Source organism: Monodelphis domestica, chromosome 4 (genome assembly GCF_027887165.1).
Source record: "Monodelphis domestica isolate mMonDom1 chromosome 4, mMonDom1.pri, whole genome shotgun sequence".
Classification (NCBI taxonomy): Eukaryota; Metazoa; Chordata; class Mammalia; order Didelphimorphia; family Didelphidae; genus Monodelphis; species Monodelphis domestica.
The window spans coordinates 104,432,844-104,577,022 of record NC_077230.1 but is presented as its reverse complement, the minus strand read 5'-3'; the positions used below and the strand labels follow the sequence as shown (position 1 = coordinate 104,577,022).

Genomic DNA, 144,179 nt, shown 5'->3' with positions numbered 1-144,179 from the left:
AATCCTATTTGTGGGCATGGCGGTTTCCCCCAAATGCACTGCATTTATGAAGCGCCAGTCTGAGAGGTGAATTGGCAAACACCGTTTCCACCTTTCTCCCCAAAGCCCAACAAAGCCAGGTGTTGACAATTCATTGTCAGGCAGCAAATCTGAGCACTAGGAGGTTAAGTGCTTTGCCAGAAGCCGGGGCCCTGTTGTCTCTCTTCATTACTTCACCATTTTCTTCTATTAAATATTGCCCTTTCCTGTCAAAAATGAAGCATGTAGCCACATGATTCTCTCATTTGGAGGCAGACCTAATTTGGTACATTTTAAAGTGGAACTACAGGAAGGGGAAATGTCCATTCTTCTTCTCTCCCAAGAGCAAAGAGAGGGCAGCATGTGTTTACCTCCATTTTTTTCCTTTATCTTTTTTTCTTTATCTTCAAGAAACAAATAAGACATGCTTCAGAGAAAACAGCTTCTAAGCCTCAGCAGTGTTATCAGATGGCCTGCCAGTCACCGAGGTGTCCACGGAAATGCATTTTCACAAGTCCTTGGAGGAACTCAGTTCCTTATAATCAAACATGTCTAATGGGGCACGGCCGTAAATAGAACTGGACTTCTGAGTGGACGGCAAACCTTCCAGCTGGTTAAGGCAGAAGTGATAGTAGAACCAAGAAAATGCTGGCCTGGACTCCCCAAAGTGAAGTCTGATCTTGGGGGTCTCTCCAAAAATCCTTTTCTTTTTCGCTTGTATTGATTAGAAGGCAAAGGCTGGTTCTGACCTCTGATGCTTTTCCAACTTTGGGGTTTCAGATGAGATCATATTTTCTTTCTAAGAAGGCACTGATTCTCTCCCCTTTTCCTACTCTTATGCCTTTAATTTCTTTCTCTTCTCTTATTACTGAATGAGAGAAAATTAATTGTGCTCTTCTTCGGATGAGCATTCTGCTGGCATCCCCAATTAAGAATGGAATGTGTAGACCAGACAGTTTTAGTTTCAAGGACTGGATTATTTGCTCAGTAGATTTAGGAGGCAGGCTTGGTGAGTTGGGTCCCCTTAGGATCCAAGGCCAGCCCAGCTGTCTCTTTATCTCTTCTTACTCATGAAAATTCAGGGGGATACTTTTAACCTTCTATGATTTCATACTATACATACCTAGCTTTTTTTTTTTTCTGATTGGGATAGACTCTGTGCCTATATTGTAAATCCTGGCTCCTAGACAAAGGGAATTGGACAGAGGAGGGAGGGGAGAAGTCTCATGCCAGGAACCTATATAATGTTTGTATTTGTGTCCAGGCATTGCATTTCTTTTTCATGAAAAAGAATAAACTTCTGTCTTTGCTAACTCCAGATTTTTAATTTACCTAAGGTGGTTGCTCATTTTTATCCCACTCATTACTATTGTTAGTATTTCCTAAACTACAAAAAAAAAATAGTTTGGAGAGTGGGCATTCATGCTTTACTTCTGTATTTACTGGAAGATATTCTAGTACATCTCCATTACATTTTATGCTTGCCTTTGGTTTTTTTTTTTTAAACCCTTACCTTCCGTCTTGGAGTCAATACTGTGTATTGGCTCCAAGGCAGAAGAGTGGTAAGGGCTAGGCAATGGGGGTCAAGTGACTTGCCCAGGGTCACACAGCTGGGAAGTGGCTGAAGCCAGATTTGAACCTAGGACCTCCCATCTCTAGGACTGGTTCTCAATCCACTGTGCTACCCAGCTGCCCCCTCCTTTGGTTTTTAATAGGCATTTTTTAAATCTAAAGAAAGACCCCTCTATGCCTATACTTCATAGGGATTTTAGCATTAAAGAGTATTGTACGTTGTCAAAGGCTTTTTCTACATCTATAAGATGATTATGCATTTTTAGATGTTTTAGTTTTTAATATGTTTGATAATATTGATTTCCTGTTGTTGAGCTATCTTTGTATCCTTGGGGTAAATTCCAACTTAATCAGAACAAGTGATTTCTTGGAGCAAATCATGGTAGTCTATTTGACAAGATTTTGTTTAAAATGTTTAAGTCAATACTCATTAATATTAGCCTATAGTTTTCTTTTTTGTATTTTAGCTTTCCCTAGTTTATGTTTTAAGACTATATTTGTCTGATGAAAGGATTTGGTCAGGTTGCTTTCTCAATTTTTGAGTATTATTTGTGAAGAATGAGTAATAATAGTTTTCTCAAAATTTGATAGAATTTACTTGTGAATCCGTCAGGACTAAGAGTTTTTTCTTTGATAGTTCCCTTACATCTAGAGTACCTCCTTTTCTGAGATAGGATTATTTAAAGTGTCTGTCTGATCTCCTGATAGTTTGATTATTTTATTTTTTAAAGCTACTCTCTTTTGTGTTCACAGTTTAGATAATATGTAACAGTGTATTATATATTCTGATTATTCTTTTTATTTCTTCTATTTTAAAGTGATTTTGCCTCCTCATTTATTATTTTATTGATTTGATTTCCTGCTCTCTTCTTTTTAGTCAGATTATCTTTTTTTTTTTTTGCTTGTTTAAACCCTTACCTTCTGTCTTGGAGTCACTACTGTGTATTGGCCCCAAGACAGAAGAACAGTAAGGGCTAGGCAATGGGGGTTAAGTGACTTGCCCAGAGTCACACAGCTGGGAAGTGTTTGAGACCAGATTTGAACTTAGGACCTCCTGTCTCTAGGTCTGACTCTCAATCCACTGAGTCACCCAGCTTCCCCTTTAGTCAGATTATCTAAGGGTTTATCAATTTTTCCAATGACTCTTTTCCCTTCACTCTTGATTTCTTCCTCTTCTGTTATTCCTTTCCCTTTGGGGTACCCCCATTTTTCTCTCCTTTTATATAGCTTTAGAATTCTTTCCTCCTTTCCCCCCCATTCTTGTCTAGTCAAGTAGATTCCTCCTTCTTTTCCTCCCCTTCAATTTGTCCAGATCATTAGATTAAAAAAAATAATTGAATTTTCCCCCTTTATTAAAAATTTTTACATTTAATTTTTATTTTATTTTTTCTCAATTCTGCATATACAAAATTTTTAATATTAGTTTTTTAAAATGATGAATGCCACATTTTTTCCCTCCCTCTCTTTCCCAACCTTGAGAAGGCAAGCAATTTGATATAGATTATATATGTTCAGGTAAGCAAAACATTCATTTGTTTAAAAAATTCCACTTTTGTGCCTCTTTAAAAAAATTTTTTTTTACTTTCATCATTATCCATCCTCTTTTTATCTTCTCTAGACCCTTATTCTCTGATTCATGATATCTACAATTAGCTAGTCTCTTTTCTCTGTATTCCTCATAGAATCAAAGCTTCTAAACATATCCACTTTAGGTACTTCTCTCTAGGCAATTTCAGTCACTGCTCTGTAGAGTATTGACCATAGATTTCTCTTTTCCATTGTGCCTAGCTCTCAGAAGAATACCAATTTTTGAAGATGTCAGTAAGGATACTGCTCATGGTAGAGGCCCTCCCCTATCATGTCCCTGATTATATGAACTGCCTCTGATTTATATCCTCCCCTGGCTGCCTCCTCATCCTCCCATCTCTTTAACTTGTCTCAAAATGTCTTCCTTAAGTCCATGTTCTTCCAGCTCTTATATACCAGTTGCCTCCAAGAATTAAAATCACCTCCTTTCCTCTAAAGGTAGTATAAGTAGATTTTTCAAGCACCAAATTACCCAGGCTACATCCAGAACAATGTCTCTATCTTCCTTCACAAACCATCTTTTCTTCCATAGTAGGAACATTTATCCATAGAACCATATTCCACCTTATTCAAGCTAGGACTCTTTCCTTTCACCGCTTTTTTAGTGTATCCCCACTCTTTCTCATCCTTTCCTGTTTAGGCTCTTCTCTTTCTTAGAACACAGGGATTACCCTTCATTCATTGTTAGTTACCCTTGATTTGACCCTTCTGCATCACTCCTTTCAATTTTTCTGATTCCCTTCCTATTTTCATTTACTCTTCTATGTTCTAATCTAGGATTCAAGAATAAGTCATTTCTTCAGTTCTGTTTTTCTTCATAAAAATGTTTGAAATTTCTCTTTATTATTGAATATCCATTTTTTTCCATGTATAGGTAAGCTCAGATTTGTGGTTAAATCACCTGAGGTATATATCCTGAGCTCCATTGCTCTTTAGAACACATTGTTCCATTCTTTCCTACATTTTCTGGAGGGTTCAGAATAATCTTGTTATTCAAATTTTCTTTTCTTCGTATTTAAAGGTTTTTCTCTGGATGACTTGCAGATCTTGTTTCTGAATTGAATTATTAAATGTAATGACTACATATCCCAGTGTTCAAAGCCTTTACTTTTTTTCCTTCTGGAGGAGATCTGTGATTTTTTTTCAATGGGTATTTTATTTTCTACTCTCAGGAGAAACTGAGCAGTTCTTTCCTTCATTAGGGTGTTAAGGATTTTTTGTCTTGCCTTGTTCTTCTGGAAGACCTATGGTCCTTAGGTTTTATTTATAAATGCTGTCTTAGAGGCCAGTATTATTGGTTTGTATAATAAGTGTATTTTCTTGCAATGTTTTTTTTTTGCTTCTCTTCTCCTAGATTGTTCATTACTTGTACATATTTTCATTCTCAATCTATTGATCTATGTTTGATGACACTTCTCATCAAGTTTTTTTCCCTATTCTGCCCATTATTTGTACTCATTTTTGGCCCCCAAAACAACTAAAGCTAAAACTTTGTTTGATTTTAAGGCTGAAGCTTGCACTGTATCTCACTCCACAGTGAGGTTATCAGTGGAATCCTCCTTCTTTTGGCTACATCTTTTGACTTTGGTAAGAATGTGAAGGCTGGAGACAAGTTTTTTGTTTTATCTATAAACAAGAATTCTCTTAGGTAATGCTGGGAAACACCAAAGCCTGTGGGGAAAAGTGCACATCCCCTGTGCAGCCATTCTAAATGTTGTATAGTTACTTTTGTTATCTGGAAGACCCTCCTCTTATTTTGATTGAGGTCTTATTGTGGGGGCTTGAGATGAACCCCCTGAGTTTGGGAAGGGTACCCTTTGCAAAAATGAAAGACTTCATCACTTAGCTTAGAAATAAAAAGAGAAATTTATTAATTTGGAATTCATGTTGAATTTGGCTGGGAGGACAGTCTAGATGGAAAGCTGCCTCCTAGAGGACATCAATTCTGGGGTCTTTATACTCTTTACAAAAGACCATATATGACTTAAGGAGGGTATGCACCCAGGCACGGGGGTGGTGGGTGGTGGGGTGTTGGTCATCTGACCTGGGTCAGCCTGAAGACATGGGGGTGACTCTCATAGTTTAGGGGACAGATAGATGTCTTAGATACAACCTGAGGGTATCAAAGCATAACCTGGAGGTGTATCTCTGTGTCCATCTTGAAATCTAAAGGACCATCCAAGGGGGATAATTCTCTCAAGGGTCTTTCTTATCATTAGCCTTTGAAGTCCAGACCAACCCTTTCTTTAGCTTTAACAAGATTGCAAGGAAGCAAAGGAATTATCCTGCTTAAAGTTTGGCCTGGAACACTTCTATAATTTAGGGCTATGAGGTAAACCTAGGGTCCCACATCAATCTGAGTCCTTCTATCAGAGAGGCTCCGGAAAAGAATATCATGAAAAGCACAAATTGATGGAGAAGGCAGGAAGTCAGCCCCTTTTTCCTGGAACCAGGTACTCAGGAGGGTGCACGGTCTGGCTCAGGGCTTGTTCAGCCAGCTTGTGAAGGAGGTAGCTGACCAGATGGCTGATCCTTTTTTTCTTTCTTTCTCTCTTTCTTTGGTCCACTTTTTGCTATTTAATAATTATAAAATTCTGATACAGTTTCCAGAGAATTTAAATTATAACAAAGTCCATCAAATTGATAGAACTATTTTGACCAAGTCCCTACATATATAATCACAGAATTAGTAAAAGTCTCAGATTATATTGCCCAGACTTCAACTGGATAGAAATCTCTGTGATAACTTCAGTAAATGATACATGCTTGAATACTTTTATCTATTTATTTTTTCAGTTACATGTAGAAACAATTTTTGACAGTTGTTTTCTGGCATTTTAAGATTTAGATTTTCTCCCTCCCACCTCTTCACCCCCTCCCTGCTGTGGTGCTAAAGGGGGTCTCTAAAGTGACTTTCTTCTCCCTTCCACCCCTTAGGTTCCATGACCTTGAGTAAGAGACCTGGGTCTTTGGCATTTGGTTTATTCTTTTCCTTTTTAGGTGCAAAAAATGGAGCCTTTGATCTAGGTTCAGGGATATAAGCCATGGGCGTCTGAAAGTTTAGGAATTCAGGACAGACATTATAGCCAGCCCAGAAGTGATGCTCCCTAGAATCAGGGCGCCAGACCAGCAAAAGTCAGTCACTGAATCCTCTGGACTTGAACTTGTGGGGATTACTATTATATAGGAACTAAGTTAAATTATAAACATAATCTCCCACATCCCTTTCTAGAAACCAAGGTAATGTAGGGGGAGATTATGGCCTGAAGTGTGAGGGAAATAGCTATCTCCATCTATCTATCTGTCTGTCTTATAAATAAATGTGCTTGTTTAGCTATGTTTCTGAAGGGTCCCTTTTAGAGTTATTCTGATGTGTAGATAGAGCTGGGGTGCTAGTCATTAGACTCCTAAAAATGAATGGAAAACAGTTGGTGGGGCTTCAGTTGATGGCAAAGAAAAGAGAATTCCACTACCCCAACCAAAAAGAGAATTCCCAGTTCCCTCAGGGTACCACAGAAGTCTAAAGGGACATAAAATGCCATAGACCTGGCCCTGAGAATGGGGAGCAAGAACAACCTGTTTCCCCTTCATAGAATGGCAGAGCTTGGATTCGAACCTGTGTTTTCTGACTCAAATCCAGTGTTCTTTCTACTATACTTTCTAGTTTTCAACTCAGCCTTTATCCTTGACCTTCTGGACATTTCACTGTGCTCCTCTCACTCTTATCCCCCTCTCATTCGGAGCCCTGGAGCCTGCTCCTTGGGGCACATGTCCCCCTAGGTGAACTTTTGTTTCATCTTTCCTGGAACAAGACCTACTTGTCACTTCCTGGCTGTACTAGAGACTTCCTCCTTCCTTGGCAGGTCCCCTTTACGCATTATCTTTCCCCATTAGAATGCAACCTTCTTGAGTAGAGACTGTCTTGTAGGCTGGTATACGCCTCTCAGCTCCTGGCACAGAGCCTGGTGTAGTGTAAACTTGTGGTAAATGCACTCTGATCCTCTGTCTCTGTCTCTGTCTGTCTGTCTATCACACAAACATGCTAGAGGGCCTTCCATAGAATCATAGAACATTATAGCTGGAAGGGATCTAAGAGAACATGCTCTCCTTTCACAGCTAAGAAAACTGAGATCCAAAATGAATCAAATCTCACTCTGTGGATGGTCTCTCCTCTGCCATCAATGAAAGTAATGAAGACTTGTACAGACTGCATGGGATATGTGTCAGGTAATAGAAATACTAGAAAACATTCCTACAGTGGATAGAGCACTGGGCCTGGCATCAGGAAGTCCAGAGTTCAAATCTGGCCTCAGATACTAAAGCTGTGTGACCATGGCCAAGTCTCAAACCCTTTTGGCCTCAATTTCCTGCTCTTTAAAGTGAACTGGAGAAGGAAATGACAAAGTACTCCAGGATCTTTGCCCATAAACCCCAGTCAGTTGACTGAAACAACTGAACAATTTCATTCCTCCCTTTCTGGTTTTATTATACTTTACTCCCTGCCATGTACTCTTTGAACCAGTGACACTGGCCTCTTTTCTGAAACATGAACAAGACCATCTTTTAGTTCTAGGCATTTTCTCTGACTGCTTCCCATTTTTGGAACACTCTCCCTTCTCATCTCTCCCTATTGCCTTCCCTGGTTTCCTTTAAGTTCCAACTAAAATTCTATCTCTTTTTAAAAAAACCCTTTCATTCTGTCTTAGAATTACTACTGTGTATTAGGTCTAAGGCAGAACAAGGGCTAGGCAATGGGGATTAAGTGACTTACCCAGGGTCTCACAGGAAGTGTCTGAGGACAGATTTGAACCCAGGAACTCCTGGGTTCTCTGGGCCTGGCTCTCAATCCACTGAGCCACCCAGTTGCCCCCTTAAAGTCTATCATCTACAGGCAGCCTTCTGAACCCTTCTTAGTTTTAGTGTCTTCCTTCTCTAAATTATTTCCTATTTATCCTGTCTACCTCTTGGTTCATGTTTATATTCTTATCTTTCCCATTAAATTGTGAGCTCCTTCAGGGCAGTACCTGTCTTTTGCCTCTTTTTGTATTCCTAAGTTAGGACATTGCCTAGCACCATAGTAAGTGCTTATTAAATGTTTATAGACTGTATAATTAACTGGATGAGAGAAGGCCCTTTAAGGATTGAGCACGGGGCTGGCTTGAGCCAATGGAGGAGTTCTGGAGGTGAGAGGAAATCCCCTCAAAATGATCCTGATCCATTGACCACCTGAAATTCTACCATCAGAGTTTCATCCCTTTAGCTTGAAGCTTTGAATGAAAACAAATTTCTAAAAAAGGAGGCTCAAACTTTGCTATCCGCCATTTATATCTTTGCATGAATAAAAATTCTAAAAGCTGAATCCTGAGGAAGCAAGGAAGAGACATGGCTCTTGCTCTCTGGGAGTGTATTAGCTAATAAAATAGGCAGAACATAATAGACCTTTATGAAGGTGAAGAGGTTAGAGCCCTAGGTGCATGGAGAAACCAAGCTTGGGAGCTACTGGAGAGAAATGGTTACAGAAACATGGTTCTTGCTTATAATCAAACAGAGCAGAAAGAATGGAGGTATCTGAAATCATGTGGGGATCCCTAACAAAATAATGTGTTCAATGAACACAGTTGAGGTCTGACTGTTTAATAGATGAGAATGTCCAGAATACCAGGCTGACATTTTCAATTTAAATCCAATCAATCAGTTCAAATAAAAATGGATTCAGTTCAACTCAACAAGCATCATCAACTGGCCACTTTCTACAAGGTGCTGAGATAGACATTGGAGATACAAAATCTAAAAATGAATTAAGGCCTTTCCTGGAGGACCTTGCATTCTACTGTATCCTGGGTCAGGGATGAGGAGATGCTCACAAAATGAAGTTTGTGTGTTTGGCATTGCTCGACTCCCTTTCAGGACACAACCTGTCTCCCTCTGGAGCTCTGTGCTATCTTTTTCAGCCTCACCATCCAATGCTGTACATGCTTCCCTACTTGCCATTTAGATGCCACACCCCACCATATTCCAGACCTCATTATCAGACCTCCCTCCCTTCTCAGATAAGTCTCCTCTTAGAGACTTTGTTCAATAGCAGGGGGCTGATAAAAATAATTTGAAATAACATATCAATGACCCCAAATGACTCAATTTGTTCCCTAACCCCAGCTAACAAAATACATTTTTAAAAGTAACCTTTAGTCACCTAGAAGAATGAGTGATGGAGGAGAGCTAGGTGGGCCAGTGGATTGAGAGCCAGACCTAAAGATAAGAGGTCCTGGGTTCAAATTTGGCTCAGACATCTCCTAGCTGGGTGACTCTGAGTAAGTCATGTAACCCCAATTGATTAACTCTTACCACTCTTTTGCTTTGGAACTAATATTTAGCATCTATTCTAAGACATAAAATAAGGTTGTTTTTTTTTTTAAAGAGAGTGATGGTGGAATTTTAGGCATGGTGTAATGATGATGGTTGGTTGATTGTTTCAGATTGGAATGAGGATTGGATCTTTATAGCACCCTTCTGCCACCTTTAGTTCATATTAGCAACAGCCTCAGTTTTCCCTGATTTCTTTCTTTTCACCTGCTTATTGCTCATTGGCCTAGTTCATGCACAGAAGCACAACCACCCCATGCCAGTTTTTAATAAACAGCCTCGCTGGGTAAATATGTAAGATGATGAACCCACCTTCAGAACACAGCACCCACTGGGGAGTTAGCATTCACTGCAGAAATCAAAGGCTAGCAAGGGAAAACAATAGAGTGATAAGAAAAGATAAGTTAAAAAGGTTTCTGTTCTCTCCTTTGGCTTTCCCAATTTACTCTACCCTTCCCTCTCTGAACACATCCAGACTTTAAGCTATGGACATAAAGCCTCTGTTGCCCAGAGATTATTATTATTATTATTTTTTTTTTTTTGGTGAGTGTTGGGGGAAGATGGAATGGAGGGCCATTAATTTGGGTTCTGTTCAGCATCTCCAGGTGTTTTATGTAGCCAGCAGATGGATGATATTGTTGAACTCCCCCCCTGGGATATTTTTGTTCTATGTAAGTCTCCAGGAAGGGTCAGTACTTCAACCACTATCAATCCCTCAGGAAAAGTACTACAGCAAGCCTGAAAAGAAAAAGCTTATAAAAAATAACATCGAAGAAGACCAGAATATAAGATCACTGAAAGACTCCTCTCTCAACGTGTTTATATATGTTAAAGTCCACTGAGGAAATGTCAGTGATGTACACAGTCATTTCTTGTATCTGACTTGTCCTTTGCTGATCGTTATTCACCACTCCCTACCTTTGTCTCTGTCTCCCAGCCCTGAAGAGTGGGCTTCTTTTATGGCTGCTTTCTCTTCTCTCTTCTTTCCTTTCTTCCTTTCTCTCCTCTTTCTGCCTTGAGAACTTCATCTGTTCATCAGTTAACATTTATATGTAAATCTGTATGTCCAACTTGTTCATTCTGAATTGCCAACAGCCTGCTGGACATCTTCACTTGTATGTACTGTGGACTTAATTCAGAATAACTAAAAAGAAACTCATTATCTTCCCTTAAAATGTGTCCTTCTAAATTCCTCTGTTTCTGTTCAGGGCACCACCACATTCCTATTCTTATTCTTAGTCACATTGTTGCCTCTTGTTCATGCCCTTTAGTCAGTCAGCTGACAAGATCTGCCAATTCTACCTCCACACTATCTTTTAGATTTCTCTCAACTCACACAGTCACCATCAGTGTTCCAGCACATGCTTCCATTCTTCTGGAACACCATAATAGCCTCCTACTTGATCTTCCTGCTTGCAGTCTTCTCCAATCTGTCCTCTAAACAATTACCAAACCAATAGTCCTAAATGCAATTTATTCCCTTGCTTAAGATTCTTCAGGGGCTCCCTGTGTGTCTAGGAGAAAATAAAAAAAATATCCACCCTAACACTTAAAATTCTCAGTAATTTGGCTACCATTTACCTTTCCACCTTATTTCACATTACTCCTCTCTCCAGACTTTATATTCTAATTAAACTGTGGATTGGTTCACCTGGTCCAACTGAGACTGAGAATTCCCTCTCCTGCCTCTATACCTTCTCTTTGTTCAGCTCCAAAGCTGAACACTTTCCTTCCATATCTCTGTCTCTTTGAATCCTTATTGTTTTTAAGGCTTAATTCTGGTGCTACAGACTATGACTGTTCTTTTCAGTCAACAATACTTTCTTCCTTCCCAAATGATCATATATTTTACTTATCAGTTTTACTTATCAGTTCTCAGCCAAAGAAATAAAAACTATTAATAAGCACATGAAAAAGTGTTATACATCTCTTATAATCAGAGAGATGCAAATCAAAATAACTCTGAGTTATCACCTCACACCTAGCAGATTGGCTAACATGACAGCTATGGAAAGTAGTGAATGTTGGAGGGGATGTGGCAAAGTAGGGACACTAATTCATTGCTGGTGGAGTTGTAATTGATCCAGCCATTCTGGGGGGCAATTTGGAACTATGCCCAAAGGGCGATTAAAGACTGCCCTTTGATCCAGCCACAGCACTGCTGGGCTTGTACCCCAAAGAGATAATAAGGAAAAAGACTTGTACAAGAATATTTATAGCTGCACTCTTTGTGGTGGCCAAAAATTGGAAAATGAGGGGATGCCCTTCAATTGGGGAATGGCTGAACAAATTGTGGTATATGTTGGTGATGGAATACTATTGTGCTCAAAGGAATAATAAGGTGGAGGAATTCCATGGAGACTGGAACAACCTCCAGGAAGTGATGCAGAGCGAAAGGAGCAGAACCAGGAAAACATTGTACACAGAGACTGATACATTGTGGTACAATCAAAGGTAATGAACTTCTCCATTAGTGGCAATGCAGTGTCCCTGAACAATCTGCAGAGATCTAAAAAACACTATCCACAAGCAGAAGATAAACTGTGGGAGTAAAAACACTGATGAAAAGCAACTGCTTGACTACAGGGGTGGAGGGGATATGACTGAGGAGAGACTCTAAATGAACACTCTAATGCAAATACCAACAACACGGAAATGGGTTTGAATCAAGAACACATGTGATACCCAGTGGAATTGCATGTGGGCTGTGGGAGGGTGGAGAGGGAAGAAAAAGAAAATGATCTTTGTTTCCAATGAACAATGTTTGGAAATGACCAAATAAAAATAAAAAAAAAACAAACCAAAAAAAAACCAAATAAGCATTTGCCCACTCAAGTTTAAAACAACAACCTCCCTCTCCACTCCAAATCCAGGGATTTAAATTAAATCGGTTTTATTCAGTGGAAAGAACACCAGCTAGTACTGGAAGGCCTTAGTCCAAACAGTCCTTTGGATGCTTATGACCTTGGGTAATTCTTTTAACCAGTTTGAACCTCACTTTCTGCATCTATAAAAGGAAGGGTTGGACTAGATTTGGCCTCTGAGGTCCATTCCTGTTTTAGATCTAAGTATTACATTTCATATTATTTTACTCGATACAAACAACAGGTCTTTGGAATATAGAGGATAGGTTCATTGATTCATAGTGTAAAAATGGAGATTTTGAACCCCAGACTTCAATCCCCAGAAGTTCTTGGTATTTCCCAGAATTCCCTATAATCTCACCTGAGTCCCCAGGTTGGCAGATCACAATTGGTATTTAACTGGCAGTAACACCTCCCAGGCTCTCTTCTCTTCTCTTCCATTGCAATGATGTAGCAAGTAAGCTAAGTGCGGGGATTTAAATGGGCTAATCAGCCATGGGCATGTGGTTATTATTTTGTATATTCTTTATTCCTTGATTTCTAATAATCCTTAATAAACCTTACAAAATATAATATTTTTATTAGTAGAAATATAATTTAATTGTTACAATAGCTAGAATGTGGTTCCTAGAACTGAATAGAGTACTCCAAATGAGGTCTGATGGGGGAAATATACAGCAGGATTATATTACAATAGTAATAATAATAATTAACAACAATTTAAACTAGCATTTAAATAGAACTTTAAGGTTTGCAAGCTTGGTTAGACATTGAAGAAGCCAATGCATCTTGAACCATTACCATTTGCCTTGATTTTTATCTTGTCATTATGAAAGACAACAGTCAACCAACATTTATTATTTAATTGATCTCCACTTTGACTTTGTGAATTAGGTATACCCTTCACCCATTTCCCTCTAACTGGATAATTCCTCTCAGAACCTCTCAGGCCATGGAAACCTTTATTCTTCTCTGGATTACACTTTGGACTTTCTCTGCCCACCTCCACCCTTTCCCTTTAATGTGTTTGTTGTCTTTACCCTTTAGACTATAAGCCTTTTGAGGGTTGAGACTCTCATTTTCTGTTTGTATTTGTATTCCAAGTATTTATCACAGTGCTTGACACACTGTCAGCAATTAATAAATACTTGTTGACTGAGGCTGGGAGGTTAAGGGATTTGTCTAGGCTGAGCAAGATCATCTTGACATCAAGGCCAGAACTCTATCCATTATACCATCTAGTATCCTTCTGAATTCAAACCCTTTCTTAATTCAGCTTAATGTAGTCTATTGTTTCTCTTAACAAAGACCAGAAATCTAAATCCCTGTCTAAGACATGATCTTTGTGACCAGCTTTTCACTTCACAAATCAACTTTTCTGAAGACTTTACTTCCAGTTAGTATCAATGACAAAAGACATCGAAGGTTTTCAAATTCTTAATCATGTTTTCTAGTTTCCTTGTGGAGTTATATTTTCCCTACTCATGAACCCTCAGGAGTAGGTAGTCATCTTTAATTCTGACAAATCTCAGGAGGCTCCCTGTCACATTCCAGATATATGTTCCAGGAAAAATAGCAGTCTTCCATTCTTATTCTTATCAGTTCACAGATGACAGCCTCAGTCTTTAAGGTAGAAGCTTCCAATGATATATTATGAGAATCGGTATAATTGAACTTTGAAACAACTCTTTGTGATATTAAGGGCAAATGGTATTGTACTGATTTGACAAGTTAAGAAACTGAGGCTTAGAAAATGCTCCAAATTACATATGAAATTAATGACAGAGCAAGAATTAGTCCAAAACACAGGGAAAATAATTTACAAATAAATAAGAAGAGATTCCATGATGAAGCTTTAAGAATCAAATAGCTATTTTATTGTATCCATTTTCATTAGAAAAAGCAACATGCCATGCAGTTCATTTCTTCTTCTTCCATTAATCTAATATTTAGCTTCTCTCCTCAAGATAAGTGAAACAATTTGACTGATAGCACAGCTATCCATAATATAATTTATTTCTTTGTAGTTCTTGATACTTCCCCCAGGCCATTACTATTGCTCCATCTTCAGTTTTCTCCCTTACCAGTTTTGACTCTTTAGTTAACCAGTTCCACTCTTTTACAGTTTTTTACTCCTGAATCCTGTTATCCTGCTCATTTGTTGTTGACTTTGACAGACCTTATTCTTAGGTTGCTCCCACTATGTCCTCCTCTACTCCTACTTACTGGCTGTTAAATGGAGCTTGAGAAAATTGCATTGAATAATGTAACTGCTCTAGGACTATGTTGCGTAATAGAAAGAACTTGGACTGGGTGTCAATAGGACCACAGTTCAAAACCTGTTTCAGGTATTTACTAGTAGTGTGACCATGTCAAGTCATTTAATTCTTATGTCTCATTTTTTTCATCTGTAAAATGATAGGGGTTGGATTAGATGGCTTCTTTTTTCAAGCTCTACAACTATTATCTGATGACTATTATCAATTTATGTGATCTAATTTCAGCTGAGTCCTCATTGTGGCAAGGTAACTCTTTTGTTATTGTTTGGTTATTTTTGTCATGTCTGACTCTTTGTGACCTCACTTGGTGTTTTCTTGGCAAAGATACTGCAGTGGTTTGCCATTTCTTTCTCTAGCTCATTTTACAGAAGAGGAAACTGAGGTAGACAGGCTTAAGTAACTTGCCCAGATTCACATAGTTTGTAAGTACCAGGAGCCATATTTAAACTCAGGAAGATGAGCCAAGTTGACAGATGGGCCCAGAGCTCTATCCATTGTGCCACCTAGTTGCCTTCTTAATTGATTCTCTAACTCCCCAAAGTAGCTATTACAAATCTCCTCAAGCCTTCTACACCACCCTTTCTTTCCCCAGATGCTCACGACTAAGGGCTTGTACTCATACTTTACTCAGAAAACAGAGGCCATTTGCAATGAGCTTCTTCTTCTATTATTCTTTCAATCTCATAACATCTTGATATTACCTTCCATTCTCTCTTCCTTTACTCTAGTCTCTGATGAGGTGGCTCTTTCCCTTGTCAATCCCTCTCTATATCCCTTTGATTCTATGCCTTACTGTCTTCTCCAGCAGATATTTTCTCAATAATCTCATTTCCTTTTCTAATTCTTTGCCTGTCTAGTTACTTGTTCTTTCCTTTCTGCCTATAAACATATCCACTTCCCTCATCCCCCCATCCCATTAATAGGCATGCTTGAGTGAGGGTTTTCAAATGGAATAAGAGGTTACATTTTATACTAAATTCACACAATTGATGGGGTCCCTGAGAGATGTAGTGACCTCTTGGTATCCTTTTGCCTCTCCACTGTCTCTCTTGGCAATATCATCAGTTGATATAAGCTTATCATATATATGTTTATGATTCCTAGATCTATATATCTATCTAGCCATAGTCTTTCTCCTGAGTTCTACTCTCACATCTTGAACAGCCTGCTGGACATTTTGAGATGTTCTACAGACATCTTGGAATAAAAATCTCTGGAATAGAACTCAATATTCTTCTCCTCAAGCCTGTCTGTCTTCCAAATTTCCCTACTTTTGTTGAGTGCACCACCGTCCTTCTAGTTCAGTGTCATCCTTGGTTCCACATTCTCAATCACCCCACATATTAAATCACTTGCCAGATCCTGTAATTTCTACTTCCACAGCTTTTTTTACTCTATGTTCCCTTCTCTCTACTCACACAGATAGCACCCTAATTCAGGTTCTTATATATATTTTTTAATTTAAAAATTTTGGTAATTTACTTTTTAGAATAGTTTTATATGTTTACATGATTCTTTTTCTTTTCCTCTCCTCTTCCCTCCCCCCCTCCCAGAGCTGACAAGCAATTCCACTGGGTTGTACAAATGTTGTCACTTGATATCTATTTCCATATTCATTTTTGCTATAGAGCGATCTTTTAAAGCCTAAACCTTAAATCACCCCCCCCCTATATACATGTGATAAGTGATGTCATATGTTTTGCTTTTGAATTTCTACTCCCATAGTTCTTTCTCTAATATAGTTAGCATTCTTTCCCATAAGTGCTTCAGGGGTGTCCTGGCTTGTTGTATTGCTACAAGTAGCAAAGTCCATTACATTGGATTGTTCCACAATGTTTTACTTTCTGTGAACAATGTTCTTCTGGTTCTGTTCATTTTACTTTGCATAAGTTCATTGACGTTCTACCAGTTAATATGGTAAGCCTCCAGATTATCAATCCTTACAGCACAATAGTATTCCATCACCAACATATACCACAAATTGTTCAGCCATTCCCCAATTGATGGGCATCCCCTCGTTTTCCAATTTTTGGCCACCACAAAGAGTTCAGCTATGAATATTCTTGTACATATCTTTTCCCTTATATCTTTGAGGTACAAACCCAGCAGTGATATTGCTGGATCAAAGGGTATGCATTCTTTTAAACCCTTTGTGCACAATTCTAAATTGCCTTCCAGAGTGGTTGGATTAATTCATAGCTCCACCAGCAATGCATTGGTGTACTGATTTTGCACATCCCCTCCAGCATTCATTACTTTCCTTTCCTGTCATATTGGCCAAACTGATAGGTGTGAGGTGGTACCTCAGTGTTGTTTTGATTTGCATTTCTCTACTTATGAGAGATTTAGAACATTTTTTCACGTGCTTATTGATAGTTTTGATTTCTTTATCTGAAAATTGCCCATTTATATTCCTTGACCATTTGTCAATTGGGGAATGGCTTGATTTTTTGTACAATTGACTTTGTTCCTTATACATTTGAGAAATGAGATCTTTGTCAGAGGTTTTTGTTATAAAAATTTCCCCCAATTTGTTGCTCAGGTTCTTATTACCTCTCATTTAACATTTGCAATAGCCTCTTTATTAGTCTTCTTACCTCAATTCTCTCTACTCTAATCTGTCCTCTAGACATCTGTCAAAATGACTTTCTAAAGTCCCAGTCTGACCATGTCTACCCCCTCCTCAATAAACTCCTGTGACTATATAGCATCCAGGATCAAATATTACATTTTAAGTATACTTTACTTCCCTTTGTACACATTATAATCTGGCCAGACTGGCCTTATTATTTCTCATACTCTTGTGCTCCATCTCCAGTCTCTATGAAAAAAATTTTTTTTTTTGTATTTGCCGTCTTCCATGTTTAGAACGCATTACCTTCTTACCCTTTCCTCTTTGAATCCCTGCTTTCTTTCAAGGCTTAGTTCAAGTGCTACTCTCTGCATAAAACCTTTTCTTGGCTCCTTACCCCTTCCTACTAGAGTCATCTTTTGCAAATTATCTTGCATTCATTTTGTAAATATTTAAAAACTCTAACTGTATATTTGCATGCTGTCTCTTCTGTCTAAATTAAAAATCCTCAAATGCAGGCACTTTTACTTTTGTCTTTGTAGCTTTGGTGCTTAGCACAGAGCCTTAGACAAAATAGATACTTAATAAATTCTTGTTGATTGGTTGATTTGTCATGGCCAACATATGACAGATAGTGTAGGTCTTTCACTGCCCTCCTTATTTTGGCCTTAGGGTTTACCTTCTCTATCTTGGAAGTATAGGATCATAAATCCTTAAATGTATCTCTTGTTCTATGGATAAATGGGAACTGTGGGCTAGGTTTATAGAAGCTTCCTTGCCCTTTGAACCAAAGGAATTTAAGTACTAGTGAGAAAGAAAAGGAAGATTAGGGAAAGTGGGTTCAAGTTTCAGAGAGTAGCTAGAGTTTTAAGGTTAAGAAACATTTCCTAACAATTAGAACATTTCAAAAGTGGCTGATCTTTAGAGGAAATGGGCTCCTCTTTATTGGAACTATTCAAAAAGAGACTGGGTTGGCATCTTATTGATGATGTTGCTGGTGGAATTCTTGATCCTACGCCAGTTGTACTAGATTGCCTCTGGAGTTGCTACCAGTGCTGAGATTTTGTAATTCGAAGGCAGATAGTTTGTGAACAAGGAAGAAGTTGGTAAATGCAACTTATTTAGACTTGAAAGAGTTCATTGACAAGCCTTAACTGCCAACTGCATTAGGGATATTGAATTAATAGCAATTTAAATATTTTAGGTAAATTTAAAGGTGTTAGATCATAAGAAGCTACTTAGACAAGCTTAGACTTTTGAGTACATCCCTTTTGGTCATGTCCATTAACATTACATTTCTTGGTACATTATTAGATTTATAACTCTAAGCTAAAATGGAAGATATTGATAAGGTTTGACCTCATATAACAATTTTCATGTAAAAATGGACACCCAGTATCACAAAAGGCCAAACTATCTTGGATAAGAGAGAATATAGGCAAGGAGGTATGTTCTCCCATTTTCCTCAAATGAACCACTCAGTTGTAGAAAGCTATTCTGATGCCAAATAAAAGGACTGCCACACTGCTATGGGTACCTAGGGACCGTAGATAAAATGCTATTCTCCAAACCAAAGCTATGTACAAGTTAGAAGGATAACTGGCCATTCAGGCAATAAACAGATTGTTAATTGAATGAGCAAAATATATATGGTAATTGCATTTAAAGTCACTAAATTCATCGTGTAGATTATGGAACATAAACCATTATATTTAATAATAATAAAAGGTAATATCCCTTCATCCACATTTAGATTGCCTTTTTGAAAGAGTATGCAGTTTGAGTGATAGAAACAATTTACTTCTCATTAACCTAATTAAACATTCTTTCTCTGTGGAAAGGCCCCACTATTCTTGATTCACATTAAACCTGTTTGAATAACCAGAGTGAATCCCAAGTATAGCCATAAGAGGTAGTCACTCATATGGTATTTGAAGAATGTCCAAAGGCTCTCTCCATATCCAAATATCCCACACCTATTAACCTCCCACAATGCTTGAAAGTTCATCATTAGAATCACTTCTTTAAGAGATAATGAAAGACTCTATTAAAAAGAGATTCCTGGGAAGGGACAAGACATAATTAGTCTTGGGGGTTGAGAGACATGTGAGTAAACTTTTTAGATCTTAAATATGATTTGCTTTGTTTTTGGAGCCTTCACAATATTTTCTAATTAGCAAAAACAATAACAGGTTGTGAAAGGGATTTTATATTAGTAAATTTTAGAGTAATAAAATGTTGAGTAGATTATGCACTCAGAAATAAGGAAAAAAAAAGAACTAGAAGTTCCATGTCTGGGAAATATGGATAAGACATGTAACCAAAGGGAGCAAGACTAAACTTCAAAGAATTCAATAGACAGGGGCAGCTGGGTGGCTTAGTGAGAGTCAAGGCTAGGGATGGGAGGTCCTAGGTTCAAATATGACCTCAGACTCTTCCCAGCTGTGTGACCCTGGGCAAGTCACTTAACCCCCATTGCCTAGCCCTTACCTCTCTTCTGCCTTGGAGCCAATACACAGTATTGACTCCAAAACGGAAAGTAAGGGTTTAAAAAAAAAGAATTCAATAGACAAGTGTTCAAGTAAAACTGTCAAAGGGATAAGAGCAAGATGCATGGTATTGCCTTGTCTTCTGAGCTTTCAGCATTTGAGTTTTTGGGGAGAGAAGAAAGGTTGGGACTTTAAACTGGGTGAGATTAGTGTGCAAGATACTTGTAGAAAAGCCTTAAATAGTACTACTCAGATACTTCAATACAGGAGGATTAGCAGGAAAATATTTGAACTCAATTAAAAGATGTCTCTGAAGGAGTTTCTAGAACCCAGGTATAGAACAACTAGGTGGTTCAATAGAGAGAGATCCAGGGTTAGAGGTGGAAAGTCTTGGGTTCAAATATGACTTCAGACACTTCCTAGCTATGTGTCCCTGTGCTAGTCACTTAACCCCAAATATCTATCTTTTATGCTTTTCTGTCTTGGAAATGACATTTAGAATTGATTCCAAGACAAAAGATAAGGGTAAATAATAAGAATAATTCAAGTATAGCTACATAATAAGTTATAATAGTTGATCTTTATAGAAAGAACCCTTTGGTATTCATGTCTTATTTTTTTAAATCTCTTATTCCAGATGGTATTTCTATATTAATTATATTAACAATGCTTAAATTACACAAATGCTTTAATAAAGGCATTTATTTTTATAGATTCATATTCATCTTTGGTCATATATCAGGAGATTTTTATAATTTGATTTGTACTCCATTGTTTATAACATAATAGACAGAGTGCTGGACTTGGAGAAAAGACTTGGGTTAAAATTCTACCCCTGAGAGTTACTAGTGTTACTAGTTACTAGTGAGCACAGACAAGTCCTTTAAATTCCATGAACTTCACTTTCCTCATCTAAAAGATGATGATAAGAATGCTGTGGTATCTACCTGAGAGGGTTGTTGTGAGATTGAGATAACATCTATTTAAAATTCTTTGGAAAATTTAAAGTTTTATATTATTTCACAATGTCTATTATTGTCATTATCATTGCTGTAATGAAACATTTCCACCATCTTGTAGCGGTTATTTGAAACAGAGGCAATAACCACAGAGATAATCTTATGAATTCATGATCTCATCAATGCAGGTATTTCCTTCCTTATTGTAGACTATACACAATCTATGACTATGTATTAATTGTACAATTGATAGAGCTATAATTTATCAATGCCATCTCATCCCATATAAATCTTATCATCTTTTCTTATATCCTCTACAGAGGATCCATCGAATTTACTAGAAGATTTCCTCCATGTCTTTATACTTTGTGGGTACCATGAAGCTTTTGCGTTTTCATCCATTATCTTCCATACTTGCCACAAGATGATATATTTCATTTTGACTTTTATTTTTTTGGAAAATCATAGATCTAAGGATGGGGGGGTGGTACAGCTAGAAGGTACAGTGGATAGAGTACTGGGCCTGGTGTCAGAAAGACTCAGTTTCCTGAATTCAAATCTGACTTGAGATACTAGCTATATGTGACCCTAGGCAAGTCACTTAGCCCTCTTTGCCTCAGTTTCCTCATTTGTAAAGTGAGCTGGAGAAGGAACTAGCAAACTTACCCAGGATCTTTGTCACGAGAACCCCAAATTAGGTCACAAAGAATTGGACATGGCTGAAATGACTGAAATTATCTGAGGAGGCCCTATATTGTAAACAACTTAACTGGAGAAGGATACCTACTTAGTTAAATTAATAAGCATTTATTAAGTACTTTCTATGTGCTAGGTCCTGTGCTCAGTGATACAATACAAGCAAAAAAGAGACCCTACCTTCAAGGAGTTTATATTCTAATGGTGGAAGATAATACACAAAAGGAAGCAAAAAAGGGAGAGGAGACTTTGTACTATAGTACAAAGTCACAGAGGGATGGATGAGAGATTTCAGAAAGAACCTGGGAGAGGCATGTGACATGGCCTGCATAGATGACTTTTTAAATGGAGATACTGGGAGCATCCATCCAATCAGAGGGAGAAGCTGTAGGGGAAGAATGTACTTCCAATGTAGTGCTAGAGTAGGCTTCTAGGGTTCAGAGGTATCTGGGAGATGGTAGAGAGAATCCAAAGACCAGCCTAGATAAAAAAGAGAATGAATTACTAACCTAGTTAATTTGACTTTATTTCAGTCACACAAATGCCACTGTTATGCTCCACTGTAGACAGACTAATGACTGAATTGACATGGTGCAATGATGAGATCAATGGTTGATTCAGCAGTCTTTTTTTTCCTTTATTTTTAACAGTCTTTGAAAATTCTTTTTGAATTCCAAATTCTCTCTCTCCCTCCTGCCCTTCCATCACCCACTGAGAAGGCAGGCAATACAATATCAATTATACATGTAAAATCTTGAAAAACCTATTTCCATATTACAAAAAACAAGAAAAAAAAGAAAATAATACAGTACTTCAATTGGTACTCAGAATTCATCAGTTCTTTCTCTGGAGATGAATAGCATTTTTTCATCATGAGTCCTTCTCTTGGATCATTGTGTTGATTAGAATAGCTACATCTTTTATAATTGTTCAGCATAATAATATTTCTGTTACAGTGCACAGTGATTTTCTGATTCTCCTCACTTCATTTTGCATCAGTTCATATAGGTCTTCCCATGTTTTTCTGAAACCATCCCCCCTACACCATGATAGTAGTCCATCATATATGCCACAACCTGTTCAGCCATTCCCTGATTGATGGGTATTCCTTCAATTTCCAATTCTTTGCTACCACAAAGAGTTGCTATTAATATTTTTAAATATATAATTTCCCTTTTTATTTGCTCTTTTTGGATATAGAGCAGTATAGTGGTATTAATGAGTCAAAGGATATGTATAGTTTTTAAGCCCTTTGGACAAAGTTCCATATTCTCCAGGATGATTGGGCCAGTTCACAGGGGTCTTTCAAAAAGCTGTATCATAATCCAATTTTGTTTTCAGGATGCTTAGTCAGATTCTCCTAAGGAAGATTCAGAAATTATGGACCAGGAACCAGGATCATGAAAATCCAGACAGAGGGAAGCAGTTGCAAATGTCTTTCTTGGTTCCTTTCCTATTAATGTTTTCCTTTTCCCTTAGCTTTGGGAAAGCTACTGTACCATCACCCCTTCAATCAAGGGAGTTCTTATTCTAGGTTTTCTCTCATGCTTCTCCCTCTTCTCCTTAGCAACAGAGCCGACAGAGGGAAGTATAATCAATACAGGTGATTCTAGTCATTCTTTGTATTCCTGAGGGACTCAAATGGAACTCGTTTATTTCTCAACCTCCCCCTAGCCCCATTCTTTTTTTAAGCTTCATCTAGCTTTATTTAGGAAAGTCATCTTAAGTCATTTTCTGAATTGTTGGGAGAGGGGGAAGGAGGATGACAGAAAAAGAAAGGGAGGAAGAGGTACTAAAATGGGGCATAAAGAAACACTGAAATAAAAGTTAACCTATTTCACAGTTTTGCTGAGGGCCAGTTCTGCTTTCTATTATCATTGAATACCTGCATCTTCAACCAGCCAAACCTTTAACAGGTTGAAGAATGCTTTAATCTGTCAGTTTGATTGAGTGGTGGTTTGGGGACAAAATCAAAGCAAGTTTATAGAAGGTGTTTGATGAAGTCAGCTAAAATGCTTTGCAGAATTCTTGCTGTAAGTTTGGAAATCTTTTAATAAATATATATGGTCAATCAAAAGAAATTCCTTCATTGGCTGTGTATATCTGTATCTATCTGTGTCTGTGTGGGCTATGTATATCTGTATCTATCTGTATCTGTGTGTCTGCCTAAATCCATCATCTTTCTATCATTGATCCTATGGAATCACAGATGGCCATTGTATTGATTGGAGTAGTAACAGTGGTCCTCTGCTCTCTCTTCACTCTAGTCCTCCCCACTGCCCCTCCTTCCCTACCTTCTGAAGTACAAGTCCATTGTATTTCACTCCTCCAAGGTTCTCTGGTTTCCTCAAGAGAATCTAGTCTTTGTCACTGACTCAAGGCCCCACTGATTGTGTCCCCCCAATATTAGAGAGACCAAGAATCTTAGTTCTATTGAACCACTTAGCAGTCAGATTAGTTAAGCAGATTAGCAAAAAAAAAATTACTTCAAAGAGATAGCAAGAACAATCCATGAATTTTAAACCGATTCCACCCTAATCAGACCGTACTTTAGAAGATCTGATTTAGCTATTTCCTGATCAATAACAATAGAGATACTTGGACTAACCGAATTAGGTCTTGGAAACTCTACATTTCTTCACCCTTCTTAGTTTTACAAGATTAGGAAGGTCTGCATCAAACTCAAGATTTAATTATCTGAGGAAATGGCCTTCAACAGACATGTGCAAAAAAAACCAGACAGACCCTTGGGCTGTCCTAAGTCAAGCAAAGCGATCATTGGTATAGATGAGATGCAGGAAAGTGATGTAAAACCGTCCATATAAGGCACGTCACTTCCTCTCTCTTGCTCTTTCCCTCGAGAGGCAACTCTGGCTGGCAGTGTGTTAGGTGTTCCGACATCTTGGAATGGTGGCAGTTATTTTGTCTGGGTTTGCTGGTGAGTTTTGCCCTTGAGCTGATTCAGGTTGGGGCATCTTAGCTGAGCCCCTTTGGAGGTCAGGCTGATATTTTCCTCCTTCACACTCAAACCCTTACTTTCTAGATCTCCTAATCTTCCCACCCAGTACTAGCCCCTTCCTTCTTAATCTCCTCCACTATATCAATGAAATCACCATAAACTTCAAGCTGAGTTTGGGTGTTTCATTAGGATTTTATAAACAAAATTCTTGGCGACCAAATATAATTATTACATTCAGTCTCAACCATAATTTTAACCTTTACAAAACCTATAAACATCCATTCTCTAATACTTAGGGGTGGGTGGGTGGGAGTATAGTTTATCTTATATCAATTCAGATATAAGGGATGGTAGGGGATTTGGCTGATAGTTGATCTATGTTCCTAATATCATCAAATTCCAAGTTCAATGGCCACTCCTTTATCCTCTAACCCCTATATGGGCCTATTCGCGGCAACCTAGCTTCTTGGCTAGACTGGCAGCAACATCTGGCCTGGAATCTTGGTTCCAAAGTTGCTATGATTTGAACTCCTAGAACCAGGGACTTCATTCCCTGTACCTGGAACTGAAAAGGGCAAACAAAAACAAACAAAAACCCTAAATTCATTTTTCAGGACCACAGAGCCATGCGGGAAGGGGAAGGTGACCCTTTCCTTTACCCAACTTTAACACACTGTGTTTTTTGCTTAAGACCCTCACACTTGAACACCACTGGAAAGATACAGGCAGTTCTGACTACCTAGTTAATGGAAAGAAGTTATTCACACCCAGCTGGAAGGGCAATGCAGAATATCATCTGCCAGAAGTAGGTTCCTGCCATCTCCCACATGAATGCCTCTATCTTACATGATCTAGACATGTGGCAAAAGACCTGTTATATAGTTTTACAGCTTCCAAAGTTGTTTGTTTTCACAGGATTGATGTAGAAATTGTTCCTCTGATTTTAGTAATTTCATTCTTCATCAGGTTAAGGAAGATTTTGAAATTGTTCATCTTCACAGTATTGATTTATGTTATAGTATAAATTACTCTTTTGGGTCTATTCACTTCACCCTGCATTAGTTCATAAAATCTTTTCATGTCTTTTTGAAATTATGTTCCCTCATTCTACTTACAGGGAGCCAAGATGGAGGAGTAACTAGAGAGCAGTGCAGTTTTACCATGAAAATCCTCTCTGACCAAGAGTAAAATATTGCCACAAAATGAATATAGGAGTGAAGGAATCAACAAAGAGACAGAGAGAAACAACCTCAAAAGAGGAGAAACCCAAAGGTAGGCAGAGACCATCTGGGGAACTGAGGTGAGAGGAGAGCGGAGCTAGCAGGAGGCATAGCAGTGAGTGAAGAGCGAGCCAAAAGCAACCCCCCCCCCCAACTGCCCCACACATCTTCTATCACAAGTTCCAAGTTTAAGCTCTGTCTAGTGGGCAAACCCTGAGATTTTTCTGGGGCAAGTAGTGGTCCAAGTCAACTCATACCCCTTGAAATTTCAAACCTGTGGATAAGTATGGAGTCCCAGTCCAGGGCAATCTGGACTGAAGGGGTCTGATCCATGTGGGCCCAGAGCAAAGCTGGGAATCCCAGTCTGGGTTTTTGATGAGGACATAATCCATGGTTTGGGGTGAGGACATAGTTCTTAGGGGGAGCTTCCCCGGGATCTCTTTGTCCAAAACTAAGGGCAGAGCTCCAGGCCAGGGCAATCAAGGTTGTGCCTGATTGAATCAAGAACACACCTTGAGATAAAAATAAATTAAGCCTAAGCCTGGGGCTAGAATTTGATAAGCACCTGACCTAATCAAGTGCAGACTGATATCAGAAGTTTACACCCAAGCCTGAGGAAAGTTTTTAAGCTATCAGTATCTCAAGGGTCAATTGAATCAGTATGGAGAGGGGACTATCAGAGATCTCAGTCCTCAGACCATCTGGTAAACTAGTAACAACCCAGAAAATAAGCCAAAAATAGCATCAAGGAAGAAGTGAAGTTTAAGAAGGTACACCAACTTCCCAGAAAACAGAGTCTATCTATAATTAAGTGGGAAAAATGAGTAAACAACCAAAAAAGCACTTAACTCTTTAAAGACTTATTATGGAAACAAAGAGCAAGATGCAGACACAGAAGGGAACAGAGAAAGCAAAGAAAACACACCCAAAGTCCAAAAGAAAAATATGGGTTGGATACAGATTCTAGAAGACCTCAAAAAAGACTTCAAAAATCAATTATAAGAGGTAGAGGCAAAGTGATACAAGAAGAAATGAAAGTAATGCAAGAAGAAATGAAAGTGATGTAAAAAGAAATGGGCCAATTGAAAAAGGAGAATCAAAAACTGACAGAGGAAAACTGGGCCTTAAAAATCAGAATTGACCATCTAGAAACTAATGATTTCATGAGAAATCAAGAAACAATAAAGCAAAATCAAAGGAACAAAAAAACAGAGGAAAGCATGAAATATCTTATTGAAAGAACAATTGACCTAGAAAATCAATCTAGGAGAGACAATCTGAGAATTATTGGACTACCTGAAAGCCATGATGATGAAAAAAACTTGGATATAATATTACAAGAATTTATTAAAGAAAACTGCTGATAGATCCTTGAACAAGAAAATAAAATTGAAATTGAAAGAATTCACAGATTGTCTCTAGAAAGAAATCCTCAACCAACAACTTCCAGGAATGTAATAGCTAAATTCACACCTTCTAATTTTCAAGCAGATTTTTTTAAAGCTGATACTGGACTCCTAGTTTAGAAGTCTGTTACTAAAGGTTTTTCACAGGGAGGGTAGTTAGTTCCAAATCAGTAGATTTAAAGTCAGTTTTGGGAAATGAGCTTGTTTTTCCCCCCCCTCTTTCTCTTGACCCAAAACACCAAGGAGAAGTATTTTTTCTCTCATATGTAAATACGCTATTGTTTTCCCTCAAAGTTTTGCATCTTTCTGTTTACTCTTTAAACAAATCCCATTCAGCCTCTTTCAGGGAAAATGATATTGCAAAGCATGCTTGAAACTCTGAAACAACAGTTTGAGCTGGTAGAGCAAAAATGTACAGTTTGGATCTGCTTAATTCCTACTCTGTGACTTTTTATTTTCATTGGAGATTTCCCACTTTATTTCCTTCTCCTCAAGAATATGCCACAAGCTAGCCTGCTTAAACTATAAACCAGTCTGAAATATTTTGAAAAAGTTCTCAAAGTCTTAAATGCTCTCAACATGCAAAAAAGAGATTCTGCCCTGTGCTTCTATGAGGAAATTCAAACCTCTGACAAACAAAATCTAAATGGCTAATAAATATTGGGGGAGGGGAAGGAAATATTAAGAGATCTGGAAGTTTATTGCTAACTATTTTGAGTTTATTCTCCTCCTGTACTATACAAGTCTATTGGCATTGCTAAAAAAGGATTTTGCCTGCACCTTCTTATTTGTTTATATTATTGTATTTACTGAATTTAAATTTTTAAAAATTTATCTGTATTAATCTAGTCAATACCTTTCTGTAATACTGAATCATTTTAAGCTACTATGTTTTGCATATATTTATCTTTAATTTGTACCTTTACCTTTGCTGAAGAACAAAAATATCACTGTATAAGCCCATGAACATCTTACCTAAAACCCTTGTCACTAGATCCATTGAAGATCACAGGCTGCCTTTGTTCATTGTCACATAGATGATGATGGATGGATTTCAACAAAACTGGTTAAATTGTGTGCAACCTTTAGAGAATTTAATAAGTTAAGAATTTAATTGTAACTTTAAGGGGTCTTCAGAAATAATTTTATATAACTAGTGGTTTCTGAATGGATAATATTTTATATTTATATTATAAAGAATGTTGCTTTAATGGTAGAGAAACAAAGAAATGTTCTTACCAAGGTGTTTATATGTAGCAGGAAGCTGAAAAAAAAGAGCTCTTGCAAAACTCTTCATTTTAATTTGCTTCCACAAGAACAATCTAGATTTCTTAATGGTGTTCTAGACCCAAATAAGTTTTACTTTGTTTAAAATTATATTTACCAAGGTTGAAAGAGTTGCTACATCTGTAAAAATTGTGACAAATATTCATCAGTTCATAGATTTTTTTATTTCATACAGCAACTTATGTGAAATATGATAATGGGTTTGTTTTCTATTGTAATTAACTGGGCTATTGTGAATTTTGGGGACTTTGGTACTTCTTTGAATGTGCATTATCTACTGTGTTACTGTTTTATTCTGAAAATCATTTGTACTCACACATGGCTGACACAGTGTGTCACTGATTTTATGCTTTATATTTTTGATTTTTTAAACTTTTTTTAAACTTTGATTTTTATTGCATGTGCAACATAGTACATAATTTTCATTTTTTCTCTCCTTTTTGTATTTGAAGGACAGGTCAACAGTATTGAGAAGATTTTTCTTTATTTTTTTTGCAGTAATATAAGTTTTAAATACATTTGTTTTAATATTAATACATGCCCAAAAAGCTTTAGACTATAAAAATGATGCCATAGATTGTTAAAAAAAACTTTATGGGACTTTGCTTAATGATTCTGTCTGATTCCAGGAAAAGAGAATACAAAAAGAGCCATTGCACAGTGCCAAAGAAGCACAAAGCTAAAGTGCATAGTGCCAATCAAGCACAAGGTCAAAGAGACCAACCAATCCCAATGGGATTGATGAAAATTTTGAGCCAAGACAAGAGGACTTGAACTTATTTGGGGTTTGAGGTTGTGGCTGTTTAACATATGTTAAAGGCAGGTCTTCCTTGTTCCACATTCTACCAAGAATCTCAAATTTGGCTCCTACCTGGCTCCTTATATATAATCCAGTCCCTTTTCTGTCTTTCATGGTGTGGCAAACTTTCTATAGTCCTGAATACTGATTGTGCAGTGCATAATTGCTTAAATTATTTAAATTGAACCCTGATTCGAGGACCTATTATATATTTATTTTTCCTTTACTTAGATTTTTTAAGAATAAGACTTTTACATTTTGTGTTTCATCCACAAGTTACTTTTCTCTTTTATTTGAATTTTTCCATGTTTTTGATTTTCTTTTACAAATTGATTCATATATCTCATAACTCAGCTGTGCATCCCTGAGTTCCTTGTGTTTGCTATTATTCACCTCAGGGGGGCCAAGCTATTGTTGTGAACTTTGATTTAAATTTGAGCAATTTTAGGATAAGAAACTTGATACCTCCCAGAATCCAGAATGTGCCATGAAGATAGATGCCTGCAGAGACCACATGCTGCACCAGAAGATCCAGAGTGAACTTTGGATGTGAATTGAACTATGGGGGGGGGGGGTGTTGAAATGCTTTTGTTTTGAATGTATACTCTTATGCTAAAAGGGACTGCCGCAAAATTGGCTTTTTGTCAACCTAGTAATCATTGATTTTGTTCTCTTTTCCTTTTATCCACAAATTATTGAAATATTTAAGTTGTTTATGTTTCCATGATCCTTTTGGGGAAACTGGTTTCTCAATAGGATCACAAGTGGATATATATAAATGGAGATTTTGAGCCTTTGGACTTCATCCCCCAGAAGTCCCTTAGTATTTCCCAAAATTCCATTTTCCTGTGTCTCTACATTTTGCGTAATTGTATTTAAGTGGCTGTAACTCCTCCCTCTTCCTCTTTCTGGACCTGCGACCTGGCTGAATTCAGGCAGTTCTTTTGCCCTAGTTAATATTAATACAACTTTTAAAATATAATATGTGGTTATTGATTATTAATTTAAAAACCAAAGTATATATACAAGGATTGATCATATACTAGGGCATAGAAATATTGCAAACAAATGAAGAAAAGCAGAAATAATAAATGCTACTTTTTCAGATCATAATGCAGTAAAAATGATAATTAACAAGGGTCCAGTTAATTGGAAACTAAATAATCTAATTCTTCAAAACAGGTGGGTAAAAGAAGAAACCATAGAAAAAATTACAGACTTCATTAAAGAGAATGACAGTGAGGAGACATCATATCAAAACCCATGGTATGCAGCCAAAGCAGCACTCAGGGGAAAATTTATACTGCTGAGTGTCTATACCAAGAAAATATAGAAGGCAGAAATCAATGAATTAGGCTTGCAATTAAAAAATTAGAAAAATAACAAATTAAAAATCCCCAGATAAAAACAAAATTGGAAATACTAAAAATTAAATGAGAAATTAGTCAAATGTAATGTAAAAGAACTATTGTATTAATCGATAAGACTAGGAGCTGGTACTTTGAAAAAACAAATAAAATAGACAAAATACTAGTTAATCTAATAAAAAAGAAAGAAGAGAATCAAATTAAAAGTATCAAAGGTGAAAAGGATGATCTCACCTCTAATGAAGAGGAAATTAAGATAATTATTAAGAATTACTTTGCTCAATTATATGGCAATAAATATGACAATCTAGGTGAAATGGATGAAGATTTAGAAAAATATAAATTGCCTAGATTAACAAAAGAGGACATAGAATACTTAACTAATCCCATCTCAGAAAAAGAAATTGAACAAGCCATCAAAGAACTCCCTAAGAAAAAATTCCCAGGGTCTGATGGATTCACAAGTGAATTCTACCAGATATTTAAAGAACAACTAATCCCAGAACTATACAAATTGTTTGACAAAATAATCAATGAAGGAGCTTCACCAAACTCCTTTTATGACACAAATGTGTTACTGATTCCAAAGCCAGACAGATCAAAACCGGAGGAAATTACAGACCAATCTCCTTAATGAACATAGATGCAAAAATCCTAAATAGAATACTAGCTAAAAGACACCAGCAAGTTATCATGAGGATTATTCAATATGATCAGTGGTATTTATACCAGGAATGCAAGGATGGTTTAAAATTAGAAAAACCATCAATATAATTGACCATATCAACAAACCAAACGAAACCAACAGAAATCACATGATTATTTCAATAGATGCAGAAAAAGCCTTTGACAAAATATAATATTCATTCCCATTGAAAACACTAGAAAGTATAAGAATAGAAGGACCATTCCTCAAAATAATAAACAGTATATGTTTAAAACCTTCAGCAAGTATCATCTGCAATGGGAACAAGTTAGAACCCTTCCCAATAAGATCAGGAGTGAAGCAAGGATGCCCATTATCACCTCTATTATTTAATATTGTTCTGGAAACCCTAGCAATAGCAATTAGAGAAGAAAAAGAAATTGAAGGGATTAAAATAGGCATTGAGGAAACTAAACTATCGCTCTTTGCACATGATATAATGGTCTACTTAAAGAACCCCAGAAAATCAACTAAAAGATTAGTAGAAATAATTAGCAACTTCAGCAAAATTGCACAGTACAAGATAAACCCACATAAATTATCAACATTTCTATATATTTCCAACATAATTCAGCAGCAGGAATTAGAAAGAGAAACTCCATTTAAAATCACTCTAGACAATATAAAATATTTAAAAATATTTAGAAATCTATCTGCCAGGACAAAAACAGGAATTATATGAACTCAACTACAAAACATTTTTCACACAATTAAAACTAGATTGAAACAAATGAAAAAACATCAATTGCTCCTGGGTAGGACAAGCTTAATATCATAAAATGACAATCCTACCCAAATTAATCTACTTATTCAGTTCCATACCTATCAAACTACCAAGAAACTTTTTTATAGAATTAAAAAATTATAACAAAGTTCATCTGGAAGAACAAAAGATCAAGAATATCAAGGAAAATAATTTAAAAAACGTGAAGGATTGGGGCCTAGCAGTACTAGATCTTAAATTGTCCTTTAAAGCAGTGGTAATCAAAACAGTATGGTTCTGGCTAAGATACAGAAGGGTGGATCAATGGAATAGACTAGGGGTAAATGATCTCAGTAAGCTAGTGTTTGATAAACCCAAAGATCCCAGCTTTTATGACAAGAACTCACTATTTGACAAAAACTGCTGGGAAAATTGGAAAAAAGTATGGGGAAAATTGCATTTAGATCAACATCTTACACCTTATAGCAAGATAAATTCAAAATGGGTAAATGACTTAAATATAAAGAGTGAAATTATAAATAAATTAGATGAACATAGAATAGTATACCTGTCAGATCTGTGGGAAAGAAAGTAATTTAAGACCAATGAAGATATAGGGAATATTGCAACATGTAAAATGAATGAATTTGATTATATCAAATTAAAAAGGTTTTTTTTTAACAAACAAAACAAATGTAACCAAAATTAGAAAGAAAGCAAGAAACATTGGAGAACATTTTTATAACAAAACTCTCTGACAAAGGTTTAATTTCCCAAATACATTAGGAACTAAGTCAAATTTACACAAAATCAAGACATTCCTCAATGGACAAATGGTCAAGTGACATGAATAGGCAGTTTTCACATAATGAAATAAAAACTATCAATAAGTACATGAAAAAAGTTTTCTAAATCCCTCATGATTAGAGAAATGAAAATTAAACAACTCTGAGGTACTACCTTATATCTAGCAGATTGGCCAATATTGCAGCAAAAGAAAGTGATAAAAGTTGGATAGGGTTTGGCAAAATTGGGATGCTAATACACTGCTGGTAGAGTTGTGAATTGGTCCAACCATTCTGGAGGGCATTTTGGAACTATGCACAAAGGACTTTAAAAGAATACCTACCTTTTGAACCAGCCATACCACTGCTGGGCTTGTACCCCAAAGAGATAATAAGGAAAAAAAACCTTGTACAAAAATATTTATAGCCATGCTCTTTGTGATGGCAAAAAATTCAAAAATGAGGGGGTGTCCATTGATTAGGGAATGGCTGAACAAATTGTGGTATCAGCTGGTGATGGATTACTATTGTGCTAAAAGGAATAAATGAACTGGAGGAATTCCGTGTGAACTGGAATGAACTCTAGGAATGGATGCAAAGTGAAAGGAGCAGAAGCAGGAGAACATTGTACACAGAGACTGATACACTGTGGCACAATCGATAATAATGGACTTTCCTACTAGCAGCAAAGCAATGATCCAGGACAACTCAGAAGAACTTGTGAGAAAGAATGCCATCCACATTTAGAGAAAGAACTGTGGAAATGGAAATGCATTAGAAAAACATGTGATTGATCATGTAATGTGACAGGGATTGGCATTAAAAGATCACTCTATTTAAAAAAAATTATTTAATTAGTCAATTTAGAACATTATTCCTTGGTTACAAGAATCATATTCTTCCCTTCCCCTGCCCCCACCTTTTCCCACAGCAATGCAAAATTCCATAGGGTTTTACATTGTGTCCTTGATCAGAACCTATTTCTATGTTGTTGATGTTTGCAGTAGGATGATCATTTAGAGTCTATATCCCCCATCATATCCCCCTTGACCCATGTAATTAAGCAGTTATTTTTCTTCAGTATTACAACTCCCACAGTTTTTCCTCTGAATGTGGATAGTGTTCTTTCTCATAGGTCCCTCCAGATGATTCAGGATCACTGTATTGCCACTAATGGAGAAGCCCATTACATTCAATTGTACCACAGTGTATCTGTGTCTGTGTATAATATACTCCTAGTTCTGCTCCTCTTACTCTGCATCAATTCCTGGAGGTCATTTCAGTTCACATGAAATTCCTCCAGTTCGTTGTTCCTTTGAGCACAATAGTATTCCATCACTAACATATACCACAATTTGTTCAGCCATTCCCCAATTGAAGAGCATCCCCTCATTTTCCATTTTTTTTTGCCACCACAAACAGCATGGTTATGAATATTCTTGTACAAGTCTTTTTCCTTATTATCTCTTTGGGGGTATAAACCCAGCAGTGCTATTGCTGGATCAAAGGGCAGGCAGTCTTTTAGTGCCCTTTGGGCATCGTTCCAAATTGCCCTCCAGAACGGTTGGATCAATTCACAACTCCACCAGCAATGTATTAATGTCCCAACTTTGCCACATCCCACCCAGCATTCATTACTTTCCTTTGCTGTCATGTTAGCCAATTTGCTAGGTGTGAGGTGATACTTTAGAGTTATTTTGATTCACATCTCTCTGATTATAAGAGACTTAGAACACTTTTTCATGTGCTTATTAATTTTTGATTTTGCTTAATTTTGATTTCTTTATGTGAAAATTGCCTATTCATGTACCATTTATCAACTAGAGAATTGCTTGATTTTTTGTACAATTGATTTAGCTCCTTATAAATTTGAGTAATTAGACCTTTGTCAGAGGTTTTTATTATGAAGATTTTTCCCCAATTTGTTGTTTCCCTTCTAATTTTGGTTGTGTTGGTTTTGTTTGTACAACCCCTTTTTAATTTAATGTAATCAAAATTGTTTATTTTACATTTTGTGATTTTTTTCTAACTCTTGCTTGGTCTTAAAATCTTTCCTTTCCCAAAGATCTGACATGTATACTACTCTGTGTTCACCTAATTTACTTATAGTTTCCTTCTTCATATTCAAGTCATTCACCCATTCTGAGTTTATCTTGGTGTAGGGTGTGAGATGTTGATCCAAAACCAATCTCTTCTATACTGTCTTCCAATTTTCCTAGCAGTTTTTTTTTATCAAATAGTGGAATTTTGTCCCAAAAGCTGGGATCTTTCGACTTATCATAGACTGTCTTACTGAGGTCACTTATCCCAAGTCTATTCCCCTGATCCTCCTTTCTGTCTCTTAGTCAGTACCATATTATTTTAATGACCACTGTTTTATAGTATAGTTTGAGACCTTCCTTTACATTTTTTTTTCATTATTTCCCTGGATGTCCTTGATCTTTTGTTCTTCCAAATGAACTTTGTTATATATTTTTTCTAATTCAGTAAAAAAAGTTTTTTGGTAGTTCAATGGGTATGGCACTAAATAAGTAAATTAATTTGGGTAGGATTGTAATTTTTATTGGTAGCTCATCCTACCCATGAGCAATCAATGTTTTTCTAATTATTTAGATCTACTTTTAATTGTGTGGAGAGTGTTTTGTAGTTGTGTTCATATAGTTCTTGTGTCTGTATTAGCAGACAGATTTCTACGTATTTTATATTGTCTAGGGCAGAGGTCCCCAAACTTTGGGCCCCCAAGGCCATTTATCTGGCCCCCAATGCACTTCCAGAAGGGGCACCTCTTTCATTGGTGTTCAGGGAGAAGAGCACTATATGTGGCGGCACCACAGAAGTCTCCCTTTTCATCTTGGATATTGTTAATTTGGTTTTCTTCTTTCCTTTTTAAAATTAGATTGACCAGTATTTTGTCTATTTTATTTGTTTTTTTCAAAGTACCAGCTTCTAGTCATATTTATTAAATCAATAGTTCTTTGACTTTCAATTTTATTAATTTCTCCTTTAGTTTTTAGGATTTCTAATTTAGTTTGCATCTGAGGATTTTTAATTTATTCACTTTTTAGTTTAATTTGCATGCCCAATTCATTGACCTCCACCCTCCCTAATTTGTTGATATATGAACTCCAGGATATAAATTTCCCCCTAAGTACTGCTTTGGCTGCATCCCATAGATTTTGAAAGGATGTCTCATCATTTTCATTTTCTTCAATGAAATTATCAATTGTTTTTATGATTTGTTCTTTAACCGATTTTGGAGAATTGTATTGTTTAATTTAATTCCAATTAATTTTTGATTCGCCTCTCCATATACCCTTACTAATTATTATTTTCATTGCATTGTGGTCTGAGAAAGTTGCATTTATTTTTTCTGCTCTTTTGCTCTTGTTTGCAATGTTTTTATGCCCTAGTGTATGGTCAATCTTTGTGAATATACCATGGGCTGCTGAAAAGAAGGTGTAGTCCTTTTTGTCCCTATTTATTTTCCTCCACATATCTACTAACTCTAATTTTTCTAAGATTTCATTCACTTCTCTTACCTCTTTCTTATTTATGTTTGGTTTGATTTATCTAGTTCTGATAGAGGAAGGTTCAGGTTTCCCACTAGTATAGTTTTTCTATCTATTTCATCCTTGAGCTCCACTAGTTTCTCCTTAAGAAATTTGATTGCTATGCCATTTGGTGCATACATGTTGAGTACTGATATTTCCTCATGGTCTATACTGCCTTTTATCAGGATGTAATTACCTTCCTTATCTCTATTGACTAGATCTATTTTTAATATTTTTGGCTTTGTCAGATATCATGATTAAGACTCTTGCCTTCTTTTTATCAGTTGATGCCCAATAGATTTGGCTCCATCCTCTTACTTTTACCCTATATGTTTATACCTTCCTCATGTGTGTTTCTTTTAGACAACATATGGTAGGATTTTGGTTTCTAATCCACTCTGCTATTTGCTTGCATTTTATGGGTGAGTTCATTCCATTCACATTCAGAGTTATGATTACCAGCTGTGTATTTCCCAACATTTTGATTTCCTCTCCTAGTACTGACCTTTTTTTCACTATTTCCTTCTATACCAGTGTTTTGTTTTTAATCATTCCCCCTAATTCCTACCCTTATTTTACTTCCCTTTTCACCCCCCCCCCATTATTATTCCCCTCTTATTTTCTTTATGGTCTTTTTAAACAATCCTCCCTCCCCACCCTCACCTTCCCTTGTATTGCTTCCCTCCCCACCAATTCATTTGCTACCCTCCTACTTCTCTATAGGTCGCAAATCAATTCTCTGCCCTAATGGATTTGATTGTTCTTCCCTCTTTGAGTCAATTTCAATGCATGTAAGAATTAAGTATTTCCTGTCTCCAACCTCTTTACCCTTCCAGTGTATTGGTGTTCTCCCCCACTCCTGCTATGCATTTCTTTATGACATATAAATTTTCCCCATTTTGTTTCTTTTCTCATTTCTCTTAGTATTAACCTCTTTTTTACCTCTAGTTTTATTTATATATATGTGTATATATACACATGTATATATATTTATGCATGCATATATCTATATACATATTTATGTCTTGGCATTTCATCCTATACAGTTTGTCACTGTTCTCGCTAAGTATAATTCTTCTAGTTACCAAGGTGATAATAATAAGAGTTACCAATATCCTCTTTTCTTGTTGGGATACATATCATTTTAACTTATTGGGTCATTTTAAAAAAGTTTTTTTGTTTGTTTGTTTGTTTTTTCCCCTTTCTTAGATGCCTTTTGATGATTCTCTTAACATCTGTGTTTGGGCATCAAATTTTCTGTTCAGGTCTGGTCTGTTCTTTATAAATGCTTGGAAGTCTTGTATTTTATTAAATGACCATACTTTCTCCTATAAGAATATAGTAAGTTTTGCTGGGTAGTTGATGCTAGGTTGTAGACTTAGTTCCCTAGCTTTCTGGAATATTATATTCTATGCCTTTCAGTCCTTTAGTGTCAATGCAACCAGATCATGTGTTATCCTAACTGTAGTTCCATGGTATCTGAATGATGTCTTCTTAGCAGCTTGTAATATTTTTTCCTTGGTTTGGTAGTTCTTGAATTTGGCTATAACATTCCTGGGTGTTGTCAGTTGGGGATTAAGTACAGGAGGTGATCTGTGGATTCTTTTATTCTCCACTTTTCCCTCTTGCTCTAGAATTTCAGGGCAGTTTTCTTGGATATTTCCTGTAGTATGATGTCCAGGATTTTTCTTTTGTCATGATCTTCCAGTAGACCAGTGATTTTTATGTTGTCTCTCCTGGATCTGTTTTCTAAATCTTCTGTTTTGTGAATGGTGTGTTTCATATTTTCCTCAATTTTTTTCATTTTTTTGATTTTGTTTTATAGTTTCCTGCTGCCTTGTGAAGTCACTTGCTTCTAATTGTTGTATTCTGGTTTTTAAAGACTGAATTTCATCCCTGGCTTTTTGGTCATCCTTCTGCTTCTGGTCTGATTTTATTTGGAGGCCATCTTTCATCTCCTTTGCCTCATTTTCAAGCTTGTTAATTTTGCCTTTCAAGACACTAATTTCTCATTTTAGTTCAAGTGCCTCTGTTTCCAGATGTCTTATCTTCTTTTCCCAGTTGTCTTCAGCCTCTCATAATTGTTTTTTGAATTGTATTTTGAGTTCTTCCAAAGCCTCTGTCTAATTCTCTGGAGTTTCTGTGTTTTTGCTTGGTGTTCTTTGATCCTCCTCTGTTTCATTTGCTCTTGTTCATTGCCTAGATAGAAGCTGTTGATTGTGATTTCTTTTTTTCTTTTTATGTTGTTTGCTCATATTTCTCCCTTTCCTCCCCACCCCCCATGTAGTTGCCTGTAGTCTTGCTCCTCTCTTTATGTCCTGGATCTTTGGGTTTGGGTTATTCTGTCATGAAGGGGCTTTTTCTCTGCTCTGCTGATTGGTTAGGGGGAGCCCTGATGCCAGATGTCCCCCAACTGTGAGCAGAAGCTGAAAGGGAGCTGGGATTCACACCTTGTTATTAAGGTGTTCTATAGTAATTGTAGCTTTCACCCTTGGAGTTTAGTCAGCAGGCTCTCAGTGGAGTCAGTGGGGGAGGGGTGTTGGAGCTTGAGTTTCCCTGTCCTTCAAAAGCTTCTCATCTTCTCTATTGATAAGATTAAGCCAGGGTGGAATTGATCTTGCAGAGTTTGATGCTCCCTGAGGTCAAAACCTGGGGAAGCGGGGATGGGGGTGGGTGGGAGTGATGGGGTGGTGGTGGTGGTGGTGGTGGTGGTGGTGGTGGTGGTGTGTGTGTGTGTGTGTGTGTGTGTGTGTGCAGTATTGAGTGTCTGTGACTGGGTTGCCTTCTCTGAGCTTCTCCTCCAACTGCCTCTCTGCTGATTGTGTTCAAAGCCCACAATGTACTCCCACAATGGACTAGTTCCCTCAATGGCCCAGAGATTCCAGCCACCACTGGAAGCTCAGTACTGTAGCTGAGGAAGGGGTCTTGGGACCTTCCTTCTTCCTTCCCCTTAAGCCTGAGTGTTCTAGAATTCAGGCTTTTGGGGGGCATACCTTTTTAGTTGAAGCCAGCAGGAGGGTTCTTTAGCTCTGTCCTATTGTTAAATTTGGTTTTCAGTCCTCTAGAAGCATTTTGTTTTTAATTAGTGATGAAGGGTTTTCAGAGGTCTGAACTTCCGCTGCCTCTATTTTGCCATCTTGACTCTGCCTCCCCTTTTAAAAAAAATACCATTAATCATCAATAATTATTTGTTGGAAATATATTGAAGTAAACTTCAAAATCTGTAGTGGAAAGAGCATACAATTTGGAGTAATATAATCTGCATTCATGTATATATGACTTCACTTCAGAGAATTTAGTTTCTACATTATATGACAGTCTAAGGGAAGTAGTCTGAGGTTTCATGCTTGAGCTCCTCCACGGTCAAATTCCACCACCAATTAAAAGATCACTCTATTGCAAATATGAATATTTGGAAATAGGTTTTGAATAATGATACATGTATAACCCAGTGGAACTGCTTGTTAGATTTTAGAGGGAGGAGGTAAGACCAGGGAGGTGGGGGTTGGGTGGGGACAATGAATCATGTAACCATGGAAAAATATTCTAAATAAAAAAATTAAAGAAAAAAAGAAATTATGTTTCCTCATTTTTAAACATAAAAGTGTTCCATCACATTCATATACCACACTATATTCATTCTTTCCTCATTTGATGAGTATTCCTTTATTTTCCAGTTTTTTGTCACCACGAAAGGAACTGTTATGAATGTTTTTTTTTTGGTACATAAATTACTTTTTCCCATTTCTTTTATCTTTTTTAGGTATATGCCCTCTACCTCTAAAAGCTGTATGATCTTTTGAGGGGAACCCTGGTGCCTTTTCTGTTTCAGAAGATTAAGAAATGCACTACAGTGTTTGGGTGCTATTGAGTTAAGACCTGAAACTTCAATAATAAAAATAATTGAAAGGAATTAATTCATACAATCCACTTAAGAAGAACTAAAAACCACCTTTTTCTGTTACTTTGAAACTTTTATAAACATATATTTTCTCCTTTTTGTTTTTACCATTGTTTATTTTTTCTTCCTTTTCCCCCTAAAAATTATCACCTTACACAATTTTGGATATGGGGAGTCATCATAGTATTATGGAAAAAATATTAGCTTAAGGTCAAATACTGAAGCTCAAGCTCATATACCTTGACCACATAAGAAGGTAGAATTCATTGGGAAAGACCCTGATGTTGGGAAAAATTGAAGACAAAAGGAAAAGAGGATGAGATGGATAGATAGTATCATAGAAATGACCCATATGAACTTGGACAGACTTTGAGAGATAGTGTAGGATAGAAGAGCCTGGTATGCTATGGTCCATGGGGTCAAGGAGAGTTGAATACAACTGAATAACTGAATGATAACAGTAAAAGTTATGACCTTGGATACATTATTGAGCTTCTTTATTTTTTTCTATAAAATGAGAGGATTTTACCAGAACTTACTACTACAACTAATTATAATTGCTGGCACTTTAAGGTTTGCAAATCACTTTAGATATATCTCATTTGAGTATCACAACAACCCTGGAAACTATGTGTTTTTGTTTTCCCCATTTTATAGATGAGGAACTTGAGGCAGGGAGAGGTTAAATGACTTGCTCAGGATCTCATTAATATTAAATGAGGTTAAATTTAATTCAAGGCTTTCTGACTCTAAATCCAGTGCCCTAGCTGCCTCATTGACCCCTAAGGTCCTGCCTACTGCTAAATCAGTGATCCCTTGATTCTAGATCTTTAATAACTGTTTGTCCAACTGACTTGAAATCTACTTAATGGACCGCCAATTCACTGAAGGATGTGAACACGGCCAGGTTTAGGTGGCTTCCAACAAAGGGAAATTGTATGTTTAGAAAGTCTTTTTCCTCCTAAATAATATATAGGTGAAATCTAATTTACATGAATATCATGAGCAATTTTGATCCATAGTCCTGAGAGTCTGTATACTAGAAATAGCAAGCAGTAGGTAGAAATAAGAGAAAAGAAGCAGTCAAAAGAGAGGAGTAGTTCTCAAAGGGCAGCATGCAACTTAAAAGGTGTGTAGGAAAGGGGGCATAGTTGCTAGGCAGCCTGTCACAGTCCCACTCTCATTGTCATGGTGATAGTAAAAGGAGCAATTTTCCCATTCAGCAAAAATGTGAAATTGGAGAACTTTGTTTTTTTGCATTTTCCTTACTCCCATTTTGGTACCTTTTCTGTATTTGTGATATGTCTTTTCTTTTTCCCAGGTGCCTAATGCCGTAATATTTGAGTGAATAGAGAATATCCAGATCTAGGTGCAAGGCTTACTCTTAAATATTAAATAATTTAAACAGATAAGAGTCTATGTTCTTATCATCTTCCTCCTAGCCCTGACTTTCTTCTTTGTTTTGGCTATGTGTTTATAGCACCAAATATTACTGAATCATAGCTCTGGGTTTTCTCATGTAATCTCAGCATGGATCCCTCTGCCCTAGATGGATCTGGTCTGTAAGACTATATTTGGCATTTCAGAGATGGAGTATAGGACACAAAATATTAGCGATTGAAGGGACCTTAGAGATTATATAGTCCAACCAGCTCAATTTACAGAAGGGGAAATTGAAGCTGCAGCCAGTTGGCATAATAGAACCCAGGTTTCTGGATTCCTAGTAGAATGTTCTTTCATTAAGACAAACTAGATCTTGGATTATCCCTCTTTTGTATGTACTATCTTTCTTTTCTTTTTTTTTCTTAACACTTATATTCTGTCTTAGAATCAATACTAAATATCATTTCCAAAGTAGAAGAGCAGACAGGGATAAGCAATTGGAATTGTAAACCTTAAAATTTTACAGACTTATGAATGTTAAAAATTTTACTCCACATTGAGGAATCCTCCAATTCCCTACTTGAAATAATTCCCTACCAGATAGTGAGAACTCTACTTGAATGTGAAAACTCCTTGCTATGGGAGTATCCCTACTCCACCCCTACTTAAGACTGCTTTAGGGGAGAAAACTCCTTGCTATGGGAGGACCTCGATTCCACCCATACTTAAGACTGCTGTAGGGCAGAAAACTCCTTGCTAAACAATGAAAGTACTTGAAAACCATACTTATAAAGGAAAGGAGTTCTTTGAGCCATGCCTGTTTTTGGAATTGATACAATGGGATGCTAGGTGCCTATAAAGGTGGGGCAACTTGTAAACTACTTAGACCTAAAAGGTGAAAACTTACTCAGAGGTTATCTCTTAATGAAATTAGTCAACACAGCAGCATTTTTTTTTCTGACTTACTAAAGAGATTAATCTACTCAGCTGTGAATTAAAAATGGGCTGTCTTTTGGAAAACATCTACAGTGATTGGTAGATGGAAGAACTTAGGGGAGGTGACATAGGAGATTTTGCCCTTAAAAATAAGAGCTCAGAAAGAGCTGGAGGTCATTCTGAAACAGTCAGATTGAGGAACTCATTCTGAAACATTCAGATTGAGGACTCATTTTGAGGAAGACTGATTCTGAAACATTCAGATGGAGGAGGGAGCTGGTGAAAGCAGCTGAGATGATGCTGGCCTGGTGTCACTAAAATCCTTGCTTAGACAGATCTTGTGGTGAGTGTTAAAAAACTGACTGATTTCTCTCTTAAGACTCAGGTCTAGGTCATATTGGCTTAAGGCCCTTCATACTTATTCCTTTCTTACTCTCTCTTTCTTTGATTACTCATTGTATTATTAATTAAAATTCTCTATAAAACCCAGTTGACTTGGGCATATTCATAATTGGGAATATATTCCCTGGCAACCACCTTATATTTGATTTAAAACAAGACACTGCAGTGAAACATTTTCTGCAGTCAAATTTACTCACCCTCTCTTATATCTATCACAATTTATATCTTCCACCATTTTAACTCACTACAGTTTATGGGCTTCACTATTTTAAATCTTACAGAATTAAGTGACTTGCCCAGGATCACAGCTAGGAAGTGTCTGAGGCCATATTTGAACCCAGCACTGCTCATCTCTAAGCCTGGATCTCTATGCCTCTTGAACAACTAGCTGCCCCCATATGCAATTTTTCATTCTCTACTTCCAAAACATTTGTGAGGCGTGGTTGCATATCATTTCTCTCAAGATAATATGGTAGAAAAATCTAACAATACATTGTTGGTTTAACTATCAACTGAACCAATCATGCTGGAGAGCAGTCTGGAATTATGCTCAAGGAGATATAAAACTATATATACTTTTTGATTTTTAATCCACTCTGCTATCCACTTCTCTTTTGTGATTAAATTTATCCCATTTACATTCATAGTTATGATTACCATCTGTGTATTCCCCTCCATCTTGTTTTCTCCTTTTAATCCTGTACCTTTCTCCTTTCATTCTATCCCTCTGCACAAGTGTTTTGCTTTTAATCACTTCCCCCATTCCCCTTCATATTACTCCTTTCCCCACTACCACCTTTCTTATTCTACTTTTACTTCTCTATAGGGTAATATAGGATTTGATACGTCAATGAATCTGGCTGTTATTCCCTCTCTAAGCCAATTCCAATGAGAGTTTAAATATGATTCATCACCACCCTCATCTTCCCCTCTATTGTAATAGTGATTTTCTCCCCACACCTCTTTATGTGATATACTTTACCCTGTTTTACCTCTCTCTTCCCATTTTTCTCAGTGTAATCTTCTTTTTCACCCCTTGATTTATTTTTTTCATATCATCCTAAATAGCTTACCACCACACTCTCTGTGTATATACTTTTCCCAGCTATTATGATAATGATAAAAAATTTAAGAGTTATAAATATTATCTTTTCATGTATAAATATAAACAATTTGACCTTATTGAGTCCCTTAATTTTTTTCTCTTTCTTATTTTCCATTTTAGGCTTCTCTTGAATTTTGTATTTGGAAAGCAAATTTTCTGTTTAGAACTCGTCTTTTCTTCAGAAATGCAGGTAGGCAATTCTTGGCTGTAAACCCAGTTCCCTTGCCTTCCAGAATATCATATTCCAAACCTTCTGATCCTTCAATGTAGAAATTAAAGAGATGCCCATCAATTGGGGACTAACTAGACAAGTTATGGCATGTGATTGTGATGAAATACTACTGTGCCATAAGAAATGATAAACAGGTTAATTTTGGAAAAACATAAGAGAAGACCTACATGAAATTATGAAGAGTAAAAGCAAGTAGAACCAAGAGAAAATAATCATAACAACAGAAATATTCTTTGAAGAACGACTTATGTTTGTCTACCTCCAGAGGAAGAATTGATAAATAGAAAGAAACAAGACACATATCAGACGAATGGTGCTGAAACCTGGAAACTGGACAGGTGTGACTCAGCCACCCACCCATCCACAGGTTAGTCCGGCCCACCCCTGGTTCCCCAAACCCAGTTCAACCTTGAGACTTTCTCTGAAACTCCCCATCTCTCTCTCTCTCTCTCTCTCTCTCTCTCTCTCTCTCTCTCTCTCTCTCTCTCTCTCTCTCTCTCTCTCTCTCTCTCTCTCTCTCTCCCCTTATATCTCTTACCCCATCCTCATCCTCCTACTAAGTCTCCAGCCCCTGGCAATCATCACTCAACACAGGTAATGACACTCCCCAGCAAGTCTTCCCTCTGCCTATGCTGTTTCCACCCTCACCTTCTCTCCCTGACTCTGCTCATGCCATTTCTCATTCCTTCACCCCTTACCTTGGAGGCAGCAGCTTTGTCCCTGTCTCATCTATCTCCTTGCCTTCCTCTGATCCTTCTTCCTTTTTCCGTGATAGATTTGACTATACCGAAACTTGAAAGTGTGCATATATTGTTTTGGAAGTAACTTCTCAATTCTTAATTGTGTTGAACTTAGAAAGCTTCCAGGTTCTGAATAGAACATCTTCTAGAAGTCAGTGTAGGCTGTGTGTATTATTTTGTGATCAGCCGAGAGTGAAAAGTTTGTTCTTTGAACAGCTAGCAACCAACCAGGCATTTTACATCATTAATCAAAGTGATGTGGGTGGAAACTTAACTCCCTGCAAAATTGTTAACCCTTTTCCTGCACATTTTACTTTAGCCATAACTTTTGGTCTATGTGAGATGCACAAATCTGCTTATAATACAGCAATGATTTCTAATAATTGGTCTTTATACCAGGCTGAGTTATAACTTAAGGAGAAGAGAATCAAGTAAAAGCAGTGAAATCAAAACTCTTCATTGTGTATGTGAATTCTGGAAATTTTTTAGCTCTAAACTGCCATTTGAAGTAAAAGCTTTTGGGACTGCAACTAATATTATTTTGAACTTTGAATTCAGGTATAGCTGTCTCATAGATCATTGATCAGTATGCGGTAATGCACGATTCAAGAGAAGAGCCACAAAAAACTCAGATGGAGTGTGATCCTGAACCATCACAGATGGAGGATCTAAAAATTGAGGGCACAGTTTCAGTAGAGCTGAGATAGGATCCCTTCCAACTGTGAATTCCACTTGATTACTCCTGAGTCTGGGTGTGAAGTGCAATTGTTACTGCATGACTGATGAGTAACTCTGACTCTTACCTAAAGTCAAACAGTGTTATAATCCTTTCCCTGCTTTTTCCTTTTACAGAAAATTTCTATAATCAAAGCAGGTGGCCAATGGAAGATGTGCAAATAAGGCAAATGGTCAGATGTGACTTTTTCAGTCTAATATGACATTTCATATCTCAAGTAATTAAGTGAATTGTTAATTATAGCCCCTGGAATTTGAATGTGTGTAGCAATCAAATATGTTCCACTCTTTACCCAAGTATCTGTATCCCACCCCAAGTTTTTGTTACAGTTGGAGTACAATTAATCCCTTATAAGTCAATTCATTTGTGTAATTACTGACCATGGGGTGGAGAAATCAATATTCAAGAATGTTATAACTTATGCATTCAAGCTACTAAAGAGGAAATCTATCTGACTGACAGAGAAAAGATGGTTTTTGGAACTCGGGTAACTGCATGGGACATGTGAGATCTGAGATGAAGTTTTGTTGATATTAGGGATAAGCTACTAAAATGCAAAAAAGTTTGATTGCTATTATATCATCATTGCTTTCTGTATTACTGTAACTGCATATTCCTTTCTTCTGTATTATTACTACAGGGCACTTAAGAACAAGATAGTGACACCTTAGGCTGCCACTCTATGGAGGTAGAGTCACTCTTTATAGGAAGCTGCCTCCCTAAAGGGGAGCTGCTACACCATACTATCAGCTCCCAGAAGGCTACTCTACTAGCCCCTGGGCTTATCCATCAACCCCAAGGCTACCTGATAAGCCCCCATGAGCCAATACTTTCCTATCATAACTCCAGGGGACTGGTTTCATCATGGTTACCCTATATACTTCCTTTTCTAATACTAATAGTCTTCCTCTACTGTCCATAATGTTGATTAAGAACTTCCAGACAGCATCAATATCAACACCTGCTGAGGGATGGAGATAGGACCATGGGAAACCCAATAGCACAGGCCACCCCCTATCAGTCTGAAGCAGTCTGATGAATAAAGAACATCACCCATGTCTCCTTGGACTCATGACCCCTTCTTCAACACCCCCCTCTCTCCCCAGCCATCCCCTCTTCCAGTTTTTCTTTTTTAAAAATGAAAGAGACAGGAATGACAGACTGTGGGAAATAAAGCCGTAGCAATACCTGCAGACCACCAGGACCTTCCTATTAGACCTGGGCAAATGTATAACTTGATCCTATCCTGACCACATCTATTCCTGAGAACCTCTTGCCTCCTCTCCCTGAAACAGCCAATGAAATCAATCCAAGTTGCCTTGTTCCCTACACTTGTGAACCTTAAAAATTCCCCATTGGGACCATTCTCCATTTGGGCAGTGAAGGTATTTAGATCAGGAATGTGAGAACTCTACTTAGATCAGGAATGGGAAGACCTCTACTCCACCCATACTTAAGCCTGCTTTAGGGGAAAAAACTTCTTGCTGAACAATGAAAAGTACTTAAACCCATACTTAAGCCATGCCTATTTTTAGAACTTATACAAAGGGGTGCTAAGTACCTATAAAGGTCAGGCAACTTGTGAACTTACAAGGAACAAAGAGGTTAGAACTTACTCAGAGATTTTAGTCTACTCAGGTGTGGATTATTCAAAAGTTTAGTCTACTCAGGTGTGAATTCAGAATGGGCTGTCCTTTGGAAAACGTCTACTGTGATTGGTAGATGGAAGAACTTAGGGGAGGTGACATAGGAGAAAATGCCCTTTAAATAGGAGCTCAGATTCATTCAGATGGACATTCAGATTCAGATTGAGGATTGAGCTGGTGGAGGCAGCTGAGATGATGCTGGCCTGGTGTTACTAGAATCCTTGCTTGGACAGATCTTGTGGTGAGTGATTAAGAACTGACTGATCTCTTAAGACTCAGGTCTAGGGGGGCAGCTGGGTAGCTCAGTGGATTGAGAGCCAGTCCTAGAGATGGGAGGTCCTGGGTTCAAATCTGGCCTCAGACACTTCCTAGCTATGTGACCCTGGGCAAGTCACTTGACCCCCATTGCCTAGCCCTTACCGCTCTTCAGCCTTGGAGCCAATACACAGTATTGACTCCAAGACGGAAGGTAAGGGTTTTAAAAAAAAAAAGACTCAGGTCTAGGCCATGTTGGCTTAAGGCCCTTCATACTTATTCCTTTCTTATTCTCTCTCTCTCTCTCTCTCTCTCTCTCTCTCTCTCTCTCTCTCTCTCTCTCTCTCTCTCTCTCTCTCTCTCTCTCTCTCTCTTCTTAATTCCTCATTGTTATTAATTAAAATCTCTATAAAACCCAGTTGACTTGGGTATATATTTAATAATTGGGAATATTTCCCTGGCGACGACCTTATATTTGATTTAAAAACAAGACACTGTAGTGAAAACATATTTCCTGTAGTCACAATTTACTCATCCACTCTTTTAGCGGCCACAATTTAAGTCTTCCACTATTTAATCACTAAAGTTTATGATCCTTCAACCATTTTAATTATTACACACTCCCTTCCTTCCCCAAACCTATAAGACCCTATATCCCCCCCCCCCCCTCCTCAGGCAGGACTCTGTACCTATTACTGGCATCGGGCTCCCCTTTGCTGCCTCTTCCCTCTATCCCCCTCACCTCCCCCCCCCCCCTGCCCCTGTTCCCCAGGGGACTGCCTCACCAACTCTACTGGCATCAGGCTCCCCCTTGCTTCTTCTTTCCTCCATTCTACCTTCCCCCCTTTCTTCCATTAAAGTTTTGCTATATTACCTTACTCTGGTCTCATTATTTCTTGGCTCAAACCCTTCTCAGTCAGACTGACAAATGGTGCCCAAACCTGGGAGACTCTTTCTTACTCTGTTCTCCTTGTCCTCTTGAGTCAAACCCTTATGAGTCAGACTGACAGGGGCTTCACCACAGGCTTGGGTAGGGGCTCTGGGCTTCCTTTTAGGTTTAAATGGGCTGAGTGTTGCAGATTGCCTTGTACTAGGGCTTGGGACTCCACCATTGGCTTTGGCTAGGGCTTGGAACTTTAAGGGGGTAGGTGTGAAGTGCTCTGCTGTTGGCTTAGGCAGGGTTTCAGAGTTAGCTTGTGTTCAAGTTTAGAACCTGGAGCAGTAGGTAGGGGTGGGCAGCTTGTACTCCTTGGTGTATGGTTTTGCTTTCCAGTTGTGCTTCCCTCTCACCCCAGTGAAATAGATCCTCTCTGCCTACCTTGTAAGTTGTTTTCTATAGGAGAGTTATTTCACTCTGTCACCTTGTTGGTTCTGTCTTTCCAGTATTTGTTTTGGGGCTTTATTTAAAGATTGTCTTAAGACAATTCTGAGTAGTTCCAGCTTTCCATGCTGCTGCTCCACCATCTTGGCTCTTGAATTATAAATGTTCACCTAGTTAGGTGTTTCTAAGAAACAGAAGTGAGGGAAAGAATCCAGGCAATGGGTGAAACCTTCCAAAAGGCAGAGGAATAAATGTGCCCTGTGATTAAGTAGGCTAGCTGTTGTAGCTCTCTCTGTCTCTCTGTCTCTCTCTCTCCACTTGCCCACCTCCCACCTGTTTTTCTCTTCCTTTCTCCCTCCCTCCCTCCTTTCTTTCATTCCTTTGTTCCTTCCTTCCTTCCTTTCTTCTTCCCTCTCTCCTTTCCCTCTATCCCTCCTTCCCTCCCTCCTTTCTTTCCTTCCTTCCTTTCTCTTATTTTTATATATCATTCTGACCCATGTTATTCAATTCATGTATTGATCTGATGTTTTAACTTGAACATCAGTATGTGTGAGATACTTGTGTACCCATGTCAATATATATTATAAATCTACCTTAATGGTTGGGACTAGCTCAGTACAGCTTACTTTGAAAATTTCAAGCAGAATGCCAAATATCATTAGATGCTCAGTAAAGGCATAAAGTCATGATAATGAGGATAAGATTTTAAGAAAAACCTGGAAATATACAAAATAAAATTAGGCTTTTTTTTTTTTAAGTAAGAGATGAACCGAGATCTGCCTTCTCTTTGTTTTCCATTATAATCATCCACCCTAGGAAGTTGTCTGACTTTTTCTCTTATCCTCCTTCTGCCCCCAGTATAACTAAGCTACCTCAATTCCCTCTATTATTGTCCTTGGCTTTTCTTTCCAGACTCAGTGCTTTTTGAACTGTGCCACTTTTGACACTTTTTTTTTTTACAAGCCATGATGCTTTATTTGGCCCTTTTTCTATCTTTGTGTTTGTCTTCAGGACATATTATTTAAATCTAAGTGGGTTGATGAGTTTCCTAAGCAATCTGAAGCATAGCTAGAGTAAAACTACTTATGCCACTTATGTAATTAACTGCTTAACCTAGCTTTATTTAGCTGGGTATTTTAACCATTGAGTTAACCACCATATAAATATTTGATTACAGCTTAACATATCTAAACGCATGGTTTTGAATGATGACAGTGTTTTAAAAAAGAAATCCCAATTTGGGATTTAATATATGAAATATTGTTTCTTAGATAAACCATTAAACAAAGGGCAAATTACCCAGCACTCAATGTCTACTGGACTTAATAAAGCTTTTAATTTTGTGTATTTGCCTTAAATGTGATACGATAAAAAACAATAAAAATGATAACTAAAATTTATGTAGCAAAGGGCATTATATAGATTGTGCCATTTTATCCTCTTAGCAGCCCTGGGAGATAGGTGATATTATTATCCATATTTTGCAGATGATGATACTGAGGCAAAACAATATTTAGTGACGTGTGCAGGGTCACATAGCTAATAAGTGTCTGAGACCAGAATTGGATTCAGAGCCTTCTGACTCAAGGTCTAACTATTTAACTGCTTTTGTCTAGACATCTGGGACCAGGACTAAGTAGAGCTATACTTTAGGAATGGAGAGGGCAGAGCAACTGTCTTCATTATTTCTTGCATATATCATGCAATTTGCTTCCTGTAGGCCTTTTCTCATGCTCTTGCCTCCATATGGATTCTAACAACATAGGTCTGGTGACAAAGTAGGAGCTCAGTTTAGTTCAGTGCTCTTTGACAGCCTTGGAAGTATCCAGAATGTGATATCTCTTAGCCCATCTATTGCCAAGGCTGAATAGGCTGACCTTATGGCCAGGTGTGTCTTTTCTTAGGTGGTTTATGAGCAAGCACACGGAACAATAAGGTAGTGAGAAGTCAGACTCATCTCCCCCCTCCCTCTCCCACCCACTTCCTTTAGTTTCTTTGGCTGGAGTCAAGCTGGGATTCAGAATGAGTAACTTGACTGAAAATCTGACAGATAACTCACTCTCTAAATTTGTTAGAAACAAAGGTTTATTTTCAGGAAGGAGGGGAAATGGAGGTTGGATAGGAGAGAGGGGTTAGGGTTCCCTGATCTAGAGTAATTCTTAAAATGAGTAACTAAAATTATATAGCCTTAGAAGAGGGATGTTGTTAACAGTTTTAAAGATCTTCAGAGCCAAACTCCTTGTAATACAGAGAGAAATTCAGTAACCAACAGGAAGAGAAATCTCCTTAGCCCTTCCTTCTCAAGTGTCAAGAAGAAAAGTTCTCAGCAGCAGTTTGGGTCTGTGTTTAACTGCCTTCTTCCAGGTCACATTCTCCCCTGAAATTTTCCTTGAAGGACGGAACTCCAAGCTGCCATTCAATGCATCTGTTTTTCCAGGTTTTCTGCAGTATTTCTCTCTCACAGTCTGCCCTTCATCCCTTACTGCTCTGTGTGCATCAACTTTAGAGTCAGAAGATCAGTCAAACAGGATAATGTCCTTTGATAGAGAATACCATTAAAAAATTAGGTCTATAAGAACCGAGGAACTTTCCTAAAAGAAATGATAAATTCCTTGAAATTAGCAACTAATTATTTTTGTCTTTGTATCATCAGGGACCAAAATGGTGTCTAATAAATAATAACTGAATTGAATGTTCAGCCCAAACCTGCAAGTAAGTGCTTCAGATCCCTTTATATTTGGTGCACATTTAGATACTAAAGAAGGAAGCATAGCAGGTCTGATCTAAAAGGGATGTTAGAGACCATTAATCCAAGTCTTTCATGTTACAGGTGAGTTAGTTACTTGACACTCTGCAATTTACAGGCACAAGCCCCAGATCACACAGCTAGTTAGTGGCAGAATTCAAACCCAGTCACTACTCTTTTTAGTAATGTTACAGTGTTGTCCTGGGCAGTGAGGTGGCACAGTAGCGTGCCAGTCAGGAAGACTCCTTTTCCTCAGTTCAAATCTGGTTTCAGATGCTTACTAACTCTGGGAAAGACATTTAACCTTATTTGTCTCAGTTTCCTCATCTGTCAAACAAGCTGGAGGAGGAAATGACAAGAAACCCCAGTTTCTTTGCCAAGAAAACCCTAAAAGGGGTCACAAAGAGTTAGACAGGACTGAGAAATGACTAAACAATGTTGGCTCTATTTCTTGATTACTGAATCTGTACTATAAACACAGTATAAGAAAGAAAATGAGTTGCATTCTCAAAGAATCACTCAAGAACAGTTTAGTTAGTCATTAAGAAATGTTTTTTAGGCAATTTAGTTAACAGTATTGTTTACTAGAGAAAAAATAGCATACTGTTCTCCAATAAGTCATGATCAGACTACAGGAGCCGAAATTCATTCTCAAAGTCATTGTTTGCTTATTTGAGTAGGTGTGATCATTGTAATGCAATATTCATAGAGTTTTATAGTTTAATTTCTCTTTAATCTGTCAGTAGTAAAATCCCCACTGGCATTTCATTTAATCCTCTCCCTATCTTAAACAGTGATTCTGAAGCTACTTATTGAAATGATTAGATAGGAATATCAAATCTGATGGCGGATTCAAATCCTCATTTACAAGAATAGGATCATAATGATTCCCTTGGCAATTGCTTCTTATAAGGTTGTTAAAAAGAAGGAAGCTGGGAAAGTGCTATTATCATAAGACTTTCATTAGGAACCCATTCACCCTTCCTGGCCCTTTTAACAACTAATAGTTGATATATTGAAACTTCAACTGAATTAAAAAAATTATTAAGTGCCTACTATGTGCTAGTTACTGGCTTAAGTACAAGGCTTGGATAAAAAAACAATTCTTGTTCTCATGGAGATTATCATTTAGTTGACTTGAATTTCTAGGTCAAAACAAAAAAAAATGACAAAGGAATGATGTGGCTGGCTCTGACTTAACTACAAAGACCATTTCATTTACTTTTATATTCATCTGTCCATTTCTCTGCCACTAATTCACTGTGTGACTTTAGGAAAATCAGTTTTGGTCTTAGTTTACTCTTCTATGGAAGAAAGGGATTGGACAAGATGATCGCAAAGGTCCCTCCAGACTCTAACATTCTATGAAAGAATTAGATCATAATATGAAATTGTATGTCAAAACCAGTGGCATTGACTCTAAGCACTATAAGGCTTTACAACAGGGCTTGTTGAATAAATGAATGAGTAAATGTATGGAGAGATCTTGGAAGACTTCTGAGGGGAGGTAGGATTTGAGTTGAGTTTTTAAAGGTGAAGAGGTAGAGATTTTGAAAAGATGATAGGAAAGGAGCAGGAAGAACATTTCAGGCTAGGGTCATGTCGTGAGCAAAGGCTTCTAGATTTGGAAAAAAGACATGCATGTTGGAGGGTACTAGGAGATAGGGATGAATAAGTAGGTATGATGGGATCATATTATGAGATTTTTGAAAACAGGCTGAAAAAATGGACACAATGTAGAAAGCAATAGGAAAATTTTGTGGGCTTTGAAACAAGCAGAATAATAGAGAGGAAAAATAGAGAGAGAGCAAACCATGGGTCTATTCTAAATTGGTTTATTGAATTCTTGGCCAATAGAGGATATGTCTTTTATTGTTTTTTGTCTAACAGGTAACGTAAGTATCTCTATTATTGCTCAATTTCTTAATTTTTCTTTTTTAAAATGTAGTAAGGAAGTTGTAGGGACAGAGAACCATCAGAGGAGCAGGAAATAGTGGCTCTAAGTTTACTAAATAGATCATGACCCAACAGGTTAAAAGGAAACTCAGGAATAAGAAGAAAAGAAGGCTTTATTGAGAGCTAACCAACAGTTATGATATGGGGAGCAATTTGGGCATGCTCTGCATCTTCCCCAAAACCCTGACAACATTTGGAGATGCAATAGAAGTACTACAGTCTCAATCTTGTTTGTTCATTGAAATCAAATTAGAAGGTCTAGTACTTATCTAATAAGGAATTACAAATCATATTACCAATGTTAAGAGAGACATGGCTATGCTACTCATTTGGAAAGAAGTGGAGTCTGGGAAAGTTGGTGCAAAGACATCAGGATTGGGAAAAACAAAAAGATCCTCATCAGAATCTATGATCCCTGCCCCTCCCTCACATTCTCATGCCAAAGACCTTCCCTGGATTCTTCTAGGACCCCCATTTTTCCTGTTTTTAAAGTCTCATTTCTTCTTTTAATATTCTCTATCAATATGGCCCCTTTAGTGACAATAAAAGCATTTGTGTAGCCCTTGTACCCCAATATAACTTGAATGGGAGCCAGAACTGCTTGGGCAGGGACCAAAATTGTTTGAGGTTTTGGCTTAGGTTTCTTCTGTCTCTCCTTTTATAAATAATTTGAACAATGCTTTTAAGCTCACCAGTGCCCTTTTTGTGCCATTCAGGGTAACTCTTATGAAAATATTTTCATATTTCTGGCTGTAATTGACTAATGAAGTATCTATTAATGATTTGTGCATCTCATGGATCAAGTGGGGCTAATCCTACATGCTGTTTAGCACTCTTACTCATTTTGTCATAAATGAGATCAAGGACTTCATTTTCTTCTTGGAAAGTTTCTTGGAATTTACACTAGTTTTGGGGACAGACAGTATATACTTCCATGCCCCTAAAAGATTCTATAGCCTGCTATAGCCTGGTGTAGTTGACTAGAACATTAGTTCCAATGAGAGTCTGGTACCAGCCAATTAGGAAGACCCTTGGGTCCAGAAGGTACTCCTGCTATTGGAGCTTGTCTATTTGCAGCCTCAGTAATGGCAGTTCTTTCCCATGGGGAAAGTCAAGTCTCTATTAAATCAGTTACATATCCCCGGTTTGGGTTATAACCTCTATACAAGGTTATAACAGTCCCAGGATCCTCATCAAATTCCTCTACATGGAAGGGGTCAGAATGACTGAATGGTTGGTGACTTTTTTTTTTTTACAGAAAACAGAATATTCAGATCAATTGAGTTAGGTACAAACCTTACCTGGAGAGAAAAGACACCTGCAGCAGATCCTTCATGTTCAAAGCAGATCATATCTTCCATTACAACAGAAGGGGATTAAGACAGGAATGGAAGAATAAGGAGGTGTAGCAGCATGAGGTAGGGAAGTCAAAGTGGCAGTGAGAGTAATAAAGATAGGCTGAAGGAGAACAGGACAAGATATAAAGAATATTCTTTAAGGAGTGTCAAGCAATCCTTCAAATAAAGTGACCCATTAAATAAAGTAACCATTTGCTATGAATGAGAACTTTCAATGGTTAGCCTTAATTTCTTTAATTTTCAGTAATGGAAAGTGCCATATTGGGGTCAAAATAGATAACCAGTTGAATCTTTTGCAGTTTTAGACACAATTACACATAATTCAATAGAATAGTTTTTGATCATTTCCTGTTGAACTGGGAGCTTCCCCTGGACTCAACATATAAGAAACTTTTCTAGGAGGTTTCCCTTCAGTCTATTACTATAAGATCTCACCATTCCATTAGGGGAGATTTCACAGCAATGGTTGAGGGCTTACCTTAATTTGGAAGAATTCAAGATCAATTAGAAAATTTGTATTCAGGATAGTCTTTTGTGAAGAAATTCCTTGTTAAAAAATTGTCCAAAATGTGCTCTAGGAAGATTTTCTAAGAGATAATCCCAGTGGCTGGGGCTCCCCTTTCAAATCCTGTCATGGTTGCCAACTGTCACAAATGAATTTATAATAAATGAGGAAACAAAGTCCAAGCTATGTGATCTATTTGTAAGGCATACAGTGGCAGAACATTTCAGGTATGGAGCCCCTCAGTAGGCACAAAGACCTTGAGTATGGATATTGCCTAGATTTTTATACTTTAAAAGAAAATAATAGGGGGTAGCTGGGTAGCTCAGTGGATTGAGAACCAGGCCTAGAGACAGGAGGTCCTAGGTTCAAATCTGGCTTCAGCCACTTCCTAGCTGCGTGACCCTGGGCAAGTCACTTGACCCCCATTGCCTAGCCTTGACCACTCTTCTGCCTTGGAGCCAATACACTCCAAGGCGGAAGGTAAGGGTTTAAAAAAAATTAAAAAAAAATAATAAACAGGATACAAAATAGGATATAGGATTTAGTGATCTGATTTCTTTTTGGAGTAAAGATTAAGGACTTTCTGAGGTTGGAAGGGGAGAGTTAGTGGAATTCCTATAAGTGAGATGATTTATAGGAAAACAACAAAATGGAGGTTGTTTACAAAATGGAATTAGTGTTCATAAGATGGAATCAATTTGGTTCTCACATAACTAATGAAGTTTCATATTGTCTCACCTGAAATGCTATGGTAGTCACATTTTTACAATAAATAATTACATTTTGTTTTCAAGTAGAATTATTATTTTTGAATGGCTTCCAATTTTTACTGATGATTAATTTAACCCTCATATATTTCCCACATTCCCACATTAGCTATCTTCCTTTAGGATTGTAGGATCTGATAACTGTAGCAGTGAGTGTTGTGAGTTGGTTTTGGGAACAATCATTGTCCCCTCATCCAGTATGGATGGACAATGACTCGAAACCATTGATTCCTCTAAACCCTTCAAAGTTAAAAATTTCTCCAGTTGTTTTGATTAAATGGAAGTTGTGGCTAGTGGAAATTAGGTGAGAGGAGTAGGAGAATGGTGGTGGAGGCGTCTCTTTCAGAACTCTGAGAGTGGGAGCAGGCAGTTGTCTATAGTTTAAAGCATGTATTTGTTGACTGATCAAGAGAGAGGGATAATGATTTAGTTACTGACGTGCCAGTGTTATGGTTGTATAGGGGAGGAAGAGGAGGATGCCTGTATAGCAGTGTGCCTAGCAGAATGAGATAGGGTCCCCCCCCCTCACTCCCACATTGGAAGTGGATTCTTAAATGGTTGGGAATGAGATGCATCCTTTTAAACTGACCAACAGAGTAAAACCCAACCTAGCTGGGCAAAGCGCAGAAAGGTGAAACAAAAGTGTATCATCAGAAAGGGTTCCTAGTGCTATGACCTCGAACCAGTTCAACATGGATTCCAATTTGGTGTCTGATTTTCAGTAGCTATGTGACCGCAGACAAGACAGTGAACCTCTCTCTGATCCTTGGTTTCCTTATCTCTAAAATGGGGACGATAGCTTCTACCCCCCAGGATCAAATGTGATAATATAAGTAAAGCACTTCATGTACCTGAAAATTCTATATAAAGTTACCTACTCTAACTATATGTAAAAAGGTGATCATAATGCTTATAGTATTTACTCCAGAGGATACCGAGATAATATACTTCAGGGGATTTGCAAACTTTAAAGCACTATATACATGTCGGTGATGCTGCTGCTGCTGGTGGTGGTGGTGATAATGATAGAGTGAGATACACAGAGAGACTCAGAGGGAGGTAAGGTCTCTATGGGCCATCATGAGACCTGTCAGGAGATTAGTATAGCAGAAAGTCAGATCCTGCCAGAATGGCCTATTGGGGATCAAGATAGGTGTATTCTGGCTGGCCCCAGTGGGTGCAGAGAAGGTCCTACTCAGAGCACTTGCTCTCATGGTAGCTTCATTAAGATGACATGTACCATAAGGACAACCTTGGGCACCTACAAAAGCATCTCTTTGGCTGTCTTTGGTGCAGAGCTACTGAAAAATTGTGCAATCTATTGGAATTTTCTCACCTCTGGTTTTATATATCCTTTCATACCTCCACTTATTCCATTTTCAGGGACCTGGTGTTACTATCCTTCTTCCTTATTCCCTTGGGCTCCCTATTTGGATCATTCTCTCTCCTCTGCTCCACATATTGACCTCCCTGGCTTCAAATACCAACGAATAGTCCATCATTCCCTGGAAGCCTTCCCATGCCCCTCTTAATTTTAGTGTTTTTCTACTGTTAATTATTTTCTAGTTATCTAATTTTCTATTTATCTAATCTATAGCTTCCTCTGAAGCTATTTTGTTTGCATGCTGTTGTCCTCATTAGATTATAAGGCAGGGATTGTCTTTTGCCCCTTTTAGTATCCCAATGCTTGGCACAGCCTGGAACATAGTAAACATTTAATAAATGTTTATTGATTGATTTATCGATTACCTGGGTCTGTGATTTATTGATTACCTGGGTCTGTGATACTCATTTTACAAATGTTATCTTATTTGATCTTTACAACAACCACCTTGCAAGTAGGTTGGTATTATCTTCACTTTATAGTTGAAGAAACTGAAGTAAACAAATTAAATTAAATTGCCCAAGGTCATGCAGTATTTGTCTGGGATCTGAAGTGAGGTCTTCTGACTCCATTCTATCCATTGTGATTAGCTGGGGACCGACTGCCCAACTTTTACAGCAGCTTCTGGAAGTTTTTGTTCTCTATTTTTCTGAACATTCAAAACATTCTGAAAATTCAAAATAATGGCAACTCCAAATTTAATTTAATTTAATTTAATTTTGAGTAGCAACATATTGGTATCAAAAGAGAGCCATATGAAAGACCTCGCTAGGTTCAAGTGTCCCTGTTGACATATACTAGCTTTAGTAGCCTCTCGGTATTCTAGACAACTCTCTTGTAGAGAAAGTGCCAACCTGCTTTGGGGGATGAGTTTGTCTTCTCAATGAAATCACAGGTCTAATCTCCATTCCCCAATCCCTATCCATTTTATTTTATTTTTTTCTGGGTGGCTTTATTTATAAAAGGAATTTAGAAGAAATCAAATTTGCATTACAATATTTGTATTACAATTAAATTATTAGGGTTAATTTTCCATATTAATGCTTTAAGGGAAGATGTTTCATTAAGAAAGTTAATGACACGAAGCCAGTTGAAGGACATGCTGGTGAAAGCAGAGAAATGTTCACTTTAATACTAATTTCTATTGTCAATGATTGCATAAAACATACTAGTTTTACATCCATTTGAAAAGGACAATATACCATTTCTATCTCTTTCTGATATGCTACTATAAGATTTATTTTATTTTATTTTATTTTATTAAACCCTTACCTTCCATCTTAGAATCAATACTGTGTATTGGTTCTAAGGCAGAAGAGCAGTAAGGGCTACACAATGGGGGTTAAGTGACTTGCCCAGGATTACACAGCTAGGAAGTGTCTGAGGCTAGATTTGAACCCATAACCTCCTCTCTCTAGGCCTGGCTCTCAATCCACTGAGCTACCGACCTAGCTGCGCAGCCCCAGTATATATTTTTTTAAAAACATTTTATTGATGCTTAAAAAACCAAGCACACACTATCATTGTTTCTTAAGGTTCTTTTTTTACTCATTTTACCCTTTCTTGTGACAAAGAAAAGCAGTCAAGTAAAACGAACCAGCAAAATTCCTGGGTCTATCAGTTTATGAAATATTAACTTTTCATCTGCTACCTCTTTTCTGAAAGAAGTATGTTTCATCACCTGTTCTCTAGGACCAAGGACCATACTAATTAATGAATTAATTTATATAATTAAACTGAGTGGCACTTTCATTTGCATTATTGTAGTGATTGTGTAAAGGAAAATTACTGAGGGGACTTTGATTATGAGGATACAATTGAAACTCTGGTGCCCTCTGTAGGCATCAGGAAAAGCCAGTAATTGAAGCCCCATACAAGGAAGCAGGCAGGATGTCCCCTGGCTCGCCCAGGCAAAGGAGAAAGGGCAACAATTGGCTTATGAGGTGTGACATGTGAGAGAAAGTCAGATAAACTGAGGCCTGACTGGACCTCTAGCTCTTGGCTTCTGGAAGAGAGATAGATGAGACATACTAGGTCAGTGATGGTGAACCTTTTAGCGATGAAGTGTTGGGTCCCACCCCCAAACCCCCAGACGAAATGCCATGCCCTGCCCCACCCTCATTCCCTGTCCTCCCCCTTACCTGAGACAGGGGAGGGAGGCAGCTCTCCTATTGGACTGTTGTGCTGAGGAGCAGGAGAAATGAGGAATGCCCTCTGGCACATGGAGAGGGGGAGGGGAACAGCTCTGCCCCAAGTTCCTCTGCCTTTATAGTAGCAAACTCTGGCAGCAGACTATAGGTATGTCTATAGAGAGAGCTCTGTGTGCCCTTTTTGGCACACATGCCATAGGTTTGATATCACAGCACTAGGTGGTTGCTGTGGTAAAGTTTAGGCTTTAGTCAGCAAAATGGAGGCTACCCATTAATCCTTTCGTTAGGAATGAACTTTGTCCTTGCTTTTCTCTCATCCTCTTCTTTCTGATTAATACAGATTATAAATCTACAGCCAGTCTCTCCATTTCAATCTTAAAATCTGTGGGCAGCTAGGTGGCACAGTGGATAGAGTGCTAGACCTGGAATAAGGCATACATCTTTCTGAATTCAAATCTGGCTGTAGACACTTGCTACATGACCCTAGGGAAGCCACTTTGCCCTGTTTGCCTCAGTTTCCTCATCTGTGAAATGAGTTGGAGAAGGAAATGGCAAACCACTCCAGTATTTTTGCCAATAAAACTGCAAATGGGAGCACAAAGAGTTAGGACATGACTGAACAACAACAACAAAAACAGTTATTATGTGCTTTATACTCCTGTTTTCAATTACTTTGTTCTGCATCAGTTAATATAGTTTTTTTCATGTCTCAGATTTTCTTGTCTTAGTTGTTTCATACAAACATTACATTTATATGTCACAATTTGTTCAACTATCTCAATGATATCATTGCTTTGATCTTCCATCGTTTTTGCTATGAATATTTGGGATCTATCAGACTTTCCCCCCATTTCTTTGAGGGCCTTGGGGGATATGCCCCAGATATGTGTCTGGTCCAAGAGTTTAACCAATTTAGTAATTAAAAAAACAATAATATAAAATAATTTTTGAAACAGCAGCCTCCATCTTAGATACAAATATGCCAAGTTTTAAAAGAACAAATGGGAAACAAATTAAATTTCTCCTCTACTCCTCAGACAACAAGCTCTACTGGTACACTTACAAAAATTCAACTTATGTGTGACTTTTTCAGAAATGCTTCTGTAATATTTAGTGAGAAGAATCACTGTAATGAATCTAAGATAGGAAGAGCTGATTTATTACTCAGTGCTCAAGAATTTATCAATTCTTGGATGTTTCCAAACTAGATAAATCCCCACATGGAAAGCGTATTTCTTTCTTTTTTTCTTTTTTTAAATTTTATAGTATTTTATTTGATCATTTCCATGCATTATTCATTAAAGACAAAGATCATTTTCTTTTCCTCCCCCCACCCCCCGTAGCCGACGCGTGATTCCACTGGGTATCACATATGTTCTTAATTTGAATCCATTGCCATGTTGTTAATATTTGCATTAGAGTGTTCGTTTAGAGTCTCTCCTCGGTCATGTCCCCTCAACCGCTGTAGTCAGGCAGTTGCTTTTCCTTGGTGTTTCTACTCCCACAGTTTGTCCTTTGCTTATGGATAGTGTTTTTTCTCCTAGATCCCTGCAGTTCAGGGACATTACACTGCCACTAATGGAGAAGTCCATTATGTTCGATTATACCACAGTGTGTTTGTCTCTGTGTACAGTGTTCTCCTGGTTCTGCTCCTCTCGCTCTGCATCACTTCCTGGAGGTCGTTCCAGTCTCCATGGAATTCCTCCACTTTATTACTCCTTTTTGCACAATAATATTCCATCACCAACATATACCACAATTTGTTCAGCCATTCCCCAATTGATGGGCATCCCCTCGTTTTCCAATTTTTGGCCACCACAAAGAGCGCAGCTATGAATATTTTTGTACAAGTCTTTTTGTCCATTATCTCTTTGGGGTACAGACCCAGCAGTGCTATGGCTGGATCAAAGGGTAGACATTCTTTTGTCGCCCTTTGGGCATAGTTCCAAATTGCCCTCCAGAATGGTTGGATCAGTTCACAACTCCACCAGCAATGAATTAATGTCCCTACTTTGCCACATCCCCTCCAGCATTCATTACTTTCCATAGCTGTCATGTTAGCCAATCTTCTAGGTGTGAGGTGATACCTCAGAGTTGGGAAAGCGTATTTCTTAAAACAGAATATGTGACCCCACATGTAGTTTGCTAAGGGAATAATGATGAATCATTTTGAATTCAGTAGGGGAAAATAGAGCCTGAGGGACTCACTGGAATCTTTATATAGCAATAGTAGCTCTCTCAATGATGAGAATGTCTAAAGAAAAATACTATAGTGAGTGGCATATTTTTGTTCCCATCTTAATAATTAAGTGGCAAACTATTATGCTATAGAAAAAGACAGCATCATAATGACCAAATTTATATAATTTCAAAATTAAAGATGAATATTGGCAAAAAACAATCATACATCAGTCTATTGTTATAGTTGTTAAGTAGTTTAGTTCTGTTGGACTCTTCATGGACCATCCTGTCGATGGGGTTTTCTTGGCAAAGATATTGGAGTGGGTTGCCACTTTCTCCTCTATTGGATTAAGGCAAATAGAATTTAAGAGACTTGCCCACACAAGGGTCACACAGCTATTAAGTCTGAGTTCAAATTTGAACTCAGATCTTCCTCCAGACCCAGTATTGAACCACCTCACTGAAACGAAACACTCAGAACTAATGGTATTAATAGATCATTGCTACTGGGAAATACAAATGCTTGATGCAAATTACCTACTTGATGTTTTTTCTTATTCTAGTTTTGAGTTAGTCAGGAAATTTTTAGCTTCATATATTAAAAATTGTATCTTTTATGTCTTATAATTATTATCCCTAGATGGTTAAGGATTCTCCTCTTTAACCATATACCTGAAAGTTATTTCCTCTTTTCTCTTCTAAATATTTATATAAAGCTACATTTTTAAATTTAGGTCACATATCCATTTGGAACTTATTGTGGTATATTAGTGAGAGTTCCTGGTTTAAACCCATTTTCAGACAACTTATTTTTTATTTTCCTTATCAAGTTCTTATTAAACAGGGACCCTTGCCACTAATCATTTAAGTTCCTGAGTTTATAAAACATTCGGTTACTATGTTGAGTTGTTTCTGGGTCTTGCTTATTTAGTCTGAGGAAACAAATGTCTAAAGGTTGTCATCAAGGCTGATCCTACATGTAGGTAGAGCAGGCTGCATGTAATGTCAGGGTAGGCTGCACTTTCAGGACAGTGAGGAAGGATCTTCTCCCTGCCAAACTCCTTTCCTACCAGCTACTTTTCCTACAGTTCTTTTTGAGAGGGACAGAACCTGTCCTTCCACAGTTAGACTCACAGAATCTTAAGGGTGGATGGAGCATCAGTGGCCAATTAATTCTAAACTCTAATCCATATAGGGAGAACCTCTCCAATGTTCCAACGAAATGGTCATCTAACTTTCTCTTGAAGACCTCTAATGAGGGGCAATATTGTTTGTCCTTCATTTTCAAACAGCGTGATGTCCTGATTTGGGTGTGAACTGGATTTAAGTGAGGCAGAGTTGTACAAAGTTGTCAGCCTCGTTCTCTCCTTCAGAGTCATTGAAGTCCAGTGGTAAGACAAAAGTCAGGATGACTAGTGATGGCCCAGGATTCAGTGGATAACCTTGGCATCTTTGATGACTGACCAAGCTCTAGGCATTCTTGGTGTCTGCTTCAGCTATCTTCATGGCCATTGGAACAAACTATTCTCATTTACCCATTCCATCTTCACATGTTTGGGGTAGGCATCCCCTTAATTCATTGATTACCCTCATTGAGTTACCCTCAACTTTGAGTAACTCATTGAGTTATCCTCAACTTCATTTAGCTTGTCTGCCAAGATGGTTTTACTGGAATGTGGCTGCTGCCCTTCCTTGGAGTCACAGGTGAGAGAGGTGGGTGACAGGAAGTCACCAAAGGTGAATGAGCAGCCCTGGAAATGGCTTGGCAAACCCTCACACTAGAGGGGTGAGTCCTCCCTGAACATCCTATACATCCCAAGGTGGGGGAATATATTGCTTCCTCTGGCATTCCATTCCATATTGGGCAATTTTAATTTTCAGGAAGTTTTTTGTTACATACAACTTATACATGTGTATTTATGTCAAATGCAGAGGTACACATATATATATGTACCTCTGCATTTTACAGCTACTGCTCCTAGTTCTGCTCTCTGGAGCTAAACAGAGAGAGGGATAAAAATGTAAATGTCCTGGGAGAATCATAGAACCATGGAATGCTGGAGTTTGAGAGGGTCTTCAGAAGTTTGTCTAGTAATAGAGCATGAATTCATTCCGTGAAATCTGGAACATGTGGTCAGCTTGCTTCTTTTTGAATCTTATGGTGAAGGGGAGTGCATTACCTCTGAAAGAAATCTATTCCACTCATGAGCATCTCTAATTTTATGAAATGTTTCCTTTTATTGAGTGAAATCATCTTTGGAGCCTCCAACAATTACTCCTAGTTCTTTCTTTTTGAGGGCTAAGCAGAAAAAAAAATAATCCTTATTTCTCATTACAGTCACTGGAACATTGTGACTTTAATTATTTGATCAATGCATCTTTATTAAGGGACTGCTACTCTTTGTGTTGGGGGCAATGCAGGACTTGTGATGAGGCACTACATTTCACAGTAACCTCTCTATATATGTATATGACTGACGTCATTATATCCTTTCCTGAGAATTGGATTTGATATGAAGGGTGGGGAAGAAAGGAAATAAGCATTTATTAATCACCTACTATGTGCTATAATTTTTTACACTCTATCTCCCACCCCACCTAGCAGGGAAATAACAGAAGGGCTAAAGAATGGTTTGAGGCATTATATGAGTGGTAAAGGGGAACAGAAAGTTGAAGGGATCTTTCTCAGACTCCAATGTTTTGTTTAAGGCTGGCTTGGCTGTCACAGATTGTGGTCCTTTGGGCACCTGGAGGTGATGTTCTGAATTTTGCTTTGAGATAGTGGGGGCTTGGGCTTCCTGATTCCTGGGGGCAGCACATTGGGACATGAAGGCTAAGTGAAAGCCCTGAGATTTACATATATACTATCATAAATTCGCCCGAAGTGAATGACTTTTCCAACATTAAAAATGCTAAACTACATTGGATCCTTGCATTTAATGAGGCTTTGGGGAATATTTTCTTGCTGTGACCAGTGCCTTTCTCACTGTACCCAGAGGGGTAAAATCCATTTGGTTTTGAAGGGATAGGAGCAGTCCTGGAAGGCCAGTTTGCCAGCCGTGGCAGCATGCCGGCACAGGTCTAAACAGACAAAATTATTCAGCTAATTCAAGCAACTTTCCCTGAAGCCACCCCGGGAAGACAGACAACAGGGTCCGTGTTGATACTGAAATGTTTTCCATGGCAAATGCATTTGTATGGATTCAGCATGTCCCTGAAGGCAAAACTGTCAAGTAAAAAAGTTTTGATTTTTGTGTCCTTTCTTTTTGCCCCCTTTACATTTTTTTTTACCTGCTACAGTGGTACTTGTAAGGTATTGTTGACAGTGGGCCACGGGATTTTAAAGAACCCAGCGGCATGAGAGTGATGGGTCCCAGAGACCCATCAAAAGGTACACCCGCTCCTTCAGATCTTCACTGGTTTCAGTTAATTAGGTCTTGTTCTCCGGCTTCTCTTAATACATTTACCTACTTTGGTTTTCCCTTACTTGACCCAGGCTTTTGTTCATTTATCAGAACAAAGCCTGGAGCAGGGAGTCCTGGGGCTTGCATCTGAGCCACCCTGTCTATCAGTATTGCTGCTTTGGTCCCTTGCTCTCTGCTTTGGTTGCATCCGCCAGCATATTAGTAGTGTGGGAGATGGATGAATTTGTTCTTGCTCTGACCTTTCTTGCTAAGACGCATCCACTTGTTCCCAACCCTGAGCAGGCGCACTGCTGCTCTGTACTGATGCTGTTGGAATCAGTAGACTTCTAGCTCTCTTTCTCAGTTCTAGTTCATTGTCTGAGGGTTAAGAGAGTACCGTCTTCTGTCTTTGAGAGAAACAGAAATTACAGTTAAGGAGGGGCCAGACCAAGCACAAATTCTTTAACTTAAGATAACTACAGCAGAGGTAGAGATTGGTTTGACAGAATGGTTTACGGGATGCCTACTTATGTTCCTTACGTGTTATAGGAATCTTGGTCAAGGAAGGCACTTCCCCCTATAATAAATGTGGCAGAGCAGAAAGAATACTGGCTTTGGAGTCAGGACAGCTTTATTTGCATCACAGTGATATTATCTTGACTAATGCATTAATTAATCTTTCTGACTTTCAGTTTATTCATCTACCAAATGGAAATAACTACCTTCCCTCACACAGAATGGTCTTGAGGAAAGCTCTTTGTAAACATTAAGTATTATAGAAATGTTAGTTATGATTAGCTTTCCAAAGCCTTCTACCCTGTGTTCGAGATTGCCTTACAGTGACATTAAAATTTGTTGTCTTTGGGGACAGCTAGGTAGCTCAGTGGATGGAGATCCAGGCCTGGAGTCAGGAGATCTCAAGTTCAAATCTAGCCTCAGACACTCCCTAACTGTGTGACCCTGAACAAGTCACAAAACCCACATTGCCTACCCCATACCAGTCCTCTACCTTGGAATTGCTACTTAGTATTGATTCTAAGACAGAAGGTAAAAATTAAAAAAGAAAGAAAAGACTTGTTTATCTTTTCTTCCAAACACTTCTTTAGCTTTTATTCCTAGAAGTTCTAATGATTGTTTTATGCTTTTATTTCATAGTTACTTCCTAATAAGGACTTTCTCGTGGAACCCTTCCTTATAATAATCCATTTTAATACTTAAGCAAAATCAGCAGAAACAGTGACTACATCTGTTGGTGAATGAATGATGCCCTTTACGCCCATAATCCACAAAGACTACTGGGAGGGATAGAGTTGTGTTTTATCATCTCACTTTTGGAACCAAGATGAGTCATTACATTTAGTCCAGATTTTGATCTTTTTGTTTTCATTTATATAGAGTGTCCTGTATGAATGTCTCCAATGGCTTAAAACTCCCTAAGATGCTTAAAAATTTTTATAGTTCAATAATATTCCATTTCATCCATATTCCACAATTTGTTTGGCCACTCTCCAAATGATAGACACTTGTTAATTGCCAAAGGTTTTTTTTTGCTAATATGAAATGTATTGATATATACATATACAAATACATATTTGTACACACAGATATACATACACACGTGTATATTTATAGCTATATGCTTTTTCTGTCATTGATGATCTTGAGGTATATGTCCAGTGGTGAGATTGTGAGGTAAGTGGGTATATGAATATCCTAGTAACTTTTCTTATAAAAAGAGGAATTATTTCCCTAATTGGTTGGATCAATTTTCAGATTTCCAAAATTGTATTCAATGTATCAAAATTTCCAAAAGTGTATTCATGTTCTTGTTTTCTTTAGCCTTACTTTTGACTTATTTCTTAGGACTCTTTTTATCCATGGTTTTAGCCCATCACTGGACACTAGTTCTTCTGGTAGCCATGTGGTATTCATGGTAGGCATCATTATCTTTGGAGCATCAGTTCTCTCTAACAGATTGCCATTTCTGAAGGCATCTGAAAGATGCTTTAAGTTTTAAGCTCATTTGCAAAGTCAAGATGATGAATACCCTGACCCCAATAAGTGATCATACTTCTACCAACTCAGATTGCTATATCTAACTTCTTCAAGAGCTCTCTATTGATTTGTTCAGTTGTTTTTCCTGCACCTTTCTTAAATCTTTTTTATATATTAGCAAGAAACTAGCCTCTTCCCATGACATAAAAACAAAATCCTTGTTACATATGTATATAATGAAGCAAACCAAATTTGCACATTGATCATGTCCAGACAATCTTTTTCTCTGTCTCTGCCTCTCTCTCTCATGATATAACTTATTTGTATATCACACAATGATCTACCTCTACATATACACATATATATTTTACATACATACATGCATACATGCACATATACCCCCATATATACTCTGAGTTCCACAATTCTCCATCAGGATTTGGGTAGTACGTTTTATCATTAGTCCTTTGGAATTTTGTTTAGTCATTACATTGATATGAGCTCCTAATTCTTCCAAAGATGTTTGTCTTTACTATATCATTGTCTTCTCCCACATATTTCCTGTGTTGAATAAAATATCTTTTCTTTACCCCTCCTCCCCTCTCTCCTCTCTTTCCTTTCCCCCTTTAACTAGTTCAGATGATAGTGAGATTCCAGTGTCAAGAACTCTTCCTAACCTCCTCTTCCATATTTATATAAATATGTACTTAAAATATTCTGATTATGTGAACAAATCTTCTGGAACCTTCTCTATAGAACATCAAGTTATAATCAAATCACTCACAGATCTTTCTGTCAAGCTAGACTCTTTCTATGATCCCTGTAGATAATAGGATTCATGAGGAACAGATATATCATCTTCCTATTAAGAATACAGACAGTTTATTCCTGTTTATTCCAGTATGATTCATTGGCTGTTAGTATTTGCTTTTTTTAAATGTTTCTCTTTATTCCTGTGTTTGAATTTTAAAGTTTCTCTGCAGTTCTGCTCTATTCATCAGGAATATTTGGAAGTCCTCTATTTCATTAAAGATCCATTCCCCTACCCCAGCTTCACCCCTGTCCCATAGCATTATGCTCAATTTTGCTGGGTAAGTTATTCTTGGCTATAAGTCTATATCTTTCGTCTTCTGGAATGTTGTACTACAAGGACTCTGCTCCTTTATAGTGGTGGCTGCTAACTCTTATGAGTACTTGAATGTTTTCATTCTGTCAGCTTGCAGCATGTTTTCTTTGATCAATAAACTCTGGATTTGGGCTATGATGTTCCTGGGAATTTTCATTGGGAGATTTCTATCAGGAGGTGATCAGTGTATTCTTTCTATTTCCACTTTGACCTTTGATTCTAAGATATTTGGGAAGTTTTCTTTATAAAACTTCTTGAAACCTAATGTCTAGGCTCTTGCTTTAGTCTCTGATTTTTTTTCCTTTTCGATTTGTTTTCTAGTTCAGTTATTTTTGAAATGAAGATACTTCTTTGTTCCCTTCTATTTCCACCATATTTTGACTTTGTTTTATATGTTTTCTTGTCTCACAGAATTATTGACTTCTATTTTGGTTCATTATAATTTCAGGGAGTTGCTTGGGGAAGGTTTTTTTTACCCATTGCTTCAAGCTATTCATTTTATTTCCAATTATTTCTTCCATAGCTCTCATTTCTTTTTTTCCCTCTAGCACTCTCATTTTATTGAGAAAAACATTTTTAACTCTTAAAAAATCTCTTGCTTCATCTTTTCCAGTACTTATGGTTAAATTTTTGTGCCCAAGATGCCTTCTACTTAGAGGTTTTGCAGATATTTTGGAGTCATTGTTTTCTTCTAGGTTTATATCTGGATCATTCCTGTCATCATACTATCTTTTTATAGTAGGATTCTTTTTTTGTCCATTTTTCCAGCCTGCCTACTGACTCCAGATTAACTATTAAGGCTGGGCACTGAGCTCTTCTGGAAGAAAGTCTGGGCTTTTCTCATTTTTTCTTTCTTGAAATATTGAGCATTGTATAATTCTACAGCTCAGGCTGGAAACTCAAAAATTGTAGTGCTCCCAAAGTGCTCTGATTTAGGACAAAGTCTGATTGTAGTCCCCCGATTTGAGCACTCTAAGTTCCTGATTGGGGTCTGAGTAGCAGACTGCTACTGGACTTAGTTACTATTAGTCAGCTAGGAAATTCTGTTGATTTGATTGACAGAACTATAGATAATCTTTTTGTCTGGAATTCTTGCCCTCATTCCTCCACAGGCTTCCAATTGGGGCAGAGTTGGAACTGAGGTTCTGCTTTGCTTCTTAGATTAAAGCTATACTGCTACTGCTTGCTTTTGAACCTACTCTCTGATAGGGGTATGAATGAATGAGATAGGTGCAGGTCCCTTCTGCCTAGGATCTATGATAGAATTGGGTAGTAGGCAAGAAAGTAAACTAGTTCATACCTAACCCTTTATTGGAGCCCTGAAATTGATCTGTCCCTTCATATGGGTCTAGGACCAGCCCTTGCCCTGGCATAACCTCTCCCTGATTAGAATGCTCCCTTCAAAACTTGCTCCTTGCTAGACTTTTTTCCCAGTATCTGCAGCCCTCTCTGTTTAAGTCTCTATGCCAACCTAGGTTAGAAAAATGACTATGACTTTTTATAGGATGTTCCAATTAGAATTCTTTCTGGCACATTTTCCCAGTTCTAGTCACATGAGTTTTATTGGGGAAGCTCACTATACTTCTGCCTACTTTTTTTTTTTGCCCACCCTGGGTTCCCTCTCTGCTTTTTTTCTCATCTTCCCCCAACACTACTCCCCAGAAGAATGCCTTTTCCAGAATCATATTACTATCAGTTTATAATAGAAAGTTGTATTATACATAAGGCACTAATGATGAGTGAACTTATAGCAATAGTAGAGAAATTCTCATAGGCATCTGATTTGACTCAACTATCCCACCCAGATACCAAGTGCTTCAATGTTCTTTATAATTCTCTGATAGAAACTGCCCTAGAAAAGGACCTGACAAACTTACGAGGCAGATGTGACTGATAAATTCAGCCTCTGCCCTTTACCTAATATAGGGCCATCCCTTTCCCCATCTATGCTTTTGTCCCACCCTGCTATCTCCAGATAGAGCACATATAAGGATCCATTCTCTATTACATTCATACCACTAGCTTAACACCGTATCACCATCACTTCAGAGTGTCTCCCCATTCTGCCATCTTACCCCCTTAACTAATAAATAATAGTTTTTATTGGAATTTGGACTGCATAAATGCTGATTGACTTAAGACTAAGAAATAAAACATTAAATCATAAGCCAGTTGAGTGTAGGAATATTTTTGTTTTTGTTTGGTAAGTAGAACTTCCTAACATCCTTGAATTCTTCTTAGGTATATGCCCACTTAGTTTGCTTACTCAAAAATCTTTTTTTGACTGGAAGTGAGGATGGATGACAGATATATTATGAAGGAACAATGGTCTTCACTCCTTTCTGCAAACATGAAATGATTAAACATAAAAACTTGGGCAAGGGAAATGTTCCAGATTTCAATTTTGAGACTGAGGTGAAAACACATGGTCTCTGAAAAAGGCCCTTCTTTAGACTACTATTTCACAAATTACTTTGCCCATGGCACAAAATGAATCTTGAAATGTATTAATGGAGCCCACAAATACTGATCTGAAGAGTATAAAGGTATGGATTACACCTGGAATAAAGAGGGAAATGAGGGAAATTTGTAGCAAAATAGAGGGATTGAGGGACGCAGTGTAAAAGAAAGTAATGATGTGTATTCAGATAAAGGGTGTAAGGAGGATGAGAGATTATGTTGTAATCAATTAAAAAAGCATTTTTTCCACTCTTATGAGGCACCAGACATTATGCTCAGCCCTGAGTATATAGTAAAAAACAGAAAACAAAAATGGCCCCTACCCTCAGTACTACCCCAAATTTCCCACCAATTTATATGCATATTATGAGAACTACCAGGGTTCCATGGGTCACACTTTGGAAAATGTGACTCCAAGTCATTCTCTAATAGTATAGTTATAATTGGGCTTGAATATTTAAATAATAAAATTTAGATCTGGAGGAAAACCTCAGAGAAAATTTAGTTCAATATCCTCAGCCTTTCTGGCTGCGTAAAGTATTTTTTACTTGTTTTGGTGGATCTTGAATTTAGCTATTACATTCCTGGAAGTTGTCAGTTGAAGATTTCTTTCTGGGGACAATCTGTGAATTCTTTCAATTTCAATTTTATTTTCTTGTTCAAGGATCTCTGGGCAGTTTTCTTTGATAATTTCTTGTAATATGATATCCAAGGTTTTTTCTTCATCATGGCTTTCAGGTAATCCAGTAATTCTCAGATTAACTCTCTTAGACCAGTTTTCCAGGTCAGTTATTTTTTCAATAAATTCACCTGTTTTTTTCCCCTTTGATTCTGCTTTATTGTCTCTTGATTTCTCATGAAATCATCAGTTTCTAGATGGTCAGTTCTGATTTTTAAGACCTGGTTTTCCTCTGTCAGTTTTTGGTTCTCCTTTTTCATTTGACCCATTTCTTCTTGCATCACTTTCATTTCTTCTTGCATTACTTTCCTTTCTTCTTGCATCACTTTCATTTCTCTTCCCCACTTTTTTCTACCTCTAAAAATTGGTTTTTGAAGTCTTTTTTGAGCCCTTCCAGAATCTATGTCCAATCCATATTTTTCTCTTGGACTTTGAGTGTTTCCTTTGCTTTCTCTGTCCCCTTCTGTGTCTGGACCTTGGTCTTTGTCTCCATAAAAAATGTTCAGAGTTGGGTGCTTTTTTGATTGTTTGCTCATTTTCCCTATCTAATTATAGGTAGCCTTTGTTTTCTGGGGAGTTGGGGTACCCTCTTAAACTTCAGTCCTTCTTTGTCCTTGATGTTAATTTCAGCTCATTTTCTGGATTGTTGCTAGTTTACCAGATGGTCTGAGGGCTGAGAGCACTGAGAGTACCCTCTCAGTGTCGATTCAATTGACTCTAGAGATGCTGATAGCTTAAAGACTTTTCTCAGATTTGGGTGTAAGCTTTTGATTTAACTCTGCACTTGATTAGGTCAGCTGCTGATCAGATTCTAGCCCTAGGCTTAGGCTCACATTTTTTGGTCTCAAGGTGTTCTTATTCAATCAGGAACACCTTTGATTGCCCTATCCTGGAGCTCTACCCTTAGTTTGGGGCAAAAGGATTCTGGGGAGGCTTCCCCTGAGAACTGTGTCCTCACTCCAAGCTCAGATTGGGATTCCTGGATTCACTTTGGGTCCATGTGGATTGGTCCCCTTCAGCCCAGATTGCCTTGGACTGGGACTCTGGGCTTCTCCACAGATTTGCAATTTTAAGGGGTGTTAGTTGGCTTGGACCTCTTTGGCTGGAAGGATCGCAGGGTCTGACTTAGCCTGAGGTTAAGTTTTGAACCTGTGAGCAGATCTGTGGGTGTAGGGTATGTGGTTTGTTCTTGGCTTGCTCTTCACTTGATACTATGCTTCCTGCTAGCTTTTCTCCCTTCTCACCTCAGTTCCCCAGATGATCTCTGCCTACCTTTGGGGTTTTTCTTTTTCTTTTTAATTTAAGGTTGTTACCCTCTGTCTTTGTTAGTTCTTTTACTCCCGTATTTGTTTTGTGTTGATATTTTAACTCTTGGTTGGAGAGGATTTTCATGGTGAAAGGACATGCTGCTGCCCTAGTTACTCCTTCATCTTGGCTCTCTCAATACCCTCAGCCTTAAAGATATGCCAGATTGGTTAAGTGACCTATTTAAATATCACATAACTAGCTGATGGTGGAGGTGACAACAGAATCCTGGTCTCTTGCCTTCATATGTTTTCCATTATATTTACTAAAAATATTTTGAGTGTGAATACAAATATATAATGGCACAACTCTTAAAGAGTTTTAATGTTTGTTAATTGATTGCTTTGTATGATAATTAACAGACAAATTACTCTCAGTATATATATATATATATATATTTTTTTTTTTATTAGTGAATTAGAAGACTTGCATTAGAAGAACTTAGAACTAGCCTTCAAGGAACTCCAACCTGAATAAGAAATGTTGTAAGGAATGTATATATACATAATGTGCATCTTTTAAACTTTACTGTTGGGGGCTCAAGAGCGTTTCAGGAGAACAGACTGAATATTCTTCAACAGCCCCCATTTTGCCCTGGGCTTCCCACGACCATCTGGAGTTACTACCTGTAATCAAAAACAGAAAAAAAAACAACATGACACACAAAAAAGGAATCAAGTTTTAGAATTTTCAGAGAAAGGGTTATGTCCAGGGGAAACTGGGAAGCTTATAGAAATAGAGAAAATAGTTAAATGGACACACCTCCTAATTTTGCAGATTAGGAACCTGAGGTCCAGGAAAGTTAAATGCCCAAGCACCCATAGCTAATGAGAATGCAGACAGGACTTGAATCCAAGTCTTCAGAATACAAATCCAGCCCTATTTGATTATTTCTTGCCATCCAAAAACATAAAGGAAGTCTACAGTAAGTAAATATTTTAGTGTATTTTCCATTCTGTTCAGAGCACTTCTCTCTAGGCAGTTCTAGGTATTTATGTTAATTAAGCCCAATAAGAAAAAAAATGATCATCAAATTTATAAATTATTCAGTTTGCTCTTCTTTGTTAAGACTAATTATTTGGCTCTCTTTTAAAAAGGCATTTTACTTTAGAGCTATTTAAAAACAAAACCGAGCTTAGTGGATTTAGAGCCAGGCCTAGAACCAGGAGCCAGTTTGAATGGGTTTGAATGTGGACTTGGAAACATCCTGGCTGTGGGACCTGGGAAAGTCACTTAACCCTCATTGTCTAGACCTTATTGCTCTTCTGCCTTGGAACCAATACATAATATTGATTTTAAGATGGAAAGTAATTGTTAAAAAAATAAACACTATCCCTGAATTTAAATTCTAGTACAGTTTAATTGAAATCTGAACTTAAATATAAATTTGATTTTCCTAGCTTAGCCAACATATTCATGAGTAAACGTTTGTGCAGTGGTGGAGATATAGGGATAAGAATAGGAACTGGACCTATAATTAAATTGATGGGGAAATTTCTGGTCAAAAAACTTGCTCTCTGCTAATACAGATGAGCACCTTCTCTGCTACTAATGGTCAAAGAGTTGTTTATAGCGGTCAAACTCAAATGGAGGTGGAGTGGGCATTAAACTCTACTGACTCTATCCTCACTAGGGAGTGTTGCAGATGGCCCAAGTGTTTAATACCTCTGGTACAGAGCACAGACAGTTTAAGCAACTTGTCCACAGGACCACATATCTAGTATGGGTAATAAGTGGGACCTGAGCCAGGTTTTCCAGATTTTGAGGCTGGTTCTCTAAACTATTGCACCATGTTGCTTCCTCTCAGAAACATGAGCTTATCTGACCTAACTTAATAGAGATTGATTGAGGCAGTAAATCATTGGTCAATTTGATGAGTTCCCCAATCAACTGGTAAAACTGCAGGGCATGGACCTCTTTATGGAGATATCTGAAAGGCCTCTTCCTTGTGGAACATAGACATGCTTACTGGTGACTTTTAATAAGAAGTAGGGAACTAACTCCATAGGATTGCCTGATTGGGATTCAGGGGAATAGACTTCTATCAGAGGAAATTATCTTTCTAAGGTGAGCTAACTCCTCTCCTCTCCTCTCCTCTCCTTTCCCTCTCCCTCTCCCTCTCCCTCTCCTCCTCTCTTCCTCCATCTTTTCTCCCTGCTTCCTTCACTCCACTCTCTCTTACATCCCCCTCCTTCTCCTTCTCCCTCTTTCTTTTTCTCTTCCTCTCTATCTCTCCCCCCCCCCCCAATATTTAATCAGGTATCCAGGCTAAGACTCAATCTGCATTAAATCAGTGCTTTTGGGGGAAAGGGAGTATGTATGGCTGGGCCATGAGTAATACCAACAGTTTATTACCTTTAATAATGATCACAAACAGAATGACAATTTGTAAAATTCTCAGCTTCTTTCCTAATATGTTTATTGGCTATTTTTGGTGCCTTAATAGTTATAGATATTTGTTCCATATACCATGAAAAAGTATCAATATATTCATTATTATTAATTGGTTGCTGCAGTGAAATTTTGCTATATATCAACTTAGAGAACATATTTATCAGAGATCCAACAAGGTAAAGTTTTTCTTGGACTCTGATTTGGAATTTGCTATTTTGCTGTTGTATACACTTTTAAAAAAAGCCCTTCATAAATGGGTAGGTAAGAAAGAATTAAGAGAGATGGTCAAATTAAAATAAAAGAGAGAGATGGTCAGGGTAAGTTTTATAATTAGGAATGGTCACCAAGAAGTCATAGGCTAAGGTTGAAGTTTGTCATCATATAAAGAGAGGTATGGTGGGCAAATGGCAATGTGGAAACTTTTTCATGAGTGAAACGTGGCCTTACATAATCCATGTTATTCTTTTGTTCCACTTGAGCCCCACAACAATATGGTTAAAAGCACAATGAATGAGTTTGATCTGAGAGAACAGAGAATGGGCACGAGACGAGTTTAATTTAAGGACTAATGCACCTTGCCACAATTAGGGAGTTAGGAAAGTTGGGTTCAGAGAGTAGGAAGGCAGTGGAGGCATAGACCTCTTTCTTCCATTCTGAGGTTATCTGTACATGATAAAGGAGGAAAAAAGATGAAACTGAATTTGGCCACAAGATTTACCCAGCAGAGATTACCTTTTATCTTGTCTTTGAGTGTCAGGTTTGTGGAAATATTTGGGCCATTCTAGTTTTGTGTAGAGGATCGTATTACAATTATGCTTTTGTTTCTTCCTGAGAAAACTCAACCACAGATTATATTTCCCACATTTAGAAAACCTAGTTAAGGAATGATAATACCTATGTAGGTATTATCTACATCTATGCAAGTTCTACTTCTCAAAGTATTGGTACATCCATTATCTCATCTTATTTTCTATAAGGTCAGCAGGGCAGAGAGAATTATTTTTATATGATATATGAGACAGCTGAGGCAAAAAAGTGACTTTTTAAAAACTAACAATTAACCCTGTAACTGAGCTGGGACTAAAATTCAACTAGTCCAGTGCTCTTTCTGCCACCTAATATACTGTTCAACTTAGCAACTAGATACATCAAGATCGGATGATAGAATGAGGGAGGGGAGTAGCATTCACTTTACAAGAAGAATCTTAGTATCTCTCCATTGCATTTAAACAGCAAGATCCCCTCTTACATCTAAACTAGGATTTGATCTTTAGGCCCATAACTTTTTAGGAACAAATCTACTGCCTCACGTAATACTCTAGCAACCTGGATGGAAGGAACATGTCAGAACAATTAGGGCTGGACTCCTCAGTATCTTCAGGATGAGGAATTCATTGATTCTTTGTTGAACATTTCAGTCTCATGCTTCAGATTTGGCTGAATGTTGAAGCATATGTTGCCCTTGCCTATATTCCTTCTTGCTGAGGTGTAATTAGCCATTTTTGCCATGTTATGATTGTTTTAGGTGGTTTAATGGATGGGGAGATGGAGGGCTAAAAGGAAGTCACTAAGGGGAAGGGTGATGAGACTAGTGGCATGAGGTAAGGCAAGTTGAACTAGTACAGCTTAACTAGTTAGTCTTTCTAAGTAGGTCATAAGCTTATATTCTTTACTCAATTCAAAAGGAATAAAAGTACTTTCTATGTCCATCCTCTGAATTTAACACGTTAGGTTTGTTTCTCTTGCCTAAAGTAAGGGAACTCCTATTCCAAACAGAATTCCTTGAAAAACAACCACAGTGATTGTTAATATTTTTAAAAGACATCAATAAGTATTAGAATTATTGCAATTTTTGGTAAGAAACAATTCTGCCTCTCATTGCATCATTTTTCAAAAAGGCTTTCAGAAATGTCTGCATAGTATTGGTACCAAAGTAGAATATCCTGACTGTAAGGGAAAGAAGTGAAGTTGTTATTTGTAAGAAGTTTTACATATTTCTCTCAAACATCCTGTCTTATTTTCATTTGCTATTGGATTCTTTACTTAGACAAATCACAACAAAAGCTCTGGAAATTCCTGTTTCCCTGAAATGCTAATAAAATCTCAAAGACTGCAGAAGGAATTAGTTCTGAAAAAGAAAAATCTTTATTGCATTTTGTTGTGTCAGATAAAAATGAAGCTACAGGAAAACCTCATTAATTTGGACTCCACTCATTGATAATTTGTGATAATGGGAAACAGGGCTGGGTGGGCTGGACTGACTTCTTTCACAGAGAGTACAAATTATTGTGTAAATGCAATTGCAGGAAGATTATTATTTATTGGTTAATTATATGTTTTTAATACTTAAGAGAACAAGCTGTTTACAAGCACCCTCTGGTCTTTTATAAGAACTTATTTCCATTGCACAATGGAAAAACAAAACAAAACAAACCCAAACATCTGACTTAGAAGATCTGAATTTTATTCCTGTTTCTGCTAATTACTACCTAACTGGAGATGATTTCCTTAATTTTTTTCAAGTCTTTGGAAAGACATACTCCTGTGATTTGTCATGGCATGGGGTTGAATTTGGATTCTTGAAGGTTATACCTGTGGAGCCCAAGCTCTGGTAGGGTCTAGCCCTAGTAAACAACCAAGTCTGCTTTCCAAGGATTTGCCTAGCTAAATGTAAAAAGGTTCAGGTGATGAATTCTTTGGTCATGGAAATCTTTGAAAGAAAAGTAAAATACAAAATGACTTGCAGTCCTGTGTGGTCTTCCTTTGCTTCTGCAGAAATTGGGGGCAGCTGGGTGATTCAGTGAGTTGAGAATCAGGCCTTAAATCTGGCCTCAGACACTTCCTAGCTGTGTGACCCTGGGCAAGTCACTTGACCCCCATTGCCTAGCCCTTACACTATTCTGCCTTAGAACCAGTACATAGTATTGATTCTAAGATGGAAGGAAATGGTTTAAAAAAAAAAAGAAAAGAAATGGGGGTGGGAGTAGAAAGAACTATTTTAAGAACTTCAGCATAGCTGTTGACAGTCTAAGTGTGAGATTTCTGTGTCTTCCAAGTGGACATACTACTAGAAAAACTGAATAATTGTCAATTTTGACATACTAAACAATAAATGAAATCAGAAGAAAAAGGAAGCTATATAGCTAAATGGAAAGATATTTCTTAAGTTCTCTGTTATATATTCTTCATGAATATAACCCAGATTGAATTGTTTGCCAGCTCCAGAAAGGGGAGGAAAGGGAAGGAGGGAGAAAAATTTGGACATATAACTATGGAAAACTTATGTGGAAATTTGTTATTACTTGTAATTGGTAAAAATAAAATCTTTATAAAAATATATTCTTGAGAGATAGCTATAGCTAAGGGGTTAGTTTTGTTATGTGTCCAAAGGCAACAAAAACATCTCTTCATCTTGTATTATATTGCTTGTACTTGATGAGTATTTGCAAAAAGATAACCATGAAAATAATTGTAGCTTATAAAGAGATAAGAAAAATTCTATGGAGAAACCCCCAAAACCTTTAACTTAAAATCATAATAAAAGTTGGAAATAAGTGATGATGGCAAGACATCTAGTTAGAAAAGATAGATCAAGAATAAGAAAGGAGAGATGTGAAATGTGAGAGGCCAAAGGCTTGTGGACTATGCAGAAGCCTTATGCCAATATGTCATGAAGAATTGTTCTGGGAAATAAATCAGAAGTTATAGTAATCACTAAATAACATCACAAAAATGAAACTGATATTATTTTAACAGATAGAGGAGATAACTTGTTACTTGTGTGGGAGTCAGTCATGAACTAAGTGCTTGTATAAGTCAGACCACAAACTTGTTAGAGATAAAGACTTAAAATGAGAAAATGATAAGGTATACAAATGGAACAATTAAATCTTACTGATGATGAAAAATGGGGTACTAATAGAAGAAAACACATAGATACAGACTACAATAATTTATACTAGATTTTAATAAATATATATTAATTATAACAAGGAAATAAGCAAAAGTCTAAAATGTATGTTAGTCAGTAAGCATTTAACTTACTTGCCAAACAGAGGTAGTATATACATGGCAGCCAACGGACATTATTTCTAATGCATACTCATAAAATCTTATAGAGAAGGCATTCACCCCAAGGAGGTCAATGACTAAAAAAGAAAAGCCTTATATACACCAAAATATTTACTCACAATTTTTGTAGTAGCAAAGAACAAGAATTATTATAATATAATAATTATATATAATAAGAAATAAAGAAGCTGTCCATTGATGGTGCATGAGTGTAATAGAATGTCACTGAGCAATTAGAAACTATGAATATGGAAGTGAGTGGTAAGATATATATATATATAACTGATGCAAAGTGAAATAAGCAGAACCAGAAAACCACATATATAATGTCTATAACAATATAATTAGGAAGAACAATGACAATGAAATAATAGAAACTGAACTTATAATTAGCAAGAATGGCTCTAAAGAGATATACAAGAAGGCATCCCTTCTCACAGTTTTACAGAGTTGTGAAAAACTGCATATGTTATTTTAGTCTTCTCTGATGTGTTGTTTTTGCTCAAGTATTTTTTGCAAAAAGTTATAGTTCTCTAGGATAGGGGGAAGGATACATTAGGTAATATTGTGAAGGTACAAACAGAATTTATCTACACATTTTAATTTAAAGTCTTACGGATATGTGATGGAAGATTATGACAAATATTGCTTCATAAAAGACAGGAGACAGGAAAACCAGATTAAGAAGAGCTGGGTAAAATACCTAGCTAAGCAAAGTCACTCTGAGAGCACTTAAGAATAAAAATGAAAGGCAACACACAGAAGAGAAATGCTTTTTATAACCATTTTTTTCCTCCAAGTAGATCCTTTTTTCTTTGTATCATAGGCCCAGTCTCACTGGGTCAGAACATAGTTTGGTAAATTTTCGGGCATAGTTTCAAATGAAAATATTTGATTTGATTGAGTGAAACACAACCTTAAAGACTCTCTTTTAATAAACTATCTCTTATACAAGGTATGCTGTTAAGTATTTAACAACCAGCACTCTTAAAAAAAATTATGTGACCTACTTGTAAGTTTAATCTGTTATTAACATTTTTATTTGTCACTTTATTTGGTCTAAGTAATGAGCAAAACAAAGTGTAAATTCCAACAGTGAAATTTTAATATTTGATCCTCTTAAGCCAGTTTGAGTGGGCTCTAGCATGTACCTGGTTTCATCCCTATTTAAAAACTATCAATTATCTTGAAACAGATAACAGAGATAACCTTGTTTTATTAACCTTTCATCATAAATATCATGCAATGCAACACTTATCAAAAGTATTAGTCATTGTCATGGAGGAAAGCCAATATAGAATTCAAATGTTCCTGTTTGCAAAAGTATAGATGGAGCCCTCTGGAAGAGATCTCTAATTACTCAGAAGAATTTCACCTGAATGGGAAACGCTGAGTGGATGGATAAAGAATATCTATTGCCAAGGTAATGACATACAAGGGAATGGAAATGGACAGCCCCTAGAGCTCATCTGCCAACTTATGTATACCTGTCAATTGACAATACAAATGGACAACAAATTAGATCCGTAATTAAACAGTAGAAAGAAAGTGGGTTAGTTAGATTTCCTTTAGTACTCTGTAAAGCTCCTCTAATGCTCTAATGTCCCTGTACTTCCCCCAGAAAGAGGCCAATTTTTTTTGAACATTAACATTATGATGTTTTGTAAGGTCAAGAGTCATGGACAGTAGTATGCTAGTCAATACTTAACAAGTGGGTCTCTGAAAAAAAATCAAACTTTGTAAACATTAAAATATGATCTATATTATTAATCATTTTTCGATGACTTTCTTTGGGCTAGATAATGCACAAATTAAATCCTGATTTGTAGCATTTACCAATTCCCAAGGCATAAGATTTAATAATTAAAATGTAACACTTGACTCTTGCAGACCAATTTGAGCTGGAATAGTCCATAGAAGGCACAACCTATGTGATACTGTTACCTTGAACAAGTAACTTAAATTCCTCTGGTCCTCAGTTAACTCATCTGAAATATGAAGGGGATATATATATGATGAACTCTGAACAAATTCTCGAATTAACCATGTCTTGTAAAAAATAGACTCGAATACAGGACTACAATCCCCACAAGCCTTTGCTCCACTTCCCCAAAATGCTTTGTAATCGCACGGAAATTCTCAGGTGGGCCGAGATCGAAAAGGGATTTAAGCTGGTGGCAAAGGTTTTTGGGGGCTCTTGCTCTCTTCTTGGACTTCTGTTTTGGGGCAGACGTGGCTCTTTCCATAATGTAGGTGAGGTCCTGTCTAGGCCTCTGGCCTAGGCACGTGTTTTTTCTTACTTGTATATTCTTAAGTTCTCAACCTTTAATGAACCTCATAAAATATAATACTCCTTGCAGAGAGAAACTAATTTCTACCTGCCTCAGTCTTCCCATATTCCTTAAATTTTAATCTTTACAGTCTAAAAGTGCAAATGTCATTATGGATCTTAAGTCTATTATTACCTTCCTGTTGAAAGGGAGGTAGTATCATCACTCCTCATCTATGTCCTCAGCTTGGAAAGAGAGATTACAGTAGAATTCTAAAGAGCCTTAAGGGTCAAACTTGTGAGTTTGTATTTTATCTTGGAGGAAATTGAAGCCACTGATGCTTCTTGAACAATTTAGATATGCCATCGATATTCATTCAGCCAGGAAAAAGTAGAAAAAAATCCCAACACACTGGGTGGCTTCTTGCCACCCCCATTTCACCAAACCTCTAAAATGAACTTATACAGTAACATGGAAAAGTCTCATGGAGGAGAAGTAGATATGGATGAATTGGGATCTTTTTTTGCTGGAGAGAATATCCACATCTTGAATCACAAATCCATTTGTGTAAGTCTCAGTTGTCCCTTGATAATAAAGCATGCCATTAATTGCCCCACAGAGTTGTTTTAAGTAACACAAACAATATGGGCCATTTTTTATTCTTAGGGGCAGGATAGCATAGGAGATCGAGTGAATAATAAACTTCTAGTCAAGAAGAAATGGTTCAAATGTGACCTCTGACATTACTAGCCATGTGACACTGATTAGGCAAGTCACTAAATGACTTTGTACCCCAGGTCAATCCAGAGAACTTACCCAAGTCATAGAAGCTTTTGACAAGATTAGTTTAGGGATTGACAAAAGAACTGATCCTTTGATGAATTTTACTCTGTGTTCAAAATTCTGAGTTAAGTATTATATATGCTATAGTGAAGAAAACCCAGGTAGGAATAGGTCAGAAATCATAGCTGGCCCTTCCCTCTTTCTTAAGTTTCTATCTCCCTTGCAGTTCCATATCTATCAGCTTCTACTTGGGAACTGGGAACAGCTACCTTTTCGTACCTATTCTCCAGGGATGCTGTGATTTAAGCCTAAGTGTGGACACATTTTTTTCCTCCTACTGTTTTTCAAAAGTGAGAAAGGTAACAAAAGAGAAAATGATAAAAGCATATAATGGGGCGAGTTTAGAGAACATAAAACCTTTTCAACTCTTTCTTAAAAATCAGTACTAAAGTTTAGTGAAACTTTGGTTTTTGTTGGTCCAACTTATTGGAACCCTGTTCTAAAATCCTACTTTGTCAGCCTTCCTAGGGCATATTTCCAAGGCAAGTCAGAGAGTTTCTAAAGAACTGTCAAACTTGATAGCCACCTCCTATTTCTGGCACTTCATGCTGGGATAAATGATGCCACTAGAAAGAACATTGAAAGCATCATTAAGGATTATGACATTTTGGAAAAAAACCTGAAGACTTTGGGGAAAACAGATGGTATTTGTAAACCTATTAGTGACTGAAAATTGGAGATTCAGAAGAGAGGCAGATCTGGGAAGTGAACAACAGGATAAAAAGGTGTTTGAATAAGGATTTTTGATTTCTGGAGCATTATTTAAATTATAGCCATGAAGAATTCTTTTGAAGAGATAGAGGATACCTGGAAAGAGGTAATAAAACACATTTCCTAAGTATCTTGTGAATTAAATCAAGGGGTCATTAAAATGAATATGGAAGAGGAATGTGAAAACTGCCTATTTCTACCTGCCAAATCAGATATCATATAAAATTACAGGAATGGAATGAATAAAAGGATGAATGTGAGTAGAGAGGGCAAGTAATTCAACTAAGACACTATTCAGGAAGGCAAAAAACACCTACTGCATGAAGTATAGTTAATATAGTGAAATAAGAGATCCTGACCAATTAAAATTTTAAAATAAATGCATGGAAAGCTGAAGCAAGAATAGACAGTAAAGGACAAACACAAAAGGGTCATTTTTATAGAATTCTGTTAGAAAAGTTTTGGAAGCACTTAAAAAGCTAAATAAATTGGGGCTAGTAGCAAAAACAAAGGACAACAAAAGAGGGTTTTAAGATTTAGTAACCCTGGAGACTAGAATAAGTTTAAAGAAGGTAAAGCAATAATGGATGTGGAGAACAGGATGATGACAACAGATAACAGAGGACAGAACTACTCAGTCCTTCATTTGCTTCTGTTTTCTCTGCCAGTAAGAATGATCTCTGGATTAGGAAGGATAGAACAAAAGTAGATAACAAGGAGTTGGATGGAAGTTGTGAGATAGTACATTTTATGTAACTTAAGTTTGTTAGTGGTATTTCCTCTTTCATCTTTGAAAATATTTTTATTACTTTTTTGTTTTTATATGATGTTTCAAATATATCCATCTTCCATTCCTTACCCAGTAAGATACCCTTATCAGAAAGTTTTAAAAAATAAAGAGAAAAAAGGTAAAACTCTGAGCAAGTAACAACTTCAGTGTGCCTCAGTTTTCTCATCTGTAAATTCAGGGTAATAGCACCTAACTCTGAGGGTTATTGTGAGGATTGCAAACCCTAAAGCATTATATAAATTTCTAGTCACTGTTACTATTATTAATAAACCTAACCATCACATTAGCCTTATCTGGTGATATATGCAATATCAGATACATATAACACCCTACCTTTGCAACAAAAGAATGCATTTTCATTTTCTCAATTCTTTTCTAGGGTCAAACTTGGTCATTATAATTATGTAACATTTCATTTCATTTTATTGTTCTTTATGTTCTTATAGTTTTAGTCTGTTTTTTTTTTACTGGTTCTGTTCATTTCACTCTTTATTAGTTTATAGGATCACACTTCTAGAGCTGGAAGAGATCTCAGAGACCATTTAGTGTAACTTTCTCATTTTTTAAAATTAAGTTTATTTTTCAATAAAAATCTGCCTTATCTTCCTCCTATCCCATCCCTTTTGAAAAAGCAAGCAAGATGGGAGAAATGCTGGGAAAATTGGAAAACAGTATGGGAAAAATTAGATTTAAATCAACATCTTATATACTCCACACCAAGATAAATTCAAAATGGGTAAATGACTTAAATATAAAGAGTGAAATCATAAATAAATTAGGTGAATATAGAATAGTATACCCAGTCAAATCTATGGTAAAGGAAGGAATTTAAGACCAAGCAAGAGATAGAGAACATTACAAAATGTAAAATGAATGACTTTATATCAAATTAAAAAGCTTTTGTATAAACAAAACCAATGCAACCAAAATTAGAAGGAAAGCAACAAACTGGGAGAACATTTTTGTAACAAAACTCTCTGACAAAGGTTTAATTTCCCAAATATATAAGGGATTAAGTCAGATCTACAAAAAAATCAAGCCATTACCCAATTGAAAAATGATCAAGGGACATGAATAGTCAGTTTTCACATGAAAAAAATCAAAACTATCAATAAGGCACATGAAAAAGTGTTCTAAATCGCTCCTGATTAGAGAAATGCAAATAAAAACAACTCTGAGGTAACACTGTTGGGAGCCATCAAACCTGCATTGGCTGACAAAGCCATAGTTTGGGAAATGGGGGCTGCAAGCCCCTATTGATCCCCCTCTCTATGACTTCTCTTTCTTTAACTTTCCTCACTAATGGATAATTATTGTTCTCTCTCCAATAAAAAAGTAATGATATAAGAGCAAAGACTTATAGAATAAACATATATTCTACCTTAATCTCCCCAGACTATTACCCTAAAAGATTACATTCACTGAATTAAAACCTAAAGATCATTACCCATTACCCCCCCTCCTTTCCCTCTCCACAGAGTTATATTCACTCCCATTACAAGCCCGGCAAGTCAAGAACATCAATCATCTTCAAGCCCAGGTCTCCACTGAATCTGTTTGTAGACAGAAACCAGGCAACATTGCCAGGTGCTTTAAAGTAACACATGAAAAATAGAACTTTTAAATTGAAGAGAACCCCAAATCTGGTCTGCCATCAAATTACTCTCTAAACCTGTTCGTAGGTACAAAATGTTTTATTACCCATCCCCTAAGTAATTGTGATTTATTGTGAAAGCTGATCAAAAGCAACAATGATTCTCTTAGCAGGTCAAGAGGAACTAACCTCCAGATTACCCTATCTCTGTCATTTATATCCATCACAAATTTCTCTGTTGTAGCAACATGGTAAATGATCACAGAATGTTGATTAAGTGACTTTAATGTGTGATATATCCAACTAAATGCAAATCATGTATGTAGAAAATTGATTGTATGCCAGAAAAGTATGTACTCAATGAACCTATATAACAAATGAAACCTCATGCCATGGCAGAGTGCTGTGTGATGCATATATGCACATAGGATTGAGCACGCAGCATCTCTCAATCATTATTTGACCTAACTGCTACACCTAGACTGAGCGACCCTACCCTCTGAGAGATTGCTGGCTTGGCTCTCAAAGATCACCTCACACCTAGTAGGACTGGCCAATATGGCAGCAAAGGAAAGTGATACATTTTGGTAGGAATGTGGCAAAATTGGGACACAAATTCACTGCTAGTGGAGTTGTGAATTGATCCAACCATTTTGTAGGGCAATTTGGAATTCTGTTTCAAAATCTTTGTTACAAAACCAGAATTCTACCATAATGTTGTTTATAAGAAACACATTTGAGACAGGTAGACACACAGAGAGTAAAGGTAAGGGACTGGAGCAGAATCTAGTTGACCTCAACTGAGGGGAAAAAAAGGAGGAACAATCATGATCTCAGACAAAGCTATAGCAAAAATAGATCTGACTCAAAAAAGATAAGGAAGTTAATTACATCTTGATAAAAGTTAGTATAGACAATGGAGAAATATTAATACTTAAAATATATATACCACATTGTATAGCATCCAGAATTTTGAAGGAGAAACTAAAAGAGCTTGAGGAGGAAATAGAAAGTAAAACTATCCTATTGGAGGACACCAACCTTCTATCACAACTAGATAAATTTAACCAAAAAACAAATAAGAAAAGTAAAGGAAGTTAATGAAATTTTAGAAAAGTTATATTTAATAGATATCTGGAAAAAATTGAATATGCATTAAAAAGGGAATATATCTTCTTTTCAGCAGCACATGGTATATATATATATATATATATATATATATATATATATATATATATATATTTATATAATTGAACATGTACCAGGGCATAAAAACTTCACAACAAAATGCAGAAAAGTAGAAGTAATAAATGCAAGTTTTTCCAGATCATAACATAATAAAAAGTATAATTCAATAAGGATTTATGGAAAGAAAAATTTAAAAATTAATTTGAAACTAAATAATCTAATTCTTCAAAATGGGTGGGTCAAAGAACAAATCATTGAAATAATCATATTTCTTGAAGAGAATAATGAGGAGACGATATATCAAAATTTATAGGATATAGCCAAAGCAGTACTCAGAGGAAAATTTATATCCCTGAATGCTTATATGAATAATATAGAAAAAAAGCAGACCAATGAATTGGGCACTCAACTAAAAGAACTAGAAAAAGAACAAATTAAAAATCCCCAATTAAAGGTTAAATTGGAAATCCTAAAAATCAAAGGAGTAAATAAAATTAAAATAAAAAACTATTGAACTAATAAATAAGAGTGGGAGTTGGTTCTATGAAAAAAAGCAAATATAATAGATAGAACACTGGTTAATTTGATTTAAAAAAGAAAAGAAGGGAATCAAATTAGCAGTATTAAAAATGAAAAGGGCGATTTCACCTCCAATGAAAAGAAAATTAAAGCAATCATTAGGCTCTATTTTGTCCAGTTATATGACAATAAATCTGATAATCTAGGTGAAATGGATGAATATTTAGAAAAATATAAATTGCCTAGATTAGCAAAAGAGGAAATAGAATACTTAAATAATCCCATCTCAGAAAAAGAAATTGAACAAGCCATCAATGAAGTCCCTAAGAAGAAATCCCTAGGGCTAGATGGATTCGTGAGTGAATTCTATTAAACATTTAGAGAACAATTTAATCCCCAAACTATACAAACTATTTGGCAAAATAAGTTAAGAAGTAGTCCTACAAAATTATTTTTATGACACAAATATGGTGCTGATACCTAAGCCAGAAAGACCAAAAACAGAGAAAGAAAATTTCAGACCAATTTCCTTAATGAACATTGATGCAAAAATCTTAAATAAAATATTAGCATAGAGACTATAGCAAATATAGCCCAAGGATCATTCACTATGACCAGGGGGGATTTATGTCAGGAATACAAAGCTGGTTGAAGTTTAAGACTGGAAAACTATTAGTATAATTGATCATATCAACAATCAAAGTAACAGAAATCACATGATATCTCAGTAGATACAGAAAAAGCTATTAACAAAATACAACACTCATTCCTATTAAAAACACTAGAAAGCACAGGAAAAAGAGGATCTTTTCTTAAAATAATAAGTAGTATTTATTTAAAACCATCAGCAAGTTTTATCTGCAGTGGGGTAAGTTAGAAGCCTTCCCAATCAGATCAGGAGTGAAGCAAGGATACCTATTATCACCACTATTATTTAATATTATGCTAGAAATACTAGCTTTAGTAATTAGAGAAGAAAAGGAAATTGAAGGAATTAAAATAGGCAATGAGGAAACTAAACTATCACTCTTTGTGGATGATATGATGGTATACTTAGAGAATTCTAGAAAATTAACTAAAAAAATAATTGAAATAATAACTTCAGCAAAGTTGCAAGATAAGAAACCTTCATAAATCACCCAAACTCAGTTCAACAAAGCTCAGCAGCAAGTGTTAGAAAGAGAAACTCCTTTTAAAATCATTCTAGATAATATTAAATACCTGGGAACCTGGGAACCTATTTGCCAAGACAAATGCAAGAATTATATGAACACAATTACAAAATACTTTTCACACAAATAAAGTTAGATGTAAAAAACTGGAAAAAACATTAATTGCTAATGGAAAGGCCAAGCTAATATAATAAAAATAATTCATTTATTTAGTGTAATGCCAATCAATCTACCAAAAATATTTTATAAAACTAGAAAAATAACAAAAAATTCAATCTGGAAGAACAAAAGGTAAAGTATTGCAAAGGAACTAATGAAAAAAATGTGAATGCTGTTAGTGACTTAGTGGTACCAGATCTTAAACTGTGCTATAAAGCAGCAATCATCAAATCAATTTGGTACTGGCTAAGAAATAGAAAGGTGTTTCAGTGGAATAGATTAGGAGTAAATGACTTCACCAATTTAGTGTTTGAGAAACCCAAAGATCTCAGATTTAGGGATAAGAATTTACTATTTGACAAAAACTGCTGGAAAAATTGGAAAACTGTACGGCAAAATTAGATTTTGATTAATATCTGACACCCTTCACCAAGATAAGGTCAAAATGCATATATGATTTAAATATAAAGAGTGATATTATAAGTAAATTAGGGGAATATAGAATAGTTTACCTGTCAGATCTATGGAGAAGGGAAGAATTTATGACCAAATAAGAGGCAAGATGTAAAATGAATAATTTTGATTATATTAAATGAAAAAGGTTTTGTACAAACAAAACCAACACGTGATCAAGATTAGAAGGGAAGCAACAAACTGGGATACATTTTTCATTATAAATTTCTTTGACAAAGGTTTAATTTTTTAAATATATAAAGAATGAAGTCAAATTTGTAAGAATGCAAGTCATTCCCCAATTGCTAAATGGTCAAATGATATGAATAATGCAGTTTTCAGATAAAGAAATCAAAACTGTTAATAATCATATACAAAAGTTCTAAATCACTCTTGATTAGACAAATGGGAATTAAGATTGGCTAATATGACAGTAAAGGAAAATAATAAATGTTGGAAGGGATATGGCAAAACTGGGACACTAATGCATTGCTGGTGGAGTTGTGAACTGATCCAACCATTCTGGAGGGCAATTTGGAATTATGTCCCAAGGGCTATAAAATAATGCAGACCCTTTGATCCAGTTAAACCTCTATTTGGTTGGTATCTCAAAGAGATAAAAAAAATGAGAAAGGATCTGTTTGTAAAAAAATATTGCTGTTCTCTTTGTGGTGGCAAAGAATTGGAAATTAAAGGGATTTTTCTCAATTGATGGAATACTTTTGTGCTATAAGGAATGATGAACAGGATTATTTCAGAAAGAGCTAGAAAGACCTACATGAACTGGTGCAGAGTAAAATGAACAGCACCAGGAGAATATTATACACAGTAACTGCAATATTATGGAATGATCAAATGCAATAGACTTTTACTAACAGCAATACTATGATTCAAGACAATTCTGAGGTACTTATGAAAAAGAATTCTATATGGTTGAGAATTTTCTCTTACCAAAATGGATAACTTGGGGACATTTTTTGTGATAATACAGGTATAATCCAGATTGAATTGTTTGCCTGCTCTAGGAGGAGGGAGGGAGATAATTTGGATCATATAATTTTGGAAAACATGTGGAAATTTATTAAAATAAAAAAATATAGATGAAACATTCCAACAAAAAAAAGAAAGAAAAAGAAGAAGAGTCATATAGTGCTCAGGATGAGGAAGGGATAGGCTTGTTCCACTTATCACTAATCAGACCACATCTGGAGAATGGTTTTCAGTTCTGGAGCTATGCTTTAAGAGGGATGTTGTCTTGAAGGACTGGGATTATCTTTTGCTTCTTTTTGTATTCTTAGTGCTTAGCACCCTGACACAGAATAAGTGCTTAATGTTTACTTATTGATTTATTAATTAACAAATCAGAGTGTATCCAGAGGTGGTTGATTAGGATGGAGAGGGTTCTGGAAAGTATCAATTAGAATCTGGGGGTTTTCAGCCTGGAAAAGAAAAAGTCTTAGGAGTTGTCTTCAAGTCCTTAAAGAATTGTCTTGCTGAAAGGGAATAGGTTTAGTCTGCTGGGTGCCAGAAAACCCAGAAGAATTGGCTGGAAGCTGTAGAAGGGCAGATGAAAGTGTGATGTCAGGACCAATTTCATAACAATAAGAATATAGTCAGCAGGGGCAGCTAGGTGATTCAATGGATAGGGTACCAGGTCTGGAGTCAGGAAGACCTGAGTTCATGTTCAGTCTCAGACACTTACTAGCTATGGAATCCTGGGCAAGTCAATTAACTATTTGCCTCAGTTTCCTTATCTTTAAAATGAGGAGAAGAAGAAAATGGCAAACCACTCAGGTATCTTTACCAAAAATATCCAAAATGGGGTCACAAAGAGTTGTACATGACTGAAACAATTCAACAGTGGCAACTGGTAGCCTCCACAGAACCTTTCAAATTGGGGAGATTTTGTTTTTTTTGTAAATTCTGTTATAACTAAAAAGACCAATTCTGACTCTCTTACCTTAGAATATTATGATGTACTTTGATGTTAATTTCTTTAGACCTTATCTTTTTCATGGGTAAAATGAGGTAGGGGGATCAGATAAGATAATCCTTGAAGTTGTTTTTCACTCTAACATTCTATGCTTTTATTATTATTCAGCATGTGTTACCTAAGGTTGAATAAGGAGAACTGTACAGAAAAATCACTTAGAAGTTAGATGAGGACAACCCAGTAATTTGGGGACAATTATTGGGTTCCCTATTCAGTCTGGTGAAGCTACAGACCTCTTTCTTTCCCAGGACCAGTGCAAGGGTGATATCCAAAGGCATATTTAGGAAAAGGAACTGGATAAGGAAAAGCAACAAAGAGAGAATGCTCACCATACCTTACACATATCACTCCATTCTCCTGGTCCATTGTCATTGACTGCACGGACTTTAAATAGATACTCTGTGCCCGGAGTTAGATTATGTAGCTCCAGGTTCTGTTGCATTATGTCCTGTATGTGTCCACAAAGTTCTGTCCGTATGTTATTGGAGCAAATACTAAGTTCATAGAATTCCATCTCGAAAGAATCCACATCTTCTGTGGGACATGTCCAGTAAATCTATGAAGAAAAAGACCACATGATTCTAGTAGGCAAGACTGTAGTTTCTTCCTTCCTACTCCACTCCCTCCCAAAAGTTCATTTATTCAGCAAGATCTCTGTGGTTTAATTTGAGTATCTACGGCACTGAGCTTGTGGCTTAACAAAGACCAACATAATGTGGCCTTCATATATGACCTTTGGATTGAACACTTAATAGCTATGAAACCTCGGACAAGTATGTTAACCTGCCTTGTCCTCAGTTTCTTCATTCATAAAATGGAGATAATGACGCTTTGCACTATCTGGCTCTCAAGGCTTCTGTGTAGAGATCACTGTAAATTTTGAAAGGACTATTCAAAGGCTATTCAAATATGTTAACATAATAATAAACTATGAGGTTGCATGTCAATGGGAGAATGCGTGAACAAAAGTTATGGCTTGGGAATGTGATGGAAGACTGTTTTGTGTAAGAAATTATGAAGAAGATGGATTCAGAAAAACATGGAAAGACTTCTTATATACAGTGATGTAAAGTGAAGTGAAGATCCCATTTTTTTTTTGTTTTGTTTTTTTGAAGATACTGGAGTGGTTTGCCATTTCCTTTTCCATCCCATTATAGATGAGGAAACCGAGGCAAAAAGAGGTAAGTGACTTGCTCAGGGTTACAAAGATAGGGTCTCTGAGCCTGGATTTGAACTCAGGTCTTCTGTCCACTGTGCTACCTAGCTGCCCCTGGCCAGATGTAAGGAGATTGGCACAAAAGGGTAGAGAGGATGTTGATCTGATATCTTGTTGTTAAGTAGAGGATAAATCTAAAGCTAGAAGGGACATCAGAATCCATCAATCCAACTCCTTCATTTTACAGATGAGGTCCAGAGTGGTTAAGTAATTTCCCTAATATTACACAAATAGTAAGTATCAGAGCCAGGAGAATATGAACGTAGGTCCTCTAATAAGATTCTGCCCTTGGAACCACTGTGGGCTCAGGGGTGTGCTAGTAAATGTTTAACAACAGTCTCTCTGGAGGATAAAAACTTAAGCATGACAGACTTTGAAATTTAATCTACATTATTAGCATTCCTTTCATCACTTTCTTAAATCTATAGAATTTATACAAAACTTATATGTATACAAAACAACAAATCAAGTCCTGATTTTATAGCCTTTGCTGATTTTCATGGTGAAAATGCTCTTCTGAAAATTTAACAGGAGCTTTCAGAGCTGGTGGATCCCTATCTTAAAGGGATCCACACAGCTGAAATGGTGCCAAAATACTATGTTTTTTTTTTTTAAGTATTTTAAGAATGTAAGAAATGTTGCATTGACTCACCCTTTGTGGGCCATCCAGCCCATTATTTTTTCTCTAATAGGAGCAGCAAAGGTTGTTTTCCAAGTCTTTTTGATATCAAAATTAATTGGTTAGGCATATCCCCCCCATCCAAAGCAATCTAATTTCTTAATCAAGAACTCATAATTGTAATTGATACATAATGTATATATATATATAATTTATATATGAGTTATTTTGTATGTAAATTAAATTCTACCCTTTTAAAGCTATTTTTATTCTTAATGACTATACATCTTCATTGGCAATACCCCTTCACTGGTAATTAGATTTCTGTGGTTAAAGAATATAGCACATGGGGTAGCTAAGTGGTTCAGGTGATTCAGTGCCAGGACTAGAGACAGGCGGTTTTGAGTTCAAATCAGTCCTCAGAAACTTCTAGGCTATATGACCTTGGGTAAGTCATTTAATATCAATTGCCTAGTTCTTATTGCTCTTCTGCATTGGAACTGATACTTGTATCCATTCTAAGATAGAAAGTGAGAGTTTAAAAAAAGGGGAGGGGGAATTAAAAAAAAAACACTTACTGGTGTCAACTTACTGGTAATGATTCATTGTTTAGCCTAGTTGATCTTCAAACCTCAGGTATAGTTTCTTGTTCAGATTCTCTACTCAAAGCCATTCCAGGCTGGTTGAACTTGCTAAAACTTAAGTTTCTTCTGGGATTCTGCTTAGATTCTCTGAGAACCTGGGATTGGCTCTACACTACAATGGAGAGTTAAGAATTGGGATTGAACCTATGCTTTCATAGGCCTATTGAACTCTCCCAGGAATGAAAACTCTCTCTTCCAATGTATATTGGCATCTCCTCTGCAGTTATAGCCTTAGAGTTGCCTATAGCATTAGGAATTTAAATGACTTGCCTAGTGTAACCCAGCCAGTATATGTTAGAAGTGGGGCTTGATCCAAAGATTTTCAGGCTTTAAGGCTAGTCCTTCCTGGGACTAAGTTTTAAGGGATTCCTTGCTTCCTTGCTTCCTTGCTTCCTTGCTTCTTCCTTGCTTCCTTGCTTCTTCCTTGCTTCCTTGCTTCCTTGCTTCTTCCTTGCTTCCTTGCTTCCTTGCTTCCTTGCTTCTTCCTTGCTTCCTTGCTTCCTTGCTTCTTCCTTGCTTCCTTCCTTCCTTGCTTCCTTGCTTCCTTGCTTCCTTCCTTCCTTCCTTCCTTCCTTCCTTCCTTCCTTCCTTCCTTCCTTCCTTCCTTCCTTCCTTCCTTCCTTCCTTCCTTCCTTCCTTCCTTCCTTCCTTCCTTCCTTCCTTCCTTCCTTCCTTCCTTCCTTCCTTCCTTCCTTCCTTCCTTCCTTCCTTCCTTCCTCTCTCTCTCTCTCTCTGTGTGTCTCTGTTTTATTCTGTCTTCGTCTCTCTGTCTGTCCCTTCTCCCTCTCTCTGTTTTCCCTCATACAATGTCTGGAATATAGTAAATATTTGATTGATTGATCGATCTGTACTTCTCTGAAATTGGTCAGGAAACTCCCTCTACCAGTGTAGATAGCCAACTGTTCTGCAACTTAGTTTCAGAGATTTGCCTAGGGCATGGGGAAATTAAATGTCTTGCCTAAAGTCTAGCAGAACTAGAATGAACCAGAGGCTTACTTGAACATGAGTCTTCCAGATTCCAAGACCAAATGCCTCTATTTCATGCTGTTTCTTGTATTCTCTAAATGAGACTCTTTAAATCTGCCCATATTAAGGCTTAGCTGCCATTATAGACTCACTCCTGAATTCTTCTTATATTGATGAACCCCTATTAGTTTGGGTTTTCATTTCCAGCAGAGTTAAGCATCATTTTCTAACTTGAGGATATCATGGTGTATTTCATCTTCCAAAGGACTTTTGCAAATATTACAGGAGATTGGAAAAGGATGGTATAATTAATAGAGGTTTTGAAGTCAGAGAACCTGAGATTGAAACCCAGCTTTGCTTCTTCCTACCTAGGGAACCCTGGGCAAGTCATTTTAATACTTTGGATCTATATTTCTTTTCATGTGGAAAATGAAGGGTTTAGAACTAGATAATCTCTAAGATCCCTTCTGGTTTTAAATTCTATGGGGTCAAGAATCTATTTTACTGTTTGCCCTTTTCCATCAGAAAAATTCTTATTTATACCTATCTTTTATTTCCTGATTTCAAGTCAACTTTCTATACATATACAAACTAAAAAGTAATATATAATTTATTTAAAATATTCTATGATTGCTAAATGGGCATTCTACAATTCCTACTTCAACGGTAATAAGATTACATTGGAAAAATATTGTACAAGTTCAATTCTCCTCCTTTTTCACATAGTTTCCATGTGGCAAGTCACCTTTTTAAGGCAAATCTTTCTGCCATGGATAAAGTGAGCCTTTGCATGGAAGAGTTGAAAGCCAGGCAAAACATTGTCCCAGACAAATTTATTTCATGAATCCAGTGTTCATAGGCCACTCATCCGCATAGCAATCACTTATTTTGGCCCAAGAATAGTGAATAGATATAAATTCTATTTTACTGGGAGTTAAACTGAAACAAAATGGAAGAATTTCGTAATTTCCCCAAGTTCAAATAGTAGCCTTGAGGTAGATTTGGTGGACCACACTGTTCTCTGTTGTGTGGAGCTCAGAGTTTTTAAATGATTGCTTCTTGCAATGAGAGAAGAGTGTCTTTATAGAAACAGATAAAATAGCTAAACTGCTGTAACAATTGGCAAATTGTATGGGAGTTCATGATTTCTTGATAAGCAAATTTTTCTTCATTTAAGCAGTAGTTTTTTGGAACGAGTTGTCTGTAACAGAAAGAGCCAGGGATCTGGCAGCAAGTGAGACCTAGATTCAAATTATGCCTTTGAGACTTCTAGGCTATGTGGGCATGAATGAGCCCCGACTTTGTGAGCCATAGTTTTCTTATTTGTAAAATGGGAGCATAAGACCTGTAAGTGCTTATCTCATTATGGATGTTCTATCACATAAGATGATGAATATGGAAGCTTTGAAACCTTAAAGGATTATAGAAATATCAGCTATTGCTATTATTAGACACAGGAAATTATGATTTCTTTGGAGTAGGGAACTCTCAGTGCAGGAAAGTTCCTTTGCCAAAGCCAACTAGCTGCTCCTATATCCAGTTTGGTGCTCTCTCTTCCTATTTGAGTCTGACATCACTGACCTAGAGAACTGTGAGGTTATGTCAGTATATGTCAGAAACTGGATTTGTATCCAGTTTTCCTACCACTCTGTTTATGATTCCATCCTGTGTGATGCCAATGATAGAATACTAGACCAAGAGTTGAGAAGATCTGAATTCAAATCCAGCCTCAGATACTTACTAGCTAGTTGTACGACCCTGCACAAATCACTTAACATCTGTTGCCTCAATTTCCTCATCTGAAAAATGAGAATAATAATAGCACATCCTTCCCAGGATTGATATAAAAATAGAATAAGGTGTTTGTAACTTTTTTTTTGGTAAAACTTTAAGGCATTATAGAAATTCTAGCTATTATTATTTTCATCTCCAAATTGGATTTATTAACCCCGGCTCAGAACTGACTTCTTGTGATGGAAATCTTATCTCTATGTTTAGTTTTTTAAAATATCCTTTTGATATGTTAAGCATTTCTTAAAGAAGATAGTAAAAGAAATCACTGTTATCTAATCACAAGTCCAGGTAGACCTAATTCCAGCATTTGGGATGGTTCATGGATTTTCTCTAAGACATCTGCTAATTCATTCATATTTCCTGTTTATGGATATTCAGTAGACATCTTAAACATAACATATCCAAAACAAAACTCATTATCTTTTCTCCTAATTTCTCTCTGACAGTCCCTACTCCTCACCTCCTCCATTTTACCTATTACTCTAGAGGGCAAGAGTTATCATATTACAATCCCTCAGGCTTGAGACCTAGGAGTCATCCTAGACTCCTCACTATTTCTCATCCTCCAGAGCTGAGCTGTTTCCAAGACCCATCTTTTTTTTTTAAACTTATTTTATTTTTTAAACCTTTACCTTCTGTCTTAGAACCAGTACTCTGTATTGGTTCTAAGGTAGAAGAGAGGTAAGGGGGTGAAGTGACTTGCCCAGGGTCACATAGCTAGGAATTGTCTGAGGTCACATTTGAACCCAGGACCTCCTGTCTGTAAGCCTGGCTCTCAATCCAGCGAACCACCTAGCTTCCTGCCCTCCTCCCCCCAAGGCCCATCTTTGAAACATCACTTAAATTAGTCTCTATTTCTCTCCTTTGACATTGCCAGTATTCTAGCACAGGCCCATATCACATCACATCTGGACCACTGAAATAGCCTGCTGATGGATCTCTCAACACTTAATTTATCCTCCAGTGGGCCACCCAAGTGATTTTCTTAAAGTGCAGGTCCAACAACCTCATCTTCCCCTCCTTAATAAACTCCAGTGGCTCCCTATGATCTCCAAGATCAATTGGAAAATGGGCTGACATTCAAAGTTCATCACCCAGCCCCCTTCTACCTTTCCACTCTTCCTGTGCCTTACTTCCTCCACATGTACTCATTGATCCTGTGACACTGACCTCCTACTCCTGGCGTGTCCAAGATGATGACACTATCTCTCTGCTATGGGAATTTTCTCTGGCTTTCCCCCATGCCTAGAATGCTGGCTTCCCTGGCTTGCGTAAAGTCCCAACTAAAACCCTAGCTTTAATAGGAAGCCTTTGCTAACCTCTCTTAATTCTAGTGGCCAAGCTCCCCTTCTTCAGGATTCCAAAGTGCCCTTTCTGTGATTAGGATTGCAGGATAAGTTATCATTTTTTAAAAAAAGACATTTTTAATCAGCAAACATTTACTAAATTCTTACTTTTCTCTCTGAATTATTTCCTACTTATTCTATATTTAGCTTACTTTGTATAGTTTGGTTTGCTTCTTGTCGCCCCCATTAGACTGTAAATTCTTTGAGGGAAAAAATTGTCTTCTGTCTCTTTTTGTATCTGGAGTGTTTTGCATTGTGCCTAGTAGGTGTTTAATAAATATTTTTTGATTAATTATGATTCACTGATTAAAATAGGCACCAATATTATTCCTGCTTACAATTCCACATCCTTGTGATGGGTAGGTGGAATGGTTTCCTCTTTGATAGAACACAACCAGATGTTAAAAGAGAGAAAGTCAGGGGGAGTCAGGTGTCTCAGTGGAGAGAGAGCTAGGCCTGGAGATGGGAAGTCCTGGGTTAAAATTTGACCTCAGCTCTGCAGTGTGACCCTGGGCAAGTCACTTACCCCCAACTGCCCAATCCTTATGTTTTTCTGCCTTCAGACCTATTGATTCTAGGACAGAAGATAAAGGTTTTTTTGTTTGTTTGTTTGTGTGTTTTTAAAGTGAAATTCACATCTTGTTCCTTGAAGCAACCATGCTTCTACCATGTTTTGCTGTAAACCTGAATCTTTATTAAGAAAGCACTTTGATAGTTGCAAATCAAATCCTCGATATTCATGATCAAGTCCAATCATTCAGTCAAATATCAATATTCATTAGCATGGAAGCTACTTGTCTGGTAGGGATTTTGTCATTCCTGGTATATTTGTATTTAGATACAGTGTATATCTCTCTCTATATATATACTTGGCATATAGGTACAGTACCTAGCATAGTCTTTCACACAGGAAGTATTTAGTAAATGTTTGTTGATTGAAATTTTTCTTTTTAAAAAAATGATAACTTATTCTGCAATCCTAATCATGGAAAGGGCCCTTTGGAATCCTGAAGAAGGAGAGCTTGGCCAGTAACAAATGACAAAGAGAACCAATTTCTAAGCTCTCATTGGCACATGTTAAGAACTGTATTGGCTCCATAGGGTTATTCCAACAGTCTCCCTTCCTTGCTCTGACTCAATGGATGGAAAAAATAGATAATTCAGTTCATCAAGCATTTATTGAGCTTTCTGTACAAGGTACTCTACCAGGTAGTTGGGTCAGAGATGGAGGTGAAAAACAACATAAGTACTAGGACTAGGGCATATGCAAGTATATCAGTAAGTATAATACAAGGAGAGTACAAATGGCAGGATTCTTGCCTCTCTTTTCTCCTTATTAGATAGGATACTTGTTATTTCTTGCTACCGTTAGTGACTTTTGCCCGTAGTTATATCCTTTTCCTTATTTCTTCCCTAAGATTTAGTTTTTGCTATGAGTCTTGGGGTGGGAAACATGAACTTTGTTTTAAATGTGTCTAAAGTAACCCCCACCCCCAAAAAACCAAAACAAAAAACTTTGAGCAATGATGCTGCAATGAGTGAGCAGTGGGTCCTGGGACAGTTAAAAAACTGACTCTGCCACTAGTTAAATGTGTGACACTGGGCAAGTCACAACATTTTTTTGTTCTCAATTTCTACACTTTATAAGTATAGAATTTTAAATTTTATTTATTTTATAAATGAGAGGGATTGGGCAAGGTCCCTTCTTTTCTAAGGTCCCTTCCAACTACAGCTCTAGAGTATTTTCACTTTTATATCATGAAATATATTTTAGCTGCTCACAAGTTTGTTTTTTTTTTGTCCTTTCCTTTTTAATTCTCAGCTATATGAATAGCTTGGTTTCCCACCCCCCACCCCTACCCCAAGGATTTAAACAGCTTGCTGACCTTGATTTGGTCTCCCAAGTAAGATTACCTACTTGAAGAGAAAATGATGACTGCTTAAATGTCTGCAGTATTTCTCGTTAAGTGAATAGAAATAAATTAATTATTCAGAGAAGCTAAGTTATTCTCCCAGATTCTCCAAAGTCTGATTGATACTCCATAGGTAAACTACTCAGGGAACTTCCTGTCTGGAAGAACTCTAGACAAAAGACTCTGTAGGCAATATAGAGAAGTCCCAGACCCTTTTCCTGTCAACCTATGTATGCATATCCTCCATCACTTTTTTGTCCTTCCCCCGCATCAACCTCTTATGAAATATAACACAGAAAAGACTTACTTTGGCAGCTCTTGGATACACTAGTGTCTGGTAGATGGCAATAAGTCCTGGAACTTTCAGATTCCCTTCGTGGGTGATGTACCAGTTGTGGAAGCTGCTGTAGGTCTGGATTTTTGAGGGGTCAGCACCCCATGTGCTTTCATGAGGTGTAGCCCAGTAGGTAGAGTACCCTTCAGGGCCCTTGGAAGTGGGGATGGACTGTGTCCTCCCATATGCTTCAAGAAATGTCTTGCCCTGGTTAGGAGGGTTTGAGTGGACGGACTGTGAAGAGCAGCTGCGTTGACATATTGGACGGCCCGTGAAGTTTTGGGTACTGAAGGTGACTTTTCGAGAAATCATCATTTCTGGATGCATGGGGTAGGGACTAGGTGGAGAATCACCTGCCTCTTTCTGCCGGTTAGGGAAAAGGCTGTTTAAGGCATTTGCTAGCTCCAGAAAATTCAGCTGAAGAGCCACTGTGCAGTCTGCCTTAAGCAGTGGGTCAGGCCGATAGATATTTCTGAGCCCGTTGTCTATTTGGTCTACTAAAGACTTGGCTGACTGTAGAAATGCCACCTGACTTGTCTCTTTTAAAGCTTCTTTACAAAAGTCAAGAAGTCCATCCATTGTCTTAATTTTAAGAGTTGTGGTACACACATATTTGTTAATTTCCTTTTGCCTGTTTCCTTCCAGTTTCTCCATTTGCTCCATGCAGGCTTTCTCTTTTTCTTGAAGAATATGCCGTAGTCTTATGAATCCACTTCGGATCTCTTTCCTTTTTTGGTCTTTTTGGAATTTTACAGAATTCTTTAGAATGCTGAATTCTATCAAGTCGTTATCAATCTCGTGTCGTGCTGAAAAACAACATTTCAACTTTAGATGAAAGACTTTTTAATCTTCCCTGATTTAGGAGGCATCCCTACACTATAGCCAGTCTGAGCAACTTATCTTGCCATTAACATCTAAAACATCATTTAGCATCACTGAATAAAGTATAATTTGGAATTTGCTCTATAATACTTCTCCCCTTTAGCCCCTACCCCCTTTAAATTCCTTCAGGATGCTAATTGCTTCATTGTGATCCTTTCTCCTTGTAGTGGTCAAATGGAAAATTAAGTGGAAGTATAGTCAGGAGCCTTGAGTTAAAATTCTGACTCACATTAGTGAGCATGGCTGAGTATTTATTTACTCCTTCTGAGCCTCAATTTTCTCATCTATAAAATGAAATTAATAACACATTCTACCACCTCACAGGGCAAATCATTTTACCTCCCTAGGTTTCAGTTTCACCACTTTGTAAAATGTGGACAATAATGTCAGGGACCTTAGAGTATGCTGTCTCCAGTGGTCAAGACTTCCCTTGATAATCGTTTTAACCATAATTCTTGTTGTTCAATAGTTATTCAATTGTGTCTATCTTTGTGATCCCAGTTGGGATTTTCTTGGCAAAGATACCATATAGTGGTTTGCCATTTCCTTTTCCAGCTCATTTTTCAGATGAAGAAACTGAGAGCAAACAGGATTAAGTGATCTGTCCAAGGTTACACAACTGGTAAGTACCTTAGGCCAGATTTAAACTCAGAAAGATGAGTCTTTCTGACTTCAGGACCACTGCTTTATTTACTATGCCTTTTAGTCGTCCCTAAGCATATTTTACTTGTTGTGGAACCTTGTAGAATAACCCCTTGGAATATTCCTGTTTATTTTTAGAGACAGCTATCTAAGTATTTTGAGTTAAGCATTTGCAGGGGGAAAGGAAAGAATCAACAGGCAGGAAATTAATCACCATAAAACCAATTTTCTTGACATATTTGGTTGACCCTTAGCAAAAATGTGAATTTTCTGATTTCTCTTTTGTGCCTTTAGATTCTCTGCATTCTTTTTCTTTCACTTATTTTGTTCTTCCCAATTCTGCTGCTTTTAAGAAAGCCTGTTAGTTTAGGACCATAGCTTTAAGTTAGAAGATGAGCTTGAAGGTCATCAAATCCAATTCCCTCACTTTAAAGGTGGAGAAACTCTGGCCTTTAAAGGCAAAATGACCTGCCCAAGGTGGCATAGGTTAGTTAAGTGCCAGAGCCCAGATTCAAACCCAGGTCCTCTGACTCAAAATCCAGTACTTTTTTCACTGAACTGAGAGCAGCCTTAGTCATTAACACTTTAGTTTGGATGTCAGTCACAACTCTCTTGGCTGGGGCTGGGATGGGGAGATACTACGTTTTTAGAATAATTTTTTTCATTGGGGAATGACCAATTTTGTTGTCATGTGATACTGGATGGAAGCCATTTCTAGCAGGCTAGGGAGGACCTAATTCAGGGTGAGGTGTGTGTATGTATGTATGTGTGTGTGTGAAATAAGGCAATTTTTTGGCAAGTCTTTACTACTCACTAAGAAAGGAAAATCAGGAAAAAGTATTTCTGTATCCTATATATTTTTTCTGGCCTTATAAGCATGTAATCGAAAGAACTCTATAACTGAACTAGGAAAACCTAGGTTCAAATTTCAACTCTGTTTCTTACTGGGTGACCTTGAACAAATTATTTTATCTCTCTGGACCTCTGTTTTCTTAACTACAAAATGAAGAGTTTGGATGAGATGATTTCTAAGATACCTTTGAGGGCTAAAATCTAGTGCTATAATCTCTAAATTAACAACATGTTTAGTAGAAGTATTTGAACAAAAAGAAATTACAGATCTTTTTATAAACAAACAAGATGCCTTTTGGGCTAAAAGATGTCACTTAAAGCACCAATTGCATAAGGTTTGTTTTCTCTTAGATTTTAATTTTTCATCTCCACACAAGATACTGTAGGTGAATACATACTATGTACATATATATGTATATAAAATATAGATGTGTTAACTAACTTATGGTTTACTGTTTTCTAGAAATTTTAAATCTTTTGGGAGAGGAGTTGTAACTTCCCTTGTACCAATAAAATTATATGATGTGGGTGACTGCCTACTTCATCTATATATGTTAAATGTAGATTTACCAATAATTTACTAAATTATTATTATGCTTATTATTTTTATATTAATTTAGCATATATATTATACATAATATATATTTTATATGCATGTAATACATATAATGTATATTATTCTACTAATAATTAGTAAATGTTCTCTCAAAAAAATTATGATGAGCTTGTCGACTAAATGCCAGGACAGAAATCATTTTTCTAATTCTGCTCTAGCTCTCATACAAAATAAAGATCCCATTTGCAAACAGAGTAGTCATTTTTCAGATTGTCAAACAAGTCACACCATCATAGAGATAGAATTGGTTTGGGCTTAATATCGAAAGAAGTTATGCTGAGAGCCCGAACCACTTTTGGGTGTGCTAAAAGAAATCCATTGGGAAAACAAGATAGTAAAATAAGTAAATGAAAAAAATCTGCTAATTTTGACTGACTTGCTAGGAAGCTGAAAAAGCAGAAAAGGAATTTTTCAAATCCCATACTTGGTAAATAAGACAGACTACTGTAATTGATTTGATTTCTAACTGTTTTCAGACTCCATAAAAGTCTGTTCTTTGCTAAAACAACAACAAAAAGGGGGCACCTCACAGTTCCTTTCCATGCGCTTACTTAAATGTTTGTTTAATTGAATTGGGCAGAGAATTGAGCTCTCCTCTACACTAACCTTCTATGTCAATCTGGGAATTGATTTTTTTTTTCCCACTGCAATGCTGCCTCCCTAGAGAAAACCTCCCCAAGTGATTAAGCCATTATAGGGGCAGGGAGGTTGTCTTCCAAAACTTATCACTTGCAGCAAGTAAAGCCAATTAAAAAATAATTACTGATTGATCTTTAGACCTTAATTTACAGGCCTTTGACCTACCCTAACTCATTTGACACAGAGAGATAGTTCAAAATATTTTAATCCTCCTCAAACAGAAGAGGAAACATTCAGAGTTTAGAGAGATCACGTGATTCACAAAACCAGTAAACCAGGCTGTGGTTGTTTTTTACAGATTATTCCTTGTGGTTTCCTTTAAACAACAACTTCCCTTTTGTATTGAAAACATTCCATTAAAGGAATTTTATTTGTCATTTATCTTTTCAGGAACATGGCGATTAGGCCCAGTGGAGGATGCTTACAGCCGGCACTGAGTGTTCATGAAAGGTGGCACTGAGTCAGCTTTTGGTGCCTGCTTAGCTACCTCTTTATTCTCTCCTGAGGCCTCTCCCTACTTTGCACCCTGCTAGTGCTCAGAGATTCCCACTGTAGCGCCCCAGCAATCTTCGCGTTAGGGCCCAGGGCTTTCTTTCTCTCGTCTCCAATCAAAACTCCCATTCATTGTAAACCTCAAATTTCCTTAGACTTATAAATGTTGGAAATTTCACCATTGGGATATTTCATACTTGGAAAATTTCTTACTGATAGTCTATTGGAATGGGAACCCCATTGGCATGGGAGGTTCCTTCTCTTCCCTTCTTAAGATTACTTTAGGACAGAAACCTTTTGCTGAACAATGGAAAGGACTTTGACCTATGCTTAAGCATAGAACAGGAATTTCTTTGAATCATGATTGATTTTAGAATTGATACAATGGAGATACTTGGAATCAATCTCCACCCTATTCAGTCCTAACAGGATTGAGTAAGGGCTGCAGCCTAGATCAAAATTTAATTATTCCAATCTCTACCCTACTCAGGTTAACAGGATTTAGAAAGGGCTGTAGCAAAGATTTAATCATTTGAAAATATGACCTTCAACAGACATGTGCAAAAGCCAGAAACCTCTGGGCGGTCCTGGGTTAAGCTAGAGCCTCCATTGGCACAGGAAAATTGATGAACAGTGATTGGTAGATGGGATAACTGAGGGGAGGAACTTGGATGGTTTCCTAAAAGATAGGAGGGTCTGAAGACTGGAGGAGAGGGTTGAGTAGTTGGTCGGTGTGGTTCGTGTGGGCTCTGAGAAGCTTGCTCTGAAGGAAGCTGAAGGTGGGGGCCTCTGAGACTGTTTCTCCATTTTGGTCACGTGAGTAATAGGGACTGATCTCTTTTCTTTGCCCCAGCTATCTAAGGGCTTGGGCCTTTTGGCCCAGCCTAAACAGAAGGGGTATTTAAGCCCTATTTCCTTCTCTCCCTTGTCTCTCTCTCTATCTCTAATTACTTCCTCCTATTGTAATTAAACTCCATAAAAGATTGACGGCTGACTTAAGTTTTCATTTAGGAATTACATAACTGATTCCTTGGCGACCTTAAATTAATATATATCAGTCTTTTAAAGTGATTCCCTTGTAACATCCTTCAATTCAATTGATTGCCAGTATTTGGAGAAAAAGAAATATGCATTAAATTCACACTGACAGGTGACTGGCTAATAGGACTAACTCTTGGGGGTTGTTTGGGGGGGGTGGCATTTGAAAAGAGGAGACTAGCTTATTATTTTAATTATTTATGTTTAATGATATGATACACTTCTATATCCTAGGCAGCCAGAGAGTATAGTGAATAGAACATTGGGTCTGGAATCAGGAAGACCCAACTTCAAATCGGACCTCAGATATGACCTTAGACAAGTCGCTTAATTCTATTTGCCCCTGTTTGCCTCAGTTTCTGCATCTGCAAAATGTGAGCTGGAGAAGGAAATGGCAAACCATTCCAGTGTCTTTGCCAAGAAAACTCCAGATGTGGTCAAAGTCAGACACAACTGAAGTGACTGAACAAAACAACATTTGTATATCACAATTAATTATTATATTAATAGAAAACCTACATTATACATACCAGCAATGTGTATAATGTATGATAACAATAAAAATAATCCCCATTTATATAGCCCTTTAAAGTTTATTAAGGACTTTCCCTCCAACAGCCCAAATGAGCTGGTAGGATATCAGGGGAAGGTGTTTTGGGGCAAAGAGACCTTCCAGGGCTCCCTCAAGTTTCTGTTTATGGACAAGCCAGGCCCTGGCCATATGCATGAAGATAATACTAGCTGAAATTTATGAAATGCTTTGCATACATTATCTTATTTTATTCTTACTCCAATTTTTATTCCAAATCTGTGAAGTGGTTGTCTCAATGTAGACAAGGACACTGAGGCTCAGAATTTAAGTGACTTGTCTATGATCTCATAGCTATGAAGGCTTGGAAGCAGAATTAGAACCCAGGCTCTCCCTGACTTCTACCCAAGTCTAAAAACTCTTTCTATTACACTGTGCAACCTTCCCCCTCCTCCAAAAAAAAAAAGTTGAGTCTTGGTAGATCTGGAAAGAAAAATGTGACAAAAATCATAAGAGCTAACTTTATAAAGCACTCTAAGGTTTGCAAAACCCTTTATAAATATTTACAAATATTATCATCTTTAATCTTCCCAACAATCCTGGAGGTAGGTGCTGTTATGATCCCCATTTTGTAGTGAGGTGAAAGTAAAATGATTTGAGCTGAGTCACAGTGCTTTTAAGTATCTGAGGCAGGATTTGAATTCTAGTCACATTCAGAGCTTTATCCACTAAATCACTTAGCTGATAAGGATGATCAAATAAAAAGTGAATCTTTCATGGCTATTCTCCCTCTTAAGCGGATTAATTTTATGCTTTCTTAGAACTAAATCACGGGATCATGAGCTCAGAGCTAAAAGGGACTCTAGAGGCCATCTAGTCTAATCTCATTTTACAGATGGGGAAACTGAGGTCCAGCAAGGTTCAGCAGTTTACCCAAGGTCACACAGATATTCTATACAAGCAGGATTCCTATGGAGGTCCCCCGACTCCTAATCCAGCTCCCTTTTTTTCCCAACATACTCTGCTGCCTCCCTCGTGATAGTACAAATTGCTTTGGCAACTCACCTTTACTTCTGGGATTCTAATATATATATGAAAATACATATATATGGAAAAATTAATATATATATACACATATACATCCCTTTGTTTTCTTTCTCTCTCTTTCTCTCTCTCTCTCCTCTCTGTTCTCTCTGTTTCTCTCTGTCTCTGTCTCTCTCCCTCTCTGTCTCTGTGTCTCTCTCTCCCTCTCTCTGTCTGTCTCTCCCTCTCTCTCTCTCTATCCCTCCCTCTCTCTCTGTTTCTCTCTCTCTCCCTCTCTGTCTGTCTCTCTCTCCCTCCCTCCCTCCCCCCTCTCTCTCTGTCTCTGTCTTTCTCCCTCCCCCTCTCTCTCTGTTTCTCTATTTCCCTCTCTATTTCTCTCTCTCTGTCTCTCTCTCTTTCTGTCTGTCTCTCCCTCTCTCTCTCTGTCTCCCCCCCTCTCTGTCTCTGTCTCTCTTTGTCTCTTTGTTTTTCTCTCTGTCTCTCTGTCTCTGTCTCTCTGTCTCTCTGTCTCTTTTTGTCTCTTTCTCTCTCTGTCTCTGTCTGTCTGTCTCTCTCTCTCTCTCCATCATTTGACTTCCCTGCACATACTCAGCAATGCATTGCCATTGGCTTCTTTACTGTTCTTCACACAGGACTCTCCACATTCCAACTCTGTGTCATTGCACTGGCTGTCTCCCATTCCCAGAATGCTCCCCCCCTCCTCATCTCTGCCTCCTTCCTGGCTTCTTGTAGCTGTACAGAGTCTCTCTGGATTCCCTCTGACATTATCTCCAATGGACTCCTTCTAGATCTTAGACTAGGCAGCTGGGAGGCTACACCAGGAAGAGCTGCCTTGAAATCCAGCCTCAGACACTTACTAGCTGTGTGGCCTGTGGCAAGTCACTTAGCCTCTGGGCTAGCTTCCGTTTCTTCCCCTGTAAAATGGGGGTGATGATAGCACCCGCCTTGCATGGTTGTGGCAGGCACTTCAATGAGGTGATGTTTGTAAAAGGGCTTAGCACAGGCACTGGCACACAGTAGCTGTTAACATACATGCTTCCTCCCTTTATAGGTTACTTATTTCCCTTGCATGTGCAACCTTTTCGTGCTGTCTCCCTCCTTTGGTTCTGAAGGCAGGGATTGCTCTTGCCTTTATCTATCCCCAGCACAGTGCCTGGCATAGAATGAGCACATCAAAAAATGCTGGCTGACCACTGACTGATTGTTAAGGACAGGGGCCTGTTGATATGGAGAACTGCTTTATTTATTTATTTTTTAAACCCTTTCCTTCCCTCTTGGAGTCAATACTGTGTATTGGCTCCAAGGCAGAAGAGTGGTAAGGGCTAGGCAATGGGGGTCAAGTGACTTGCCCAGGGTCACACATCTGGGAAGTGTCTGAGGCCAGATTTGAACCCAGGATCTCCCATTTCTAGGCTTGGCTTAGATGAGGAAATGAATCAGAAAAGTTAAATGACTTGGCCAGAAGCCCATAACTAGTAAACATTTGCGGTGGGATTTGAATTTGGCTCTTTCTAGACTCCAAGTCCAAAGAAATCCTATTTTTCCCTAGACCAGGCGGCCCCCGAGTTTTCTTAATTTGGAGGCCCCAGCCCCAGGCCCCATTCGGAAAGGGGAGATATAGGCGGGCAAATAAAACTTCCAACCTGTTTTGAACCTGGCCATGGCACTGAAGAGAGCTGCGGAGAGTTGGGAGGAGGCTTCCACCATGGGAAGGCTGTCATGGCCCTCGTGGTAGATGCTCTTACAGAGGCCACAGAGCAGCTCGTTGTCGGTCTTGCAGTACTCAATGAGCTTGTTGTTTGGGTGGTAAATGCAGTGCTTCTCTATCTTTTCCTGGCTGCTGACATCCATGAAGAAGTGGTCCTGCATGGTCACCCCCATGTGCTGGGTCCTGAGACACTCGGAGCAGAAGTTCATGTTGCACGTGGTGCAGTACTTGACGGCCAACCTGTTGTTCTTGCACAGCTGGCAGAAGACCGGCTTGGAGGCCGGGTCAAAGCGCCACGTGGGGATGTTATTCTCCTGCATGAAGCGCTTGGCCAGCCGGTTGCGCAAATAGTGCTCGGGCAGCAGCACCTTGTCCGTTTTGGGCAGGCAGTGGGTGGAGTGGCATACGGGGCACGCGATGATGGTGAAGATCTCGGTGATCTCGGCCGCTTCCTGCACCTTCTTGAGGCAGACCTGACAGATGCAGTGTTGGCAGGGCAGTATGTAAGAGTGCATCCGCAGCTTTTTGCACAAGGGGCAGACGAGGTGGTTCACCAAATTACCCTTTGGTAATTTGAGTAAGTAGTCGCAGCTGTCTGTGGAATTCATCTGAAAAAATCTTGAATTGAGAGCACTAGTAAGGAGACGAGGTCTGAAAGTAGAAGCATGGAACCAGAGCTTGTTATAAATGGAGGGGACCTTAGTCTTGTAGACCTTCTAATCCACCCCCCTCGTTTAAGGGATGAGGCCCAGAGACACTAAGGGACATGCCCAAGGTAACACAGCATTCAAACCCAGGGCCTTGGGCACCCAATGCAGCACTCTTCCCATTATATCTGGCGCCAACTCCTTTATTTTAGGGATGAAAACAGTGAAACCCAGAGAGGGAAATGATTTGCCCCAGGGTCACACAGTTGCTCTGGGACAAGAATCCAGGACTCAATAGCCTCTAGAGTTTTCTAGTTAGGTCATACTCAATTAATTAATTAGGAAGTGCTTATTATAAAAAAAAAAGAATAAGAATATAGCAACCCTGTGAGGTGGACAGGGTTGAGGGGCAGGGATGGTTTCGGCCTTTCTTTGTAACTCCGGTGGCAAGCACAATGCCTGGCTGGTGTTATTTCCTTGGTGAAGGAGATGCTGAGGAATACTTAGTTGTAATAGTGCCCAATATCTGAAACTAATTCACAATAGAGCTGGGACTCAAAGCCAGGTTTTGTGATGCCAAATCCAAATCCACTTTTTACTTCTCCATATTGCTTTTCATTTTGCTAGTTCTAATGGGGGTTTCTGGAAGGAGAGTGGACTATCTTTGCCTTTGAGGCTTTAACTCCTCACTATTCTAGAGACTGAACATGAAACAATGAAAAAAATATGGTACTGCCCTGAAGGAGTGGAGTACAAAACATGCACAGATAGTGGAGAGTGATAATCAGACGGAGAACTAGGCAACACACTTTGAGAAATCTTGGCTATGTATTCAATAGCAACCCAAAGTGCTTCTTCCTGGGAAGGCAGGCCAGTGTAGCTGAAAGAAGCCAAGCACCCCGAGGGACACAGGAGGTCCCTGGTGTCAGGAAATTCAAACCACCACTAACATCTTGGGCCCCATCTTCCCTCTGACCCCGATAGAGATAGTCTAAGTCCCTGAACACAAGAGTGTTGGGAATAGCAGGGCTTCTAGCCCAGTCCCCTCAGCCACTGCCCTAGGAAGATGAAGCCCAGCCACTGCTCCCGCCAAGGCTACAACTATAGCTACTGAAGGACCAAAAAAGAAAGTTCTTGCCACCAAAGTCCTTAGAGTTAGAAATGGAAATGATTTTCTTTTCTTTTTGAACACTCTTATCTTCTGTCTTGGAACCAAGCTAAGTATCAGTTCTAAGGCAGAAGAATAGTAAGGGATAGGCAATGGGGGTCCCGACTTGCTCAGGGGGTCACACAGCTAGGAAGAATCTGAAGCCAAATTTGAACCCAGTACTTCCCACCTCTTGACCAATGAGCCATCTATCTGCCCCTTCAGATTGATTTTCTAACTGCTTCCTCCCCACTCTCAATAGGATGTGTTCATTCCCAGCTCTGCATCTTTGCTTATGATATTTTCTCATATTATCTACCCCTGGGTGTTCTTTCCTCAATTCTCATTCAAATTCTTTCCATCTTCGAAGGGTCAGATTAAATTTCATGTCCACCATGATTCTTTCCCAACCACTCTAATAATTAGAGTATGGGATTCGGAGTAAGGTTCCTGGCTCTCATACTGACTATGATCCTGGGGAAGTTATTTAATTTACCTCAGACTCAATTTCCTCATTTGTAAAATTAGAAAAAAAAATTAGGCACACCTCATTTTATTGTGCTTTGCGAATGTTGCATTTTTTATAAGTTGAAAGTTTGTAGCAACCCTTGATGGGGCAAGTCTTTTCCCAACAGCATGGGCTTCATATCAAGACTCTGTCACATTTTGGTAATTCTCACAATATCTTGAATTTTATCATTATTAATCTCTCTGTTATAGTGATCTGTGATCAGTGATCTTTGATGTTACTATCGTAATTGTTGTGCGGAGTCATGAACCGAGCCCATATAAGAAATAGTGAACTTAATTGATAAATAATCTATATGTTTTGACTGCTCTTCCAATGGAATGTTCCTCCATCTCTCTCCCTTTTCTTCAGCCTCCCTATTCCCCAAGGCACAATATTGAAATCAAGCCAATCAATAACCTTATGATGATTTCTAAGAGTTTGAGTGAAAGGAAAAGCCAATTGATGTGACGAATTTCACTGTGATCTTAATTGAAGAAATTGTCACTGCTACCCCAATCTTCAGCAACCACTACCCTGATCAGGAAATAGCTATCAACATGGAGGCAAGACTCTCCACTAGCAAAAAGATTATGACTTGCTAAGGGCTCAGATGATGGTTGGTGATTTTTAGCAATTAGAGTTGAAGTTAAGCCATGCACTTTACTTTTTTTTTTTTACATACTATTGTACAGTTAATAGAGTACAATATAGTGTAGACATAACTCTTATATACACTGAGAAACCAAAAAATTTGTCTTATTGCAATCTTCACTTTATTTCAGCGGTCTGCAGCCAAACCCACATTTGCTCTAAAGGTATGCTTGCACTTGGTACAGTGGACAGAGCTCTGGTTCAAGTCAGAGACCTGGGTTTGTATCTACTGTTATCACCCTGGAAAAATCAATCAGTCTTTCGAGAATTCAGTTTTCTCATCTGTAAAATGAGGGATTAGATGGTCTTTCAGGTCCCTTGGAACTCCAGAGCTTTGATTCTATAATCCAATGACTTCAATAACTACTTCCAGCTCTAACCTTATGATCCTAAATAGAATTGGCTCTACATCCTTCAACAAGTATTATAAAAATGTGAGATATTATTTTACTGTTGCTGATCACACTGTTATCAGAATTCTTAAGATATTTACTGTACATACCTCAAAATTTATCTTTAATTCCTCTCTAACTAATAGAATTAAATTTTAGAGTTGGAGAAGAGCACAGACTTCTTAAAGACTCCACAATCTTTTTTAAAAAATTATTTTTGGGGGGCAGCTGGGTAGCTCAGTGGATTGAGAGCCAGGCCTAGAGATGGGAGGTCCTAGGTTCAAATCTGGCCTCAGGCACTTCCCAGCTGTGTGACCCTGGGCAAGTCACGTGTCCCCCATTGCCTAGCCCTTACCACTCTTCTGCCTTGGAGCCAATACACAGTATTGACTCCAAGATGGAAGGTAAGGGTTTTTAAAAAAATTTTTATTTTTTAAAGAAAAACTGTGAATTTGGAAGGAGCACTAACTGGCCAGTCTCAACAAGGGAGGGCAGGATTTTATATAGTCAGAACCTAGGAAAGAAATGAACTTTTGGAAATGGGACAAATAGTGATAATCTTTTAGCAGAAAGACCTTGCAGAGGCAAGTTAGGAAGCCTTTCTTTATAGGATCTCTGGTCTAGTTGGCAATATTTGACTGTATTGGCTTTTGTGCACTTGTATAGGAGAAGGGACCTGGACATAGCCATAAGACAGGAGCCCCAGTATCTGAGGCAAAAGGGAGCCTCATTTGGATCTCTATTTGGTGACAGTTTTTTTTTTAAAAAAGGGACCTAGGAATTCTGGATGAAAGATGGAAAATGGACATGTAGCACAGCCCATCTTTCCTTATTACTATGGCTTTTGAATCTCTTACCACTTTTCTTAGGTTCAATATGACTAATATGAGGTTCATTAGAACCACAGAGTTCATGCTCTAAGCCATCAATCATCAACTCCATTTTGCTAGATAATGTAAATAACACAATTCAAAAAAATCTAATTAAAACATGAAAACAACAACAACAACAAAAGATGGGAAATCAAATAGCAAACCCATACTTCGCACCTATGCATGAACAGGCACAAGGTCTAGCATATCCAGAAGATTTTTAATCTACTTCCCTTTCAATTGTTTGGATTCCTCAAAATAATGGAGAGGGATACAGTGGTTTCAGAACTCCTGGTCCTAGAGCCAAATGCTTAGGTTGTGATGCTGTTAGCTTCTTGAAGTTCTTTGCAGGAACTTCTTGGGACCGTCTAGAAAAGGGATGAAACATCTCCCTTCAACTATAAATTCTTGGTTTTGGAAACACCACAGCCATACCATTGCCAAGTTTCATTTAAGTTGTCCCTCCTTCCAGAGCTCTTTGCTTCTTTTTCCTTTTTTCATGCCACCCACATGACTCCAACAGCTGTATGTGTGTGTGTTTTTAAAGCATCCTCTTTGAATAGCCTTCTCCACTAGAATCCTCACCCTGTAACAGTAGCAGGTTTGCTAGTACAAGCAGTAAAGGAAACCTCTAGTCATCCACACTACAGGAGGCCTCAGGATACAAAGAGCAGTGCTGCTCCCATTTCATTATGCATAGCAATGGGGAGTCCTTGACTGCATTTGGACAAGAGAGGGACAATGATGAGAGCAGCATTTTAGAAAGGTTATTTTGGAATTATTGTGTAGGAGAGATTGAGGGGACAAGGATGCAGGGAGTTCAGTGAGAACACTGCTGTGGTAGTCAGGGTATGAAATGATAAGGGCCTGACTTGGAGTGGTAGCCATTAGAATAAAAAATGACAGATGAACGTGATTGTGAAAGAAGACTTGTTGGTTCATGAGGTGTGAAGAAAAAGGAAGAGTCTGAGATGACTAAGATTTGGAACTGGGGTCAAAACTAGGAGAATGATGGCACCTTGGAGAAGGACAGAAACATTAGGAGGAACTTTTTGAATTTGAAATTTGAAAATTTGAAAAAAAGAGATGTTGCAGTTTTGGAATTATTTTCATTTCATAATTTCCCTAATTTTCTGCCTCATTTTCATATCTCTTTGACCTGTATAGATTTCCTGCTCTGCCTGTCTAATTCTCTTCCCTTACTGTCATTTTCTATCTTTAGTCTACTGTGTCTTTTCTGTATCACTCTAATTCTCATGGCTATCTCACTCTTTCTGGCTTTGTAGTATAGGGGAAAGAATGCTGAGTTCAGAGTCAGGACACTTGTATTTAAATCTGGAATGTCTCACTTCAAAGCTGTGTGAACATATAATGAGCCACTCCAACTCTCTGTACCTCAGTTTCCCCCTCTGTAAATTGAAGCTAATGCTTACACTCAAAAGATCTTGAAAAAAAATGCTTCCTAAATTTTTAAGTTCCATTTAAATGTGGACAATTATTATCTATCATTTCAGACTCATTCCAGTCTTGCTTCTTCACTTCTGTCTCATATCTATTTCACTTGTGACTCATATTATATATTGTACACATATATTTTCTTCCTTGGTATAACATAAAGCTCCTTGAAGGTAGGAATCATCTTGTTCTTTGTATTTATAGCTTCAATATAGGCTTATTAAAATTATTTATATGCTGATTAACAACTTATTCAAGCTTGTTATGCCTATAGGTTTTTGTTAGTAAATTATGATTGATTTATTCATCTGTTTACTCTACATAGCACCACTGTCTCTCTGTATGTATTCTCTGTGCCTCTGTACTGTTTCTTTCGCAGTATTTCTTCCTCTTTCTTTCCCTTTCTTTTCTCCATTTCTCCCCCCTTTTTAGGACAGACTGGAGAGTTGACAGAAGGCCACAGCTCTGGCTCTTTCTATTGAAACAGATATGGAAATCTACGCTGCAGGATTGAATTCTCTGCAGTAATAATGCTGAGAAATCCTTGAGTACCAGAAAATGAGAATTTAGCATAATATATAATCCACAACTGTCCTTCTTGAATTAATGTAAATTTCATCATATTTTCAGGACTTGGTGTTAAAAAGGAGATTTTCCTTATCCATTTATGCTACATTGGCAAGTTAACATTGTTAGGATTTTCATAAATGAAGAAAGCTAGTAAAACATAGTAGAATGGATTCTGAACTTGGGGCTTGAGTCCTACTTCTCTTACTTAGTAGCTGTGTACTCTTTAACAAGTACAACTTTTCTGAGATTGTTTCCTCATTTGGACACTGGGAATAATAATATGTGTATTTCTTTATCTTATAGGATTATAGTGAAGTGTTTTATGTGATTTGTAATCAAATACTATATTTTTAGTCTTTGCTCTGAATTTGTTAGATATCTTAATTTCAGTTTTTTATTGTTGTTTTATGACCTTTTAAAAAAATTTAAATTTCTTTGTTTGTTACATTAAAATATCCAGCTAACTCCCTCCTCTCTTCCTATTAGAGAAGGCTTTTCATTTGACAAAAAGATCTTTGTATTTATAAAACTATGTCTTGCTTATTTCTGTTTATCAGTTCTTTCTCTGGAGGTGGACATACGCAAGTCATTTTTTCAATATTTCTGTTACTGTATTTGATGCTCTCTTATCTTGTGTGGGCTGGAAGTGCCGAGTGCAGGGTGATTACTACTCACAGGCTCAGATCCCTTTCCTCTCCTTGACATAGGAGCTTTGACCAGCCCATTTTCACACTGCATTTATTCACCTGGAGCCGCCCCCCCCCCCAGGGGCTCATCATATTAATGCTAAACTTAGTGCTGATATCTACATGGCCTAGGCCTGTTGCAGCTCAGAACTTTGGTGCTCAAGAGTTCCACCAGCCTCAGCCTCTCCGGTATAGGTTTATAGGCATTTATAACCACACTCAGTGTTCCTTCTGTTGTTCAAATATTTGTATGCATGTAAAGTTTCTATTGTGTGTGCATGTGCATGCATCCATATGTGTTTGTGGTAAGGGTGAGGAGTTAGGCATCTCCAGTTCCAACTTGTTTTAATGGTACAGGTGGATGGGGAAAAATATTTGCCTGGGAGTCAAAGATTGGTGCTAAAATCCCACCTCCATTACTTACTATGCGTGTAACCTTGGGCAAATCACTTAACTTCTTAGGACCTCAATTTCTTCATCTATGGAGTGACACAATTGGACTAGATGATTGTCAGGTCACTTTTCTAGCTCTAAATCTATGATCCTAGAATCCCTTTTGCTCTTGACCCCTATGATCAAACATTTTAATAAGCTCATTATCCTCAGTCCTTCAATTCCCCGTCTCCTTTGACTCTCTGCTCTCCTCATCTTCTAACTTTGAATTTGGGTAGCCTCTAATATATGCCTTCCATGAGCTTTTTGTTGTACCACCAAGAATTCTTGGAGGAAATAAGTGAAATCATTTTATGAAGGCCCCAAAGAAGTTTGTCATCTTACCTAAACTCACTAAAAAAAATATGTTTCTTTTATGGACTCTCTACCATGTTCCACACAGTGACTGTTCCAAACTTTCTCTAAACTCCCAGTCCATCAATCAATCAATATTAATTAAGTACCTAAGATGTTCCAGGCACTAAGTTACACCCAGGAGATAAAAAGCCTAAAGCATAAAGAATGAAAAACAAACAAACAAACTTCTACTTGCAATGACCCTCAGACTGCCTTTCATATCTGCACTATCCATTTCCCAAGTTTGTTGTATATTACACAGATAGTATGGCATAGTAGATTAAAGGCCTGGACTTTGAAATAGAAAGGTGTAGGTTCAAATTCTACCTTTGATATTGAGAAATCATTTAACTTCTCTAATCCTCAGTTTTTCCATCTTTGAAATTGGTACCTATTATAAGATTATGATGAAGATTGAATGAGATTATTTATAGAACTTTGCAAACTTTAAAGCATTCTTTGGCTGATTAAAAATATCGTTATGTACTAAAAATCCTTAATTATCTTCAATCAGATTTCCATTTCCATTGTCTATTTAAGCTGTTTTCTCCAAGGTTACCAGTGATGCCTTAAAGATAAATCCCATGTCTTTTGCAATCTCTCTAGCCTATTATGTCTTGGTTTCTGTAGGGTGGTTCTTCCTATTCTTTTATTCATCAAAGTGTGAATGTCCCTATTGTCATTAGGAAAAAATACAAATTCCTTAACCTGGCATTCAATGTCCTCCATGTTTTGGCTCCAACTTAACTTTGGCAATGTATTTTCATCCAATTACCTTCATGAACTCTCTTTTCCACTCCTAAACTGAAATCACTATTCTCTCATCTTATCTTATACTCCCTTGTCTTTATAAACCAATGATTTCATGTCTGATGTGCTACTGATTGAGCCATCTGGATTTCTACTCATTCTCCAAACCATCTTTGTAATGTAACCTAGTAGTTCTAGGGCACAAACTTATACTAACCACATAAGTGAAAAGAACAGAAACTTCTAAGTAGGCTTTGAAATTTTGGTTTGTTTCTCTTCTGACTTGAACTGGTCATTGTTTTTTCATACTTCCCTAAGTACTTCATACACAGTATTGGGCATATAGTCGTCATACAATTTATACTTCAATAAAGCTTCCAGGTCTAAGAAAAAATACTTTAAGTAGTCAGAAAGGAAGAATTCAACTACCAAGAGTCACAATCAGAATCATACAAGATTTAGCAGTTCCCATTATTAAGAACTAGAAAGCTTATAATATATACTATTTCAGAAGGCAAAAGGGCAAAGATCAAGAATAATTTATCCAGAAAAAAGGTAATATTATTCTACAGGAGGAAAACAGATCTTGAATGAAATAAGAGACTTCCAAGAATTCTTGATAAGAAGACCAGAGCTGTTCAGAAACTTTGAAATATGAACATAGAAGTCAAGAGGGACAAAAAACCAAATATGAGCAAGCAATCCTAAGAGCTTAATGAGAATGAATTCTTTCCATGTTGATATGTGGAGCATCATGATACTTGTATCTCCTGAGAACCTTGTCATCATCAAGAGTCACAGAGGGAGTCTAATAAGACAGAAGACTTGGGAGTGGTTGTATTTTGTTTTGTTTTTGTGTTCTTAAAAGAAGAAAGAGCAGGGGAGAAAAGGAATACCCTAAGGAAGTAAAAGGAGAGGAAGTATGGAGGAAACTATCTCACATAACTTGTGTATGCAAATAAAAGATTATATAAATAAGAAGGAAGGAACAGGAAGATCAGTTCACATTTTATATCACTTTCATCTGACCCAATTAAAGGAGGCAAGAATGCATACACACACACACACACACACACACACACACACATACACAAACCCACATGCATTTAGTGAGGAAAGTCATTCAACTCATCAGAAAAACAGGAGGGAAAGAGGATAAAGGACAATAGTGAATAAAAGAGTACATAGATTAAAGGAGAGATAAATCCTAAGAAAAACAAACTCCAACCAAGGATAGTGGATCACTAAGAGAGACTTAGAAGGAAAGAATTAAAGGACAAAAATCTGTGAATTGGGTTCTGGGAGATGGAAAGAGTAGAGGAACAGGGGAATAGATGCAGAATGCATCAAATCTAGAGCACTGTCCTGAATACACTCCTCTACCTCACCATATTCTTCTTCTATATAAAGAAGGGGCAGAAAATTGACCTTAGAAATGACAAACTATGGTACCAATGGAAGTGTGATGGAACATACTACCTACCTCCTGAAAGAAGGACTCAAGATGCAGACTGAAATCTCTCTGTCTCTGTCTCTGTCTCTGTCTCTGTCTCTGTCTCTGTCTCTCTGTCTCTGTCTCTCTGTCTCTGTCTCTGTCTCTGTCTCTGTCTCTGTCTCTGTCTCTGTCTCTCTCTCTCTCTCTCTCTCTCTCTCTCTCTCTCTATATATATATATATATATATATATATATATTTGGACATGGTCAATGTAGGAATTGGTTTTGTTTTTCTCCATTTGTTAAGTCTTTGTTTCTTTTTAATTAGGGGCAGTGGGAGAGAAATTTGATTTGAAAAAATTGGAAAAATAAAATTAAGACATTAAAAAGAATATGACTCGAATGTAACTAAGATCAGAAAAGCAAGAACTAATTAGGAAAAAAAATCTTTGCAACAAGTTTTTTTTATATTGAAATTAAGGAAGCTGTTTCATTGACTTGGGCGGGGGCTCTTCTTCCTTTGTTTGTTTCTTCCAGAGGTGGATCAATTATCATGTGAGAACTAAATATAAGTCTCTTTCTCTGCTAAAAAGGAAGACTTTTTGTTTATTAAGCATTATTTGATAAATCCTTTGGCTTATTAGGATGTGGTATTCTTAGGAAAGGTAGAAAAATTATTCAAAAGGAAAGTTATGAAGAATGTTCTAAGGACTTAGAAGGGAATTCAAACAAGTGTCAAGAGTTTGGAGGGTAAAAGGAAACCAAGAAAAGAATAATAAATCACATTTGGATAATATTTTAAGTTTTAAAACACACTTTTCTCAGAACAATCCTGTACAATAGATAGTATAAATATCTACCCATCTTATAGATGAAGAAACAAAGGGTTAGAGAGGTTAACTAATTTGGGTAGGACACTAATAAGAGATGGAGCTATGATTCAAACCAAAGTTTTCTTTCTTATACCAAGACCAATATTGTTTATATTATGCAATAAGGTTTTTGCTATGGAGTATATTAATCTGTACTTTCTGAGGGGAAGGCAACTTTCCGGGTTTTTCAGAATGTTAAGGATATTCAGGTACTAAATGGTACATGGAAACCTGTTCCTGGCTGAAGGGAGAAACTGCTCAACCTGCTATTTATTATGTAGAGGCAGCCAGATATTAATTGGAAATGGTAAATTGGGAGATATGTTGTTTCCCTAAGGTATGTATGTGGTGTTTGTCTTGCCAAAGTTGCTATCCAGTTCTTGTGATAAAGTAATAATGAAATATGCCACTATGAGAAATATCTTCTAGGTGTTATAAAGTTCTGATCAGGGAACTAAAGGTCTTGAGGACAGAGGTGGTATTTAGATTACTACCTTTAATAAAAAAATATGTATGGTGGAAAGGACTATGATAAGAAACTGAATAATGGACTAAGAAGATGACTATAGATTTAAATCTGGAGTAATAATAGCTAGAATTTAAATAACTTTTTATATAAATAAATTATAGCTAGCATTTATATAACTGTTTAAGACCTAAAAAAGGCTTTGCCAAGGTTACCTTATTTTAACCTCACAGAGACCTGGGAGGCAGGCACTATTATTAACCTTATTTTATAGATAGGAAAGTTTATGCAAACTGAGTATAAGTGACTTGACCAAGGTCACAAAGTTACTAAGTGAGACTGGATTTGAGCTCAGGTTTTCTAAATTAGGTGTATAGTGTTCTATGTATTCTGCGTTGTTTCTTCACTGGACAGGATGTCTTCAGAAAGGTTAGGGAAATTCAAAAAGGTCAAGCCACTTGCCCAGAATTATACAGCTCTCCTGAGCATTAGAAGCAAGATTTGAACCTAGGTTGGTGACTCCAAACCCAGTGTTCCTTTATTGTACTTCCCTTAAAACACAAAAAATTTGGCCAGATCTAGAATGAAAATAAATGTGCAAAGGAAAGTATTAAAAATGACCTAACCTTTTAAAAGCAAAATTAGTTTTTAATCTTTCTTTTGGGATGGGGGAGAGAGCAAATGTTTATCCTTTTTTTTTTTTATCTTGGACCATGGCTTAAAATAATGAGCTAAATTTAGGTCAAATATATATTATATTTAATGAGATTTAAAAAGAATTTGTCTACTAGCCTGGAATAATATACATTTATTGAAAAAGACTTTAAAATGATCTAATATAGAAAGACAAGTGAAGGGAGAAAGGAAGCATGCTGGCAGGCATTTTTTGAAGATACCCCCTTATATAATCTTATTGACATGTGGTGGACAATGGGTAAGTTAGGATTTACAGTTTGGGGGTAAAAACTGGCAGTCATTTCTAAGTTGTCCTTCAGAGTAAAGTATTTTTAATTAATGTCTATTTTCAGGGTTTAGATGAGAAGAAGAGCAAGAAGAAAAGAGTGGGGAGAGCCAGCCAGAGAGAGACAAAGAAAGAGAAAAAGATGTAGAGGGAGAGACTGACAGAATCAGAAAGACAGAGTGAGGGAGAAAGGGAAAGGAATGAGTGAGAGAATGGGAATAAGAAACACTACAGGAGGGAGAAAAGAAGAGCAAAAATAGATACAAGCAGAGAAAAGAAATCAAAGAGGTGTACCACTGTCTTATAAAACAAATAGGCTCTTGTTGAGCTCAAAATAGATATCCTAATGAATGAGGCTATCAGGTGGAAAAGATCTCTTCCCAAATCATACACTATACTATCCTGAAAACATGTCTCTATGAGGTATCTTTGTCATGTGCCTATAAATTCTCAGCATTAGAGTAGGAAATGGCCATCAGAAAACAGGTAAAGGAATTCATTGTTTTTATCACCCAGATGGTACACAGCAACATTCATTTCTGACCATTCTGAGGAACAGTTTAACCAGCTCAGTACTCAAGGGTCCTGAATGTCAAATCCTCAGCATAATCTTGAAGCAGGAGGATGATAATTTATATATAATGGCCTTGGCATCTCCTTGATGTGCTCCTCTCCTCTCTGCTATTAGTTGTAGCCTAAAAGGGTTTCAGTGATAGCTATGCCTCCTCCTAATGAAGAAGAAAATGGACTGATAAACTTTAGGATTCCTTCCTATTTTAACTTTCTGTGGTTTGTTGTACACAATTTGATTGCTTCCTTTCCCAGAGGTGTTCATCTTTTAAAAGAGGTGTCCAGATTCTATGGAACACTTAAACCAAATGACCAGCTGAAATAGTCAGATGCTCCTCTTTTGCTTTTGAAAACCACCAGTGGGGTGAAAAAAAAAAGGCAACCGGACTCTTAGAAATCTTAGAGCTTCCAGAAGCCAAGATAATGGAATTTACTTCAAATTTACCCAAATTTACCCCCAAAGAACTATAAAAGACTCCTCAAAATGAAATCTGGTTTGGCAAAACTAACAAATGATGGGGTGAAAACAGTTTTCCAATTCAAGACAGCACAAAGGATTTAGAAAGAAAGACTTGTCTTAGTGGCATAAAAGGGAGCACAATGCAGCATGGGTAGTGTTTATGAGGTTGCAGGAAGGAGGGGAGCATGATCAAGCATAATCCAGTATAAGCAGCATCCAGACAAACAGCTATAAATTTCCCCAAAACAATGCAGACAGGTCACCCCTAAGGCAGTCACCTTGCTACCACAGATCAGAGCAAGCCCCCAGTATGAGAAGCTTGGGACAGTGCCCCAGCCACCCCAGAAATAGAGCCAAACTTTAGCATATAGGTAGTCAAAAGTCATAGAATAGTCTGGAAAAGTGAGTACAAGAATAAAGAAAAAACCTGACCAAAACACAAACTCAGAAGATGACAATAATACCAAACAACTACTTATGAAGCTTCAAAGGAAAATGAGAAATAGTGTCAGGCTCAAGAAGAATTCCTGGAAGAGATAGAAATGTGAGTGATAAAAAAAATCATGAAAAAAGAACTAACACATTGGTACAAGATAGACAAAAATTCACTGAAAAATACAAACAACTTCCTAAAAACCAGAATTGCCAAGATGGAATGGGAGGTATACAAGGCCAATGAAGAAAATAATTTCCTAAAAATTAGAATTAATGACTCCATAAGATATCAAGAAATAATAGAACAAAATCAAAATAATGAAAATAGGAAAAAAACATGAACTAACTCAAGGGAAAAACAACTGACATGGAATATAAATCCAGGAGAGATAATCGAAGAAGTATTGAACTACTTGAAAACCATGAAAAAAAAAGATCCTAAACATCATATTACAAGAAATTATCATGAAAAATTATCCTGATATTCTTGAACAAGAGGGGGAAACATACATTGAAAGAATCCACAGATCACCTCCTGAAAGAGACCTCTGAATATAAACACTGAGAAATAGTACAGCCATATTCTAAAGCTCCTAAGCCATGAAGAAATTACTGCAAGCAGCCAAAAACAGCTCAAATACTGTGGAGCTACAGACAGCATGACATAGGACCTAGCAGCTTCTACAGTAAAGATTAGAGGGCTTTGCATAGGATATTTCAGAAGGCAAATGAGCTAGGATTACAAATAAGAATTATCTAACCAGAATATATATTCAAAAGATATTTAATGAAGTCAAGGAATTTATGCATTCCTGATGAAAAGATAAGTGAACAGAAAATGTGATGTTCAAATATAAGACTCAAGAGAAGCATAAAAAGGTAAACAGGAAAGAGAAAACAAGGATTCTAATAAGATCAAAATGTTTACATTCCTACATGGGGAGATGATATTTGTAACTGTTAAGAACTTTTTCATTATTAGGGCAATTAGAAGGTATAAACATATACAAGGGGCACAGGACTAAGTTGAATATGAAAGGATAATATTCCCCATACCAAAATTAAGGAGAAAGAAGGATGCATTGAGATAAGAGGGAAAGAGATAGAAAAGGGGATAAGTTAGATCACAATAGGAGGTACAAAATTGTTACTACAATGGAAGGGAAGATGAGGAGGACACTTGATTCTTCTTTTCTTTGGAATTGGCTCAAAGAAGGAATAATGTCCACACATGGGTATAGAAATCTATCTTACCCTATAGGAAAGTAGGAGGGGAAGGGGAAATAAGAGAAGGTGGGGGGACTGATAGAAGGGAGGGAGATTTGGGTGAAGCAATGATCGGAAACAAAACATTTGTGAATAGGGAAAGGCAGAAAGGAAAGAGAGAAAGGGATAAACAGGAAAAATAAGATGAACTGAAATACATAGTCATCATAATTTTGAATGTAAATGGGATGAATTTACCAACAAGACAGAAGCTATCAGAGTTTATAAAAAAACCCCAATCCTACAATATATTGCATACCAGAAACAGTTTTGAAACATGAAAACAACATATAAAAGAATAAAAGTAAGGGGCTGGAGCAGAATCTATTATGCTGGGGGCAGCTGGGTAGGTCAGTGGATTGAGAGCTAGGCCTAGAGATGAGAGGTCTTAGGTTCAAATCTGGCCTCAGACACTTTTTGTGTGACTCTGAACAAGTCACTTCACCCCCATTGCCTAGCCTTACCACTTTTCTGCTTTGGAACCAATACATAGTATTGATTCTAAAGCAGAAGGTAATGGTTTAAAAAAAAAAGAATCTATTATGCTTCAGCTAAAGTAAAAAAAAAGCAGGAAACAGAAATCATGATCTCAGATAAGTGAAAGTAAAAATATATCTAATTAAAAGAGCTAAGGAAGGGGGCAGCTGGGTGGCTCCTTGGATTGAGAGCCAGACCCAGAGATAGGAGGTCTTGAGTCAAATCTGACCTCAGACACTCCCTAGCTGTGTGACCCTGGGCAAGTCACTTAACCCACATGCCTAGCCCTTACCACTCTTCTACCTTAGAACCAATACCCAGTATTGATTCCAAGATGGAAGGTAAGGGTTTAAAAGAAAAAGAGCTAAGGAAGGAAATTATGGTTTCATAAGAGGCACCATAGACAATGAAGTAATATCAATAACTAAATAGACTTCAAATGGCATCATATACAAATTCTTTTCTAAAAAAAATTAATTAATTATGAATATTTTTCTATGGTTACATGATTCATGGTCTTTCCCCTCCCTTCCTCCCAGAGCCAATGAGCAATTCCACTGGATTTTACATGTATCATTGTTCAAAACCTATTTTCTAATTATTAATATTTGCAATACAGTGATCATTTGAAGTCATCATTTCCATTGAATCATGTTATCAATCATATGTTTTTCATCTGTTTCTACTCCAACAGTTCTTTCTCTCAATGTGGATAGCTTTCTTCCTCATAAGTCCCTCAGAATGGTCCTAAATCATTGTTGCTCCTAGTAGAGAAGTTCATTACATTTGATTGTGCCACAGTGTATCTGTCTCTGTGTACAATGTTCTCCTGGTTCTGCTCCTTTTGCTCTGCATCAATTCCTGGAGGTCTTTCTAGTTCACATGGAATTCTTTCAGTTCATTATTCCTTTCAGCACAATAGTATACCTTCACCATCAGATACTATAGGACAACCCCCTCATTTTCCAATTTTTTTTGCCACCACAAAGATCTCAGCTATATATATTTTTTGTACAAGTCTTTTTCCTTATTATCTCTTTGAGGTATAAACCCAGCAGTGGTATGGCTAGATCAAAGGGTAGGCATTCTTTTAAAGTCCTTTAGGCATAGTTCCAAATTGCTTTCCAGAATGGTTAGATCAATTCATAACTACACCAGCAATGCATTAGTGTCCCAATTTTGCCACATCCCCTCCAGCATTTATTACTTTCTTTTGCTGTCATATTGACCAATCTGCTAGGTGTGAGGTGGTACCTCAGAGTTGTTTTGATTTGCATTTCCCAAATTATGAGAGATTGATAGTTTTGATTTTTTTATCTGAAAACTGCCTATTCATGCCCCATGCTCATTTATCAATTGGAGAAGGGCTTTATTTTTTGTAAAATTGAATTAGGTCCTCATAGATTGAGAAATTAGACCTTTGTCAGAGGTTTTTGTTATAAGAATTTTTCCTAATTTGTTGCTTCCCTTCTAATTTTCATTGCATTGGTTTTGTTTGCACAAAATCTTTTTCATTTAATGTAATAAACATTATTCATTTTACATTTTATAATATTCTCTATCTCTTGCTTGATCTTAAATTCTTTCCTTTCCTATCAATCTGACAGGTATATTATTCTATGTTCACCTGATTTACTTATAGTTTCCTTCTTTATATTTAAGTCATTTACCCAATCTGAATTTATCTTGGTATAGGGTGTGAGATGTTAGTATCTAAATTCTTAAAAGTAGTTAAATGATTTATAGGAGGAAATAGACAGCAAAACTATACTACTAGGGAACATGAACTTCCCCTCTCAGAACTAGATAGACTAACTAAAAAATAAACAAGAAAGATGTTAAGGAGGTGAACAGAATTTTCAAATATCAGATATGATGTATCTCTGGAAAAACATTGAATGGGAATAGAATGGAATATAACTTTTTCTTGCTAATACATGACATCTACATAAAAACTGACCATATATTAAGGCATAAAAGCCTTACAACCACATGCAGAAAAGCAGAAGTATCAAATGCATCCTTTTCAGATAATTATACAATAAAAATTACATTCAATAAAGGGACTTGAAAGCAAAGATTCAAAATTAATTAGAAACTAACTAATCTAATCTTAAAGAATGAGTGGTTCAAAGAACAAATCATAGAAACAACCAATAATTTCTTTAAAGAGAACAGCAACAATGAAACAATATACCAAAATTTATGGAATGCAGCCAAATTAAGGGGAAATTTGTATCTCAAAATATTTACATAAATAAAATAGAGAAAATAGCAGGTTAGTGGGTTGGACCTGCAACCAAAAAAACAAAACTAGAAAAAGAATAAATTTTAAAATTTCCAATTAAACACCAAAGTGAAAATTCTTAAAAATCAAAAGAAAAATTAATATAATTAAAAGTAGGGAAAACACTGAATTAACAAGCAGTTGATTTCATGAAAAAATAGATAATACATCAGTTAATTGGATTTAAAAAGGAATAAGAAAACCATGTTACCAATATAAAAAGTGAAAAGAATAAATTCAACACCAACAAAAGGGAAATCCAAGTAATTATTGGGAGCTGTTTTGCCCAAATATATGTCAACAAATCTGGCAATCTAAGCAAAACAAATAAAAATTTACAAAAATATAAATTTTCCAGTTTAACAGAAGATGGAATAGAATGCTTAAATAACTCCATTTCAGAAAAAAAATTTAAAACCCAGCAATAAAGTCCCTAAGAAAGATTCCCCAAGGCCAGATGGATTCACAAGTGAGTTCTACCAAATATTTAAGTAAAAATTCCAATACTATTTAAACTATTTAGAAACAGAAGCAAAGAAAATACCTTACAAAATTCCTTTTATAATACAAATATAGTGCTGATACTAAAGACAGAAAAAGCAAAAATAGAGAAAGAATACTATATACCAGTTTCTCTAAAGAATATTGATTCAAAAATTTTAATAAGGTATTTGCAAGGGAATCACAGCAATAGATCACAAGGATCATAGACTATGGCCAAGTGGGATTTATATAAGGAATGGAATCTTGGTTCAATATTAGGAAAACTATCAGCATAATTAACTATATCAATTAACAAAAACAACAGAAATTATTTGATTATCTCAATAGATTCAGAAAAAGTTTTTTACAAAGCACAATATACATTCCTATTAAAAAGCACTAGGAAAAGAACTAATAAAAAACATAGTCAAATAATGCCTTCTTTACTGAGGGAATGGAAGGCATTAACTGGGTATTATAAGGTAATAATAAATAATTAATTTAAAAAACAGAGAGAGCATAGGAATAAATGGAGCTTTCCTTAAAATGTTAAGCAGCATCTAAACCCATTGGCAAGCATTATTTGTATTGGGAATGAGCTAGATGTCTTCCCCAAAAGATCAGAGGTAAAGCAAGAATACCTATTATCACCTTTATTATTCAATATTGTACTAGAAGAAGAAGAAATTGAAGAAATTAAATAGACAAGGAAACAAAACCATCATTCTTTGGAAATGATATAATGGTATGCTTAGAGATCCCCAGTGAATCAACTAAAAAACTAATTGAAATAATTAACAACTTTAGGAAAGTTGCAGTATATAAAATAAACTCACCTGAGCCATTAGCATTCTTATATATTACCAACAAAGGACAGTAGCAAGAGAAATTCCATTACAAATATTTTTAGACAGACCTGGGATCCAATTGTCAAGTATATGAACGCAATTACAAAACATTTTTTTTTTCACATAAAGATATATCTAAATATCTGGAAAGACATTTATTGCTCATGGGTAGGCTGAATCAATATAATAAAAATCATAATCTAATCTAATTGTTCAATGCTACACCAAACTACCAAAAATTATTTCATAGAGCAAGTAAAAATAATAACAAAGTTCATCTTGAACAAAAAATCAAGAATATCAAGGGAATTAATGAAAATAAAATGTGAATGAAGTTGGCTTAGTCATACCAGTCCACAAATTGTACTGTAATATGGTAATCACCAAAACAATAATAATACTGGCTAAGAAATACAGTGGTAGATCAGTGGAGTAGATATGGTACACAATACACAGTAGAAAATGTCCATAGTAATCCAGAAAGTTTGGTAAACCCAAACATCCAAGATTTTAAGACAAGAACTCACTATTTGACAAAAACTACTAGGAAAATTGTAAAAAAAAAAATATGGAAGAAACTAGGTGTAGAACAATATGTTATATCATATACCAAGGTAAGGTCAAAATAGGTACATGATTTAGATTGTCAGATTTATAGGTAAGGGAAAAATTTATGATCAAACAAGAGATAGAGAGAATTAAGAGAGTTAAAGCAGATAATTTTGATTATACTGAATTAAAAAAAATTTGAACAAACAAAACCAATGCAGTCAAGATTAGAAGGGAAACAAAACTGCGAGAAATTTTTAAATGTCTCTGACAAAGGCTTCATTTCTTAAATATATAGAAAATGGAGTCAGTTTTATAAGAAAATAAGTCATTCCCAATTGATAAATGGCCAAAGGATATGAATAGGCAGTTTTCAGATGAAGAAATTAAAGCTATATATTATCATATGAAAAAATTCTTCAAATCACTATTGATTAGAGAAATGCAAAATAAAACAACTTAGAGGTACCATCTCACATCTATCAAATTGGCATATGACAGCAAAGGGAAATTTATTCTTTATTTTTTTCCTGTGTGTTAATTTCTTTTTTTAAAAATTTAATTTCTTTTAAATGTCCATAAAATCTCATTGAGGCAGCCCTATGGTTTCATTAACACAGTGTCATCATCAAATAAGAATGTTTAGAGAATGGTGATGACAGAATTTATTGAGTGCTTAATAATCTAAAACTACTGTACTAGGCACAGTAGTTAACTTAAAGAAACTTAAAATTTAGGTGGAAAGAGATTCATGTGTCTAACAATTAGAGAACAATACAGGCATCACCCCTCCATTATGTTATTCTTCAAAACCTTCAATTAGAATTATTCCTTAATATTGTTAATGCATTAACACATAATATTGTTCCTCAATGCTATTAATACATTATGAATCAAATCCCACCCTAATTCTAGAATTCCTGCCATCAAATTTTTGGATCAGTCCTTCAAGACACAACTCCTCTTTATACTCTGAGTTATTCTAAGTGCCCTTAATACTCTACTCAATCAGAAAGTAGTTGATGTCCACGTGGGCCCATGAATGAATCAGTTACAGAGGAGTGGCATTCCAGGTCCTTTCTCCCCTTTCTGTGAAGTCTTGTCCTTTTCAAGTTTCTAGTATGGATAAATTAAAAAGGGTAGCTACACATACACTTTGCTTCCTTTTCACTGAGATGAACATGCTGGTTTCATCTTTAGTATTGTGGGTGGAGGAATGAAAAAGTATGACGCTGTGTAAGGTGAAGAGGTCTGCAAAGGCCTGTATGGGAATGGATCTCTTTCATTCCTTTTGCTGGGTAAGTGAGAATCACACATGGTCTCTGGGGCAAGGAAAGTGGTAGGGGAATTGAGTCAGTATTACTCTATTATGAAGAGAAACATAAGAGAACTTTAAGATTCATCTAGTTCGACCTTCTTGTCTTAGAAATGAGGGAACTGGAGCACAGAGAAGTTATCTTGGCCAAGATCATGCATTTGGTTGTGTTAAAAGTTGTAGTTTAAACCCAGATAGTCTGTCCATGGTTCTTCCTCTTACATTATCTTGCATGCCCATTTCAGTTTTATATCTCCTAAGATCATTTGGATACTTTTTAAATCCAAATTTTGGCCATCCAAGAAAATCTTATTTCAGACTTTTATTTTGGTACTAACTGTTTGTAATATTGTTTTGCTTAATGCTTTGCTTTGATGTCACAAAAGCAGGATAGACTTAATTTTCAAGTAAAAAATACTTAAAACTGTAACTATTTAGTACTTATAGAATTTAAGATGTTGTCTAGGTGCTATAGGGAATACAAAGAAATCTAAGGCATTATATTTGCCTTCAAAGCAGCCTATATTTGAGCTGAAAAGACAAAATAGAAATAGACAAAAAGTCCAACAACATTACAAGATAAGAGCACAACAGATGCTGCTGGTGGGATGATTAAGTACTAATGAATTTAGAAGCAGAGGACCTGGGCTCAAGTCTTGACCAGGGAATCTCTGTGTTACCTTGGGCCTCAATTTCCTCATCTACAAAATAGATGAAATGACATGACTTAACCTTATAGGTTCCTTCCACCTCTAAATCTGATGATCCTATGAAATGAAAAGTATACTTTTGGAGGGGGTAGATTTGGAGTTAGAGTGTTTGGGTTTGATTGTCCACTTTACCATTTATTATTTTGCAAGACCTTGGGCAAGCCACTTAAGTTTTTCTGGACCTCTTTTTCCCTAAATGTGAGATTTGGACTAGTTGACCTTTAAGGTCCTTTAACTTAAACGTCTGAGTTTCTCCTGAAGGAGATAACAGCTATAGGTCTGGATTGTCTAGGAAGACTTCCTAGAGGAGATGGAAACAAAGTTGAACCTTAAAGGATCAAGAAAGACCTGAAAAAGTTACGCACTGGTCAATGAATGGTATAGAAAGTAAGTGTCGTGATTTCAAAGGAGGGACAAAAAAGTCCTGGTGGGCTCTGGTTTGCTAGGGAAGTAAGTTGTTTTTTTTTTTTTAAACCCTTACCTTCTGTCTTGGAGTCAATACTGTGTATTGGCTCCAAGGCAGAAGAGTGGTAAGGGCTAGGCAATGGGGGTCAAGTGACTTGCCCAGGGTCACACAGCTAGGAAGTGGCTGAGGCCGGATTTGAACCTAGGACCTCCCGTCTCTAGGCCTGGTTCTCAATTCACTGAGATACCCAGCTGCCCCCGGAAGTAAGTTGTTTTTTAAACAAATCCTGGCTCAATTGACCAGGATGGGGCTAGCCTCAACAAGTTATGAAGGCATCTGTGCATGGGTTCCTAGGATACTTACTGATCTTTAGTGTAGATCTCTCTCTTTTGGCCCAAGTGCCATGGATAGAAGCGGAAGCCAGATGAGCCCCGGGGACAAACACAGCAGCACTTCCAGACAGGGTCATTGGCACAGGCACAGCAGCACCAATGGCAATTGGGATAATCTGAACAGGTACAGTGGCAGAACTGGTAAGCGGAGTCCTCATCATACGGGCAGGGGAAGCAAGAGCAATTTCTCTCTGTAGTGAGAAGGAATTTCATACTTGGGCACATACATTCTTTAGGAATGATTCTCTCCCATGGACAGCATGGAGACAATATGCACATTGGCTCCTCCATGATCTCACTGATCTTATAGGATTGCACTCCAATGTCTATCTGACAACACTCTCTATCTCTAAAAAGACCAGCTGCTTGCTTTCATGACCAGTATACTGATACAACTAAGAGGCCAAGCCACAGACTGGCATTTACATGGTAAGACTGAGTTCATTGCTTATGTCATAATCCCTCTCTCCTCATGCAAATTCACTTCACTGTGGGGCTGCAGCAGCTGTAGGGACATTCTTCACAGATGGTTAGCCCTAGGAGGGGGACAGCAGTGAATAAAATACTTGGAGATCTTTTGCTCTCACCACGTAGCATGTGAGCTGACAAGGCTGGGCTTTGGTGTGTTTAATTCCTGCTCAGGATTAGATCAGGTAAAATACCTCCAGATGTCATGGAGGGCTACTTAGTGGTCTGAATGTCTAGGCTTCCCATTAGTGGGCTGAATCACATGGCACAGTGGAAAAGAGTCTTGAATTCTGAGTCTAGTTCTGGCATTTATTGACTATAGAATCATGGGCAAGTCGTTTCAACTCCCTCGGTCTACGTTTCCTCATCTATAAAATGAAGGAGTTGGATTTGACTAGGGGTTTGTACTCATTTTCACATCATGGTCCCTTTTGGCAAGCTGATGAAGCCTATGAACCCCATCTCAGAATCATGTCCTTAAATGCATGAAATAAAATTCATCGGATTATAAAGGAAAACAACTTATATTTAAATAGTTGTCAAAATATTTGAAAAACATACCTTTTGCTTAGCAGTTGTGATATTCATACTTCACAGATAAAGCCCATGAGTTGGATCATGTTCATTAGGACTGATAGGGAATGGCACCAAACAAAATTCACTTATAAACAGTTTTGGCTGAATGCTTCTGACTTCCAATTTTGAAATTATGTGGTTCTCTCCTCCTGGTTCTATAACTCCCCCAAACACTCTGATTCTTATACAATACTCTATCTTACAATGCTTATATGATTGATCATATTGAGGAAAATTGAGGGAATTGAGGGTATTCAGATAGCAAATGTGAAGGGAATTGAAGCTATTGAGTGGATTATACTAAATCCATCTCATGACTCAATTTTAGATCTAGCTTACTTCTCTTCTTATTCAATTATGGGTCTAGTCTATATCTGTCATGTGAGAAAATTATTCAGTTTTGGGAATTGAGAGGAAACCTTATTGTTCCATTTGAACCTAGTTCTCCATTGGGAGGAAACTGAACTACCTGTACCTAATGTTTAAAGACCCTTAACTAAGGACCTAGCTTATGATGACTGGAAACGCAGTTAATTTCTCACTGTTGCACGTTTCAAGCAACCCCTGTGTTTTATCTGAAAAATGGCCCCATACTAATGAATCGGTTATTGTTCCAATATTCCTTTAATTGTATAAAGATACTTGGGAAGAGTGAGATACCTCTCTGAATTCAGGGAATTAGACCTGTTCACGCTCCCTTTCCCCAATTTAGAAAGTCCCTAACCTTTCTTCCAACTAGAAATTAGATGACCTAATGTATTGTTTCCTTTTAATAATTGGTATTATTTAATTGTTTATAATGTATAAAGGTCTGTCTCCCCTTGTATTTGGGGTCTAGCTCTAAGTTGAGGAAGGAGCCTCATCTAGATTTGTTGGACAACTGCCATGTATTGCTTAATAAATTGCTGTGTTCAGAAGATCAAACCCTTGTTTTCTGTCATTTCATTTTTTGCTTGCCACAATAATAGTTAACATTTATATTGCTCTTTAAGAATTGTAAAGGTTTGTATATATTATCTCATCTGATCTTCACCACCTCCTTGTGATAGAGTTGCTATTATTATCCTAATTTTGTAGGTTAGGAAAATAAGGCTGAGAAAGATAAAATGACTTCTTAAGGATGACACATTTGGGAAGTATCTGAGGCAAGATATGAATTCACATCTTCTTCTCTGGCTGCCCTAATAGCCCAATTTGTAACAGAAATGGGTTGTTAGGTTATAATTTTGCTTTACAGACAATATAGCTACTGTCATGTATTAAAGTTACTTTTTCTGTTCACAGCTTTTCATGGCTCATTATTATTTATCAAATATATGTAAAACTTCTCAGTTTGGTATTCAACACTCTCTCCATAGTTAGATGCCACTCAAGATTTCAACCCTTATCTCACACTTGTCAATACTACTGTAGCCAAGCTGTCATATTTAATTGGTTTTCATTTAATTAGCCATTTATCTGCTTAGCTATTGTATTGTCCCTTCCATGTCTTTGCTCATACTTATCTTTGCCTGGAATGTCCACTGTCTATCTGTCCCCCACTCTAATCAACCTCTGATTGTTGAAATCTTACCTGTTCCTTAAGACCTTGGTCAAATGTTGGCACATTTTCCATTAAAATATCCTGGATCCCAGTAGTCAATAAATCTATTTACTCCTTCTCCTATCTCTCTTCCCCATGAAAATCAACTTGGTTTGCAGTTATCCTGGATCATCACTGTGTATGCAATCATTTGGAAATACTTCATATTCCTCTACTAAACTCCATGGGGCAAGAATTTTATTCCATTTTTTATTCCCTCAACCCCATTTACAATTACCTGAGAAGAATTAATAAATAGTTGTTGAAACTGAATGTTATTCTTTTGTATAAGAGATACCTAAATCACCTCAGGCTCATAGAAGCTTAGAGTTGGAAGAATCCTTAGATCTACCCATCTAAGATAGATGTTGGTGAGGTGATTCTTCCATTTGGGTATTTGCTTTTAGAAGGAGAAAGGACACTGGATTATAAATGTAGCAAAGAAGAATCTAGAATGTGATAAGTAGGGAGAATCAAGAAGTTTCCTAACTGACCCAACACTTTAGCAGGGGATCTAGCTCATTAATTCATAGAATCCCAGAATTAAAGAGATGTACAAGATCATCTAACCTAATCCTCTACCAATAAATGAACCAAAGAATTTTAGGAACTAGAGTTTCAAAAGATCTTGTATTTATCTGGTTCAATCCTCTTTATGGCTGAAGAAATGAGTCCCTCAAAGGTGAGATGATTTGCCCAAGGCTATCCAGTGGCTGATTAGAAATCTGACCCCAAATCTATTGATTTCCTATCTCAATACTCTGCTCACTGCACTTGAAAGGTGTAATAGTGGGATTTTGTTAGGGAAAAGAACAAGAAGGAAAGATAAAAATCAGGTTTATTTTTGGGAAAGGGAAAAGGGTAAGGAAAATTATTATAATTAATCGTAAACCCTAATTTCTATAAGCCTATCTTAAACCTAACTTATCTAAACTAAAAACATTAAGTTTCCCCAACACAAAATCTCCCAAATGGAGTCCAATCAATGGGCCAGGATCTTAAGATGAAACTGTCCAAAGCAAGTCCAGTGGAGAAGTGAGTCTTTAGTCCTCTGTTCTAGCTGCCAGCAGCCAGTCCAAGTAGGATTCCTCTCTCTTCAGCTGGTATCACCAAAAGACCAGAAACCTGATGTAAAAGCTTCAATCTCCAAAGTCTTACAGGAGAGAAGTGAGTTTTCTGTTGGGACCTTAGAATCTTTTCCCAGATCTTGACCTTTACGCTCCCATGTGACTCTCCATCACATGCTCCTGTCAATCACTTGAAAGTTTGCATTGCAAAGTTCTTTTGCAAATGTCCTCTTCCTATCATATTCCCCCCTTTTGCATGAAACAAAAATCATGTTGGAAACACAATTTTTGTATTTGTGCACAATCTAAAATACTTACCAATTACCTAAACTAAGAAATCTACCCAAAATAACAAACTTACACTCAACTATCTTACTCTAACTAATACTAGCCTATTCTAGGGAATTTAACAAGGAAAAAGGAAAAGGAATTAATGAACAAGTACAAATGTCAAGCAGAAGCAAAAGCAAAACAGCAAAAATAGCATCAAACAAAAGATGAACATAGCTTCCATGCAAACATCAAACTCAAAATACTCTTATCAGCTAATACAGAACATTGTACTACTATTGCAATACATTGACATTAATCTTAGAAAAAAAATTTAATTACAATAAACACAACATTGCATAAGTTTTACATTGAAAATCAAACCAAATATTAAACTCACTTATGCAAATATATGTAATGATAAATATAAGTGAGCTATGTACATAATTAAGACACATATAATACACACATACAATATAAACACATATGCTATACATATGTACATATATACACGTATGTATACTTCATATTTATACATATATTTCACATACATACATGCACTATAATACAATTTATAATCCTATTATACACCCTATTTACATATATTTACATATTTATCTATAATTTTGTTTGACATGTGATGTCATATGTTGTTTATGTTGTGTAGTGTATGATGTAGTACAAATCAGTATCTAATTTTCTTATCTTTTTTACTTAATCCTACCTAACTAATCCCTATCTTCAAAATTCTTCTAACTAGATTTCTATACTTAAACTAAATCTATGTATCTAACTACATTTTGTTAGTAATTAACTTATCTATAGCTAATTATAACACTGTTACGATCCTAACTATACATTGTTTCACTCATTTAAGTAGTGATTCAATGTAACCTAACCATGTTTATGTTTTGTGTTTATGTCTTATTATGTTGTTACTTTTGCTATGCCATGCTGTTTTGCTGCTTAAATGTCAGTGTTACTGTTATATAAGAATTATGTTACTATTGTATGCAATATACTTACCCCTACTTTGGATCTTTCCCTTCTTTTCTCTCCTCCTTGAATAATTATTCTTTTGCAATTCCATAGTAGTAAATATATTTGTGTTTGTATGTGAATAAATGCTATGTTATTTTGTACTATAATACATTACCCAAAGTATTAATTCATTAGTCCATTAATCCTCTTCATTGTAAATTTCTCAAAGTCTTTAGATTTATAAAGTTTCAGTCTTTTATTAATGTTCATTAATTCCTGAATTCTTCTCTTCATTTGCATTGTCCTCTTCTATCCTCTTCTGCAGGAATGGTCCTTTCCTTACTGATCTTTTTGACTGCAGACTCAATTTGACTGATGTTCCTAACTTTCTGCAGTCTCTTCTTCATTTTATTCTTCTTTGATAATTTGTGCATTTTCATTATTGATACAATGTGCTAATTTTATATGTGAACAATGATACCATGAATCTACCCAAAACTTTTACTGAAGATGGATAAACTAACACAATAGTGTAAGGACCTAACCAACTTTCTTGTGTTGCTGATGTTTTAGCAAATTTTTTTATACATACCATATTTCCTGGTTTGTAATTATGCAGAGAATAATCCAAAGGCCCAATTTGAATGAATACTCACATTTCATGTAATTCTTTTAGTCTTTGTTGTGTAAACCTTAAAATTTCTTAGACTTATGAATGTTGGAAATTTCCCCATTGGGAAATTTCATACTGGAAAAAATTTCCTACTGATAGTAAGAACTCTATTGGAATATGAAACTCCTTGGCATGGGAGGATCCTTCTCCTCCCTACTTAAGACTACTTTAGGACAGAAACCTTTTGCTAAACAATGGAAAGGGTTTTGACCTATGCTTAAGCATAGAACAGGAAGTTCTTTGAGTCATGATTGATTTTAGAATTGATACAATAGAGATACTTGGAATGACAGAACCAGGTCTTGGAAAATACAATCTCCACCCTACTTAGAGTAACAGGATTTAGGAAGGGCTGTAGCATAGATCAAGATTTAATTATTTGAGAATATGACCTTCAACAGACATGTGTAAAGCCACAGACCTCTGGGTGGTCCTGGGTTAAACTAGAGCCACCATTGGCACAGGGGAGACATCGACAGTGATTGGTAGATGTGAGAACTGAGGGGAGGGAACTTAGATGGTTTCCTTAAAGATAGCGAGGTCTGAGGACAGAGGGAGGAGAGTTTTTTGCTCTGAGGAGTTTTTTGCTCTGAGAGGTTTTGCTCTGAAGGAGTCTGGAGGTGGAGGCCCCTGAGACTGTTTCTCCATTTTGGTCACGTGAGTGATAGGGACTGATCTCTTTTCTTTGCCTCAGCTATCTAAGGACTTGGGCCTTTGGCCCAGCCTAAGGAGAGGGGGTATTTAAGTCCTATTCCCTTCTCTCCCCTTTCTCTTCTCTCTCTCTCTCTCTCTCTCTCTCTCTCTCTCTCTCTCTCTCTCTCTCTCTCTCTCATACCTTTCTTCCTCCTGTTTGTAATTAAAAACTCCAAAAGGTTGACTGCTGACTTGAGTTTTCATTTAGGAATTACATAGCTGAATTCCTTGGCGACCTTAAATTAATATATATCAGTCTTTTAAAGTGATTTCCATGTCACAGTTGTAAAGCACTTAAGTAAGAAGGAAGTTGACAACCTCCTCCTAAGAGAGATGTATAGGCTGTCTTACAAGGTTTTGCCTGTAGTGTAGCATGTCCAAAGAACATTGGATAGGATGATATATGTAAATCTGCTCTTGGTCTCGTACATAGGTAAAACAAAGCTATGGGAAGAATCTTTGGCCATTTGAAATGAGTTTCAGCACAGATCTTCCCCACCATAGTCTTTAGTTCCCTATTTACATGCTCCACTTGCCCTGAACTTTGTGGATGATAAGGTAAATGATATTTTGGTGTTATTCCTAGATTTTCATAGACTCTTTTCAGCATGTCTTGAGTAAAATGCAATCCTTTATCAGAGTCTATTGTTAGTAGCACTTCAAATCTAGGTGTAATTTCCTTAATTAACACTTTCACCACAAAGCTAGCTGTATTTGTATTTGATGGAAAAGCTTCAGGCCATTTGGTTAATCTATCAAAGTTACCAAGCAAAACTTGTATCTTCCAGCTTTCGTCATGCTGATGTAATCAATTTGCAGACTCTCAAATGGACAATATGCTAGAGGTCTACCACCTAAACCTTTCTGTCTGAATGCCCCTTGATTGAATTTTTGGCAAACAGAACAGCTTGAGCAGATCTTATTTGCTACAGTACTTATTCCAGTAGCTACCCATTGTCTCTTTATGATGTCAATTACAGTTTGAGTACCAAAATTACCTTTTGTGTGAATGGCTTGACATAAATAGGTATACAGGTCTTTTGATAACAGCAGCTTTCCAGTATCTGCTAACCATTTACCATATTCTTTTCTTGTTCCAAACTTCTCCTTCCATTTTTGTATTTCTGAGTCTATATAAACTTTTTCTAGATCATCAGATTCTATAGTTGATAAGTTCATGACATACACTGGAGCATTTCTGACAGGAAATTTTGCAGTTATATCAGCTCTATGATTTCCTTTAGCAACTGAATCTCTGTTATTAGTATGACTTCTACAATGGATTGGCACTAGTTGTATAGGCTTCTGGATAGCATCCAACAACTCAGTTATTATTTCTGCATGAGCAATTGGTTTTCCCAATGCAGTAATAAAACTTCATTGTTTCCAGATCTTTCCTGTAGCATGACATACTGAAAAAGCATAACAGGAATCTGTATATGCATTTGCACTTTTACCATCAGCCAGAAGACATGCTTGCTTTAAAGCGACCAACTCTGCACATTGAGCACTAATGTTACTAGGTAATGATCCATACCACTCAAATTCTGTGATAACTGCAGCACCTGCACATTGAATTCCATTACACAAATATGAAGAACCATCTGTGAATAAAACCAAATCTGGATTTTCAATTGGACCATCTTTTAAATCCATCCTCGGCATATTCACTAGATCTACTATGTCTACCCATTCATGTAATGGTTCACCATTCTCTGGCAAATCAGGAAGAAGTTTAGCAGGATTTAATATACTACATCTCTTCAACTCAATGTTTTTACTACCTAGAAGTATAATCTAATACTTAGATATTCGTTGGTCAGAATAACCTTGATTATGAAATTTCCTCATTAGGTTCTTCTATATGATGTGAACAAAATACCATCAATGGACATCCCAAAACTAAATCTGATGACTTCTGAAGTAGCACAGCTGTGGCAGCTACACCCCTTAAACAAGGGACTGTACCTGCAGCAATTGGATCTAGCTGACAACTATAATATCCAATTGGATGATAACTTTGTCCTAAAGCCTGTGTCAGTATACCAGATGCAATTCCTTTGGTCTCATTCACAAATAATTGAAAAGGTTTATTATAGTCTGGTATTCCAAGAGCTGGTGAAGATAAAATTGCTTCCTTAAGTTTACTTAAGGCTTACAGATGTTCAGGTTTGAGTTTCAGAGGTTCTGGTTCTGTATTCCTGGTCAGATCTGTTAAACATTTAGTAATTTCACTATACCCAGGTATCCATTGCCTACAGAAACACATTGTTCCAAGAACAGCTCTGAGTTGCTTCTTGGTCTTAGGTGCACTCAGTTTCTGGATATCAGCTATTCTTTTCTGAGTGATACTTCTGGAACTCTCTGACAAAACCAAGATATTCTATGTGAGGCAATACCCACTGAAGTTTTGTCTTAGAGATTTTATGTTCACATTTATATAATTCAATCAAAAGAATCTTCCTATCTCTTAAACACACTTTAGTAGATGGAGATGCTAGGCGGATATCATCAACAAAATGTACTCTTTGAAAGTTATTGTTTTAAGGTCTCTATTAAAAATTTGTGAGAATTGACTCGGAGAATCTCAATATTCTTGTAGAAGACGTCCATGTCCATTGTGTTTTCTCTCAGCAAAGATCTTTTGAGAATCCTCGTTAATTGGAATTGAGAAAAACACTGAACTGATTTATATCTACAACAGTGAAATATCTTGCTTGACTTGGGATGGATGAGATTATAGCAGCTGGGCTTGGTATTATAGGATGTGTCTTTATTACATAATTGTTTACAGCTCTCAAAGCCTAGGTGAATCTGTAGACAATTCTGCCATCTTGATCTAGTTTTTGCTTTTTTTTATTGGAAGAATGGCCATATTGTATTCTGAGAAACATGATATTATGATCCCTTGTTGAATTAGGGACTCAATGATAGGTCTTATCCCTTCTATAGATTCTTTACTCAAAGGGTATTGAGGAACACAAGTTCTCACTGTTACTGGAGTAGCTGATTTCAATAGGCCTACACCTGTGGAAGACTTTGACCAGAAGTCTTCTCGTATATCCTAAGGAATAGGATAGATGGAATCCTACTCATTCTCTGTACTGACTGAATCTAGGAACAGCAATGGAAAAGCTTTCAGAGATTCTTCTGGGAATTGTAATGCTAAACCCCCAGTGTCAGTACATTGAATCATTGCCCATAATTTACAAAGCAAGATCCTCCTGAGAAGGTTCATTGGACATTCAGGCATACAAAGAAATGTATGTTCCACAGATAAAAATCCTAAAGTTATCATTTTAGGTTGTAATTTTGCTACTCTCTCTGGTTTTCCAGTAGCTCTAATCACTTCTATAGTACCAACAGCTTTACAATCTTTAGGAAGACTTTTCAAAACCAATTTACTGGCTCCAGTATCCACCAAAAGATCATATATCTGATCCCCTATAGTTATAGAAACATAGAGTTCAATACTATTTGGAGTTTGGAAGGTTTCAAGAATTGGTGCAAGGGGGGCAGTTGGGTAGCTCAGTGGATTGAGAGCTAGGCCTAGAGACAGGAGGTCCTAGGTTCAAATCTGGCCTTAGACACTTCCCAGCTGTGTGACCCTGGGCAAGTCATTTGACCCCCCATTGCCTAGCCCTTACCACTCTTCTGCCTTGGAGCCAATACACAGTATTGACTCCAAGATGGAAGGTAAGGGTTTAAAAAAAAAAAAAAGAACTGGTGCAAGCATAGTAACATCAGTACAAAGCTTAGTCATTTCCTGTCCACCCAAGTCTACATCTGCTTGAATTACATGACTTTCCCAGGATTTTTGTATCATCAGCTTTTATATTACTCTCATTGGTCCTTAAATTATCTATTTTAGTATCATTGTTCTCATTTACAATTTCATTATTATTATTATTTAGTTTATATTCTTCATTAATTTCTCTTATCCTCCATTCATTAGGATTTTCTATTAAATTTATACAATGTTCTTTCTCTGTACAATTATTTACACTAATTATATCCTCCTTTGATTCAATTAATTTATTTGTATCACCATCTACCTTATTTTCATTACTCTTAATTTCATTTATCCTCAACTCATTTTCATTTATACTACATTCCCTAGTGTCTGAGGCTAAATTTGAACTCAGGACCTCCTGTATCCAGGTCTGGCTCTCTTCCACTGAGCCACCTAGTTGCCTCAAATAGCAATTTTTGCCCCAAAGAGATAATAAAAAATGGTTATACAAAAATATTCAAAATCTCACTCTTTGTTGTGGCAAAAAAATTAGAAAATGAGTAGGTGTCCCTTGATCGGAGAATGGCTGAACAAATTATGGTATATAATGGTGATGGAATTCTTTTGTGCTATAAGGAATGATGGACTCCTTGATTTCTATATGAACTGGAAAGACCTCCATGAACTGATTTTGAGTGAAGTGAGCAGAACCAGGAGAACATTGTTCACAGAAACGGAAACATTGTAGGACAATCAAATGTAATAGACTTTGCTACTAGTAGCAATGCAATGATCCAGGACAATCCCGAGGAACTTATGAGAAAGAGGCTATCCACACCCAGAGAAATAACTGTGGGAGCAGAGACACAGAAGAAAAACATGATTTATCACTAATGGATATAGGATTTGGAGTTTGAGTTTTAAAAGATTATTTAAAAAATGAATCATATGGAAATAGATATTGAGTGATTATACATGTATAACCTAATAGAACTGCTTGTCAGCTCCAGAAGACAGAGAGGGAAGAGGGGAGGGAGAACATGAATCATATAACCATGGACAAATATTTCAAAATAAAAAAATATTAAAAAAAGAAAAAAATCTTGATTACTATAACATCAAAGCCAACTTTTATCAACTTTATTACTTTAATATGTGTTGTATAACATGCAATTTATAACATAATATATAATATACAATATATAATATGGTATAAATATATATATATATGTATGTCATTAAAAAATAGCACTTTTTGGAAATGGTTTCCTTAGAGGTTTCTAATTTGTATTCTCCTAAATTTTGCATATCCCCTTTTGAGTGAAAGATTCTTAAGCTGGGAAAGCTTGTGTAAACAAAGGGCATATGTCACTTAATGGCACTTTACAGGTCTGGGTTTGTAAGCTATACTACATTTGAAAGCCTTTAAAACTCCCTGGTTGCATATATACTTGATGTCAGGGAAGTAGTACCTCCCATCAGAGATTTACAGACACATATAGCTGATTTAGAGTTTATTTAAAATGGGGAAAAATGATTAGCCCAGGTTAATGCATGTTTGGAGAATTTTGGCACAGTTTGCCACAATGTTTTTTTTCTAATCTCTTTTTCAGAGGGGTTGTCAGTCACTGATGCCATAATTACTAGATGAACCAGAACAGAGTGAGGGAGCCTTGTTGAGTTCTACCTTCCAGAAGCTGACAATCAGAAGTGCCACCCTGGAGGTGGAATCCATAGCTTGGCGGAGACAAACAAAGAGAATCCTGTATGTGTAGTTGGTGTATTATTGCTGCTGGCACTTCTGGCTTTGACTTCTCATTTTCTAGCCTATGTTGGGTAGATGTTATTTGCATTTATAGACCTAGCACAGTTTCTCTGTAGCCAGTCAAGATTGGGGTAAAGGGGTTCAGGAGGAGTTGAAGAGAGGGTTCTGGAATTCAAATTAGGCATTCAAAGAATCTTGGTGAACATCAGGAAAGACACTGAGGGTGAGCAATGGTTCTTGGGCACTAGGAGCGTGGACTAGTGCTAAGAGGATTAGACAACCTCAGTTTGAATTCTGCCTTTCATTTTAGTCATAAGAACTGGCATTTATTATGGCTCTTTACAGTCTGCAAATTGCTTTATGCATAGTTTCTCATTTAAATTTTACAATAACTCTGGTAGGTGAATGCTATTATTATTATCCCCATTTTACAGATGAAGAAACTCAGGCTGAGCAAGTTTAAATGACTTTTCCAGGGTCAAACAATAAGTATTTGAGGCAGAATTCATACTTAAGACTTCTTGATTATTAAGTCTGACACTTTAGACTCCTAACTGAGTATCCATGGGCCAGTCGCTTAACCTTTTTGCCTCGCCTTAGTTTTTTCATTTACTTTAGCTTCTTCCTTTGAAAAATAAACAATAATATGATCACAGGAGCTGGATCTTAGAGATCTGATTTTGACTTCATAAATGTATAGCCTAGATCTGTCATGCAGACACCACTCCCAGAATCCAGTAGCACTGACCTCTTGGGACTAGGAGCCTGGGGGACTTTTCACAAAGACTTCTGGGAGAAAGACACAGGAAGTTTGGAGACAGCCTCCATCTTGGTGCCATATGGTGAGATGCAAGGTCCTCATGCTGTTTTGTCAAAGTCTCACTAAGAGAGACTTTGACACACTGCTAAAATGTAGTTCCTGAGATGAATGAGGATATAATATAATAGTTCTTCTCAAGTTTCCCTCAGTGACATTACACTTCTCCTGTGAGTCTGAGTCAAAGACACACTGCTCCTACAACTGAGTGACCTCAGTGAGGTCTATCTTTCCCTCTTTCCACAAATGGGAAGGAACTGAAGCAGAAGGAAGCCTCTTTTTTTTTCCCTCTTTCCCCCTGGGATTGGAATCACTTGATTCTAGTTGATGATTGATCTAACACACTGCCTTCATTTTGTCTTGGGCTCACTCCCATTATTCTGTTGTCTATAACCCTTTATATAAAAGAAATGAGTGCACACTAACTCTTGATGTAGTACTTGATGGTAGTACCATGAGTAGAAGTTGAGGAAATTGGTCAGAGAAACATTCAGCCTACAACGAAAAACATTTGAGGAGGCAGCAGATAAATGACTTCTTCCCTGGGAGATCACAAACATTTTTAGTTAATTTAAGATTGTACTCATTTGTTAGTTTGAAGTTGATTTATAGGATAGACTGTAAACAGAGATTACTAAAGGGAAACCAGTACAAAATCTCCCAGACCACCAAATCTCAAAAGTGTAGTCTGCAGAGCCCTAAAGGTCCTTGAGACGTTTTCAGGGTGTTTGGGAGATCAAAACCATTTTCATAATAATACTAAATGTGATGTGCCTGTTAAAAGGATCTGCCCTATTCCAAATGGCATGTGAGGCCAGATTTCCTTCCTATACTTCAAACAAAATACCAAATTGCAACAGATTGAA

General features: G+C 37.1%; 1 protein-coding gene and 1 long non-coding RNA gene across 3 annotated transcripts; one reads left to right on the top strand and one right to left on the bottom strand.

The window, feature by feature from the left end:
• Window positions 1-73,238: 73,238 nt before the first annotated feature.
• On the bottom strand, window positions 73,239-131,069 carry TRIM42 (tripartite motif containing 42). Of its 2 annotated transcripts, none has more exons than XM_007493953.2 (5): window positions 130,660-131,069; window positions 108,222-108,904; window positions 99,818-100,650; window positions 91,347-91,568; window positions 73,239-73,481 (listed from the first exon to the last, which is right to left on the bottom strand). In XM_007493953.2, exons 1-5 carry the CDS (start codon window positions 130,977-130,979, stop codon window positions 73,395-73,397), a joined length of 2,145 nt encoding a protein of 714 aa, XP_007494015.2. In that variant the 5' UTR covers window positions 130,980-131,069; the 3' UTR covers window positions 73,239-73,394. The 2 variants fall into 2 exon arrangements, with proteins under 2 accessions (XP_007494015.2, XP_003341245.2); XM_003341197.3 differs by having other exon boundaries at window positions 73,240-73,481; window positions 108,222-108,937.
• A 135-nt stretch (window positions 131,070-131,204) lies between these two features.
• On the top strand, window positions 131,205-142,505 carry LOC103092749 (uncharacterized). The gene is made up of 2 exons (XR_467299.3): window positions 131,205-131,341; window positions 142,345-142,505. It is a non-coding gene; the product is annotated as an uncharacterized LOC103092749 (long non-coding RNA).
• The last annotated feature ends 1,674 nt before the right edge of the window (window positions 142,506-144,179 follow it).

What these genes read in the sequence shown, in the direction of transcription:
- TRIM42 (XM_003341197.3), bottom strand. Translation starts at nt 130,979, where the DNA reads ATGGAGGAGCCAATGTGCATATTGTCTCCATGCTGTCCATGGGAGAGA. An exon ending in TGTATCCAAGAGCTGCCAAA is followed by an intron (nt 91,569 to 99,817) that starts GTAAGTCTTTTC and finishes TTTTCTTCATAG; the next exon opens with ATTTACTGGACATGTCCCAC. An exon ending in AATGGAGTGATATGTGTAAG is followed by an intron (nt 73,482 to 91,346) that starts GTATGGTGAGCA and finishes TTTTGATTACAG; the next exon opens with GTAGTAACTCCAGATGGTCG.